A 144,179-nucleotide genomic window follows, 5' to 3' on the forward strand; every position below is an offset into this window, starting at 1 on the left:
GAAGGCTGAGTCAACCTTGAGCCTTGGCGAGATTCGAACCCTGCAGTAATTGCAGGCAGCTGGTCTTAATAAGCTTAATAATAGGGTGCCTTAAACCCCTGTACTACCAGTGGCGGCAAAAGGCATTTTGAAAATGGCAAAAGGCACGAGGATGTGAATCCCCACAACCCAAACAAAACGCTGGAGCCTGTCCTTTGGAGGGTGGGCGTCGATTGAAGACCAACGCCTTGAGGCGGTCCACCTCCTCTTCGCTATCAGCAACGGTATCAGAGCGTTCGTAGGACTCACCTAGCTGTACGGCTGCACAACGAGAGGCCGGTAGAACGTGCGGGAAGTTTCGAATTTTTGCCGCAGACCAGTCAGACATCTCAAACGCAGCCGCTTCCTCAACAGCAGTCTCCAAATTGATGACAGATTTGGCCAAAAGGCGGCGCTGCAACCGCAAATCGCGCACGCTGCAAACTAGTTGCTCGAGGAGGGAGTCATCAAGGTTTTCAAACTCACAATTTATCGCCTCAGTCCGAAGGGCGGCGAGATAGTCATTAATGGACTCCCTTCCTTTTGCACCCATTGTCGAAACATGAAACAGCGAAAAATGCGGGAAGGTGCGGGTGCATAATGGCCCTTCAATTTAGCCAGCAAAGTAGGCCAAGAAATGGTGGACAGCTGTTGGGGCACTACAAGTGCCCGCGCTGTTGCAAAAATCTGCGGCCCATACGCGTTGAGAAAATGGGCTCGTTTCCGGTCATTGGAAAAGTCAGTATAGTCATTTGCCTGCAAAAAACACTCGAAACGCTCAATATAAGCGTCCCAAGTTTCTGCGCTGGGCACAAAAGGCGCAAAGATAGCCAGATTACTCATTAGAAAGAGTTGCAGGCCCACAAGGAATGAGAGAGAAAGAGAGAAAAAAAAATGTTTGCCTCACGTAGCTACCTTCCGAAATGCCAACAACAGAACAATTCTTCTCTTGGCCATACTCAGTGGGAGTCATGCCACCTTCGTCGCCAGTGTTCTGAATTGAGAACGGCGGATAAGAGACCAAGATAAGCAACACGGTTTATTCCAGCAACAACACAAGGGTTAAAATACGTAACCTGACATCGGTCACGCGCAGCCGCTATTTATATTGCAGCTGGGCTCGCGCAGCCAATAAAACACTTTAAAACATTCACACCTCCCGCCGGCTGAGCGATCAGGAAACCTCCCATTGCTGGGCGGCCGCTCATCAGATTGTAACAGACCTCAACTTACAACAGTTCACTTAGTGACCATTCAAAGTTACAACAGCACTGAAAAAAGTGACTTATGACTGTTTTTCACACTTACGACCATTGCAGCATCCCCATGGTCATGTGATCGTTTGGTAACTGACTCATATTTATGACAGTTGCAGTGTGCCGGGGTCATGTAATCACCTTTTGAGACCTTCTTATCAGCAAAGTCAATGGGAAAACCTGATTCACTTAATAACTGTGTTATTAGCTTAACAACTGGAGTGATTCACTTAATAATTATGGCAAGTCATAAAATCGGGCACATTCACTTAACAAATATTTAATTTAGCAAAAGAAATATTGGCCTCAAAGTTGAGGACTACCTGTATTATGTTTGTCACTGTACAATGGGATATACTTTGCTTTGCAAGTAGACAAGCATGACACAGAAAAACAAGACAGTGGGGGGCTTTTATGCTTTACTATATACAGTGAAGATATTTACAACAAATATTTACAACAGGTATATACAATGCAACCCTAGTGTTCACCCAGGGTCAGGTTTACTCTAACTCTCTTGCTTTTTCCCCCTTTCACTCCATCTCTAAAAGGCCATGGTGACTCAGTGATTAGAATGCAATATTGCAGGCTAATTCTGCTGACTGACGATTGCCACCCATTTGGCAGTTCGAATCTCACCAGGTTCAAGTTTGATTCAGCCTTACATCCTTCCAAGGTCAGTAAAATGAACAGCCAGATTGTTGAGGGCAATATGCTGACATTGTAAATCACTTAAGAGACAGCTGTAAAGCCCTGTGAAGTGGTATATAAGCATAAAAGAATTATATGGTGATGGATAAAGCAAGAAGAAATAAGAATCAAATAGAAAAATATATGAGAGAAAAATGAATAGGTTACAAGATTGGGAAATGGATGGAGTTGACATTTATTTGTTTGCCTGTTTTATTAAATGTAGGTGTTGCCTGACTCTAAACAACTCTGAATGTCTTACAATAACTTCAGAAAGATGAGAAGGAAAAAGCACTATATAAAGTGGTGAGTAGAGAAGTTGGAAGACATTTACTAATTGTTCCCCCTGTTTTTATCTTGAGGGTTTAATTTCTTTGGCTTAGTGATTTAGCCTTCCAGGCTACATTTATAATTATGATCTATTTTCAAAGTTGTATACATAACTGAATTATTGTATATTGTAATATGTATTGGTCAACAGCATTAAAGATGCATTAGACTAGCTACATACTGTATGTACATGTGTGTATATTTTAGGACTGCATATAGTCCTTGATATAGGAACCAGGAAAATCATATCAATTATTCTATATTTATATCAAAGTTAGTCCCAAAACACTGACCGACATTCTTCAATTGATTGGCAGCTATTCACAATACTCTCTTTTAAGGGTAATTAAAAGAGGCCTCCATGATTGGCATCTTAGTATAACCATTATGTAAGGGCACATTGGTTAAAGAAAAGAGAATAAAACCTCAGTGAACTTTCAGTATGTAGTATTATGCCCCATTTTATGGCCTTTCTTGCCACAGTTGTTAAGTGAATCATGGCAGTTGTTAGTAACACGGCTGTTAAGTGAATCTGGCTTCCCAATTAATTTTGTTTGTCAGAGGGTGACACAAGTTGATCATATGACCCTGGGACACTGCAACCATCATAAATATGAGCCAGTTGCCAAGCATACAAATTTTGATCACTTTACTATGGGGATATTGCAACAGTTATAAGTGTAAAAAAAAGTCATAAATCACTCTTTTCAGTACTGCTGTAACTTTGGTCACTAAATGTTGTAAGTCAAGGACTAACTGTACCAATAATTTAATTTTAAGATTCCAAGCGCAGCCATTAATAAAATAAAGTTGGAAACTCCTGAGATAATTATTTCAAATTTTTGGAAAAATAATAATTTCTTTAGGACTGCAAATGACATCATAGACACATAACTGGAAACCGTCCATATCTATCCTGATACTATTTTTATTTATAGATTTTGCTGTATTTGAGGTGATGACAGCACATCAAAAACTGGTTAAACCTCTCTGAGTAGAGAAGACAGGGGAAAACAAGGAAGAATATGTATCTTAAAAAGTTACACCTATAATATGTGAAATGTCTCTTTACCTATGTAACTTTAATATGTCTTTCTTCTTCATTGTTCAGCAGAAGGGGAAATGAAGTATCATTCTCTATGTTAATCTTTATTGTGCAGAAGCAGCATTTCCTCAGAAATCAAATAGAAGACTTCTTAGAGTACTTTAAAAGTGTGGTATTTGTACATACACACTCTATTGCTAGTATGATACTATTCTATTCTGTGATATCAGGAGTAATCACTTAGGTATTGCTAGAAACATTATCAAAATATTCTCCCCTCCTATGTCATATTTGCTTGGTTGTTTAAAGCATTTATATGTAATTTTTGCTTTTTGGTATCTGATAGTATGGAAGCCAGTTTGATATAGTGGTTAGGCTAAGACTAGGAGACAGTGTGTTCTAATCCTGCCTTAGGTATGAAACCAAGTGGATAACCTTGGACCAGCCACATTATCTCAGCACTAGGAAGCAGGCAATGACAAACCACTTCTGAAGAAAAAAAAAACTTACCAAGAAAACTGCAGGAATTTGTTCAGACAATTTCTGAGGATCATACATGATTGATTAGAAGAAGAAAAATCTGCCAATGGTGTACTCTCTGACACTTTGAAAGTAGCTTTGGAGTTCTGTGATTCACATATTCATGTGGATCACATGAATATTCATATCAGACATATTCATGAACTGAATGTACTGTAATTATAAGCCCTCCTGGAGTTATGACCAGTGGTGGGTTTCTACTGGTTTGCACCAGTTCAGGTGAACCCGGTAGGGGTAATTTGGCCTAGGTTGTTGAACTCTTAGTGACTGCTGGCTGCCCACACCCCTGAACCGGTAGCCCGGTCGCTGCTCTTGTCCCACCCGCTCACCCGCCTGCCGAAGCAGCTCTCAAAGAGGTGGCAGCTGGGAGGCTTCTCGCAGTCGCATTGAAAAAGAAAAAGCCTCCCAGCCATTACCTCTTTGAGAGCCACTAAGCAGCTGTAGGTCACAGGCTGCCAAAAACTGCCAGGGGTCACCGAAAAAACTGCTGCCATCGCATCCCATTGCCTTCTGCGTCAGTCTGAGCGTGACGCAGCAGGTAGTGGGATGCTCATGCGTGGTTGGCGCAAAGAACAGGGTGGTGACGGCAGCAGCTTTTCGGCAACCTCTGGTAGTTTTTGGTGGCCTGTGGCCAGCCAACACAGCCACTTAGCGGCTCTCAAAGAGGGAGGCTTTTTCTTTTTCAATGTGACTGCGAGAAGCCTCCCAGCCGCTGCTTCTTTGAGAGCTGCTTCCTGGCAGCGGTGGCTGGCTGGAGGCCGCCGAAAACTACTGGAAGTCAGCTTGCCTTCCGGACTCCGGACCAGCCGCCACAGGAGGAAGGTAAGCAGCCTGAAGAAAGAGGGGGTGGTGGGGGAGGAAGCGGGACTAGGGCCAGGGCCGCTGAAGGATGGGAAACAGGGCAATGCATGTGACTGATGAAGGGAGGGCGGGGCAGCATGCAGGACACGCCTTTATAGATTAGGCCAGGCCCAGGCAGAAAATAAGTAGATAGGTAGAAATTCCCAAAATTTTCCTACCTTTTTCTGTGGGCGTGGCTAGGTGGGGTGGTCATGTGACTGAGTGGCTGTGGCTGTGAGTGATGTCAAGTTGGCCATGCCCACTGAGTCACATGACCACCAAGCCACTCCACAGAACCGGTAGTAAAAAATTTTGAAACCCACCACTGGTTATGACCACTCATTCACCGACCATTTGAAGTTACAATGGTGCTGCCTGAGTGGTACTTACGATGAGTCCTTAAAGTTCTGGTTGTCCCAGCACCCCAAGCCATATGATTACAATTCAGGAACTTGGAAACTGACTTGCACTTATCATTCCATGGTCATGTGATTGCCATTTGAAAACTTCCCTGCCAGCTTCCAAGAAACAAAGACAATAGGGAAGCCATCAGGGAAGGTCACAAGTTGCACCTGTAAATCATTCCCAGTTTTCTGCACATCCTCCTGCATTCCAGAGCACTTGCCAGTACTCAGCTACTCTCACACAAGGGTGTGGTAGCCACCCTCCTCCCTCCAGAATACCTATCTGACACCTGGACACAGCAACCATTTATCTACCTCCCAGGCTGTTTGAGATCCAGCTGGGACATGTGACTTCTTCCTGTCTTCCCCATTGACTTTGCTTGTGAGAAGCTGGCAGGAAATTCAAGGAAGTCCCTGCTTAACAACAGCAACAGGAACTGTCAGGATTGCCATTATTAAATGATGCAGTCACTCACTGCAACCCCATTGCTTAGTGATTGAAAATCTGATTCCAACCACCATCATTAAGTGAGGACAAGTTGAATTTGAAACCAAAATAATTCAAGTGTTTTTATGCAGCAGCAGCCTGGAAGGTGTGAGCAGTTCTTTCCCCATTTAAAAGAATTCCTGCTTCATCATTAAGCTTTAAGTATTATAAGAGGAAAGGGCCTTAGATCTTATTTTATATCCCACATAGACACTCTTTAGATGTTTTGGCAAATAATCAAATACACAGTGTGAAATAAAGACATGGACTGGAATATGTGCAAAAGTACATTTGTTTTCCTTTAGTATAAATTGGGGCAGAAGAAAGGCAATGATTTTTACTTCTTGTTTTGAGTTTCAAGATGAGTGTGAATCTTCTTCAAACCAGATTTGAAGCATTAGGGAGTGGAAAAAGCAGTATGGAAATGCCCTGACATTCTTGGTGGTACTAAAGCAGAAGCATTTGGTAGTCTTTTAATGTTGGCAATAGGCAACCCAGCCCTTTTGGAAAATTGTATAAACCTGATATGGGAGAGGGAGGTTGTGAGTACTCAAAATGATTGCCAAAGAGGTCTTCCCTATTCACAAAATGGCAAAAATGTCTTCTTATAATAAATGTACTAACTTTTATTGTAACAGACTTTGGCTGCACACAGGTGACCCATCAACGGCATAAAACATATTTAACATTTAAACTCTTTCTTCCCATCCAGTAGTTGTCCAGATTTTTGCAGCCCTGATTCAATTATCTTAGCTGTATCAACTTAGAACCACAAAATTATGAGAAATAAAATCGGTGTTGCTCTTTGCCATCTTCTCTAATACTTCAAAAATGCTCCATATTAAACCAACTTATCTTCATCTTTCTTTCTGGACAGGGTGACAGATTTACAGAATAAAACCCCAAAATTAGCATGGTTATTGTCTTTCAAATAACCCGAATGGAATCAAAAGCATACCTGAAAAAGTAACTGCCAAACATAGTGATATTTCCTTTTTCCTCATATTTGGCCACTTTTCTAATGCTTCATCAGATTCTTTGCAACTATTGGTAGTCCTCAACTTATGACTACTCATTTTAAAATGATTCAAAGGTGCAATAAGAAAAAGTGATTTATAACCTGTCCTTGCACTTATAACCATCACACCACCCTCATAATCACGTGATCACAATTTGGGAGCTTGGCAAACAGCTTGCATTTATGAGCTGTTAGTATCGTTAAGCCAGTAATTGTCACCTGTGTTCTGCCCATCCACTTCCAGCAAAACAAGTCAATTGCGAAGGCTGGATTGACTTAAAGAACATATGATTTGCTTTACAACCACCCTAAAAGTGGCAGTCAAATCTGATCCGTTCACATGATTTGACTTACGACCACCACTGACTTATGACAGATAATTCTGATCCCAATTGTGGTTATAGGCTGAGGAGTACCTGTATATTTCTGGATTAGGTTTTATCACTTTAACAAACAAACCATAACACAATGCCAATTATATTCATATGACTGTATGTTGTATTCATCACAGGCCTTTTTTCTTTTTCAGCCCATAAACGAATGGTCTCAAAATGAAGTTCATATCTATCAGATGCAAATCTCTCTTTCCCTAGGCTTAAATTTTTAGTGAAAGATTTTCTTTTTTTCTCTGGCCTAATAAGGAAATATGGGGGAGGAAGCCAATCTTTTATTCAGAAAATCAAGTCTGGAATTGCAGGCAACTAAAATGATTGTTTCCTTCCACATGAATATTAAAACAGAGATGGGAACTCAGATTCTGTCAAGAAAGCCTTTATGCAGCCCAGCCATCAGAACCAATTAAAAGAAAGGTTGGGAATGCTATCAACTTTGGATGTTCCTCAGGTGCTTCAGTTTATAAGACCTAGTTTTCATAGTATCATGCTATATATTTAAAAGTAGTCTAGGTTCACATTTTGCGCAAAATCATGCTTGTTTCTTTTTAGCTTTATTTGTGATTTAAGATATCATAGTTTAGTATTTAGTGCATTGTGTGACTCCAGCCCATTCAGCTTACTCAATAAACCATAGTTAAGTAAACTGTGCTTCAAACAATCCAATCAGTGGCACATGTCCTGTAATGAGACATTTGGCTAAAATTTCCAGGCAAAAAATGAAAACAGAAAGACCTTTTTGAAGCTTGTCCACTGAAGTTATATTCTACTTACCTCAAACATCAATGCATTTTTCTGCACAAAAAATATACTTCTTTAAGGCAAAAGATACCAGGTATATTTTTCTGGGTATAACTGAGATAGAGATGCAGCTAACATATCTAATTTGTACTGGGAAATAAGACCATTAAACAATAAACATATAATAAGGAAATATGGGGGAACATTAAACAATAAACATAGATTTTTAAAAAAAATGTGATTCCAGACTAAAGGGCTTTCTTATTTCTACAGAAAAAGCCATTTTCCAAAACAATATTTCACAAACAACATTTTTTTTCCTTGAGTTTTCCAGGATTTTGGAGATTCCCAACCAATCAGTGGCTGTGATCATGCCTGTTCCTGTTCCCCAGCCTCTTCCCTTTTCTGTTTCCAGCAGAGAGAGGTGGAGGAGGAGTATGCCTCTACATAGTATCTGACCCTGAGCCATGCTTCATTCCAGGAGCTGTCCATTCTGTTTGACAGAAGAGACTTTCCTCCTCATGAGGATGGGGTTTTATAGTCCAGCATGAGGTGCTGACAAGCAGGTGACATTCACAATAATCATAACACCTATGCCAGATACAAATAGGATTTTAAATATGGTGTTTATCTTTTTTAAACAATGCACATGGAGTTTAAGTGATTAAGTGATTAAAAAATGTAATCAATTTTTAAAATGTAGTCTAACTTGTTCATTTTTCAGCTTTTTCTTTTCCCATGGATTTTCTCAATTGTCAGCAAGATATATGGCAGTTACAGTATTTTCTTCTTATCCATCATTCCCCTTCTGTTTACCCCATTGACTGATTTTGAAGCAAACTGTAACTTCCTTTGCATAGGGAGACATTTAGCTTTTTTCACATGATTCTATATTTCTGAGGTTCTATATTTCTGAATGCATAATGATCAACTGTAATTTTATGGGTTTCATCCCAATTGGGCTTGCTTCTGCTTCTCTTGTTTCTTATGGTGTGGAAAGTGACGTACAGTATACTCTACCCTGACTATTGTACTGTAAATAAACCAGACTCTTCCATTGCCACTTTAAAAAAAATGTATACAAAAAAATGCTAGCATTAGGACCTGCGCGGAGTCTTTGAATCAAGAGGTCTCTTGATTCATTCAATCTCTCTTAGACATTCACACACATACACACAAACTGCAACAAGAGGAGGAAAGTCGGCCAAAAGGGCTTTAAACATTTCAAAGTTTCCATTTGCAGAAGCAATGGGGAAACGTGGCAGGCCAAGGAAAGAACTCAGATGTGAAGGTGATGCTGGGGAAGCTGTTCTAGGGCAGCAGCAACTGCCAGTGATAGATAATACGTCCAGGTGCCCATTCAGTGACATTTTCAATACCAGCAGTGAGGACTCCATGGAGAAGATCAACACTTTCCTACAGAATGTGCAGATTTTGCTGGAAGCAGCCAGCTACCTGGAGCAAATCGAGAAAGAAAACAAAAGTAAGTGGAGTTTTGATTTTCATTGGCTCCTTCTGCTGCTTCTTTACACGCAAACATGTATTAAAAGCTAGGCATGTACAACAACAACAACGGAAAATAAAGAAAAATGTTTATGAAGATGCAACAAGACAGACTATAGAGCTGAACCTGCAGATGAGACTGTTTCAATCTTTTAACCCTGTCCTAGGTCCAGTGGAATTTATGTGCGTGCCAAGGGATTTCATTAGAAAATATTCTTAGTTTGTTTTTGTTCGGTTTTCTTAAAAGCAAAACAAAAACATAACCACCACAACTTTAGTTATAAAGTGATCCAGAACAACGCTGTCATGTTAGAAGTACATTTCGATTTATGGATATGTGTGTTTGTGTGTTTGTGAAGTGTCATGTCCCCATAAAAGGCTCTTAATGTGTCAAAAGAGGGGGTGGGGGGGGTGTCAAAAACTGACCAAACTAGGAGATGGGGGAGAGGAGACCACGCAAAGCAAACTTTATGATCCTCTGGATAGACAAATAGAAAATACTTTCAGGTTTTTTAGAAGGAATGGCAGAGGGGAAAAAAGGCTTGTTTTTCATTTTCAACTCTCGCTTCCTTCTCCTCCCCCCTCCCTGCAAACCCAAGAGATCGTGATTCTCTCCTCCTTAAAGAAAACCTCGCCGAGTATTCTGTGAAAAGAACAAAAGGGGAAATAAAAACACACACACACATACACGCATATTTTCCCCCCCCCTTGTGGAAAAGGGTTTTCCCAACACCCCTCCCCCTCCTTGCTAATGTTGCCGTCAGCGAAAAAGAATAATCCATACAGAAACGCTCGTTTGCAGCGTCTTTTTGAGCAGCCTCCTGGATAGAACAATAAACAAGCCAGGAACAATTTTTAACCAGCAGGGCTGGCGTTTCATCTAGTAATTTAGCAACAGCGAAGGTCAGGAGGAAGAAAAATAAAGAAAGCGTTGCATCGCGTCAACCCCTGCAGTGGGAAGGGGGGAGGGAGAGAAAGGGGAGAATCTAACTCTCCTTTGGCTTTGAGTTTATTATTTGTATGTGTAAATCTCCCCCCCCCCCCGCGATGCTTTGCTTTACAAATCGGCTGTACAAATATGGGTGTCCCCCCCCCCGTCGCCCCCCCCACCCCCGTCCTCCTGTCACCCTTCTCCGGAGTGTAAATTTCCATTGCAGTTCAAGTAGCTTAGCCTTTTGTTGACCGCCCTCTTTCTTTCTCCCCTTGCTCTTCCCCATCTTTTTCATGAATAAGTGGAGATGTAGGCATTGTTTCCGGGAGGCCGGGGTAGTCGGTGCGAAGACTTCACAAAGCCTTTTCTCTCTCCCTGCCCCCCCATTCCAGTTTTGCAATGGCTAACACGCTCGCTTGTCATCAATGGGAGTATTATTATTTTTTAAACAGCGCCCTTTGGGCTTTCTGGTCAATCCGGTTCTTGCCGCGGCACCCTGGTTTTGTTTTTTGTTTTTTTTAGGATTGAGGTGCAAGGGCCTTTTGGCTTCCACGCAACGCGATCGCTCAAGGAAGAGACCGGCTGCCAAGTTAATGGAGGTATCCGTCCTCCCCCCCCCCAGCTCTTGGGAAGTCACGTAGGCAAAGAGCGAACTAGCCAGGTAGCCAAGCGAAAGGAGGCGGGGAGGCGGCGTTGAGTAGTCCTCCAGCTGCAACTCGGCCAAAGTGGGACTATAATCAGTTTATACCGGCCATCTCGTTTCCTCAGAACCGGAGATGGTGCGGATAGAACTAGGTCAAGCTTGGCCTCCGTTGTTTTCCCAGCTCCCTGAATCCAGACGTGCACAAAAGCATCCCTCTTCCCCCACCCCCACCAAAGAGAGCTCAGTCGGGTCTTTAGGCGTTTTCCCTTTTTTTTCTGACTTCGCCACAAGCTGCCCCGTTTTTGCTGCTGCAGAAAACAAAGAGAAAGAGAAGAAAAACAAAAGTGCGCGCGGCGTTCGCGATCCCCCCCCCACTTCAAGCCAAGTCAAAAGCCACAAAAAAACTACAGCGCATCTCCTTGCCTACTTTCGGTAGGAAACTCGCCCCCCCCCAATAATTTTGAACGCGGGTTGCGGGGCGGAGGAGAGGTGAACTCGGTCGTAAATGTTTCCAAGAACGTGCGTTTTTTGTTACTTCAGGTGTTTTTTTATTTAAAAAAATCGGAAAAATACAAGACACGGGTCTCCTCCGCAGCCGCCTCATTGATCTGAATTCACCCTGTGTCCCCTCCAGAAATATTTCTATGCTTTAGAAATCCGAGATCCTGATGAACACCAATGTCATCTCGGATCTGTTAAGTTTTTGGATGCTCTCCAGATTGTTTGAATAAAACTGGAGCGAGGTGGCGGCCTCGTCTTGGTTTTAGCAATAAACAGGTCGGTGGAAAACACAACTCCGTCGGGCTGCCAACATGTGTATTTCTATGTCCGCGTCCCTCCCCCTCCCCATCGAGGAACGGGCCTCGCGGAGATTTTGCACGTTTTACAAATCGCCAGGCTGATTGGTATTGCTCCACATCTGTGCGTTTCAGAGTTGCAGTGACTTAGCTTTAAGGGCAACCCACGCGTTTGAATTTTCCGTAAAACTTTTTTTTTTCTTCCGTGGGAGCGGCCAGGGCAAGTCTTTCTTAAAAAAACGTAAACAAGGCAGGCACATTTAACAGCCTCTCGAAATCCCAACCCCCACATCCTTCTTAAAGTTTCACCGAGGCAAAAACAAACGGCGCTGCCTCGGCTGCACTCTGATCCGCCTGGCTAGCTTACAGTATAATCAGTCTCAGCTCCTCCTCCTTCTTAGAACCACATGGTTTCCACATGGAGACAAACTCCTCTCTTTCCATTGGCTCTACTCTAACCCGGGGGGCGTGGTTAATTCAAGCCATTCCGCCAATGAGGCGCTCTCTTATCCCTATGATGTCACGCGTTGCTGAGCCTGAAGATCAATGGGAGGAGTCTAGAATGGAGCGGAGTGTCCTTGTTGGGAGTTGTGGTCAGATGATGTCATAGTTTCAGGCTTAAAGCGACAATGCTCTGCTTTGCGCTCACAGCGTTTCCAAGTTGAAGATTCACAATAACAATAAGGGCCTGAACGGGTGCCACGAATTCCGATCCTTTCTTGCTTGGGTAGCGATCCTGGCAGTGGCAGATTCGTACGAGATTGCAAAACAAGGGATTAAGCGTCTTTCACTTAGCCTGTATCGGCGAAGTTGTTCCTAAAATATTTGCCCCCGATGTGTTTATGCATATAAAGATACATTTGTGCTTTGTTAAGGAATATAAATTATTTGTTTGAAAGGCGTGGGGTGTTATTTTCACTTCTGTAATTACTTTTCCTTAAGCAAGATTTATATCCTTCAAGTTAAACTATCAGAAACGAATATGGCTCTCTAAAAGTTTCCAGGATGTTTTCAGTCTTAGAGCACACTTTGCTTTTAATTTAGTGCAATGTCATAGGCTTATGAGTCCAGGCCATTATTGTAACTGCTGGTATGGAAAGGACAGGCTAACTTGCAGTCGCCCCTTGTTTACCAGTTGCCGATTTAGTATCGTTTTTTTCCTATACCGAACGAAAACAGTCGACCTGGCGTTTAAGGGAAACCTGCAACTCCTTTATGTTGCTTATTCTTTGCTGTAGTGTAAATTGGATTACCTGGCATGTAAATGTTGGGTATTACATCTCCGTGAACAGCAAAACCTTTCATTGTACTAGAAAGTTGAGCAAAATTCTGTGCAAAAGGGCAAGAGGGGGAAAATAGTAATATCAATAACTATTATTCTGCTACTTGATTTCAAGCACCTAATGCTTATAAGACCAAAATGTAACAATTGCAGGCATAATCACAGCTTCATAAATCCATTTGACAATGGTTTAATATTAAACATTTGTGCTGATTGAAGTTGTATTTCACATAGTTCTATTTAGTATAACTTTAGTTTTAGTGTAAGAGTTATGTTTGTATATCCAAAGGGAAAGGTGAAAGAGATTTCTATATTCAGCAAAGAAAAAAGCTGTATTGGCTACAGTAAAAATGAGGAAAAATGTGTCTGGATTCATTACGGAACAATTTACTCATGCAAAAAATGTTTTGTTACATAGGATCTATGCAAGAATAATTATTTTCTCCAGATTTCACTAATCAATTTGCCCAAAGCTATCTATAAAAGCTTTTAGTTGTTCATTTGGGAGGTTATAAAGAGAATCATAACATGATTTTAACAATTATTTTAAGTTTATAACACAAGCTACTGCAACTGTGTATGTGATGCACCAGGGCTATATTTCAAATTTTGGGACATCCACAGTTGATTAAGAGAGGTGATTTTTAGGAGTTGAATTTCCAGTTGTTCTGGAGGGCAGCAGATTGAGAAAGACTGATTGCAAATAATGCAGAAAATGGCTTCACAAATTTTATATTACACTACAGGCCTAAACTTGCCTAGTCTTATTATTAACATTAATACTGCAATTGGCTTTCCATACCATTGACAATACTGCATTTTTTTCTGATGGATACTGATAAATTCATTACAAGGAAGTATTTTATATATTAAAGTATGCATGTGTGTACCATTACACACATGTGTAATAACAGCATAATACATTACTGTTAAATTTTGTACTCCAGTCCTGCAATTACAGTGAGTTGTAAAATATCAAAGCTTTAAAACATGTGGTTTTAGAAGTGCTACTCGGCTCTTTCATTAAAATATATAAATGAAAATATATAAATGAATATATAAAATATATAAATATATAAAATATATAAATGAAAAATATTTGAGTTCTGCTTAAATATTGATTTTTCAAACTGGCATGATAAGGTAACACAAGTTTTGTAATAAATAAACTGGTGATTTTTTTATATCATTGTCAAAATCTCACTTTGTAGCTAGAGGCATCTAGCTGTGAAATTGAATGACTCTTTTAAAAAAAGTTGTTCTTCTAGAAGTCTGAGTAAAAAGACGAACTAAGAAAAAAACACAGGGTAGTAATTAGGTGACAATAGAAAATGAATGCCCCACAAAAACAGAAGGAGTGAAACAGCAAATCCACATTAAATTTCTGTTATGGAAATGCTCTTCATTAATAACTACAAATGAGCAAAACCCAAAACAACTGAGAAATTAATCATCCATTTAACAAATGCTTAAAAATGAGAAAAACTGCTATATAAAAACTTCATTATCAATATGGTTGTGTAATGCTTTTGAATTTAAGACTGTGTTCAAAGTGTGTAGGTATGCACAAAGCAATTTGTCTTCAATTCTTTCAAATCCTTCCCCAGAATTATGCTGTAGCTGTCTGACTGAAGCTGCAGTGGTAGGAGATAGCCTCAAAATCCTGTGGGGAAAACATACTGATTTTTCTGGGGGGTTCTGTGTGAGAATTCCTACATGCTGTGAAACGTTTTTTGTCTTAGAACATGAAATGTTGCATAGCCATATTCACTTCATATAGAAATCTTTGAAAGCATGACTGGTGAAATGACCCTGAGGAAAGAACTGCAAAGGATTGTTTACGAAGAGTGCTCACTGGTAGGGATGTCCACAAGGGTCAACATGGCAGTCATTGCCAAATGATCCAAGCTCCGCCCCTTTTTACATGTATTCAATGAATTCATGAAAAAGAGGGGGTGATTCAGTTGTTCAGTCCAGACTGCCACCATTTTGATGCTGTTTACCTTTCCTCCTGATTTCTTGGAAATTGACATCTATTATAAGCTTCATGACTTTTATTTTTATGATGGTAATATGTGGACTCAACTTTTTGCAGAAAACAGGGCTGTTTTAATGTTACTTTGCAGTCATCAAATTCTTTCTAGGCCACTAACAATTTTTATACAGCTTAGAGGTTTGTACAAAGAATGGCATTGTTTATCTTCAAGTAGAAGCATTTCACTAATAGATTGTCCAGAAGGTATAGCAAAATAATTTGTGGCTTCAATTACAGTGCTAGCCATGAAGGGTAACCTTACTTGCTTTTTCCATATGCCACTGATATAGAGAATTTACTATTTACACAGACAATAATAACAATTTATTCAGAATAAAAGAGATGCTCTTGCTTGTAAATCTTTGAATTTTAGCACCTGGATAACTAGGAAGGAAACTTCTTATCCCCAATGCATCAGGAAAAGAATTAACATTTAGTTCATGTACTTACTTTATTGCTTATATATGCTTTGATATTGTTGAAATAAAATAGAAGATTGTAGTTTAAGTTCTTTCTTCATAATCACCTTTTCTTAATTCATAGGCTAAAATCTTGCAGTTTTTGTTAAAGTTGATTGTAGTGTAGCCTAAAAGCAAAGTAACTTGATGATAATATAAATTATTTATTTATTTATTTACTTAGTTATTTAGGAGACAGAGCTGACAGGAGCAAAATTATTAAACTATTGGAAATCGTATGTTATTCTTGAATTGCATCTGGTATGAAATAAATGTGATGCTTGCAAGGGTCTGATCCATTTGAACTATTTTGAAGAATAAAATAGTATTCTTTAGGGAATAAAAATGTTTGATTAGGTCATACATGGTCCTATCTGTGGTAATCATTGGCAGTACATTATAATGCTTTTTAAATTATAATTTATATTTTATGTTTCATTTTCTTCCTCTATAATCCTGATAGCCTGCCAAGTAATGTTACTGAATATAACTGAAGAACAAAGGGAAGTAACCAAAGGGAAAATATTAATTAAAATGATATTTGATCAGTAATTATTGCTGAATTTGGAAGTGAAATATGGTTTACTCATGCTAACTTGTAAGAATATCAGTAAAGTTAATGCTCTTTGTGCTGCCGCTAACAGTATCTTTGGAAGATCCCTTAAAGAACTTTTCCAAAATTTCTTTCCAGATTTTTGATCTGCTTTCTCCGAAAAGCTATGGAACATAACAAGCTACACCTGTATAAACAAGAGAATTAATATAGGCTAACCGCTGGATTGTGAAGTAGCAAGTTTGGGTACCACTAGATGACACTAATGAGTTTTCTGTCCTCTTTGCTACCATCTAGGAGTTGTCTAGCTGTTTGCAGTTCAGATTTGATAATCCCAGTAATCTCACTCACTCATTTTTACTATTAAATTGACACGGATAGGATTTCAATATAAATAAACCTATTGCCTTACTACCATATATTATTGTTATATCAGATTGAATATTTATTTATTTATTTATTTATTTATTTATTTATTTATTTATTTATTTATTTATTATTTAAATTTGTATACCGCCCTTCTCCCGAAGGACTCAGGGCTGTGTACAACCAAAAATAAAAACATACAAATTTAAAATTTAAAACAATTTAGAAGTATATTAAACAAATTTGGCTCATATTGATTAAAAAAAGCCTTTTTTAAAAAAACGAATTAAAAACAATTAAAAGAGCTACGCCAGCCCGGCTTGCTGGAATAGAAAAGTTTTGAGGGCACGGCGGAAGGTGCGTAGATCCGGGATGTGCGTAGAATATAACCACTGAATATAGTTTCCCAGAATAGTTGGGACTGAGGAGTGGTGAGGTTTTTGGGATTGGGTGTTGGATTGTCATTGCTAATTATGAGCTCTAATAGCAATAGCATTTATATACCGCTTCATAGTGCTTTTACAACCCTAAGCAGTTTACAGAGTCAGCATATTGCCCCCAACAATCTGGGTCCTCATTTTACCCACCTCAGAAGAATGGAAGGCTGAGTCAACCTTGAGCCAGTGAGACTCAATCTCCTGAACTGCAGCTAGCAGATCAGCTGAAGTAGCCTGCAGTACTGCATTCTATAACCACTGTACCACCTCTGCTCTCTACAGTAAATAAAGTGATACTTCCTGTAGAATGACCTTCCCTGGGTCAATAGCCTTCTAGCTCTATCACATCACAATTCTTATTCTCTCCAACCAACATCTATCATATGCTGCCTATCAGGTTAGATCCATGTAATTTGAATCCATATCTTTTGCATGAAATTCCTATAGGAATATTTATTCTTATAATATGAGATACTGAAGTGCAGGCAGGCAAAAAAAAATATCTTAAAACTTCTGTGACTACATTAAATAAGAATTATTCAGGAAAATTAATTAAGAAATACATATCATGTGGTCTAATCAGTTTTGGAAGTATGATAACAATAAACCACAATAAGAACTTATTTTAGAGTAATGCCATTCTATTTCACAAACCTTTTATTATATATAGGGGATATTCCTTTATGTATTCCTATGAAATGCTAGAACCAAATGATCTATCACATCATGATGAAACTTGCCTATGCAAAATCTTTAAACCACTAAGTAATATGACTTAATTTGGCTTCTATTGACTTGATGCATAAGGTGCTTCCAGACAGAGCTACTAGCACTATCAATCAAAAGTTACCATGTAACTTAAAAAAAAAAACACTAAATACAGTACTGCATTTTGGAAAGAAAAACAATGGAGAAGTTTATGGGAAAAGACAGATTAAGTGGAGTGTGCCTCTGGATCCTTTTTACAAGTCAGTGAATAAGGCTGAATGATTATGTAAAAGCTCCATCTAGAACAAGCATTATTGAACTTCATAAAAATAATGTTCAAATTTACTAATACTGTGTAAAAATAATCACATTTTGTTTACATAGGATTCTGTCTTAACGATAATTGTGGAAATAGATCTGAATGTACCTTGGAGTAGTCTTCACTTCTGGTGATTTACAAGTGCCTGCTACATTTTTGGAAGTGGTTACCATTGCCCTTTTCCAAGGGCTGAGACAGAGTGACTTGACCAAGTTACCCAGCTGACTTCATGTCTAATGCAAGACTGGAAGTCATGACTTTGTGGTTTCTAGCCTAATACTTTAACCACTAACCCTCTTACATGTAGCTCTGTTTACAACCCTGTAATCCCCTAATTTGGGGTAGTTGGGACAACTGGATGGAGCTGAGTATTTACTGGCCCGGGCATCTGGCCAGTAAAAGCTCTTATATATAAACTTTGAAAATTATTAGTAAGAAGTGGTTTGGATTTCAGGCAAATGCTACATATTCTGCTATTCCTCTAAAGTACTCCAGGTTTTTTTATAGCTTTGAGACAAACCTGAAAAAGGACCACTGTTTTAAGGATTATATTAGTTTTAATGAATGGATTGCTTTAATCAGTAACCCCTTTTAAAGGCTCTTATGGAAATCTGAAAACGATCAAACTGCTCTCATAGAAAGGAACTGCTATGTTGCACATCTGCAAGTCTTAAGCGCTTCTGAGTTATTTTCATATGTGCTTAATATGGATGTGTGTTTACTTATTTATTTCAGGAATAAAAATTATGTTGCTTTACAGTGATTCTTGTTGAAACAATATGATACAGTTTTCTTGCTAAGGATAAAACTGAACATAGGGGGCTCTATTTGGTATCTGCAAAATACTTTCTGTATTCAATTATAAAAATATTACAAACTGCTCAATTCAGCTTTTCATTCTGACCAGTTGGCACATCATCATCTTCCAACTTTTTACATTTCTCTGTGTTTCAATTAAAATTCAGTTTGCCTAGCAGTCTGTTTCAATTAAAATTCAGTTTCTCTATACAGGGGGAAACATTTATTTTTCTGGTGGATTCTATTTTTTTCCTAGTTTAAAGTATGATTCTATTAATGATTTGAAGGATATCCGTATATTATTTGTTTTTAAGACCAGAAACTATGCTTACTGGTTTTCTTGATAACTTAAGTTTGCTACTATTTTGTTAGGTTTATAACTATACTAATCACATCAGAGGATCTGTTCGCTCCAGTACATTACTCAAGGATTATTATTATTATTTTGAGAAAAGGGAATATTTTAGACATAGGGTTCATTCTATAGGATGAATCTCATAGGACTCAGAACAGAAATAATTATTTTTGCTGTCTGTAACCGTAATAAACATTTGATTTGAAGTAACTGTTATTTCACATTAAACTAATATCCAATATGTACTTTTAATTATATTTGATGGAATTTAAGTTTCAAGCAAAAATATTTTCAGTTGTAGACTTACTTAAATTTCTAAAAGATGATTTGATTATAAAGTTTTTTGAAATAATTGCAGATATAAAACAAAACAGGCATGTAGAATAGATTGTTTAATTGATGGATTTATTATGGCTATTATAACAATTAAAATGCAGCTTTGTGATGCCTTTGTGACTTGACGACTTAAACTGCGCAAATGGAGCAAAGTTCGATATCAGTCGAACTTCTTTCCGAGTAGTTTATGCAATTAAAGGTTTAAGGCTTAACAAATCCCCAAACTGATTATTTAGAGGGGAAGGCGCAAGACAAGCTGTCCATTAATCCTGGTATTCTGTTTATTACTAGACCAACCTTCATGGCCGCTCTTTTCTGTAAACAAGGAAGGGATTTTCCCATCTTATCTCCGTGCCCGTAACCATACCGAGGAGAGGGCTGTGTAAGCTTTCTTCGGTCCGGGTAACATGCGCAACGTGGAAAAACGAAGCTTCCCATAATGCAAACGTGCACACGCGCCGCACTTGCAGGGAGAAAAAGCTGAGAACTACATTTCCCAAATGGCATTGGGGCTGAAAGTCTCATGTGCGTCCCCTCCCCCTCCATGATTTCTAAGCGGAGGTAAACAAACTGTGAAAGAGGCAGGGACGTACAGTATCTGCTGCAGAAGGCGGAGAAAGCGATAGATCTTTGGGGGAGAGGGCTTGCACGATGGATGCAGGGGCAGCATCGAGATAGAGGAGGCGAAAAGTGTGGGGCCACGACGGAAAGGGGCAATAGGGGGCAGAATGCAGGAGTAGATTAAGAAGAGGTTAGAGGACAGATTAAATGTTTGGGGCACTGAGAAAAGGGTATGAAGCTGGATCGGGCTCAGTGCTAGAGATTTAAAGGAGAAGAAGACGAATAGCCAAGACCAAAGAGGGAGACAGTCGGGACTAGGAGTTGTGGGAAGGGTCTCTGTTATTGCCTAGAGGTAAAGAAATGAGATCTTTCTGAAGTAGGATGTGGCCATGAGTCAGGCTAACTGCTGCAGTAGTTGTTCAGTTCTTTTTTACGCCTCACTGATTAACTTCGTAAAAGCAGGACAAGAGGCACCCTTTCTCCAAGTTACTCGTTTCCTACCTTATTCTTTTTCTCTCTTGGAAAGATCAGAGAACTAAGGTTATTTCACCCATAGTGCCAGGGGCAAAGCAGCAAAGTCCTCCTTCACAATTGTTCGGGGAAAGGTTTCATCCATCTCAAGGGCTATGGAGCGGGTAGAGATGATCAACATCCAGCGCCTTTTGGAGGCAGCCGAATATCTGGATCGCAGAGACCGAGGTAACACCTTTTGAGGAAGGGGCAGGAATTGAGGTGGCCCATCCACCTGGAAATAAGTCCAACTTAATTTGTTTTGAAAGAAGCAGTTGCTTGGGGAGAGGGGGAAAGTGGGGCCAAAGTGATTCACGTGTAATAGATGGAGAATTGTGAGCAGTGTCAGAATGTCTTTTAATGTGTTCTGGATTTGATCAAGAAGTTTTGATACAGACATTAAAGTTGTCTTGGACATACACTGGAGAGCCAGTTTGGGATAGTGATTAATGTCAGTAGTATATACAAAGTGGGAGACTGTAACTTCTAGTGCTGTCTTAGCAATGAAATCAGTTTGCTGACTTTGGGCCATTCACTCTTTCTCAGCCTTAGGAAGAAGGCAATGGGAAACCACTTCTGAAAAAGAGAGAAAACTGCATGCAGTCACCAGGACTGACTCAAAGGGATTTGGACTCTAAGCTAATCAGCCTTATCTGAACAGGTGCATTGCCTGTGGTTTTTATGTTTGAGTGTTCTCACGTTTGTTTAAAGCTGAGAGTGCTGCCTGAGAAGTCATTCAGGCTCGGCTAGTGTTGTCTTTGGAAAATACTGTTTCTTACTCACTCTTCCTTCTGTTTCCATTTGATCATAATTTATGCAGAGTGTGAACATGGGTATGCCTCAGCCTTCCCTTCCATGACAAGTCTTGGGCTGCAGGACCCAAAGCCACTGCAGAGACTGAGCCGGTCAAGAAAGCATAGCAGCGGAGGCAACAGCACAGGCACCACAAACAGGTAACAGTCTGAAAAGGACTTGAAAATATTTCATGCATCCATCTGGGAGAATAGATTATATTTTATTTGGCACTTTTGCTAGAGTTCCCCTTTCCTCATAATCTTGCTTCCTCAGCCCTTGATGATCTGCAAGTTTGTGGCTTTTAATAGAAGAATTGACCAATGTGGTATTGTGTTAGCTGCCTCTTTAAATCTTGCAGAACCAGCTTGTTAGCTGAGTATGTAATGCCTTGTTCCTGCAGGTTCCCCACGCTCATTTTATGTAACTTGCATCATCATTGAAAGCTTTCCCAAGTAGCTGATTTTACTCCAGAGAGACTAATATTAATCTAGGGGGAAATCCTTTGCATTTTTATTCTGAAATGTATCCCACTGTATTCAGTGGAGGTTTGGGGATTCCACACCCCTCTGCCCAGGTATGTATGTTAAATCTGTAGTTTAAATATTTTCACTTAGAGAGCAAAAACAGACTTGGAGTTTTAGTTCAAGTCATATTTGCTTGAACACCATTTGAAGATGTTGTTTGATAATGTATTATTTTGGTGCAGACTTTTTCATTTTTGGTAAAATGCAATTTATAATCTGATGGATTATGAAACCTCCCATTGAATAGTGTATTAGTCTGATAATAGAACCTGCTTTTCTGTCCCTCGTGTGGTGTGTTCTATGTATGTAATAATATCAGGCTAACAAACCAATTGATGGAAAGTGTGAACAAAACAATTATGATATAATAGAGTTGTGTTCCAGGGGATAAATATATTTTGTAGATTTGCAGAGTGCTTTATGCCAAAGGCTCACTCACTTGATTATAGCAACAATATTTTCCAAAAATATAACCTTTCTAGTGCTCTCTGTTGGTGATATATTAGCCATTTTAATCAAATATGACTCTACCTTCTGAACAAAAAGCACTTGTTTACTTATTTAAATATGTGATTTGGAGAATTTACTAAAAATCATTGCTGCAGAAACACAATAACATTAAAACTAAATGATGCCTTCAAAATTAGTCCTTTCTAATACTGCAGTGCCATATGTGTAGTATCTGTAGTGATGACATTTCAGCTGCATCCTATGTCAAATGAAACAAAACAAAAAGTCACACAGCTTCATGTACAGGTAGTCCTCAACTTACAACAGTTCATTTAGTGACTGTTCAAAGTTACAATGGCCCTGAAAAAAGTGACTTATTGTTTTTTTCACACTACGATCATGTGACCACAGGGATGCTACGACATTTGTAGCATCCCTATGGTCACCTGATCAAAATTCAGACAGTTAGCAACTGATTCATACTTATGACCTTTGCTGTGTCCCAAGGTCACGTGATCCCCTTTTGCAACCTTCTGATAAGCAAAATCAATGGGGAAGCCAGGTTCATTTAACAACCATGTTCCATGCAGGGATTCACCTAACAACAGTGACAAGTAAGGTCACTGTTGGAACAAGGTTCACTTAACAAATGTCTTGCTTAAGAACATAAATTTTGGGCTCCATCGTGGTTGTAAATCGAGGACTACTGTACTTCCACAGATAGGAATTCTGCCTTAGGTGTTGCTAATCAAGGAAAAAGGACCTCAAGGAATATTCCCCCTTAATAATATGGGTATGGGAAAATGTAAGAATGTGCAAAGTAAAGATTTCCCTTGTTTTTATTCTTTTCCTTTTTTGTGTGCATATCTTGCAGTTACTGTTTTAACAATAAACAAGTATTGTAAATAAACAAATGAGGATAAAAGAAGCAAAATTTGAAGTGCCATCCATAAAACCATCAATAACATTAATTTTTATTTATTTATTAAAACATTTTTTATACTGGCTAAATCACCAGGCTCAGGGTAGTGTGCAAAAGCAAAATATAATTAAAACATATATCAAAGAGCTTGACACAATACAATGTGACCCCAAAGTACATACAGAAATGTGTAAAGGCATATGACAATAATAATAATGGCAGCCAAGTCACCACTCATCAAACTTCCTGCCTTGTGAGATGTAATGAGGGAGGACCAAGCGTAGTCTTGGAGCTACATTGTTTTAAAATCATTGGGGCTATTACACAGAAAGTCATCTTTCTGTTCCACAACATTTGTACCTTCCTTGCAGGAGTTTAAGGAGTCCATAACATAACAGGCTGAATCATCTGAGAAAAGATGGACCCTGATATAATTCAGAGCCATTCTGTAAAAGGTTTTACAGGTAAAAAGTAGCATTTGGAAGTCTATTGGTAACCAGTGTAGCCATCAAAAGTTGGTGTTACGTAGTAGTGAATCTCATTTGCCATTAGCTTGCTTCCTGCATGCTGCTGTAATTTCTGAGTTGTCTTCAAAAGCCATCCCATCTAGAGTACACTGCATAGTCATTCCATGTGGTCATACTTGCATGGGTTACTTCCATCAGAGCTTCCTGATCTCTTTTAAAACAAAATTAAAACTAGTGCATCAGTCTAGGCTGAGTGAAGGTTTAAATAAATACTCCTATTAATAGGGTAGTATAACTGCTACATTATTTATTTTGTATACATTTATGTATATAAATAGTATTCATTCTTTAGCCAAAAAGTCTCACATGGGAGTTTATGAAGTATTACATATGTAACAGTTCTGATATTTAAGTGTTTTAAAAGCAAGAGACAAGGAAACATATATAGGGCAAACAAAAGAAAAATTAGGGCTCTGTTCTCAAAAATTATCATTCTTATAACAATCATCCAGGAAAAATATTTCAGGTAACTGGGTAGAATTGCTATCTTTGGCCCAACTTTGGTTGGTATCTTAGCAGGAAATAAACTTTTACAGAGCTCATTTATAATAGGATGTGTGTCCTTGCCATTCATGATGACACATGGAAGTCTGTTCTTTCAATATATTTTTCCAGTGTCTGGTCTGCCGGTGCTTAGTGTAATGGTGAAACAAATATGTGGTCTGTACAGTTTGGTGTGAAAAATATATGCTTCAAAGAATTTGCATTAATATTTGATTAAATTTAAAATAAAACTAATGGATCCCAGCGGCAACAGCTGAATTCTGGGACTAGCAGCACTGACCCATATTTATTTTTTATTTCTTTTTAAAAAATATTTATCCCTTAATAGCAGCAGCTTTTAGTTACATGTAATAATACACTATTATAGTAAATAGAAGCAAACAATAAAACAATCAATTAAAAGCATCAACAACTAAAATAGTGGTAATATACTTATTAATGTACCACAAAACAGAACCAAGGAAAATTCAGAACTTCATTTAGATAAGACAAGAATACATTTTATCATTTCTGTTGAATCTTTTTTGTTGACAGGGAAGACAACAACAAATGGTGAAATAAACTATTTATGGTTTTGGAATTAACAGCTATTGTTGTCTTAGTTGCTCTTTTGCTGTTTGTCTCTGGCTTACTATGACTACATGAGTTGAAAAGAAAGAATTTTTTTTCTCAGAAATTCTCCCCCCCCATCATAATTTGCACATTGCTGAGGGCACTTGAAATTTTCTTACTATTCTTATTTTAACTTTTTTATCCTAAATCACTTCAAGTAGTTTCCACTAGCTAATCTCTGATACTAAAACTGAACACAGTATACATAGGAACCGGTTTTTGAAGTGATATAAAATAGGCAAGGGGCATACAAGATATTTTTAGCCTCGTAGTGTAAAGCACCGTAATCTCCTTTTCTTGCTCAATTTTTAATTGCTTCAATTGGATTTATATGGGAGTAAAGGCTGGTAAATTGCAATCTCAGTAGTTCTTCCATAGTCAAAGAATTGTTGCATCGCAGGAAATAAAAACAAAACAAAACTCTACATGAATGCAAACTGATGCTTTTTCCAATGTATAATTAGGGTTAATGAGCTGTTGTGTAATCCAACAATCTAACTGGATTCAGAAAAGGGCACAACAAATTGAAGATAAGAACACTGACAGAAACAGGAGGTACAACCTCATGCCCAGCTTGTATACAAAAAATGGAAGCGTGCAACTCAGAGTGAATTGCTTTCTGCAAATCTGGGATGGTTGTAAAATTCCATCCAAACATCTCAATAGTGAAATGCTAAATCAATGTAGCGTTATAATATTTGAGGTAATAATTTTGACCAATCATGTTCTAAATGTGTCTTGTTTTAATTTTTGCCAATAATTTCTAGTGGTTGAGTCCATAGATGTTTTTCAAGAATGGCAAAAAAAGACTAGGAAAGAAGAATAGAAAGGGTTTTTTTGTGTGTGGGTGTATGTCTTAATTCTTACTGTGACTGTTTCTAATATTCAAAGCAGCTTAAAGTTTAATAGTTTATTTATGCATTTCTTATTTGCCTTTCAAAATAATAGTCTTAAAGCAAACTACAATATAAAATTGTAACATCATTCAGAAATTAAGCTATATCTTAAAATGTATAATATTTAAAAACAAACTATAAAAACCAAAGACAATAAATAAGCATATATTAAAATAAGTCCAGTTTTAACTAACCACATATCTCTTGGAAGGGAATTTCTTAGACTAGTGATAATTTCAAACACAGCTCCCTCTCTGATATCCCTCTAAATGGTGGGCCAATAAGTAGACCCTTTAGTAACTAAAGGATTAGTTACTCCTTTAGTTGGTCTGGGAGAGGTAGAGGTAGTTGGTCTGTGGAAGAGGAAACAGAAGCAGAAGCAGAAAAAGAAAAAGAAGAGTTGCTGGTGATATAGAAGGAGTTAGAAGCAAAAAAGGCAAAGAGCCATTAATGACAGAAAAGGTTTCCTATCTCTTAGCAGGAGGAGACAAAGGCAAGTTCTTTCATTACTCCTTTCTTCCCAGCAAAAGGGGTCAAAATTACTCTGGTTTTGCTGCTAATGGCACCAAAAATTGGAGTGATTTTCTCCTCTTGGTGGTGGGGATGCATGCTTATGGCTCTCACTTCTGTCTGAAAAAAGAATCAAAACTGCTGTGTTTGGTTGCCATTAGTGAAAATAGAGCAATTTTGAGTATGAGGGAGGTATTTGTAAAATCCAGATATGCCCAGAAATCTGAGAACATTAAATGCCCTGGATTTCAATGTAAACATCAGCTTTGAATTCCAGATTGCTTTGGGGGTTAAAGATAATTTGGGAAGTGGACAACGTCTCTTTTATTACCCAGCGAGGCAGTGACACCTTTTGCCAGCCCAGGACTAGCAAATATTTTTAAAAGGACAGAGGTAGAAATGATACTTATTGTGTTAAATATACTTCTGCAGATGAAACATTTTAAAGTACGGCATCTGAGTCCTGTTGATTGATTTCATTTCTTACCTGGATGTAAGATCTATTGAAATCAGAAAAAAATAATCATAAGTAGACTTATGTAAAACTGGAATGTTAGAAGCTGATGTCCTTTGCAAAAATAGATACAATATATTAAATGTAGATCCAACAAACAGCATATTAAGAGAGGCATTAAGACAGTAAACGGCTCTACTATAGAAGGCAGACTCAAAATATGACTGCACGCAAAATTATACCAGAGACATTACTGTATATGCATATCAGAATATGGAAAGACTAGTATGAATATGAATGACAAAGCTTGCTGAGGAATATGTATGGCTGCATAATTTCAAAGACAAGTTCTATCAACCCTGAGGAGGAACATTATTACACTGACAAATATAATCTGCCACTGAGACTATTCTATTTTCCTTATTCTACTTTTCCAAATAATATCCAAAAATTGTTGTTGCTCATAGTGAAGATTTCTATGTCTGGTATTTGTAAATTCCATTTGTTTCCAGGCATATAAAATGGGTACTTGTTATCAAGCTTAATAAATAGTACTAAGCCAAAATGTCAGGTGAAGGCTTTATTTCATGAAATGTACTTTCCTCTGGATAACTTCTTGATGTTTCTGGTTGCTGTAAATAAATAATTAAATGAATTCCATTGAAAATAACGTAGTACACATGGCTAATAACTGGGTACATTCCTCTTTCCATTAATTTCTTAAACTAATGGAAGGAAGGGAGGGAGGAAGGAAGAAAGGAAGGAAGGAAGAAAGGGAGGGAAAGGATTTTATTTCCCCCTTGAGATGATGTTATAAAAACAAGCCCTGCCATTGGCCTGATCCTTCCATCAAAACAGTGAAGTATATCATATACAGTGAAGTATATTTTTTAAAATTAAAAATACCCAATTGAAGCAAAGGAATCAATGGCTAAAAATTAGGCATGGAATGGTAGTGAGTAGAACTTACTCTAATACATTTCCTTCCTCTGAAAAGATTTACTTGCATATCTGAAATAGAACTTAATGGAAATTTTGGTGGCACAGTAGGTACAAAATTCTATTTCCTTTTGTTGGAAAGAATCTAGAGACACTTGGCATATAAATTTAATATATTATTATGGTTTGTTGCATAGTCAGCCAGATGTTTAGACTGGAGTTGGTATTTTTAATAAGTCTTTTCTTTAATAAGTCTCATTCTGGATATTGATGAAATGTGCCATTGAATTCAAAGTCATACATCTAAGTAGTATAATCAGTGTTGTGTATCTAAGAGAAAATAAAGACATTATTGGTGTGTATGTTTTGTTTCAATAATTACTTTTTCTTCATAAAAGAAGAGCATAGCTGTTTCTTTAAACCTCTTTAAAGATTTTAAAGATGTTTAAAGTTTTAGCATTTGATTTTTGGTAACACTTTGATTTCATTGTTCTTGAAACACGTTGAGAACTCTTTGCTTAGCCTAGTGCTAGTAAAAAAAAAAAACTCCAGAATTTATATAAATAGCTGTTTGACTGAATTTCCCTGCAATAAACAAACAATATGTCCTTTCTACTTACCACTTCCAGGTATAAATCAGAGAAATCTTTTTAGCAATTGCTAAAAATCTAAAAAGCAAAATATGGATGACTACCTGGAGATACTTGTGGACATCTTTGCAGCCGTGCTCAACATTTTGATGCAGTCCTTTCTTGCTCAGCATGCCATATGTTAATTACAAGTGTATTATTTTATCAGACCATGAAGATAGTTATTGGTTTTAAGTTATAAACAGCTCTCTGATGTCAGGTGTAGTATAAGCTACAGATAATTCTGTTCAGGATTGTCCCTGATTATAAAAATGTACACTGACCCTAACTGTTTCTTCCAGTTTAGATCTATGCTAAATTAAGGGAGTTATCAGCTTTTAAAATCTGGATTTACACTTACACAGTTTGCAACCCACAAACTATATGGATAATGTCTGGTGTGTACAAGTATTAGGAGAATTCCATTTTGAGCCCTAAATGTGCCAAATTCAAACTACCTTTTCTATTTCAGTTTTTATTCAAGATACCTATGACACAGAGAACCATGTAATAGGCAATATTTTTCATAGAACTAGGCTGCTTGAGCTACTAACTTCTGTATATTTTTCTTTCTGTTGGCCAAAAAAATAGGAATGGTATATATTTTACAGATATATTTTGGCTCCTTTTGCTTGTTTTCTAATCCAAGTGAAAACTAGCTTTAAGTGCTCAAATTCTGGTTGTTGTATAACCAAACAGGATGAATATTTTGGTTAGGCAGTAAAAATTAGTTGACCTTCCTGTTATTTCAATGCCGAGAGTTTAGTGACTGCTTTTAATCCAGGGAGCTTTGGAAAACAGTTCAGTGTTGCTAACTTGCAGAAGATAATTTGATGTATAATCCACCCTTGGGGGTGGGTAGAACAGATGCAGTCCCATGGTATAGAAAACAAGGAACCCGTCGAACATCATGTTACTGTTTATCTACAAATTAGGTGAGTAGTTTTCAGTCTCAACAATCTTACAGCTCTGTTGGGAAAGTAGAAAATTGAAGAAGAAATATCTTGTTTAAATAAGTGCCAGGTATAAGCAAGAAAGACAGGTTGCGATGCAGTCTGTTGTAATGGCCTCCATTGGAGGTTGGATAATTGCAGATAGCATAGCTTTTTTGAACTTCTGTAGGCAACCTGATAATTCCTATCAGAGTACTCATATGAGACCAACTGCAGTATCCACCCTTTGTTATCACAACTAGACTGCTTCTCACTCTTAGAATGTGAATGCTGCTATTGCTAGGTTTCAAGGACAGAAGTAGTAAGATGGCTTGGTTGACATTTTCTATGTACTTTTTCCATGGAAACTATCTATAATTGCTAAAGTATTGATGGATCTTCTTGTGTAGTGCTGACATAGCCAAGTACTATATCCTTTCCTATATAGAAAGTATACTATACTAGATCATATAAAGATATACTATAACAGATCATTAAAGCTGAAGAAACCTAATTTGTAATGAAATAGGGAACCTTGTTATATTGAAGGAAAATCCAGAAATAAGGTATAACAAGCAAAGCACTATTGAACCCAGAAGGCTTTTATATAAGCCTCAACTGGGGAGGGTATGAAGCCATGCACTGAATTCTAAATTAGTTACTGCCATCCCTCATATTCAAATCTTTCCATTTTGTACATATAGCTCACATACAACAAGTCAAAGCCTAAGTATGTTTACATGTCTTAGACCTTCAATCCCTCTTTCCCATGCTCTTTTTCATATATGTTACTCAAAGCTTTAAAAATGTCACCACAGGCAAAGTGTATCTATTAGCAATATTTTAATATCCTCATATTCAGAATTGTAACTCTATATCAGTATGAAAATGAGATACAATACACAAGCTCAAAGTTTGCTTTCAAGCATTAGATCAGATGCGTAACATATCTGGCATTTGATTCTTTGCTTAATGTTGAGATACTTGAAAGTATTCTTTGTCTTTTTTTTAGGAGTGTCTTATAAATAATATCTTAGCTTGGGTTTGCCTTCTATTCCCGACAAGAGGGTCTCAGAAAGAGTACTTTAAAAATCTAAGTCCTCTAAGCTATTGTGCTATAGAGATAAACTAGAAATTTTTGGAAGTGCATTTGAATATAAATATGTTCCTGACATATCAGTAGAAGGATTTTTAACCACTAAAGGTGAGAAATTTATAGAATTCTTATTCTATCCAAAGCTTTCTCCTGTAGGTTCTTTTTCCTTATTTGAAGAGGTTCTTATAGAGAAGCTGCTTGGAAGTAAATGGCTAAAACAGTAACCCTCTTGCACATTTCAAACAATAAAGAAAGGCATTCAAATCTCCCCAACTACTTTCTTTGCCACTCCAATTTTTAGCTTAATATTGGTTTTACCCGATCATCTGGGAAAGTTAAGTGAATTTCAGGATAATTAAGAAGATCCCTATGACTTACAACCACTTACCAGTTTACTTATTCACCAAGCATTACTTTCTGAGCTTCTGTAGGGCTTAACTTTGATATTCATGAACCTGTGTTTCTAAAGGTCATTTTTCCATCTCTAGAAACAACATATTTTATTTAAATAAGAAAACTGGGTTAAATATATGTATTATTTACAGTGACTTACTTGTGCTGAGAATCATAATGTTGCTTAATATTTCAATAATTTGTTGTTAAAGAGATAGATAAGTTGGCACAACTATTCAAGAAATCCTAATATAACTCTAGGACCAACTGACTGATGATGCAGTCAGTCTATAGGGATATATTATACATGTTATTTTGTATTTTATTTGTACCTGGTATTACACCTTCATCATGCTTTAGGATTTAGAATTCCAAACTTCCTGCTTCTCTGTAATGTGCACGGTGGTAGGACAGAATTCTTCTGTAACATTATTAATTACTCCATATGTGCCAAGAATAAAACTTTATTCACCATTCTGAATGCTAAATATGGGAAGAGAGGAAAAGTTAATTTAATTTTAATACCTTTGACAAATATTTTTCTGTCAACTACCTGATATGCAAAAATATTAAGCTGCTTGCCACTTTTGAAAGACAAACCTTGGCAGAAGGAATATTGCCCACCATTAAGCAAAATCCCTGCATTTTCAAAGCAAAACTAAACATATTTCCCTTCATTGAAGAGTAGTTTTTAGTGCATAGTTGAATGAGTGTAACACTCTCAGTACTTTGAATATCATGATTCACAAAAATGACAAAAGTGTTAGTATGCTTGTGGGAACTCTGATGTTTCTAGAATTATTAAAAATATATATTTAACAAAAGAGATTAGTGGAGTATTCTGAAACTTGGATGAATAACTAATTGGACTTGTTGGAAATTGACTCCGCATAACAGATTTACCATTCAATGGCAAGGTTCAGTTTAAACTATAAACAACATACAGATTTCAGGTAAAGGAACATCTTTTATTTCACTAGATCTACTGTACTCTTCAGCTAAGTCAAAAACTGTCTTTTTTTTTTTTTTTTTTTTTTATTGCAAAAGTTTTACAATTACATTTTCACCCCCTTTTTCACCCCCCACCTCCCGCCCCAAACTTCCCATCCTCCCTAACCCTCCCTAACCCTCCCCCCCCCAGACTTCCCTATTACTTACTCATAACTAATGACACTAATATATAAGCCTGAACCCGTCCCTCCCCCTATAAAATTTTTCCTCTTTATCCCTTTGCATTAAAATATTTCTAATACATTATTTTCAAATAAAAGCTATTTGATACTTTCTAGTTTGATATTTGTTCTGAACATATTCTATCCACCTTTTCCATTCCCATTCATAAGTCTCTTGTGAACAATCTTTTAAATACGCTGAAATCTTCGCCATCTCTGCAAAACTGGCCATCTTCACAGTCCATTCCTCGATAGTGGGCAAAGCTTCATTCTTCCAGTATTTACCTATCAACAGTCTTGCTGCTGTTATCATATACAATATCAATTTTGTTTCACCCAATGTAAAACCCTTAACTATACCCAATAAAAACAGTTGTGGAGAAAACTGAATTTTTTTCTTCAAAACATTCTGCATGACCCACCAAATTTTTATCCAAAAAGCCTTAACTTTCCTACAGGTCCACCAAACATGATAATACGTAGCATCCAAACATTCGCATCTCCAACATTTTGGCTGAACATTAGGGTACATACATGACAACTTTTTGGGATCTAAATGCCATCTGTAAAACATTTTATAAAAATTTTCCCTCAGATTCTGCGACTGTGTAAATTTAACATTCTGAACCCAAATTTTTTCCCATGTTTCCAACATCACTGGTTCTTCAAAATTTTGTGCCCACTTAATCATACAATCTTTAACTAATTCGGTTTCTGAGTCCCTTTCTAGCAAAACATTATAAAGCCTTTTAATATGCATTGGACCTTTCTCTTTTATGTGTCTAACCAATTCTTCCTCATGCAACATAATACCAGTTTTTTGGTCCTCTTTCCATCTCAATTGTAATTGATTATATTGTAACCAAGTTAGATTAAGTCCTTCATCCAACAGTGTCTGTAATGTCTTCAGCTGCCATCTGCCCGCATCTGTAAAAAGAACCTCTTTATATAAAAACCCCCCGAGTGACATTATATTTGTATTCCACAAAGTATGACCAAGATCCAGCCATAGCGGTATTTTGTAATCCCATTTGAGTCGGTGCTTCTTCCAAACTCTCATCAAGGAGTCTCTAAGTATATGGCTTTTAAATACTTTATCTACTTTGTCGTCATAAAATAAATAAGCATGCCATCCAAATTCGAGATCAAAACTTTCTGCGTTTAATATTCCAGTCTTTTTACTTCCAAACCAATCACTTGTTAAAGTTAAAGCTGCAGCATCATAATATAACTGTAGGTTTGGGAGTTTAAGGCCTCCTCTTTCTGGAACATCTTGCATAATTTTCAGTTTCACTCTCGGCTTCTTCTCGTTCCAGACAAACTTATTCACACCAGACTGCCAAACTTTCAATTGTTTATCACTTTTAAGCACCGGAATCATTTGAAACAAAAACAGAAGTCTTGGCAAAATATTCATCTTAACTGCTGCTATTCTTCCAAGTAAAGACAGTTGCAGCTTTTTCCAGGTCTCCATATCTTTCTGAACCTCTCGCCACAACACCTCATAATTATTTTGAAACAATTTCAAATTTGATTCTGCAACCTGAACTCCAAGATATTTTACCTTAGGTACAATTTCAAAACCTGCCCTCCTTTCAAGCTCATATTTACGATCTTGTGTCATATTTTTAACTATCATTTTGGTCTTTTTTGAATTCAGTCTAAAACCTGAAACTCTACCATAATCTTGTATAATGTCATTCATCAAGATTATTGATTCCATTGGTTGTGATAGGGTAACCACCAGATCATCTGCAAATGCCTTTATTCTGTAATCCTCTTGCCTTATCATTATGCCTTTCAAAATTTTTGAGTCCCGTATTGTGTTTAACAAGACTTCCAATGTTAAAATAAATAAAAGTGGGGACAACGGACATCCCTGTCTTGTTCCTTTTTCAATTTTAAACTCTGTCGTCAAACTTCCATTAATAATAATCTGTGCCTTTTGCTCTTGATAAATTGCTGAGATTGCCTGTATAAATTGGTCCCCAAAGTTCATCTTTTTTAAAGTCTTTAATAGAAAATTCCAATCCACTCTATCAAAGGCCTTCTCTGCATCCAAAAAAGCCAGCACTGCAGGGATCTGTTTATTCTTATCAAGATATTCCAATAAATCTATTACTTGCCTTACATTGTCCTTCATATATCTGCCTTCAATAAATCCCGCTTGGTCCTCATGAATCACCTTTTGAATTACTGGCATCAATCTGTCAGTAAAAAAACTGTCTTTTCATTAGCAAAAAAGTCCTATTTTGGGATCCAAGACACAGCACTATATATGTAATTGGGAACTTTAAAAAAAAAGAATGCTTAAGGCTACACTTGAGAGAGGACATAGGAATTCTTATGGAGTTTTATTTCTTTCTTCTCTTCGGCTATAGCAGAACTTCAGATGTTGTTATTATTTATTTCATGGAGCAATCCTTAGGTTAATAGTTTACCTAAACTATATTTTCTTACAGATAATTCCTGTTGATTCAGATATGCTTTTTTTTTGGTACTGTCCAATGCTTCCACCATATTCTTTAGAATTCCATCTTTAACATGAAGCATGTTAGTATTACGCCCAAAGATTAGAAATCTTATTTTCAGGGACTGGCTTACTTGAAAGATCTCTTTGTGCTGATGGCTTACTTAATTTTAAGCTGATGGTTTACAATTTACTTAATGAAGCTTTGCTTTTGAATTTGTAGCTACTTGGAATAAAACAGGAAGGAATTGTAATGACAACACTGAAGCTTGGCATGGTTGATGAAATGGAAACACTGATTTTTCTGCTTGGAATATAATACAGTTTACAAGTGAAATATTGTCTTCTTGTATATTACAAGCTAGCACCCATGTGGGTGCTGGATTTCCATCATCTTCAACTGACATGAGCTATTATGAGAAGATTAGACCATCATCAGGTTAGAGATGGTAGATGTACTTTCTTGAGAAAAAGAAGAGACTAGTCTGATGATTATTAAACAGATAACTTTGTGAGATTGTTGACTTCTAATTTTAGTTTTAGTTAGAAATGTATTACAAAGATGCAAGAGACAAAAACAGCATATTTTCTGAGGAGAGAACACTGATTATCTCTTGAGTTACCAAGGAGAACACTACATGTATTTCAAAATGTTTTCTATTTTAAGGATTGTTCCTTGTAGTAGTCTGACAGGATATATTTAGCAGCTGCAGAAGTTTTTCTTTTTCACTCCTCCTACGTGGAAAGTTCATAGTATTTTATTTTATGTTAGTATTGTTTTAAATCACAGTATAAATTAACAAACTTCATGACAAGATGGCATCCCTCTTCATTTATGGTGTTTTGATGGAAGGAAGATAAGTAACAGAATCTCCCATATGTGAGAAGTAAAGGAGAGCCTGCTGTTTTAATTTTGTTCCCAGTGGTAGGCCAAACTTTGTTCTTTCAGCTCCAACCTTGATGACTGGTTTGATTATAATCTAGGAATTCAATCCTTTGCCTAGGAGTTGTAGCCCTTAATGGAATCTCTAGAAAGGGGAGATGTTTTCTGCAGGAATGAAGAGTAAATAAAATTATTAATACACAGTTGTGATTTATATATGGATTGGTTCCACTGCACATGTGGTAACACTGAAGGTTTTTCTTGGCTTTAAATACTATTACTTGATGGATCATTCAAAAGAATTTCATTTAAATTTATCAGATTTAAAAGAAGTCACTGCTTCAAAACATGTAAAAATCCAAATGCATAAAATATACACATGCATGATAAAGAATACAATAAATGGTTATGCTTTATTAAGTTTACAATGTTACCATTGTTTCGTAGCACAAAACATAACATATGTAATATTGTGGTAATTAATGGGACTCAAGAATTTCAGGTCAGAACTAGAACTAAATAGGAAAGTTACTGTGACAGGCCAATAAACTGGAAAAGATATTTTTGAGATTGATCAGTCTAACCCAACACAGAGAAATGCTCTTTTTCTCCTTGCTATGTCCTCAATGACATAATATCTTGTCCCTTCTGCTTGTATTTTTAAATTGCTGCTTGCTGTTGTGGTGGATGGATAATTGTGTTTAAAATCTGGTTTTATTCTCTTAGTAATGCATGTAGGTATGTGTATTTAAAGAATAAAATCAGAATATTAGTTATTCCATTTAAATACCACTTTCCAGATTTCTCCATCATTGTTAGAGTATCTGATACATTTGACTGTCAATCTAGCTCTGTGCTGAGATTAAAATAATTCTAACTATTTTTTTGAAGTTTCTTTTTGTTTTTGTTTTACTTGTGTTAGCATTCCTTCATCACTTTTGTGACTGCAATTTTTAGAAATTATTGAGTCACAGAAAATTCTTATTGAGCCTGGAATTCTTTATTAATTAAATGTTATGGTTTTCATTCAAGGTTCTTTCAATTGATGATAGAAGGCAGTATTTGAGCTTCAGGAAAATGTGATGATAATCCATAAAAATATGCTGTCAAATCTTAAAATTATAGGCTTTGAATTTAAAAAACAAAATAGATATTCTGGGATCAATTTAACTTTATAGCATTTTTAAAGCAGTAAAATATTTTTAATTAATTCTAGTAATTTATAATTGATGCTTGGCAAATTCTATGTACTTCAGTTGTTATATACTGTGTTATTATAAAAAGATAAATTCTGCAAACATATTTGGAAACTTGCAGATTGCTTGCAAAGTTTAGTAAATTGGCTTAAACAAAATCATAATTTTTTAAAAAAAATTCATGATTGACCTATTAACATGAATACATATAGTAGTTAAATGTAAGGAAAGATCTTAGATAAAGAGGGGCTTTCTCATTTATTTCTGTTCTTTCTTGTTTAATTATTTTAATCACTATAAACAGCATCTTATTTATAGAATGATTTCGACAGGACTGCTTCATACTAGAGAATAATGGTGACTAAAGCAATAAGCAAATTGATATTGAGCTGAAGATAAATTGTTAAGCTTAGAATTTTGCAGTAAGATATACAGTTGTAGATATTAAATTACTTACATAGTAGTATAGTTGGCTATGTTTTTGAATATGAATCTTATAACTGGGAAAGAAAAGCTGCTCAATATTTATGATAGCCGTCATTCAATTTGGTCTTTTCCAAATTGCTTTGAAAGATGGGAATTATCCACTAATATATCTGCAAGACACTAGTATAAAGAAAGGTGTTAATGAAAATGGGTTTATGAGGTAGACTAGAGATACCTAATAATTTCTTTTTCTTGGTTTATCTTTCAGGTCTACGCACAACGAACTAGAAAAGAATAGGTGAGTCATTAATGAACAAACTGAACTGCAAACCTCATTAATATTTTAATTGTTAAAACATCTAAATCATCCTATGATAATTTTAAGACACTCAATTTAGTGTTTACTAGATAGATTGGGCTATGATTATCAACATCTACAAATAGCAACTGGCTAGAAAGATGAAAATTGTTGTCCCAAATATCTCCAAATCAGTTATTGGAAAATATTGTTTTATAAGTTTTGGAAACCTGAAATGCCACATCACACTACTACGTGATTGTTTAAAATACAGATCTTAAAATGTTGAACTGGTGTCCGTCCTCCTTAAAATGCAAAGAAGTGACCTATTTTTACAGCTAATCTGTATTCAGAGAAAATACTGTTTCTCCTTGTGCAAGCTGAAATCTGATTGAGTCAGTGTCCATACAGAAGGTTGCTAAGGTATCAGATTTCCAAATACTGGTACATATTAGCTAAAGAGCTTGTATGTTTGTTTTTGTATTGCATTCTATTCTATTCTCCCTCTTAGACCTGTCATAATATCTGCCCCATTACAGAAAACTTTCATTGACCAATGGACTCTAGTTTCCTGCTGTTCCTTGTTTTGAGGAACAGTCTTCTGGTAACATGCTTTAGGACAGACATCCTTGAGCCACACTATCGTAACACCTGTATTTTTGTTGCTTCACTAATTCTACCCTACGACTCATCACCTTTGCAACAGAATGGAAATACTATTGGGAGAGCAGGGAGTTAGTTCACACACATATCAGGTTAAAGCATTGCTTTCAGGATGCTATCATTGTATCAGGATCCTATTTATGTAGTTATCTTCAAGACTGGAGAGGAGATAGGTTGGTTGAATCAATAGTCTCAGACTCATTACTGGTTCTATGGAAAAGGAAATGTGTTTCATAGAAGAACAGATTATTTGGAGTTTATTTAGAAGAGAAGACTGCAGGATTACCTTGATTTAGCATGGCAAATAAAGCCAGACTGGAACAGGAGAAGTTACATACCTGCATTCAGTCAAAAGGCCAGAATCTCTGCAGGGTTTTGTAGCTCTAGCTTTGTTTGGTTTGTTACTGATTTGCTGTTTGACAAAAAGTGTACTTTGTATATTTCCTGTGTATGTTTACTTCCTTTTTTCAGCTCTGTGGGCTGGGTGAGTTGTTCTTTTAACTCAGCCTTAAGATTATTATTGTTTTAAATTTAGTGTGTGTATAATAATGAGAGAAAACAGGGCATTAAGTCTAGTGTAATTTTCAGGGAAAACAGAATTTTGTGAAAAATTGAGGTAGTTTTGAAATGCAAAAAAGGCAAAGTACTGTAGGGCTAGGGAGAAAAGATGGAGAAAGGAAATTACCGGTCATAAATTACTGGTGACAAAAAGTTGGGTCTTGGATAGAGAGTAAAAGTGATGCTAATGATCACCAGTAAGTTAAAAAAAATCACAAGAAAGATTTATTTTATTTATTTATTTATTTATTAAATTTATATCCCGCCCTTCTCCCTGAAGGGACTCAGGGCGGTGAACAGCCGAGAATTAAAATAACATGCAATATAAAAGTTAAAATAATTAAGAATAAATTAAATTAAATGGCCACCCCAATTTAAAACCCCTGGCAATACAATTAAAAACCCTTAAAACCTATTCAGGCCAGGCCGGCTTGCTGAAATAAAAACGTCTTCAGGGCCTAACGGAAAGTGCGGAGATCCGGAATCAGCCGTATTCCGGGAGGTAGCTCGTTCCAGAGGGCAGGTGCTCCCACAGAGAAGGCCCTCTCCCTGGAGGCCGCCAGCCGACATTGCTTGACCGACGGCACCCTGAGGAGGCCCTCTCTGTGAGAGCGTATTGGCCGGTGGGAGGTTATCGGTAGCAGCAGGCGGTCTCGTAAATACCCTGGCCCTAAGCCATGGAGCGCTTTAAAGGTGAGAACCAACACCTTGAAGCGCACCTGGAAGACCACCGGGAGCCAGTGCAGCTCGCGCAGGAGAGGTGTTATATGGGAGCGCCATGTCGCTCCCGTAATCACCCGTGCAGCCGCATTCTGGACCAGTTGGAGCCTCCGGGTGCTCCTCAAGGGGAGCCCCATGTAGTCCAGGCAAGAAGTGACGAGAGCACGAGTGACTGTGCATAAGGAATCCCGACTCAGAAAGGGGCGCAACTGGCGTATCAGGCGAACCTGATAAAAAGCCCCCCTGGCCATGGCCGTCATATGCTCTTCTAAAGACAGCCGTGAGTCCAGGAAGACGCCCAAGTTGCGAGCCCCCTCTGTGGGGGTCAATGACTCGCCCCCAATAGCCAGTGATGGCACCAGCTGGCTATATCGGGATGCCGGCATCCACAGCCACTCGGTCTTGGAAGGGTTGAGTCGAAGCCTGTTCCTCCCCATCCAGACCCGCACAGCCTCCAGACACTGGGACATCACTTCAAGGGGGGCATCGTTGGGGTGGTTTGGGGTGGAGATGTACAGCTGAGTGTCATCAGCGTACAGATGGCATCGCATCCCAAATCCACAGATGATCTCACCCAGCGGCTTCACATAAATGTTGAACAGGAGTGGCGAGAGGACCGACCCTTGTGGCACCCCACAAACAAGGGGGTGAGTGAATACTTCCATATTTGAGTGACTACTTCCATATTTGCACACTGATATCATGTGAAGAAACTCAGGAAATTTAAACAAGACTTTTTTGAAATTTAAGTGCTATAAGGTATTCATAATAGATATTAGGAATATATGAGGAGGTAATATTAGCAAAATGATCTTTAGCAAATGATCTAAGATGGCCTTCTCCAACCTAGTGCCCTCTTGACGTGTTGGACTTCACCTTATTCATCTACCAACATTACCATAAGCTAAATTGTAGGTAGAGTGCAGTATAATTCGTATCATGGGGAAGGTATTACATTGTAAAACACAGCATGGGTGAAAAAAGGGAAGTGTCAGAAATAGACTATGTGGAGTGCAAGGTTTGTAGTATAATGAAGGCCTTAATATTTGTGCAGCTGTCATACTAGCACAGCTATAAAGATTAGCATGTTACCATTCTGTGTTTTAACTAGAGATGGGAAAAACATTTAAGATCTTTTTTTTAGAGGAGCATTAGGTTTGGTTTTGGCTACACTTCCCCCATGTCCCTCAATCAGTAGCTGATTTGAACACTTCTAAGATACGGTTTGTTGTAACTATTGAACCGTTGAACAAAGCAAAATGGTCTGCTTTCATAATGTTAAATAATCAAAATGAAGGTTATATATATATTTTTCTGCTCTGATAGTGTTTTTGAATATAGCGCCAAGGCCCTCTGCAAAATGTTTTCGGTACACCAGGACAAAAAGTGTAATCAAATTAAATACTATTACTCCCAAGTCAATTTTATAATTATTTACCTTTTTTCATATCAAAGTTTAGAATTTCATATCAACACTTGGAGGTTTCTAGGAACCACGCTAATTTTTTAAGGACAGCCTATAGCCTTGGAGTGTTAGATTATTTACCTCTTTCATAAATATGATTTACCAAGTCCAATCTAAATCACCCATATTATGGTTTAGCTCACTGGTAAACTCAGACTGATTGGTTATACTAAGTTATACTATAAGTTATACTATAACTTTAGTTATATACTATATAACTATATAGTATATATATATAATATATAGTATATAACTATATAGTATATAACTATAGTTATATACTATAACTATAAGTGATACTATACATCATACTAAGGTTTAATAGTTTGCTGAGTAAATTATAATGTTGGGTTCCTAATTAGCTTCAAAATCAGTCACATAATATTATGGTGTAGGTTGATGAGTCAATTAGCATGTATATGTGGTGGAGCAAGAACAGTTGGAATGTTTTTCTTTGGTGTGGCTCCATTTCTCTTTGCAACCATGTAAATAGGGATAACTCTTCCTAGATCTTTCCAATCCCTTAAGTCGTTTTCTAATGAATAGCTTATTAGTGATAAGTAATGTTTTTGTTCTGTCCCCTTTCCCCTCTTTCTGAAGTTTCTTATGGAAATTTGTACCTTTTTTCAGAGAACTCTGATTTGGAATTTCAGCTTCCTAATAATTTATTATTGATTGCAACTGGTCAAAATTGAGTTCAAATGTCCACTCTAAAATTCAGAACGAGCTTCCATCTTCTCACATTTTATTTTGGTTGAGTCTCTCCTTCTTCATGCTCGATTTACCCAAAGCTTTCAAAATGATATCAACCCATTTGCTGCGTTCTGCCCATTTGGATTGTAAGAGTATTGGCAAAAGTGGTCAATTTATTAAAGCTTAAACTTAGAGCATAGTTTACTGCATATTTTCTCAAGAATTCTCAAGAATTTTCTCAAGAATAACTCCAAGAATTTTCACCAGTCTATATATGTGATAGAGCGAGATCAGTTGCTTGGCTGGAAATTCTGGGAGTTGAATCTGATGGAAGATGGTTAAAAGAATTTTGCTACTTTTAAAAAAGCCTTATTGTTATATATTAAATATTTTAGAGGATCCAGTAGGATGTTACAGAAACAGGCAAAGAGTTAGCATTTGTGCATCGTTCCTCTGACACTTGTTTCAATGGAATGAGGCATATAAGCAGTGCTGTATTAAGAGGGAGGTGGCAAGGTTTTTCCTTTTTTTCTGGGCCCATTCTCCATCCATTTCTGAAAGTAACTTTTTATAGATACTCAGCTTACAAGCCAAAACATTAACATAGTTTTTTGAGAATCTATTGGTACATATTTACATTCATTTAGTGACCATTCAGTTACAACAGCACTGAAAAAAGTGATTTATGAGTTTTTCACACTTATGACCATTGCTGCATTCTGAGGGTCACATGATTAAAATTCATATTTATTCATATTCATATTTATGATGATTGCCATGTCTTGGGGTCATGTGACCATCTTTTGCAAACTTCTGACAAACAAAGCCAAAAGGGAAGCCAGATTCACTTAGCAATCGTGTTACTAATTTAACAACTGAGGTGATTCATAATAACTGTGGCAAGAAAGGTAATAAAATGGGGCAAAATTCACTTAAATGTCTCACTTAGCAACCAAACCTTTGGGCTCAATTGTGGTCTTAAGTTGAGGACTATATGTATATTTTGGAGGAATCTACCTCTGGACCTTTGGGAAAACAAAAGGATTCCTTCATCAGGTTTTCATTGCTTTCCATCTGTAATATCTTTATGTCTGCCACTATATCCAAACTTAACTGTGGGGAAAAAATCGCACCTAATGGCATTTTTCAGACAATTGCTTATTTGGGATTTTTTTAATGGGTGGGTGGGAAATAGAAGTAGAAATAACATTTTTTATAAGAGGCTCATTGTTATCTCCATTATTGACATAGTATGTAATGTTCAAATTGTCTATTAGAGTATTAGGTATCTGATTCAATCTGCTCCTCCCCTTATCTGTAAGTAGTTCCTTGTCTGATATGATATTTGAATTATATTTTAATTCTTTTAGATCAAAAGGATGTAGCTTTTATAAAATAAGGAGCTCAGATTCAGTCTTTTTTAGATTTGTAATCTGTAAGACTATCTCCAGAGCTGAGCCTTCTTCTGAATTATGCCTTAGCTTTCTTAATTCTTTATTGCAGTGTACAACCCAGACAATTCATTTCTGTTCTGTGTTTATTTTGAGAAACTCACTGTACCTTTTCTCCCCCCATGGTCAAACCTTCAGTTTCTGTGTACTTTTCCTTCCAAGTGTGGCTTTTCTCCTCCCTATGCAAATATAGCATAGTGCTAATTAACATATATATATATATATATATATATATATATATATATATGCCAATTTATTATACCTTGGCTGAATAAAAATCTTAATTTTTATATCAGATTCTTATATTAAAAACACATTGAAGGGGTATACATAGTGTAAGTAAACCATTAATATTTCACAAATAAAATTATTACAATTTAAAAACATGTAGAAATTCCCTGTAGCCCTTTTTCATGTGATCAAAATCTGTTTACCAATGCCTTCTGATTTCATCATTTGCTTAACCACACGGTTGTCTTATTAAATTAAGGAAAACAGTAATTGTGCTTGACTTTAACCAAAGTTTGCAACTATTTTCTGTCTTACAAACTCAATGTGTACATTTGTATCCCTGTTGCTTGCTCTTTGTAATTGTCCAGTCTTGTCTGTTTCCTATTGAGGAGATTTTCTCAACTCCTCCTGTTAGTTAGCTGCTCTTACTAATGACATAGGTTTTTCCTTTGTTGTTCTTTTTGCTTCTAGTTTTTCTATTCACATGCTAATCCCTCTTTAGAAAGCTACCTCATGGGAGGGACAAATTTAAGTGTATATATACTCAGTTTAATAAACTGAAACTGAACTTATATCATCCTTGATGCTTAAGGAGAAAGTTATATTTTGCATGTCTGGAAAATTTAAATTGTAGATTGAATTTAAAGACATCTGCATACTCACTATTTACATTTCATGCATTGTGTACTTATTCCTTGTCTTCTGAATAATTTTTTAAACTGAATTATTAGAATAGCTCCTCATGACTCCCAAGATGATTTTGATACCCACAGAATCAGCTCATAGCTTGTCATGAAAAATAATACCCTGTTTCCCCCAAAATAAGACATCCCCTGATAATAAGCCCAATCGGGCTTTTGTGTGCATGGCAATAAGGCCAAGCACTTATTTCAGGGTTCAAAAAAAAATAAGGGTCTTATTTTCGGGGAAACAGGGTATTCCTATAATATGTACGAAAAAAATAACAATAGCCATTCTTCTTGTAAAGAATTTCATCTTTGAAAACAAGATGCTATTGTTAATATTGATCTTTTAAAACCTATATGATCAAGGCTGTTCTTAAGGCCTTGACCAGAAAACCTTTACATTTTGATTATGAACAGCCTTGATGGAATAGTACCAATGTCCTGTTTTGAGCATTTTAATGATGACTAGCCTCTGAAAAGCTCATGAGCAAGATATGTATAAAAGTGTGCAGTTTCCCAGCAATGGGTCTGAAAGGAATATCCTTGAAGTATAATAGGAATACATGGAAATCATTTTTCATGCTGCTGCAACTTATTCTAAGAATATCACTAACTATAAAGGGCATTATTTCAAAAACATTATTTTATGGTAAAAAGTTGCTAAATTTACTTTATTTACATCCTTGTAGGCCTTCAGCCATTATACAGTATATTACAGTGATTCAGTGGGGGGGAAAGTTCATGTTGCTGTGAGAAGATTTAAAGAATACCAAGCCAAATTATTATACTGAACTTCACTAACTAAATATTCATAAACCAAATCTTCATAAATGTGTGTCTCTATGAAGAGCAGTACTAGAGAAAAAAAATATTCTTCATTTGTTCAAATAACGTGTACATATGTTGGTATGGTCATTATTGGATAAAGCATTGGTAGTAGTTGACATAATACTAAATATAGTTTAACATGGCTAGAACAGACTATAGAAATAACCACTTATATTTCTCTAGCACAGCCATAACCCTGAAAGCAGTTCTCTTTGAATAATTAAAGCGAGTGGCATTTTTTTTCAAGATTTATGTGACTGCTTTAGAAGACTGTTCCCAATTGTCTACATGCCTGAAGAACATCTCTTTTTAATGTTTTGCAGAGCCTTATTAATTTAGCATTATATTTGAATCCTGTTCTGTGATAAATCATCTGTGATTAATAGAAACAAACTAGTTTTGGAAACATGTTTTGAAATTGGCTGAGGTTTTCTAGTATATGCTTAAGGTACTATTTAGACTGACATAAATTCTCCTATGTTAGAGGGGAAAAATGGTATTTATGTCAGAACAAGTTGTCAACAGTTTTTTTTTTTTTAAATGCTATCCAGTTAATTGAGACATCTTTAATTACATAATACATGAATTGTTTTCATACAGGTATTATTCAGTCAATGACCAAAATCATGGAAGTAAAGTTTCCAAAATCATGGAAGTAGAGTTTTTTGAAATTGATTATTTACTGTAGCATTGTTCATTAATATTAGCATTTTACCAAAGATTGAATAACAAAATGACATGGCTCTTTTAATCTTCTGTGCTGTGCCACAATCCTTTCACATTCTACTAAGACTTCTTTGGCTTAAAAGCATAAATTTTATTTGGGACATAAGTTTATTGCTTTCAAGAAAATTTTCTCAATGCCTTTTTAATTGCTGTTGTACTGTTCATTCAATATCTACCATTCATTCATGATCAGATAATTTGAATAATCTTCTACCTCGGTTCCTTTTTTATGATTTCATCACAAAAAAACCCCTCTATTTATTTGAATCAAACTAAATATGATAGTTTCCATACCTAAAAATTAAGTTTTCCTAATGAGGTTTGAAAGTCATTTTTAAGGAAATTGAATAAAAATATTTAAGGATATAGGATTGATGTGCTTATAGAAAGATAGAATATTAATCAGATTGTGATGGTGATGTGATACAGACAAATGCACACAAATAACAAGGTAATTTATTTCTTGAATTAGTATAGCTTTTATTTAACACTGTGTTTTTTAAAAAGTATTGTTAAAAAGTTCGGTCTCCAGAATTTACTGTGTCTCCCTCTTTGTGTTTAGAACATATTATCATCCATTATTTAAATAATTGATGTTTTTTTTCTGAGAGATCAGGTTTTAAGTTGTCTTCAGTTAAATATCTGTGTTTCAGTCAACTTATTTTTCTGCCTAAACTCTCAGATTGTGAAAATCTAGCCATAGTGTTAATACATCTAGATTGAGAAAATAATTATTTTGGATAAAGTAAATGTCCCATGATTAGATTTTCTTCTCAGTTCTTGTTCTCTGCCCCTCATCTGTTCCAACCTTCCAGAGAACATTTGGAAAACAGAGTGCAGAGGACTAAAAGTTTAACATGTCATTATGAAATAGTTTGTAATGCTGTAATTTTTTTAAAAAAGGGGGCGGAGATTGAGGTCTAATCCCCAAGATAACGTGCATCTGTAACCATCGTATTAACCATGGAGAATCTGTGCATGTGATGTTTGAAATAAATCTTGTAATTGCTTTGCATCTACTTAAAACTTGTATATTCTCTTAAAACATGTATTAGTGTGCATGTTTTTGCATTCAAATGTCATCTTCAAAATGTTGACAATGCATTTTTTATTCTTTTTCCTCACAAGATGAATTTTGTCATTGCCCATGGCAAGGTAAAAAGTGCAGTGAGCCAGCTATTTGGTAACAGGGAATTATAGATTAATAGTAAGGCCTTAATATTCAGGGGAGTTTTACTTTCATACTGCAGAAGTTCAGTGCCTCCAAGCAATATGAATATACTGTATTCTCCCATTCAGAAATTTCCAGGTTAACTTATTTGCAATTTTAAGGAGGCTACATCCTGCACTTGTATTTGATTATTTTAACACAGTCAAATGATGCTGAATATAAGCTTTATTGTTAGGACATCTGTAAATTAACCATATTCTGTCAGCAGAATGATGGAGCTAAAAGATTAGCACTTTTCCTGGTGAAAAGGCAGAACAAGAAAGAACATCCTTCTCATCCCTTGGAAAAAACTCTCTGACTTTCTCTTATCTAGAGTAAGGGAAAAAAACCTTGGCATTTTTCTGAAACTTTCTATCCCTGAGAGATTGAAGATTCTTGGGTGACTTTGCCAAGTCCTTCTCATGAACAATTTACATCCTACCCCCAACTTCTTGACTGCCATCAGTGAGAGGTCTTGGATTTTACAGGTAGCAAATAAGTCCTAAATGCAGCCTTTTGTTGCTAACTGCAGTAGCTTTTAATAAATACAGGATTAAAAAATATATATTTTAAAAATATCCTTGCATGGTTCCTACCAAGTTTTAACTCAACCTACCTGGAGAGCCTTAGATTGAGAAAAACTTGTCTCTGGTTGTCTTTCTCCTTTCAGTCAGGGGCAATTCTTATTAAGATTCTAACTTGGGGATCCTACACAATGTAACAGATTTCTTTTACAAAATGCTATAAAAGTGACAAAATCTTGCCCAAATAGGATTTGTGAATGCATTCTATTTCTTTTATTGAATATAACACTGGATAATATAAAATATTTGTATGGATGTTTATTTTATAAGCTCATGCTATTGGTTGATGTGTATTTGCTAAGGCCTGGAAATATTTGAAAACCTGGAAATTTATGGGGATGCTAAATTTCATGCCACTTTCGTGTTTTCATGTTTGGATCTTACCTTTCATACTTAAGTATTTGGATATTTCTACCATCTCTCCAAAGCTTAAGCATAGTGTATAAGGATATTTTGCTGAGGTGATAGTGAATGAAGAGTGTAAATTTTTGAAGATAGTCCTGTTACTTTTGTTCACAAAAGGAAAAGGTTTTAATAGAAGCTATTTTGAGTCAGTCTAAGGAAGGAAATGGAGGAAATCAAAACTGTTCTTGAGAAAGGTTATCTATAAAAGCTTGTTATATTATTAGAGCTTTCTCTCCTGTTGATTCAGAATGTATTCTGATAACTTATTCAATCTGGATTTTTGCTTCTTTGAGATATTTTTCTTACCTCTAAGTAAAAGTGTTTCTTCAGGTAGAAATTTTTAGGCAGAGTCTGTATTCTTTTTTGAATTAGGTAGAATCTGGCTAACCATAACTGATATAAGAAAGTTAAATAGCGTTGGATCTGGTTAGTTCTTCGATAGGACTTCACCAGAAAATGTAAAAGGTGTAAAAACAATCCAGAAGATAATGGAAATATAATTTCCAAACAACTAAAGAACTAGTGTTCTTTAAACACTAAGATTTGAACTTCATTTGGAAAAGGCTTTATCTTCTGTTTCTAATGTTCATGGTTGTAATAGTTTTCTGTGGTTTTCATGTTGTTTTAATTCTTGATTGAGAGCTGGTTATATAAAAGTTCTAAGAAAAATAATGCTACAAAATGTGTCTTATATATAAGAGATCCAAAGTGTGGATAGAGCTTCTGAAAACCCTTTTAAAAACACTTTGTAAATATAGCAGATGTGAGTAAGTACCTTCCTCCTTAGAAGGTACTTAGGCAGACAGATGACTTTCCCAAAGATGCTTTTTCGGGACGCAATGGGACTTTCTCGTTTTTTTCTTTGAAGATGTTTCACTTCTCATCCAACAAGCTTCTTCAGCTCTGACAGGTCAGTGGGCAATGGAAGGACTATCCTGTCAGAACTGAAGAAGCTTCTTGGATGAGAAGCGAAACATCTTCAAAGAAAAAACAAGAAAGTCCAGTTGCCTCCTGAAAAAGCACCTTTGGGACAACCATGACCTGGATGACTGAGAATCTCTACAGACTTTTAGGCAGATGACTTCTTCAGTGCTTGATAGATGTGTAGGAAGGAATTTGATTCCAAATCATACTGGGTTTTATGTATCATAAGAAGGATTTTTTAAAGAATATCTAGATGTGGGTAGCCAAACATCATATTGTATATTCTTTATAATTGGCCTCGATCAGTACTTTGGCTAAAACATTGTAACCTATCTGAAATTATAGAGATTTTAAAAGTGTTGCTGTGTAGAAAACATTGTGATAATCCAAGTGAAATATAACTTCCTTCATCATGAAAAATACTTTTTAACATGAAGTCCGGTGTTAAATTTGATAAGCTTATATTGTAAGATGTAGGCCCCAAAGTCAAGCCTGGCAAAGCTAGGAATGATTCATCTATTACAACTCAACAAAATACTCCTGACCAGAGTTGAATTATAAGTGGGAGAACTTAATATGAATTGGGTGTATTCATAGAGTAATTTTGCCTTCCGTCAGAAAGTTAGACTAGGAAGAAAACATTTCAAATGAAATTTATCATGTAACTTTTGGCCAGTCAGTACCTTTCATCCTCATATGTTTTCAAACTTATTTTAAAGCTTAAACAAGTAGAAACCAGAGATAACACCTTAATTGATTTAGGAAAAAAAGTGGAACATAAACTGCCTGGGTCTGAAAAGTAGGAGAATAAAATCCATACATATAATAAACATTATATCACATATGGCCACTTGAAGAAGCAAAATAACACTACAAAACCAAAACCACTATAAAACCAATACAAACAAAAATATATCACAACCCTTCTTCTCTATTGCAGCTGACGCTACCATCTTCAGTGTTCAGCCTGGGGAACAATCATCTCTTTGTAACCTTCTGGAAGGTTAAAAGGATGGTAGCATGCTCCTGTATCTCAAGGGGAAGGGTTTCTACATGGCAGGGGCTTCATTGGAAAAGATGTACTTCCTAAATCTCACTAGATGAGAGCATTGGAAGGGACCTGTGCATATCTAGTCTACTTGATATGGTGGAAATGGGCAAATGTCCTCAGTCCCACAAGTAACCTATGCTATATAGGGCTTTAAAGCAGTGGTGAAAGGCAGCTGGTTCTATCCAGCTCGGGTGAGCCGGCGGCAGCGAGAGGCTCTGCCCACCCGCCCAGACATCATCACGTCCAGGTTTTTATGCTTTTTGCATGCGCAGAAGGTCATGTGCAGAGGTGTTGCACACGGCCTCCCATTTGCAAACTGGTAGCGAAGATAAATGGATTTCACCCCTGCTTTAAAGTTAATAACTAGCACCTTGAAATGCAACCTGGAAAAGAAACTGGACGTTGTCCTACCTGAACGTCCCTTTTATGCTCGCTGCAACGACAATTCAGTTGTGATTGGTTGTACTGAGTGCTCATAATATTTTCCTCTGCAGTCCTTGTCCCACCCACTCTGCCTGCTCCTGTCAGTCTTTTTCACAAAGCCTCACCAAATCGAAGCAGAATGTTAGCAAACCACATCTCCATTATACCGACATCCTGCAGAGGAAGAAAAAAGGAAACCCCCCCCACATGGCAGGGGATGGCTAGCCAACGGGCGGGCCGGATTGTCGTCGCAGCGAGCATAAAAAGGACGTTCAGGTAGGACAACGTCCATTTTCCTGACTCGCTGCTCCGACAATCCTACTAATGGGACATGCCCAAGCTCACGAATTCTGGGAGGGAACTGCAGCCATCCCCTGGACAGGGGGAGAAATTACGGATTGTAATACACGTCTGCCAAAAGAAGCATCAGCAGAAGCAGACGTATCTAAACGATAATGACGAACAAAGGAAGAAAGGGAAGACCAGGTAGCCGCCCGGCAAATTTCATCTATAGAAGCCTGTGTAGCTCAGGCTGCAGAGGTGGCCATGCTCCTTCTTGAGTGTGGTAAGATGCCACCCGGAATAGAACCCCCTTGTAACTCATAAGCTTTAGAGATACAGGCCTTAAGCCATCGACCCACAGTGGCAGAAGAAACTTTCTGTCCCATGGATGATGGCAAAAAGGAAACCAGCAAAGCCTCCGTCTTCCGAAAGGATGTGGTACGTCTGATATAATGCCGGAGCGCCCTGTGGACGTCTAGAGTATGCCATTTCTTTTCCAGCGGATGATGAGGGTCTGGGCAAAAATTTGGAAGTACAATTTCTTGAGTCCAGTGAAATCTAGAATTAATTTTAGGCATAAACGCCGGATCGAGTCGAAGAACCACACAATCGGAGAAGAAAATACAAAGGTCCTGTCGAATAGAGAGTGCTGCGATCTCGGAAACTCTACGGGCTGATGTCACCGCTAACAGAAATGCCACCTTTAAGGACAAGTAGTGCAAGGAAGCCGATCCCAATGGTTCAAAAGGAACGGATGTGAGGCCTGGCAAGACGATGGTAAGGTCCCAAGTAGGATAACGATGTATCACAGGTGGTCGTAAATTTGCGGCCCCGTGCAAAAAGGAACGAATCCGTCAATCATGAGACAGAGATTGTTGACCATCTGTAGACAATACTGTAGCTAAAGCCGCAACTTGGTGCCGAAGAGTTGGTGGGAATAACCCCTTGTCGAACCCCATCTGCAGAAATTGGAGGACATCAGAGACAGAAGCCAAGGTCGGATCGACATGGTTAGAAACGCACCAGCGTGCAAATATTCTCCAGGAAGCATTGTAAATGCGAACAGTGGAGGACCGCCTGGCCGCTTGAATGGTAGAGATGACTTCAGATGGAATGTTATCCTTAAGATGATCCTTTCAAGCGCCAGACGGTCAACTGGAGCCAGTCTGGATCCGGGTGAAGAACGGCGCCTTGGCTCAGGGACATTCGGTCGCGAGGAATGTGCCATGGGGTCTCCACAGATAAGTCCATCAAGTCGGCGAACCACACTCTCTGTGGCCAATGAGGCGCCACCAGTAGAAGGTCTGCCTGTTCTAGAAGCACCTTCCTGATCAATCTCGGAATGACCGGAATCGGGGGAAATGCGTAGAGGAGACCTTTGGGCCACTGGGAGCAGAGAGTGTCGTGCCCTTCTGCGCCTGGCAAAGGAAAGTGGGTGAAGTATCGAGGAAGATGCGCATTTTGCAATGTCGCAAATAGATCGACAGTTGGTGTCCCAAATCTGGCTGAAATGTCTTGAAACAGTTGGGGACTCAGGCGCCACTCTGACGGGTCCAAGCGACCCCTGCTGAGGTAGTCTCCTTGGAGATTGGATTTGCCTGAAATGTGCTCCGCTTTTAGGGAGAGGATATTCTGTTCCACCCAAGACATCAATCTCTCCATCTCCGCCATCATCTCCTTGGAGCTCATGCCTCCTTGTCGATTGAGATGGGCCTTTGTGGCCATATTGTCTGTTAGAATGAGGATATGTTTGTTCTGAATCTGAGAAAGAAAGTGAGTCAATGCCAACCTCACTGCACGGAGTTCCAACCAGTTGATACTGTGTTGTCTTTCCAGAGGTGACCAAGTTCCTTGTGCAAGAAGCAAATCCAGGTGGGAGCCCCAGCCATATAGGCTGGCATCCATGGTAATTGTGACTCGCTGAAGCTCAAGAAAAAGAGTCCCGGATTGAAGAGCTGGGGAGACCCACCAGCGAAGGGACTCCCGCACCCGACAAGGAACTACAACTTTGGTAATTGCCTCTGCTCGTCCTGTCCATTGAAAAGGGAGCAAGAACCACTGCAGTTGGCGGGAGTGGCGGCGTGCCCACGGCACAATCTGTATGCAAGAGATGAACTTTCCCAAAAGTTGGGATAACAATAGAACCGGAACAGAGGTCTTTGATAGAACTTGGTTTACAAGGTCCCTGATACTGGATTGGCGGTCCGGAGAGAGAAAAACATGGCCGTGAAAAGAATCTATTATGGCCCCCAGGTGCAGAATGTTCGTTGTTGGAGAAAGATGGCTCTTGTCTAGATTGAGAACGAAACCGTGACTCTGCAAGACATGAAGTACTGTCTGTCTGTCCCGATGTGCCTTGGGCAGGGAGGCCTATAGAAGCAGAATATTGTCCAGGTAACAAACTATGCGGACGGAGCGCTCCCGCAACGAAGCTGCCAAGGCCGCCAGAATCTTTGTGAACGTCCGTGGCGCCGACGATAGTCCAAACGGCATGGCCTTGTATTGAAAATGCCGCTCGTTGTAAGCGAAGCGGAGGAAGCGTCTGTGAAATGGGTGTATCGGCACGTGGCGATAGGCTTCTTTGATGTTGATTGATTGCATGAGATCTCCACACCAGATGCAGCCGAGAATGGAGTGGAGCGAATGCATTTTGAAACGCCAATACAGCACATGAAGGTTGAGTTGTTTGAGTTTCAGAATTCCTCTCCAACCCCCCGAACTCTTGGGAACAAGAAACAATATTGAATAAAATCCGGTCCGTACCTGATCTTCCGGAACCGGCTCGATGGCCTTTACGTTCAACAGGTGTTGGATCTCTAGATCCATGAGATGACACATCTGAGGGGAGCCTGACAAGGGGCACTGAATGAATCGGTTCGGAGGGGTGGAGGTAAATTCCAGAGTAAGGCCGGTGGGGATAGTGCGGAGAAGCCATGCGTCTGTAGAAGTCCCACTGGTGGTAAAATAACTGGAACCTTCCACCGATAGAAAGAGGGGACGGTGAGTCACTTGCCCCGATGGAAGGAGCGGAATCCGGAGCCCCGGAATGGTCACTTAAAGCTGGGTTGGCATCTTCCCTGGTCTTGAAAGGAGGAACGATCAGATGACGAGTACCGGCCCTGGGCGGACGATCTTTGAAAATAGGACCCGCTGGGTCCTGGGTCAACACAAAATGGCGGCTGGGTATTAGGAGTGTATCGGCGATCCGGTTGTCTATACGATGTAGATAGTACTTTTCTTTTATCACAACCTTCCACCAAAACTGGCTCCAGAGCCAGTCCAAAAAGAGCCGATCCTTTATAAGGGGCCACATTAAGCCTCCATTTGGACTCAAGTCGGCCCTCCAATGACGAAGCCATAGAAGGCGACGAGAAACCACCGTGGAGGCAAGGGCTCTGGATGCAAACTTAGCAGCGTCTAAGGAGGCATCAGCCAAATATTTGGCTGCAGCTATCAACTTAGTCACATCCTGATGAATACGGGCCTCTTCTGGAGGCAACCTGTCTCGAAGCTGGCGAAGCCAGATAAGCAACATCCTATTAAAAATTGAGGCAGAGGTGGCGGCCCGGATGGCCCAGGCAGCCGCCTGGTGAGTTTTCCTAAAAGACATCTCTGCTCTTTTATCCTCCATCTTAAGACCATCTCCTACATCCCCTGCAAGAACCGAAGGAGAAATGAGGCCAGAGACAGGCTCATCCACAGAAGGCAATTGCAATAAAGTGTCTAGTTCAGCACAATACATCCTTTTGTCATGTCCGGTTGGTCCAGAAAGAGACCCAGGGCATTTCCATGGCCGTTGAATCACCTGCGAAAATAAATCTGGGCACGGTCAAAGTGAATGTCAGGTTGAGGCAACTTGAATAAGGACTCATTAGGGTTGGGCTGATCCTGCGATGATGAAGCAGGGTCAAGAATTTTGCCCATATTGGTAGCCACCTTTGCCTTATGCAAGAGTGATTTAAAGAGGGCAGGTCTGAAAAGCCCAGGAAAGGCCGGTTTATCTGGCATATCCTCCTCATCTTCAGACAGTTCAAAGTCTTCGAAACAATCCCTGTCTTGAACAGAACCCTCAGACAGGTTTTTTGAATGACTTGAGGAGGGCTGAACCCTGGGTGCAGCAGGAAGCGTACTGGATGTACCCCCTGAAGCGGTTAAGAGGGCCTGTTGTTGTAGACCTGCCTGGAAAATACTTGCAAATGCCTGGGACAAAATGGATTGAAGATCCAGTATCTGAGCAGAACTAAGCCCCCCCCATCTTTTAAGTCCACCACAGCGGGAGCCAATAAGGTCTGTGGAGCACTATTTGGGACTTGCAGAGGCACAGAACCCTGAAGTATATTGTCCCTTTGAATACAGCCTAGATCATGGCCCTGAGGGACAAGTATAATATCCCCCTGTCGCCAAGCAACAATATTAGGCTCTTGAGGGTTAGATACAGGAGGGGCAGGCGGCTGGTCCGCATTGTCCTCAACAAGTAAGGCAGGAAGACCAGCAGTTTGGTTAGCAGTCTTAGCCTTGTTAAACTGCCTTTCCAAGGCATTATGGCATCTCATGGCATCTTTGTCCATTGTCCCAACATGCTGTGCAGATTTGGAACCTGCCTTGGGTACATCCTTGGTCTTAGCCTTTCTTTTCCCAGCGGGTTTGGGGGATGGGGTCCTGGCCGGGGAGACATCCTGCTCAATATCAGATGACAGAGGAGAGTCTGCCATTTTTTTTTAAATTATATTTTAAAATGGCAAATTAGAAGTAGAAATATAACAACACATTTCCCTTTAGGTAAGCAGATTTCGGCCCAGCAATAGAAGTCAGGGAGACAGATGGCTGCAGGAACACAGTCAGCAACGCCACGCTTCACTGCACTCTCAATCTGTCAAGAGAAATCTCCGTGTCAAAATGGCTACCAGGAGAAAGGGGCGGCAGAAAATGGCGGCAGAACGACAACCTCTCCAGCGGAGTCGCAAGCGCCACTTAAAAGGGCCGGTAAAACCAATATGAAGGCAATCGGCCAGTCCAAAGGAAGCAATTACTGTCCTTGCTCACCCGAAGCCTATTTAGGCTGTCAAAGCAAAATGGCAGGAAGCCTCAACCGCCGCGAAGCTGTCTCCCAACATCAGGGTATGCCTCTAACGGGCAGGGACCCTGGAGCCGCTAAAATACCCAGGAGAAGCTGCGAGGGTGGGGGCGGTTATACCGGCACGCCGGGAAACCAGCTCCGCCACCCGCAGCACAGCAAAGGCAAGAAATAGAAGACGCGCCTCTCAGCTGGGCGAAATTTGACAAATGCGCCTCTCAGCTGTCTTGCAGAGCCAAAATGGCGGCTCGGCAACTCAAAGCCGAAGCCCGAAGCCGCAGCTCGTGTAGCTGAAATACTCTCTCGTTGCGCAGCTCTCCGACAACAATTGAAGCTCAACAATAAAACCAATAAGTCAAATTTAAGCTAAAAATCCAGCGAAATAGTAAATCTAGTTAGGCGAAGAAGCACTCAGGTCTGATCCAATCCACTTAGTGAAAAAGACTGACAGGAGCAGGCAGAGTGGGCGGGACAAGGACTGCAGAGGAAAATATTATGAGCACTCAGTACAACCAATCACAACTGAAGGAACCCATTAGTAGGATTGTCGGAGCAGCGAGTCAGGAAATTGGGAGCCAATGCAGCTTGCTCAACAGAGGTATAACATGGTCAAACCAAATTGTAACTTCTGGATGGTGTTCAAGGGCAACCACGTATAGTTTAAGGTGACCAGACGTCCCGCTTTTGGCGGGACAGTCCCGCTTTTGAGCAATTTGTCCCGCGTCCCGCGGCGTTTTAAAAAAGTCCCGATTTTTCATTCTGCCTCCTGAATCCCCGCTGATGGCTAGAGGGGAAAAAAACTCTTTAAACTCTTGCCGCGGGGCTTCAAAGGGCCGACCTACAGCTGATCAGTGTTAAAAAAAAAAATGAATAGACCCATGCCTACAAAAATAGAAAAACAGCCCCTGTTAACAGCTTCCGCTAGGTTAATTAGCTGCGAAAAGCTGCAAAAAGTTCCTGGAGCAGATTTCCCCCCCCCTAGCTATACTGAAAACAAAGGCGAAAGCGAAACTAAACCTGCAACGTGACAAAATGAGGCAGAGACAGATTTCTTTCTTTTTCTTTTTCCTCACCAAAAAAGGTAGGTACAAAACTGCAAACAATGGGAAATTTTGGATTTTAAAACACAAAAGAAAAAAAGCTCTATTTAACTAGGGAATTGTAATAATTGAGATACTATTAATAATTGTATATTGTGTTGAAAGCAGAAATGGTTAAGTTGTGGTTTGGAGGAATATATGGGGGAAATTATTTGGTTTATTATTATTGGTAAATATAATTAATTGATTTGTAAGAAATTGGATTGCATGGAAATAATTGGAATATTCATGTTCATATTGATTAATATACAAAAAAAATAGTTATATAACTAATTGATTTATATTAAAATGTTGAATTTGTATTAAACAACTGTATTACATAATTACATAATTAACCAATGTGAGGATGGATATAAAAATAGATGACAATGGGAAGGGGTATAATATAGAATAGAAGGGAAAAATTGAATTTGATTAAGATTAGAGATGAGGATGAAGGGTAATATTGTTTTTTTTAAAAAATAGATGAGGAATAAATATGGCAAAAAGGAAATATAGAAATTGTAAATTTAATTGAAATGACTAAACGCTGTTTAAATTTGTGAACCAGCCAAATATTCTGTTCAAAGAAAATACATTGCATGTTTGTATGTGTGTTTCTAAATTCTAATTATTGCTATTTATTCATATTTGTTCTCTTTTATTCTTTAAAGTTTAACAATTCATTCTTAATCTTAATATCTTTATATTTGCTTGGGGTTGGCTTTCTTCCCTTTCATCTTTTTTATTGTACAGCAATCTTTCTCCTCAAACCTACCACCACTCTCTTTTCTTTCCTTCTTACTTTCTCTTCCCCTCACCCTCTTTTTCTCCTCCCTACTTCCTCTTCCTTTCTCCTTCTCCTCCTCTCTTCCTCCCTCTCTTACCCTCACTCCTACTCTAATTTCCATTCCTTCATCCCTCTCTATTGCTGTATCCTTTAATGCATATGGACTACTCAGAGGGCTGAAAAAGTTATTTTTGACTGGTCCTCACACTTTTGACCAGTCCTCGAACTTATGACTGTCCTCACATTTTACATTTTTGCCCTATCTTGTCATCATGGTGAAGAGAAGCAGTTGTGAAATGAGTGACATGGTTGTTAAGAATGCTGCACGGGCATAAATGTGAGGATGGTCATAAGTGTGAGGACCAGTCAAAAGTGCGAGGACCTGTCAGAAATGACTTTTTTCAGCCCTCTGGTTAGTCCTTTTGTGCATATGGACTACTCAGAGGGCTGAAAAAGTTATTTTTGACTGGTCCTCACACTTTTGACCAGTCCTCGAACTTACGACTGTCCTCACATTTTACATTTTTGCCCTATCTTATCATCATGGTGAAGAGAAGCAGTTGTGAAATGAGTGACATGGTTGTTAAGAATGCTGCATGGGCATAAATATGAGGATGGTCATAAGTGTGAGGACCAGTCAAAAGTGCGAGGACCTGTCAGAAATGACTTTTTTCAGCCCTCTGGTTAGTCCTTTTGTGCATATGGACTACTCAGAGGGCTGAAAAAGTTATTTTTGACTGGTCCTCACACTTTTGACCAGTCCTCGAACTTACGACTGTCCTCACATTTTACATTTTTGCCCTATCTTGTCATCATGGTGAAGAGAAGCAGTTGTGAAATGAGTGACATGGTTGTTAAGAATGCTGCACGGGCATAAATGTGAGGATGGTCATAAGTGTGAGGACCAGTCAAAAGTGCGAGGACCTGTCAGAAATGACTTTTTTCAGCCCTCTGGTTAGTCCTTTTGTGCATATGGACTACTCAGAGGGCTGAAAAAGTTATTTTTGACTGGTCCTCACACTTTTGACCAGTCCTCGAACTTACGACTGTCCTCACATTTTACGTTTTTGCCCTATCTTGTCACCATGGTGAAGAGAAGCAGTTGTGAAATGAGTGACATGGTTGTTAAGAATGCTGCACGGGCATAAATGTGAGGATGGTCATAAGTGTGAGGACCAGTCAAAAGTGCGAGGACCTGTCAGAAATGACTTTTTTCAGCCCTCTGGTTAGTCCTTTTGTGCATATGGACTACTCAGAGGGCTGAAAAAGTTATTTTTGACTGGTCCTCACACTTTTGACCAGTCCTCGAACTTACGACTGTCCTCACATTTTACGTTTTTGCCCTATCTTGTCACCATGGTGAAGAGAAGCAGTTGTGAAATGAGTGACATGGTTGTTAAGAATACTGCACGGGCATAAATGTGAGGATGGTCATAAGTGTGAGGACCAGTCAAAAGTGTGAGGACCTGTCAGAAATGACTTTTCAGCCCTCTGAGTAGTCCCTATACACATAGCCATGGCCACCCGGTCACATGACCAGCTAGCCACGCCTACCCAGTCACATGGCCTCCAAGCCACGCCCACACAACAAGTCACGCCCACAATGGTGTCCTTCTTACCAATGTTAAAATCTGTTCACCTTACCCTATACGCATAGCCATGGCCACCCGGTCACATGACCAGCTAGCCACGCCCACCCAGTCACATGACCAGCTAGCCACGCCCACCCGGTCACATGACCAGCTAGCCATGCCCACAAAATAAGCCACGCCCACAATGTCCCTCTTTACCAATGTTAAAATCTGGTCACCTTAGTATAGTTAGCTTTGTAAAATGCCAGATTTACATAAGGCAATAAACCACGATGTGGTTTAAAACAAGTCACATTATGTTTGGTTTGTTTAGCATGTTACGCGAACCGAGTCCCTCTGGTTATTTTGTTAGCCATTGATATTGTGACTTAATAATGTACAAGCCTATTCCATATTTGTAAAAGTGAATTGCTGGGAAACAATTGCATAGAATCAAAACCTAATGAAATAATCCTACTCTAAAGAAGTTTTTGTGAAAACTGCTGGCTGCATTCTGGCTAAATGATGAGAAAGTCCAAAACAGTGTTCTCGGGAAATGATTGCAAACATGAAGCCCTTCCCAAGGCAAACAACTTTGTTCCCTTAAAGCAGATCTGAAGAACAATTTGTCCCTTAGGATATTCTGGGTTACAAGACCCTTTTAGGAATTGTATAGCAGATCTGTTCCCTCAACCTGTTCTTAAGTTTTGTTAGCTGAAAGAATCATGATATCGGTTTGCATAAATAACCATATTGGTTGAAACTAAACTAAAAAAGTATAATTTTGATGAATTAGATCCCTCCCCCCATGCTTCTGAGCAGAAAGCCTTAAAGTTAGTGGGGGCAGGGAGAGAGAGAAAGTTTGAGCCAAAAATAGACATCTATAAAAGAACATGTTGATGGAAATTTATGGCAAATTCAGTGGATTTTTAAAATCTTCATTTATAGGCTGTGTTGTATTTAAAAAGAAAAAGTTCCCTACAGGTCTAACTAGACAATTTTAAGTAAGACTTTTATTGTATATCTTTTTAAAGGAAAAAAAAAAAACCACTTTGTTAATAGCAATGTCACTGCAGTATCCAAAAATGTCTTTCCAAACTTTACAACACCTTATATTAGATGGGCAAAGAATTCAGAAAAATATCTTATATATACTGTACATCTATGTAAAAAGGCTTTTTTTTTTTTTGCCATATACTGATTTTATCACCACTGCACTGGAACACTGGAAAGCATTTTCCTATATAAAAAAGGATAATCTGGTCCTTTTTATAAGACAAGGTTACATCAGTTGTTTTCATCCATTAAGTCAGCCTGCATAATCTATATTGCAGTAATCCATAAAAGAGAGCAGTCACTTCATAGAAATTATCTGAGGTACATGCAGCTTTAATAAGTGAGTCAAGCTATATAGTATAAGTAGGCCTATGCATATACCACTACAATGCACTAAAGTGGAAGCGTCTTGCTATCTCAGCCAGCTGTCTGAAGCGGTGTATCCTACGTGGGACATATTTCTGTGAAACATTGAGAACATAGCATGTGTAGAAATACATGTTCAGGGGATTGGTTGATAAATGTACACATATCTGTTCTCCAACACTTTTGCAAACCCCATTAATTATTCTGGTTTTGTTCCCTATACTGTGCACCAAGATTTTTTTTTTTTTAATTTGCCTTTCCATTTCTTGAATGGTCCTTCCTTCCTTGCTTTGGCATAAAGTTGCAAAAAAGCTCCAAACAGTAAGCATTAATTATGCCTGGCTAGGTGGCTCAGTGGTTAAGATGCTGAGCTTGTCGATCAGAAAGGTCAGCAGTTCGGCGGTTCGAATCCCTAGTATAGGTCTTCTGCGTGAGCAGGGGGTTGGACTAGATGACCTCCAAGGTCCCTTCCAACTCTATTACTGTTATCTCTCAGGTCTATTATTGACCTTGCTGTGTGTGAATTCAGATCATGGTATCATTCAAGCCAGTTTGGTGTGGTGGTTAAGGCACCAGGCTAGACCATTAGTTCTAGTTCTGCTTTAGGCACAAAGCCAACTGGATGACCTTGGGCCAGTCACTTTTTCTCAGTCCTAGGAAGCAGGCAGTGGCAAACTACTTCTAGAAAACCTTGCCAAGAGAACTGCAGGGACTTGTCCAGACAGTTGCCAGGAGTTAAGACTGATTCAAAGGAACCACATTTCTGAAAGAATGCAAAAAATTGGCAAATGCCCCAATTCTTTCACTCTGCACAGCTCAGTTTGCAGCACTCATGACATTCTACAGCAAGAAAATACAGGCTCCCTCCATCCCCAGCAGTTCTCTGGCTTTCCATTTCTGGTTTTTATTACTTAGCAAAATCTTTTTGTCCTTTTTCTGCTAGAGAGCAGTTTGCCCAATAGGAAACAGCATTAAAGCAGCAGCAGCCAGTGAAAGGATGGTTGTGGGGGAGGGAGAAGTTGTCTTTTGGGTTAGAGAAGCAAACCTTATTCAACTCATACGCGATGGCTTTACAAGATAAGCATATTGTGAAAGGGAGCCCCCAGATATGTTTTTGCAATCTCTGTAAACGTGCAGATTTTAAGCAGATGATGTTATAGTCTTAAAATATTCTCTTGAATTGGCTTGGCTGCTTACAGCAGCTGTAAGTTCTTTTAAAAGTACTTTCCTACCTTGTGCATTTTTTGTGTGTGTGTGAAATTTAACTAGCCATTTGTAAAACTTACTATTTCTTGAACATATTTTTGTATGGGGACAGGAAGGGAGCTGATTTTGTTATGCAATGGCTATACAATATTTTTCTCCCTATATGTAAATAAAAATGCATTGCTTCTAGTTTAAGGATTGATTTGAACAGAAAAGGTTGTTTCCCCCCACCCCTCAAGGATGTTCCCCCCACTTTCTTGATAAAGGTAAGATCTTTCTGCAGTATTCAACCACAACCACATAGTACTATTGTAAATGTTATATTTCTGCTTGAAAATCAATGGCATTGCAAGTTCCGTGTGGCTGATCTAGATTCTATAGAGAATATTGAGGAAAAATCAGAATTGGGTTGAACACATGGCTTTTATTTTTATATTTTTTTGATATTTAGAACTTTGCAATAAATATTGGGATTAATATACTGTCTTGAAACTTTATATTGACTGGTGTATGTGCAAGTGATCCCTAATTCAAATCTCTTGTTTTTAAATGTACAGTAAATTGATTAGATTAGGCTGCATATAGGAATATTTAAATTAATAGGTTTTGTAAAGTAGATTAGCTAATAGGAAAAATAAATCTTGTAAATTTACTTGGAATTTTCTCTGAATTTTAAAACAAGAGGCTAGTTGATTTAAAGCCTTCTCTCCATCTCTTTTGATTCACTAATAATAATTATCAAATGTATATAAAAAGGCAGGATAAAAGTCTAATAATAACAATTACAAAATACAAAGACCTGCAAATAGAAATAGAATGATTGTGGCAAAATAAATCAAAGGTAGTGCCAATAGTAATAGGCGCCTTGGGTGCAATCCCAAAACCTCTGGAGCACCATCGGCATTGACAAATTCACCATCAGTCCAATTGGAAAAGACAGTTTTATTTGGAACAGCCTAACATCCTGTGGCAATACCTGTAACACCATCAAGCATCAACATCTGTCTATCCCAAGTCCTTGGGGAGGATTCGATAGGTGAATTAAAATGCCAAATCCTTTCTAAACATCTGGCTGACTCTGCGATGAACCATAATAATAATGGCAAAACAAAAATAATGGCAAAAAAAATAATGGAAGTGGGATGCCAAATATCTCATATTCTATTTTAGGACTTGAACTTATTACACTTCTGGGGCGAAAAAAGTTTTTGCCACTTTTCAGCAGAATGCACATGAAGTTCTGATAAAATACACCAGGGGTTATCACTTTGGACCAATTTTTTGAAATCTCTAACTTTATATGCTTTCAATATACAAAATGATTTGCAAAGTGAGTGGTCTGACACATTGGATGCATCTGGATTCATGTATATGTATCTAGCAAATTTCAAATATTTCAAATATTTCCATGCCAAACTCAGACCAGTTCTGAAAAACATTACAGCATTACTGGGAAAGATACTATTATATGAGATACAATTCTTAAAACTACAACTATCAGATAAAACACTATGGAAATGGTTTCACACAGCAATAACTATAAATGGAACATTCCTAATGTGACATTTGCCTTATATCGATATAAGGATATTTCCTTAACCACTTATCTGGGGAACCGTAATGCAATGTAACAATCATTATAAAAGCATGAGAACTACCTGATATCTTTGCATCAACAACAGTCACCAATAGGAATTTGGGGGGCCATAAAGAAGGGAGACAATTCATTTTATGATTGGTTCTTGTAAATTACAGCTGCTTATGAAGTTGCTACCATAAAGAAACATTTAGGCAGTCCTAATGTAGAAATTGGTTGTAATTTGTATCCAGTAATATTTTGTTCTAAATACTTTCAGAGGAATCACTGAATTTCCCCTTATATTTTATTCTGAATCTTTATCAGATCTACACAATATTAATAAACCATTGGTTTGGGCAGAATTTCTGTCTTCAGTAATGCCTCAAAGAAGAAGCTGCATCCTGCTGTAAGCATACAAGCTACAGTAGGAGACTGAAGCAATGCAGTAAGTGTTCATAAAAATAGGCTTTCTCCCAGAGCATTATATAATCAGAGGGAGTGATGTCACTTGTAACTGTGGAGAGTATCTCTGAAATTGCAGGTTTCTGCAGACGGGCAACTGCTTGCCAAATGTGAAGAGGAGGCTTCTCTGAATTTGTGATAAACTGCAGTGTGGAGTTTTATGCTTTAAAGGAAGGAGATAACACAGACTGGCAGAGAGAACAATGCCTTTTCAACATACAAACACACACACGACCTCTTTGTACAAGGAAAATTTAAAAAGGGCATCTGTGTTAATCTAACCGAGGATTTCGGTTAGTAGGTTTTCCGGCAGTAGGTTTTCTTCAACCTTCCTATCAAGATGAATCTCACAAAATTATTTGTTTTGTACAATTAATAAAATCAAATAGCTAGTTTTCCTTGGTATATAGTGATCCTGTTATGCTGTCTTATATTCTCCATTTCAAATGGATCTTCTAATTAAATCTTTCTTATGCAAGAAGGTTTCGTGGTTCCTAGAAATATCCTACATGGAAATATAGACATTACTGAGTTCCAGATTCTATGACTTTACATTTGGAGTTGAATTTGACCCATGATGCAGAAGTCATATAATTTCTTATCTTATCACAATACAGTGTAATCATTATTGAGGGATGTGAAGTGCTTCCTCTTAAAAAGGGAAGGGCAATCTGGGCTGTTGATCTGAAGAAAATTGTGATCAGTGTGATCAGAGGATCAATGACAAACAGATCACTGAAGGAAATGAGAACCCTGTTGCTTCTCATTAAGATCTTTAGGAAAGGAGAGGAAGTAAGTTTACTTTTCCTTCCCATAGCAGGTCAGTAGGAAGGAGAAGGCCTCATCACTTCACCTTTCCTCTCAACAAACCTGCTTAGAAAGGCTTAGAGGGAGATCATAGAATTATAAAGATGGAAGGGAACTCAGAGGTCATCTAATCCAATCTATTCAGTGTATGATCTACTAAAGCATTTTAAACAGGTTGATTGTTCAGATAAAATGAAGGTGGGCCCTTTGTAAGATCTCTTGAGCATGGGGGCAAACTGATTGAACTGGAGAACTATTTGTAGCCACAGTTGAAACTGGAGCTGAGGTTTTTCTGAATAATAGGAAGACATTTGAGGGAACCAGTGATGGTTCTCTTTATTTCATATTTCTGAACCACCCATCTCCCTTAGAGAGGGACTCTGCTTCCTTGAAAAACAGTTGTCTCCGTTTGTACAGGTTTCCATGTTAACAAGCTCTGTCAAGTGATGTTCTGATGGTATTTTGATTGAAAGGATTATTGTATTTGTTTTCTCATACTTCCACAGATGATCAGAAGGTTGTAAAGATACTCGTGATTTCTTTTGGGTTGAGTAGACCATGTTCATCAGCCTAAGACATGGTAGGTCCCAAATTTGCACATTATCCATTTAGAAGGAATCCACTCAACTTTTATATTGCTCAGACTTTCGAAAAGGGAATACAAGTAGATACATTCAGCAAAGAAAGACGAAGTATATGCATGTGGGGTTGATATCATCTTAGAAAAAGTTCACAAATTAAGTGCATAGCAAAATATGGAAAAGTTAATGATACAGTATTAGTAGCAGTGGAACAGATCCCACCTGTGATAGGATCAATCAAGTATTTAATTTTTTAAAGGAAGTTTTGGAAAGATATTAATATCAGTATTTTTAAATACCAGGCAGTTACACTGAGTAGTGATTTGGATAATGTGGGTAAAGTATGTTTGACTCCTTATTCCCATCTGGAAGGTAATATTGCTAAACCCAGCATTTATTTGTGATTTCTTTCATGTACTATGAACTGGATATCAATTACAGTAGTGTGATGCTTTTGAATATATGACTACTTGTTCTGTTAGATTTTTGGCATTTCACTTTTCTCATGCCTTTCACATCAGCACAGCTGATCTTTGGAGAGAGAAGCAATGAGAAAAGCAGGCGATGCTTGGAAGATCGTTTCACTTGCTAGCGCCTCGTTAGGACTGAAAAACAACTCGTAAAGCACAACTGAGAGGGAACAGCAATGAGAAAAGCAGGCAAAGCACGGAGATTGTTTCACTTGCTAGCACCTCATTAGGGCTGAAAAAAGTTTCTAAAGCACAGCTGAGAGTTGGAGGGAGCAGACAAAGCACGGAAATTGCTTCACTCGCTAGCATCTCGTTAGGGCTGAAAAAATGTTTCGAAAAAGTTATATTTGGAGTATAAGACGCCCAAATTTTCAGGGGGGAAAAAGTGCATCTTATACTCCAAAAAATACAGTAAGTTGTTTTGATATGGGGATCCCAATGGGTCATTTGTTTGGTATATAGACAGAGGTACCTGTCTCTCACCCTCTTGTACAGGCAACAATCAAATAGGATGTGAACCAAATCTTCTACCTCTGCTGCTCCACAAATGCAGAGACGTTCATTGTAGGATATAGAATGGAATCTCCCATATCTGACCATTGTCAAGCTGTTCAAATCTTGCTCGCATAAATATCTCCCTTAGATGTTTTAGCAGTTGTAACTTCAAATAGCTGTCTCTTTGAAAAGTACCTTTGTATTTGCTCAGCCATTTCAAGTTACCCACCTTATTAAGGATAGCTATGTCATTTTGTGTTTCTATATCCTTAATTCTTTGGGAAGCTCTTTTTTTAAATTGTTCTCTTGTTACACAAGAGACAGGAAGGCCACAGCTTCTGGCAAAATGTGTTAGTTTGGTGATCCAGGAGATTTGTGATTGTGATTTTATTTGCTCTAGTAGACATAACTTGGGGAGTCTATCAGTCTCCATTTCATTGACTTTATGCCAGTAGTTATATGCTCTAATTTTGGATGGTGCATGAATTGTATGAATTCCCAATTCAGCTGCAACTGCTGCAGCAGATGTTCTTAGATCTATACCCAAAATACATCTCAAATGCTGGGACCGTGTTTGTTCTAGGACTGTGGTTGAGTACAGACCCCAAACTTCTGCTCCATACAAGAGCATAGGGGTAACCTTAGCTTTATATACTTTAATTAATGGAGCTAGGGACCCTGGGTAATTATGATTCTTTAAGCAGTAAATTCAGATGAGCTTTTGCTCTAAGTGTACTCCGTTGATGATGGCAAGTCCAAGATCCAGTCTTAGAAAAAGTTACACCTAAATATACAAAGGTGTTAACCTGTCCAATTGATTCACCGTCTAATTGCCATCTATGTCTTGGATGATATTTTCCAAACACCATGATTTTTATTTAGATTTACTAATGGTTAGGGAGTTATATTGGCAATAAGAGCTGAATCTTCTTAATAGCCTACGTAATCCTACTTGTGAATACGATAATAAAATCATATCAGCATAGAGCAAGTTGTTACAGTATGTATTTAGGATCATTGACATGTGTACCATGGGATCTTTCATTAAGGGCCTTGGTAGCACAGTGGTCTAAAGCACCCTGTTATTAACACAGCTGCCTGCAATTACTGCAGGCTCGAATCTTACCAGGCTCAAGGTTGACTCAGCCTTCCATCCTTTCTAAGGTAGGTTAAATGAGTTTGTGGGGGCAATAAGCTGACTTTGTATAAAATATACAGAAGTATGAAGGCTATTGCTTAACGCATTGTACGCCGCCCTGAGTCTCCGGAGAAGGGCGGCATATAAATCAAATTAAAAAAACAAACAAACCCTGGCAAGTCATTGATATATAAACTAAATAATAATGGGACCAGGATACACCCTTGCCTTACCCCTTTATTTGTGTGAATCCTGTTAGTCAGAGCCCCATTATACTCATACTGCACCCTCAAACAGGTACTTGTATAAAGGGCTTTAATCAAAGCCAGAAGTCTAGGTTCTATTTTAAGAGATGTCAGTTTAGTCCATAGTACTTCTCTGTTTACCATATCAAATGCTGCTGTAAGGTCTATAAAAGCAGCAAACAGGTCTCCTCATATAGGCATATTTGGGAATTAGATGGTTCAAGACAAAATTATCAATAGTGGATCGGCTTTGTCTAAAACCTGCTTGTTCTTCTGCAAGGAGAAATGGTTTTCCTCTACACAGATTTCAAATCTATTTAAAAGGAACCTAGCATATATTTTTGCTGCAATGTCAATCAGACTGATGGGCGTATAATTACTAGGATCCTTTTTATTTCTTTTTATATATACGGGACAACTATTGCCATCTTCCACCCATCTGGTATATGGCAGGTGTTATTCATATGTGTGAAAAAGACCTGCCAATACTGGACCCCACCAATTGGGAAATTTCTTAAATAATTCTGCTGGTAAAAAATTCTCACCTGGGACTTTATTGCTCTTTAAGTTTTTAATGATGGGTTGTATGGCCAAGGGGGAGGAGTTATAGGGTTTACTAAATCACTGCTTAAAGACAGTTTCTCTGCAGGATCCATGGAAGCAAACAAACACTGATAATAATCCTCCCAGTCCTCAGCAGAGATTGGTATATCAAATACAAATCTCCGTTCCTGTAGGATACTTGCTACAGAGTGCCAAAATATTACTGAATTATAACTTTTGGCAGCCAACTTGAGTTCTGAACAGATTGAAATGGCAAAACTTTTTTTCTTTAATTTTATAATTTATTAAATATTCCCTTCTTGTATGCAACATCTCAGCTTGTATATGAGCAGTAGGATTCCTCTGGGTGAGCCTCATGGCTGCCTTCAATTTCTTTTTCAGCCGCTGGCATTCAAGATCAAACCAACAGGGTCTATCCACTTGGGCTCTTTATGTAGCAGGTTTAGTTGTTAGGTGTTTCTTCAGGGTATTACAGAGATTAGAGAATGCATGAAGGCTGACAGCCAGTCAGTAGTAGATGACTAGATTGTTCTAACCCAGTTGGTAGCATTTTCTGCTTTAAGTCAGTCTGGTATTGCCTTGTTATCCCCTTTGGCCCAAATTAATCTTTTATATTGGGTCACCTCTACATGTTTTGTGAGCCCATCTGTCAGCCATGTTATATGGTCTTAAATCTGAGTGGCCTCGCAATGTCACGCTTACAGGCTGATGATCGCTCTCGTTGCTAAAGTGTACCGTGACCTCTGAGAAGAGGTCGACTTTATCTCTATAGACACACAAAAGAGATCCAGTACACTGCTTGAATGGGCTGAGTGGTATGTGTAAGGATACGTGTAATTCTTACCCTTACTTCCCGAATTTGGAGATTACCCTTAAATATTAAGGAGACTAGGAGCAGGCCAGCAGCATTACTTTTGTGGTCTCTTGAGTACCATTGAGGATGGTTATCAAAAAACTCTCCTGGTACTCCCTTCTTCTGGGCAAACTCATACAAAGGGGAGCCCAACCTAACCTTAAAATCTCCTAGTTCTACTACTATGGACTGAAGGTACAATACAGATATATTATCTAGGATAATTTCCAAACCTATCCAGTATTCAAAGTTATAATATCAGGATGTGTTTGAAGGGATATACACATTTACCAGTATATCCAAATTTTAACAGCTAGAAAATACGAATACTTGTCTTCGTTATATAGTTTCTCCCCCTGCCATTGCAATTCTTGCTTTATAAGAATGCATAACCCACCAGAAAGTCTCTTTTTGGTTTTTGGGCTGGGGAAGCCCATCCCTGAAAGCCTGGCATTTGTACTGGTTCATCCACTTCAGTTAACCAGGTTACCTGAATGGCTATTAAATCAAATCTAGGGAGGAAGTTCATTAGTCCACTATCAACCATCCCTTTCCAGCCAGCCATGTTCCAGGTCTGCATCTGTATGCTTCGTTGGTTGGCTAGGTGGTAAGAATGCTGGATGTCAACTTGATGTTGGAGCTGGGTCCATATTAACAATGCTTCCCATATAAACACAGTTATTGTGAGGTTTGATATTTCTCCTTGTGAGTTGCAGAACTTGTTTTTGCTCCTCTTTAACTTGATTGCCAATGTGCCTCTGTTTTTGCTCTAATATTGACATTTCTTCAGGTGGGCGGGCACTCCGTCTTTCCCTCTCCTTGTCTAGTTGTCCTACTGGATGGTCAATTTGAACTTGTACTACCAAGTCCCATTGGACGTCCCTTTCCTCCTCTTTTTGTTTTAGACTGGTACACCTTCTCTTTTCATTTGTTGGGGCTTGGGTGCTTTCAGAAGCTGGACTTGATAACAATTCCATGGAGGAGCTGCCAGAAGGAAGCAAAACATTCAAGGTTTCTGTTGCACCAGCTGCCAACCTCAACACTTGACCAATTACCGCAGTCTTTTCCAGTATCATCTCTTGGTCTCCTGGGCAAAGGATAGCAAAGTGGTGGACTAGCTGTTCCTCGTCATCCATGAACTGAAGCTTTCCGTTGTGTAGATTTAAATATTCTTTTTTATTGTCCTTATCTTTTCCTAACCTTGTTAGTTGAGGGCTTATTTGTCTGGCCATTGGTATATTCCCAAGATTAATGTTGACCTCCCTCACTGTCTTGGCTCTCTGCTCAGACTTCAACAGGGACTGAATTTGGGCTGTGTGAAGCCTGACTAGGTGGCTCAGTGTCTTAGCCACTGAGCTTGTCGATCAGAAAGATCGGCAGTTCAGTGGTTCGAATCCTTAGTACAGGTCTCTTGCGTGAGCAGGGGGTTGGACTAGATGACCTCCAAGGTCCCTTCCAACTCTGTTACTATTAAAATACCCGTCTTGGTCAAATACAGAGTTTCTTTAGCGAGGCCTCAAGTCTGAATAACATTGATGGCAGAACAATCTGCCCAAAGGTTAGCAAAGGTTTGCAGTCTTGTTTGTCGAGGAGCCAAGATACCTCTATTAGCTCGTTAGCGTAAACCCTACAGCGTAAGAATTGGGATAGAGAGATCAAAACCACTCTCCTGTTATGCCACCTGCCCCTGTTCAGAGAAGTGTTAGCAACTTGGAGTAGGATCATGTCTCTCTGCAAAACCAGCCTCTCCACAGCATCCTCTTCTCCCCGAGACCCCCAGTCCACATAGGCTGGCCAAACATCATGGGTAAGCTTTGGAATGTGAGCTTTGCTGTTTACTTCTTCAGATAGCTTATTGATGTGTTTTCTCATTAGAGACTTTAATTCTTTAATCCCTCCATTTGCTTCCAGGAGCTGGTCAAATATAGCAGAGACTGTTTGTGCTGTTAGTAGGCAATTCTTAGCAACCAAATCCAAGTCTCCTTTAAAATTGTTCCTAATATTATTCTTGTTCTCCCCTCCAACTCCTACTGGAATTGCAACTCCCTCCTCCACAGAGAAGCAGTCGTCCTCTTCCCAATCTAGAAGGGGGCTAGGTTTGTTTGCCAGGGTTGCAAGGGGGGAAGAAAAGAGAAAAGGAGACTTACTTGCAGTGTCCGTTATCTGAAAAAAGTCTTGGGTTGTCTAGGTGTTGTCGCAGCCATGTTTAGCTGGTTTTGTTTGCATAGTAGAGAAAACTTTCCTCTCATTCACTAAATGTTTTACTAACTGAAGTAAAAAGCTGGAATAAAAGCTGAATCTCTCAAGTGGTGAAATTAAAACTTTTTAAACTTAAAAGTTAAAAATTGATTTAAAAGTAGAAAGAGTATTTTTTAAAAAAGAGTAAAAATAGAGAAAAGGAGAGCAAAGCTCAAAGCTGCTGCTCACTATCACCATAGTATAGCCTTTATTGTCATTGTACATCATGTATACAACAAAATTGGTTTTAGCCTCACTGGTGCAATCCATGACAAAAAATATAAACAACATAAATAGTATAAAGAATAAACTAGTCATACGTTTCTGTGTGTGTGTGGAGTGATTGTGGTTGTGTTTAAGAGTCTGACAGCCTAAGGATAGAAACTATCTTTAAACCTATTTGTTCGGCTGGCTACGCTTTGATGTCTTCTGCCCGATGGTAGAAATGCGAAGACATACTGACCAGGGTGTGAATCATCTCTAAGTATCTTTCTTAGTCTGCTAAAGCAGCGACACCTGCTTGAGCCATCTTGGACTCCTTCAAAAGAAGCCTTGAAAAAGTATTTGATCTAGCTATGAGCCAGCAATGTGATGTGAATATTAAAACAGCATCAATTGAAGTATAATTTCCAAATCATGCAAACCAATCATGTTGCTTTTTTTCTGTATTGGTCAAATCCCACTTGAAGGACCCGTATGCATTTCTTCACACTGATTCAAAAAGAAAGAGAAAGTGGAACAGATTCAAAGAAGAGCAACATGGATGATCAGATAAAAACTAATTATTAAGAGGAGAAACTGAGGGAACTTGATATATTTAGCTTTAAGAAGAGAAGACCGCAAGGAAACATAAAATGTTGTTCATACAGAATATCCAGAGTCTGATTTGTCCTGGAATGCAAAACATGGAATGATTATTTTAGGAAAGCAGGTTCCAGTTAAATGTTAGGGAAATCTACCTAAAGAAAAGGAGTTGGATGGTGGGACCTGTCATCAGGAGAGGTAGTAACTTTTCCTTTATTGGACATTGAAGCAGAAGCTGGATATCCATCCATCTGTCAGAATGCTGTAATGCGGATTTCTGTGTTGAGTAAGGATCCTTATCCGGTATGTTGGCTTGCAACTATATGATTTATTGAGGTCACTAGTTTTCAGATCAATTTAAATGTGTTACATGAGAAAAGGCTTTCTTCACAGCAATATGGATTAAACAGCCTGAATCTCTTCAGTTCAGAAAAATAATCAAGTTACACTTTTAATAGAATTTTCCTTTTTTAAAACGTTACATTTAAAAATTATACAAAAATATTCCTGAGCATCTAATGAAATGTCCCAACAACCACAAAAAAGGTATATGATAATCAATTTGGTAGTCTTTAATATACCATAAAGTATTGTTTACCAAAGGTTTGCCAACGGCCCTTTTATAATAGAGGGACATTTAGAATGGAAATACTGATAAGCTGGTCTCCCTTGTAGTGTTGCCTTTTTTCTGACAGTCCACTGCCAAGCCTCTGACCCTAAAACTCTTAATCATTCTTGCTTGTCAGTGGTATAATTACAATTCTTGTCCCTTCCCCCCCTCCAACTCTTCAGTTTATTAACAATAGCAGTTGTTAAATGCCACATGTAAGTGAAGGAGCCAGATTAATTTTTCAGCCTTCATTTGGGTAGATGGAGCTCTCATATTCCTCTCCTTTGTCTGTGGACAAGACCGATGAAGGCTTTTAGGAACATAAACAGAGACTGACATCATTTTGTGTTATTGATTTGGAGGATTCAGTTTCAGCTGTAGTTTGTGAATGAGTCCTGGGGTGATTTCTTCGGAAGACGGAAGGAAGAAAGCTGAAGGAAGGAATAGTTTTAAACTTCACATAGATCAGCGTGGAACATCTGGATTAGCTGATACCAGAATGAATCCCAAGGATAACAGTCCACACTCGGGAGGGAGTGGGGAAGGAGCTATTTTCCCTGTCTTTTCCTCCTCAGGGTTGAAATAGAAATTCGTGTAGTAAATTCTTCAACAGAAGGATTAAGCCTTTGCCCTTACTCTGAAGTACCATGCAGCTGGTTAAAAGTGTATTAAATACTTTCATTAATTGTCAGTTAAAAAGCAAATCACCTCATTGAAATCAAAATGAATTTCAGTTTATATGTTCTCCAGTTCATTATGGAATCTCAGTATTCAGTACTGAGGAAGGGCATTATTTTAACCTAAGGTTTTACATTATTTGCTTTTGGAAAATGTGACAAATGTCAGATGGAGATGGATTGTGTAACTGGTTTAAGAGAACATTTTATGAGGAGGCTGTGTGACCCGCTCTTGTTTGTGCGTCTTGATGCAGTAATTTGATTTGCATAGAAGGCTAAAGTCACATTGTTTTGCAGGCTTCTTAACCAGATAGCCTTTTAGACTGACTGAACCTGGGCTTCCCTATTTGCAATGTGAGCATTAAAGGAATGCTTGTTTTTATACATACATACATACATACATACATACATACATACATACATGCATACGTACGTACATACATACATACATACATACATACATATTTGGCTGTATTGTTTTAGGAGTTTTTTTTATATGAAAAACAGAAAAGGGGCATAATAACTAAAATTTCTTATGCTGCAGAGATGCAGGACAAGAGTGCATCAATTAACATAAACTGGGAGTGAATTTGTTTTCCTCTCATTTTGGCATGTTTTCAGTTCTAACTTGCATGTGAACATAGTTAAGATATCAGTGGTTACTAACTTGGTTGTATGATAGTTATAAAGATCTGTTTCTGGAAAGAGATATGACCTTTATTATCTCTAACACACTTCATATGAATCTGCCTCTGAAGATGAATTGGTGCAGAATGTAGCAACCAGACTGCTTGGAAGCCAAACTCAATTTTGTTGGATAAAATAGATTTCAAAGTCAATGCATTTGTTGCCAGTAGGATCCTAAGCCCAGATCAGATGCCTGGTTGCCACCCTCATTTTTATATTGCCTACCTATACATTTAGTTACTTTTTTCTTAAGGACTTTTCATTTGTTCCAACTAAATTTCATTATTTTATTTTCAGCCTATTTCTTAATTATCCAGATCATTTTGAATTATTTTTCTACCTTCTATTGTTTGTGTCATCTTTAAATTTGAACATACATTCCATCTATCTTGTCATCCAAGCCATTAACATATTGAAATGTTGAATCTTGGGGTGTCACTTTTACTTTCTCTATTTTGACAGATTATCTGAGCATTTTAGTTATGATGTTTGAGCCATCCAGCCCATTCTCGAATATCATCAAGTATTTTGCCAAACACTTGGTTGAAATGAAAATATATTATGACCATAACATTCCTGTAGTTTATAGAAAAAAAATTACTGAATTGGAAAACTAGATGATCTTAGTTTGGTAACATTTGTTCTTGAACAATATAATTTTAGGGTTTTGAACTCTACAGGAATCCAAACAGGTATTTCCCTGATCATGTCATTCCTAGTTTCACTGAAATTCAAAGCAATCTCTTCATTTTGCTATATTCAACTTTATGGTAGAAAACAAATCTCATAGGAATGAAAATAGGAATTGAATTATTTTTATTTGTGTCTTAGTATTTTGCTGTCTTTATTGTGCAAGTGGTACACTTTTTCTATTCCTTAAAAAAAGACTACCCGAAAAAAAAACATTGTTATTCCTAACATCCTTTACCCAACTTAGATGATTGTAAGATTTAGTCTTTCTGATACCATATTTGCAATTCCAAGCTAACAGTATGGGTTCCTCACTGGTGACTTGTTCAATGGTAAGAGAGCCATTTTATGTTATTGGCAGAACATCACAAGGTTTGTGCAATGTCACTAGATTTTTGCCAGTTGTTTTCTCTCTTGCTGGAATAACAATTTTTTAGTGCCTCTTATTTTGGGAAACATCTTACTTCCCATCTTTGCTTCATTTTCTTATTTGTTTCTTCTGCTATAGGAAATTATTTAACATTAAACATGTGACTTTACATATTAAAATCCACTTTTATGAAGTTCAAAATGTATATTTGCCTGCACTTTGCCAATATGCATGCGTATAAAGAATATGTAGTCAGTTTCCCCCAAGGATTGTGATCCGTCCTCTTTGCTGATTAAGTCTTCCCTTTTATTTAAGCGTAGTCCAGAATAGCTAATTCTTTTGTACCTTTCTTCACCTTATGAATATGAATATTGCCTCTCCCTAAATAAGAAATTTGTGAGCAGGATATGTCAGGAATGTCCTGAACTGAACAGTTATAATTATTCAGCTATTCCATCTTTATGTTTTCATACTGGTTTGAAAAATCTGCAGTTTGCATTTGAGAAATCTCTCTTGCAATTTCTATTAATTGGGTCATCAGTAATAGAACCTATCACAATATTGTTTAATAAAAATTATTCAAACAATATTACAAAATTCATTCTTAGATTTAATTCATTCTTAGACGCAAAAAGAAACTATAGTCCAACCTACCAGAAACATAACTGTAAAAAACAGACTTGGAAATAAAAGTTAAAATAAGCAAAAAAAAATAGTAAGAGAACACCTGTCTGATCTTGATGAATACAAATTACCAGGATCTGATGGTTTATATCCCAGAGTTCTAAAGGAGCTGGCAGATGTCATCTCAGAACCATTGCACCACATCTTTCAAAAATCCTGGAACACTGGGGAACTACCAGAGGACTGGAAAAGAGCTGATGTGGTTGCCATCTTCAAAAAGGGGGGGAAAACCAGATCCAGGAAACTACAGACCAATCAGCCTAACATCAATAACCAGGAAGATACTGGAAAAGATAATAAAAAACCAGATCTGCCAACACCTAGAAACAAGCAAAGTAATAACTAGCAGTCAGCACGGGTTTGTTAAAAACAGATACCCAAACCAATCTTATTTCATTCTTCAACATAGTGACTAAATTAGTAGACCAGCGAAATACTGTGGACATAATATACTTAGACTTCAGCAAGGCATTCAACAAAGTAGAAGTAGAACCTACTTCTTCGTAAGCTAGAAAAAAGTGGGATAGATAGCTCCACACTAGATGGATTCACAACTGGCTGACAAACCATACTCAACGAGTAGTCCTTAATGGGTCTAAGTCTACATGGAGAAAAGTAAGCAGTAGGATGCCACAAGGTTCCGTTTTAGGCCCAGTACTCTTCAATATCTTAAAAAAAGAGTTAGATGAGGGTATAGAAGGAGAACTCACCAAATTTGCAGATGATACTAAACTGGCAGGAATAGCTAACACCCTAGAAGATAGGCTCAAGATCCAGATGGATCTTGAAAGACTTGAACACTGGGCCCTATCTAACAAAATGAAATTCAATGTAGAGAAAAGTAAAGTCTTTTCTCTTAGGTAAGAAAAACCAAAAGCACACATAAACTGGGGGAAACCAGGCTTAATAGCAGTGACTGTGAGAGGGATCTTGGAGTCTTAATGGACAATCAGCTAAATATGAGCCAGCAGTGTGTAGCTGCAGCTAAAAAAGCCAACGCAATCCTAAATCGCATTAACAGAGGGATACAATCAAGATCAAGTGAGGTACTAATACCACTCTATAAAGCCCTATTAAGACCACATCTAGAGTACTACATCCAGTTTTGGTCACCACACTATAAAAAAGATGTTGAGAGACTAGAAAGAGTGCAGAGAAGAGCAACCAGGATGATTAGGGGACTGGAGACTAAAACATATGAAGAATGGTTACATGAACTGGGCATGGCTAGTCTAGTGAAGAGAAGGACCAGGGGAGACATGATAGCCATCTTCCAATACTTGAGGGGTTGCCATAGAGAGGAGGGGGTCAAGCTCTTTTCCAAAGCACCTGAAGGCCAGACAAGGAATAATGGATGGAAACTGATCAAGGAGAGATTCAACCTAGAAATGAGGAGGAACTTTCTGATAGTGAGAACAATCAACCAATGGAACACCTTGCCTTTGGAAGTTGTGGGAGCTTCATCACTTGAGACTTTCAAGAAAAGATTGGACTGCCATTTGTCAGAAATGGTATAGAGTCCCTGCTTGAGCAGGGGGTTGGACTGGATGACCTATAAGGTCCCTTCCAACTCTGTTAATCTGTTAATCTGTTAATTTCTGAACAGCTGTGTATATTTTTAAACACTTTGTAGAACTCTTCCCTTTTTATTGCTTATTCTCCTTTAAAGCAAATGGTATTTTTCAATTGCTATATTCGAGTCATGGGAGACTCATTCTTCCAAATGTCAGTTTATTTACTCTTTTATTAAATGTATATGCTGCCTTTCTTTAGGGGCTCAAAGCAGCTTAAAGCAACCCATTGCTTCATCCTCATTTTTGAATGATAGTAACCCTGTGAGGTAGGTTAGGCTGAGACACACTGAATTATATGTGTAAAGTCGTATTTCCCTTCCTATATTAAGAGTTCAAACTCACTTTATTTTCCATATGAAGAATGCATTAGACTTCTAATCTGAAATTGTGTTTTGGATTTTCTGATATGGATATGGGAAAGTGTTCATTTCTGCTCAGTTATCATCAGGACCTGATTAAATGTGTCAGCTGATGATCAAAGCAAAGAAACCACTAATAGAAATTAATTCTGAAAGATGGGCATATGACACACATAATTAACATAATTTATATGCACATTGAAAAGCCAGTCTGCAGTTAATGTATGCCTTTTACTCACTGCATGACAATATTAACATACAATATCCAGACTCCTTATTATTTCTAATAGGAAACATATTCTACTGGTTCTCTAAAACAATAATTGGATGTTACAAGTTAGCGAGAGGATGTAGAGAAAATAGGGCTGGCCTATACTAACTTTTTAAAAATTCTTGCGTGTTTAGGTTTCTTTATACTTTAACCAAGAATTAAAGTTGGAAATAATAGAAATTCTCGCAACAGTTTTATACAATGGCCATCTCTTGCTTAACTAGCACAAATAATGACATTTACAATGAAAGAGGATGTTCCTTTGATTCAGGATAGTACCGTAATTGTAGGAAGCTGGCAGGTTAATATTCTCCAAATATATGGAGCAAATCTGTTGCTTTATTTGTATGGATGTCTCTAATTAAGTATATTATTTTCTTAGTCAATGTAGAACAATGTATTTTATAGATGGTTCTCTGCAACATGCAAAAGAATTCCCTATCTTCTATGTTTATGTGTTGAAACACAAGATTCTAGTTTTTGTACTTTTGCTCCTCACACCAAATTACATGAACCAATTAAATGACAGATCATTCTGTCCTCTAACTATAGTTAACATGTAAAAACGGTAGCTATCAATTCAGAGACACACCATATCCTAATTATCAGCTCCAAATATGGGGGCACAAGGATGCAGCTGAGTATGAATCAGTTGGGCAGCTGGGATTTTGGAAATCAGTTGGGAGGGCGGGGAGGATTGCTAGCAGTCATATTAATGTTTTTGGGTAGTTGCATAGTTCTATGCATGGAATAGCCTAAATAAATAAGAAGCCAAATAATTTAACAATTGTTTTGCACTCATCTTGCTGAAATGTTTTAATTACTTAACGCATTGTAAGCCGCCCTGAGTCTCTGGAAAAGGGCGGCATATAAATCAAACTAATAAATAAATAAATAAATAAATAAATAAATAAATAAATAAATAAATAAATAACATCACAGTTCTTTCACTGTATGGTTAGAAATGAAGAAAGCATAAAAAGATGCAGCAGCTTTGCTCAAATTTGTTAACTCACAGATCTGTTGGCCAAGATGGCTGGTGGAAGTGGGAATTCTAGTTCAAATTATTCTGGGGAGTGTCAATTTAGGAAAAGTGGGTTGTATTAAAAATGTGGAGTGGCAAGTTGTTGCAACCTTCCCTTTTTTTGTTAAAGTAATAATGAGTTCAAGTACAGTATGTGGGTGAGAACAAAGTGGAACCGAGATTGTCAACCATTTTAATTTGCAGTGTAAAATAAAAAAGAAAGGAATGCATGATAGGCAAAATTTATTTTTCTTTGAGCATTGCAGTGTCCACTGGAGTAATATGGAACTATCAGAAATTGCCAGTTAAGCTGAATGATGTGGAATATCAATGGTGAAATAATTCAATATGCTACATTTTTTTTCAAATACCTGTCAGAGTTATTAACTGACTCACCAGCTATGCTTGTTAGAACACCAACCTCAAAGTGTTTCCACCTTTTACAGTAGAAGTCAGTGTGATATTATTTAGGAAGCTATTTGAAAAGGCGAGTTCCAGTTCACAATGTATCTCTACACCTTTTCCTCCCAGACGAGCCCACCTCCGCCTGTGTTTAGAGCGCTTAAAAGTTCTGATACCATTAGGACCTGACTGCACCAGACACACAACCCTTGGGCTACTTAACAAAGCCAAAGCACACATTAAGGTAAGAGGAGCATCACTTTCCATTTATAATAATGTTTCAATTAGCCCACCAATCATAGTTGCAGATAAGATTATTATCTTCCTCAGAAGGTTCATACATGATGTTGATATAGTGTCTTTAAAAGCATGTCCCAGCATTTTTGTGGCATTATTTTTCTTGGTAAATTTGCAGAATTTGTTTGCTCTATAAGAAAGTCTGGTATAGAAATGATAGAAATCTGAAATCTGGTATAGAAATCATTGACTTAACATTCAACACATCGTTGCTTAAATACCATCTTTTAAATGTCAACAAATTATTTAAAATTCCAGAATAGTATAGTTCCACAAAATACAATTAAGAAATATTAATAGGAATTTATATTATATCATTGATAGTATAAATTGTCATTGGGCTTCATCTAACAAAATGTTTTCTTGAAGTTCAATATTGTTTATTGAAATAACTTTTGAATAGATAGATATATCTATGTTTGAATGCCCAAATTTTATGGCACAGCTATCAAGATAATTCCTAAATTAAAAGAAGTTTTACTTCTCTGTTTCTTTCCTAAACTGTATTCGGGCATCTGACAAATACATACCAGGATCTGAAGTGTTACGTTTTTCATTCATGTTATTCATGACTTTATGATCGTAGATTAATTTTTTAAATACAAAAGATATGATAGTATTAGCATTATTCAGAAAATGTTAATCCTAGATATATTATACAGTACCATTGTAAAATAATAATAAAAGCGAAATGGTAAATATGTGTCTGAAATCATATAAAACATACTGTGCAAGAGTTCTATCGTGCCTTAATGATTGGTAGATTTGCTGAAAATATTATTAATTGACTAGCAGCTGTACTGTACCATCTTTCTTCAACCTACTAATGTTACTGTCCTCAGTTTAATTAGAGGGCCTGAACTTCGGAAAGGCCATGTTAAAGAAAGAATGTTCCAGATTTTAGGTTATGCTTATTACTAGTGAAACGTCAAGCAATAAAATCTAAACCATATGGAGCTTCATCCAGAGAGTCAGTTATTCAAATCATTCTCTGCACAGCTCCATGTGCCATGAGCAGGCCAAATACATCAGGAAGAAACTATTAATGACCAAGAGTCATTAGTAGCATGTGTTAATTATTTAAATCTACATATTCTCTTTGCATTCCATTTACAATATATGGGAACTGCATTTGGAAAATAAATACAGTACCTAATAACAAACAAAAAAGAAAGAAAGTTTAAAAAGAGCACAGCAGGTGCCCTGGCTACAGTGTTTCTGACCCTTTCCTGATTTTTTTTTTTTTTAAAATAGAGTAGTGCCAGGCTCACAGGGATCAGGATGTGCTTAAACACTTTGGAACAGCTCAAGCTTAGCAGGGAGGGAAACCCTGCTTACTTAAATGGATGGTATTAGCCTGAGATGACTTGGAGTTATGCAACTTGCTGGCCATCAAGAAACCCTGTGCATTGGCCTGGTAAGATTTCCCAGCTGTAATGAAAGGAGTCTGCAGTCGATTACATAAATGACTGGTCAAATGGGGAACTGCTTCAAAGAAATAGATGATAAATTAAGTGGTGAAGGTACATACGCTTCTTTACTTGTGATGCCTTTTCCTATTAAATTATCTGAATGGAGAGAGGGCAGTGATGGAAAAGAACTAGCCATGCTCTACTTGATCCTTTCCTCTTCATTACTCTAAGATTGGACTGAGAAACAAATTGCTTGTTTTTGTAGGGAGTAAGGACACAACTTTTCCTTACTTGCAAGGATGCCATTTAAGGGCATATATCTCACACATAATTACACAGCAACACATTATTCTATGATGTATCATTCATATTCTTCATCTCTGATCCTCCAACTTTGCCAAAACGTATTTCCAATTTTCTCTATAGTCATAAAGAGATCTTCTGACAAAGCTCTCAGAATAAGATCCGAAGAGAATATTAGTAAATAAAATGGGAAAAGTGCTGGGGAAATCCAGACAATGAAAAACAATCTTTTATCATGGCAGAAACTTGAAGAAGCCGACAGGAGAAGCCAGCATCAGCTTGAGAACCTGGAAAGAGAGCAGAGGTTCCTAAAGCGACGATTGGAGCAGTTGCAAAGCCCTCAGGACATTGAGCGAATACGAATGGACAGCACTGGATCAACCATGTCCTCAGATCGCTCTGATTCAGAGCGAGGTCAGTATTTGATCCCTCCATATGTTGGTTAAAGACACAAAATGTTCAATTCTCTTTGCTCCATACAATTTCTTTGCTTCAATCTATGAGTAACCGTACTTTCATTCAGATCCATGAAGGAGGCACAACTTAAGTGACTCTTGTTTGGAAACATATGTCATCTAAATTTTTCATAGATGCTTAGGAGTCTTTAATATCCCTATTAAATTTAACAGATCTTAAAGTTGTTTAATTTTGCTCTCTGTCTAAAATATATTTGATATGTTTTGCCCATTTGGGTTGAATTTGTACAAGGCTCGTAGGAGCCTTGATGGTACAGTGGTCTAAGCACCCTGTTATTAACACAGCTGCCTGCAATTACTGCTGGTTCGAATCTCTCTAAGGCTCAAGGTTGACTCAGCCTTCCATCCTTTCTAAGGTAGGTGAAATGAGGACCCAGTTTGTGGGGGCAATAAGCTGACTTTGTATAAAATATACAGAAGTATGAAGGCTATTGCTTAACGCATTGTAAGCCGCCCTGAGTCTCTGGAGAAGGGCGGCATATAAATCAAATTTAAAAAAAAAAAAAGTATCAGCAACTTCCAGGTCTACAATATACCTACTTAAAATAATTTAATCATATGTATTTCATAAGTATGAAGACTCTGTATCTGTACATGATTAAAAACGTATGTGGTAGACCTGAAATGGACAAACTATCTTACAAAGTACTTACACCCTGGAATATTATTTCTTGGTTAATTGTCATTTGTACTCATCTCCTCTGTTTAATCCTCCAAATTTGCCAAGATATAAATTCGATTTTCTTGATAGTTAAAAACAACACTAATGAAAGAGGCGGTAGTGAGGCCCCTCCTCAAGAAGCCTTCCCTGGACCCGGCTGAATTAGCCAACTATCGTCCAGTCTCCAACCTTCGTTTTGTGGCGAAGGTTGTTGAGAGCGTGGTGGCACGACAACTTCCCCGGCACCTGGATGAAGCTATCTATCTAGACCCGTACCAGTCGGGCTTCAGGCAGGGGTACAGCACAGAAACGGCATTGGTCGCGTTGGTGGATGATCTCTGGAGGGCTCGGGACAGGGGTTGTTCCTCTGTCCTAGTCCTATTAGATCTCTCAGCGGCTTTTGATACCATCGACCATGGTATCATGCTGCAGCGGTTGAGGGGGTTAGGAATAGGGGGCACCGTTTTGCGGTGGTTCTCCTCCTTCCTCTCCGACCGCTCGCAGTTCGTGTTGGCAGGGGGGCAGAGGTCGACCTCGAGGCGTCTCGCATGGGGAGTGCCGCAAGGGTCGGTCCTCTCGCCCCTCCTGTTCAACATTTATGTGAAGCCGCTGGGTGAGATCATCCGTGGTTTTGGAGTGAAGTGTCATCTGTACGCTGACGATACCCAGCTGTACATCTCCACCCCAGACCACCCCAACGATGCCCTTGATGTGATGTCCCGCTGCCTGGAGGCCGTGTGGGCCTGGATGGGGAGGAACAGGCTCAGACTCAACCCCTCCAAGACCGAGTGGCTGTGGCTCCCGGCGCCCCGATATAGTCAGCAGGTGCCATCGCTGACTATTGGGGGTGAATCTTTGCCCCCCACGGAGAGGGCTCGCAATCTGGGTGTCCTCCTGGATGCACGGCTGTCTTTAGAAGAGCATATGACGGCCGTGGCCAGGGGGGCCTTTTATCAGGTTCGCCTGATTCGCCAGTTGCAGCCCTTTCTGGATCGGGACGCCCTGCGCACGGTCACTCATGCCCTTGTTACTTCCCGGTTGGACTATTGTAATGCTCTCTACATGGGGCTCCCCTTGAAGAGCACTCGGAAGCTCCAGCTGGTCCAGAATGCGGCCGCGCGGGTGGTTATGGGCGCAACCCGTTATGCCCATGTGACACCCCTCCTGCGCGAGCTGCACTGGCTCCCGGTGGTCTTCCGGGTGCGATTCAAGGTGTTGGTTACCACCTTTAAAGCGCTCCATGGCATAGGACCCGGGTACCTCCGAGACCGTCTTCTGCCACCAATAGCCTCCCACCGACCAGTTCGTTCCCACAGAGAGGGTCTCCTCAGGGTGCCGTCAGCCAAGTTATGTCGGCTGGCGACGCCCAGGGGGAGGGCCTTCTCTGTGGGAGCCCCAGCCCTGTGGAATGAACTGCCCCCGGAAATTCGTAAGATATCTGACCTCCGGGTGTTTCGCTGCGCATTGAAGACCCTGTTGTTCCGCCAGGCCGGACTATCAATACAATAGTTTTAAATTGGGGTATTTAAATTTATTGGGGTTTTAAATTTGAGCCATTTATTTAATTATTTTAAATTTTATATCATTGTTTTGTTTGTGTTTTTAAATAGGCTGTACACCGCCCTGAGTCCTTCGGGAGAAGGGCGGTATAGAAATAAAATTATTATTTATTATTATTATTATTATTATTATTCTAGCAGAGCTTTCAAATTATTATGTAGTAGAAACCTATTTGGATACAGTTTATTTTCTTGTCTATCATGATACTATCATGATTTTTTTGACAGGAAAGGCATAAATGCTAAGACATCAGAAGATTATTTGCACATCATCCAGAAACAGCTTTCACTAGAATTATGGGACTGATATAAATACAATTATCTTTATTTCAACTTAGGCATTCAAATGAAAGAGTGCTTATGGTAAACATTACACCCATCAAAAGCTATTCAAATCAATGGCATGGACTCAAAATGTTCATGCAAATAGGCAAATGTCTGTAGGAAAAGTCTTTATGTATGGATACTTAGCTCTGCACTGGCAAAAAATATGGTAGTACAGGAAAGAAAGTGCTCATAATTCTATAAGCAAAGACTTTCCCGTACTATGAATACATGGAGAGGATTACCTTTGGGGTGAGGAGAGAACTTTTTTACATGTGTAGGGGTTTTTTTCCCCTTTCTCTTTCTGAATAGGGCTAGAGGCCTCTCTTAGCTTAACAATTATACAGTATATTGGGATTCTTGCTTTATGAAATTAGGATAATAAAATACCTTGCTTTCAGGTGGTATACTCAAACTGAGATAATAGGGAAAAGAGAAGTCAACAATTATGTGAGATGATATCCCTGTCTTATAATATTTGATTTTAACGTTGATTCATTTACACAAATTTCTCAGAAAGACATATTGCTGCTGCTTTTTAGATGAATGTTCGATTCAGGAATTAACTGCATATTAGTAAGTGTTTCCCCTTGAAGTTTTTGTTATCCTCTGAGAGTGTTGAGACACCATGCTCGATAAACCAAAAGAATGTGGGGTGTTTTTTTTTTTTAATACAGTATACATTTGGGCTTACCTGGGTCCAGATGCCACTGCATTTTTACAGATTTTGTCAAGGCCATCTGCCCTAACCACCTTAAAAACATTTTTTAAAAAAAATCTGCTCAGAAAGTATTTCTAATTACTTTGAGCAACTGATAAACTGATACTTGGGCCTGTAGCCATTCTTCTCTCTTGGCCTAAAATACATCTGAGACTACATAGATCCAGAATACTTTTGAGAGAGTTAGACGACACTGCAACAACAGAGTTTAAAGCTTTACTGGAATAGAAAACTCAGTTAATCAAGAGAATTTAGGCAACACTACCCTTCCTGTTTCACAAACAATCCCAATGATCCATGATTTCCTTCTATAATCTTCTGTTATTTTGCATTACTTCTTCAAATCCTTAATGTGGAACTTTAAAACTTCAACTACTCAAAGAGGTTTTATTATATGAACAGCAAATCTATCTTGGTGTGCGGTAATGCTCCTTAATGTAGACTGAGAAATCTGTTTGAGTGGGTAGATGAGAGGTCTATTCATGCATAGAATATTGAATTAGTATCTATCATTTTAATCCAAGGCACAGTGACTAGATATAAATATTGAATTAGCAATCAAATGATAGCTGGCTATTAATACAAATTTGTAAAAATGAGTCGAGTCCAATCTCTTGTAATTCTTTCAAAATTCTTAACACTATCACAATGCACTTTTCTCTCTTTTGTTCTTCATTTTTTCAAAGATTTCACCACACAACTTTACAATAACTCCTCAGGACATGGTTGGAATGAACCTAGATCAGGCCTGTCAAACTGGCAGCCCGTGGGTTGGATATGACCCATGCAGGTCACGCCCACCCCAGCTCCACGAAGGCAAAAAACAATAAGGCCTGCAATGCGAGCGGGTTTGACACCCCTGATCTAGATTCTTCAGGCAGGGATGGTTTTAAATAAATTTGCTCTGATACTAACTTGGGACTCTTTTTTTTCCCCAGAAGAAATTGAAGTGGATGTGGAAAGCACAGAGTTCTCCCATGGAGACGTGGATGATATCAGCACAACCAGTACAAGTGACATTGATGATCACAGCAGCTTGCAGAGCATTGGGAGCGATGAGGGTTACTCCAGCGCTAGTGTCAAGCTCTCCTTCACTTCCTAGAGCCTGGTGCTAGAGCAGAGCAACCGGTTTCTTTGGGGCAACTGAGTTTCATATGGCAGAGCTCTTAAGATACAGTATTTTTCTTACCCAACCCACCCTTCAACAGCTAAGCTTGGACAGACACAACTTTAGAATAGCTCCATGGGTCCATGGAAGAGTGAGGACCTAGCAGAGGAACCAATTAGTCTGACCATAACCCAAAATTTTTGACTTAGTGTTAAACTTCAGTTAATTTCAAATCCAGGACACCATTCCAGTTACACATAGCTGGACTGAGATTTTCCCATCAGTAATGGATACCTATATTGAAAGATGGCTTGGATGGGAAACTTGGCTGTTCAGGTGCTTGCTTTTTAATTTGTCACCATTGGGTTTTTTTTTCCTCATGTTCAAACTTAAGCAAACTTGTTACAAGACCCTTGTGGTGCTAATAATAAATAATATAAGGTATGTCCAATATCTATGATAATCTAGCATATCTGGAATAGCTGTATGTTTTTCCCAAATAATGGGATAAAGTAGTTCATTGGATGAACCACTTCCAATGCATTTGCACAATACTTTGAAGTTTGGTTTTTTTTAAAGCTCCATTTTAAATTTCTTTAAATTCCCTCAATTTTTTTAAATTTTGTTTTTCTTCAATATAACTAAGCAGGTAAACAGTTTTCCTGTAGCCTCACCAGCAAAAGTTAGTCCAGTCAGCATCTTTTATTAACTGGGTATCTCTAGCCATCTTTGATCATTATCATCTGAGAAATGTAATAATAGCAAAATGTTCTGCTTATAGCTCAATGTTTCAGCTGGACTTGGTTTCAAGGCAAGAAACTGGGCTGTACGATTTTACCACTAGATTATTGAGTTGTAGCAGGCCACCACAGGTGCAACCATGCTCTGGATTCAGTGGCTGAGCTAGAATGATTCTCCTGATAGAGGGTGAGAGACAGACCAACCTGTAAAACAAGCGATGATGTGCAGAAAAGACACAAGTCTCCATTCTGAGCCACAGTTACCTATTTTTTTTTTCTTTTGCAAATTATTTTGATGAACATTTTTAAAAGTTGTTTGGGTGAGATAACCTCTACGTGACAATGTATTTTTAGATCTCCTAGGCATGATCCTGCAAATCTCTTTTATAATTAACACCAGTTGAAAGGGACTTGTGTTTCCTGCTGCCATGCACAAGAGGAACAGGGACTCCTTGGGTTTGATGGCTCTACCTTTTGGATTCCCTTTGCAGACTTTGGCACCTGGATTCCTAATATAATCTTGGGTCCATAGCTAAGAAGCATCTCAATTTAACAATCTGCTAGGTTGATTCCAGTATCTCCTGAGCAGAAACTGTTGTTGTTTTGCAGTTAAAGAATAAGATTGTATCCAATGTTTTTATCATTGTTTTTATTTTGAACTTTCTAACCTGCACTTTGAGGTCTTTGCTTTTCTTTAAGCTTTTTAACCACAGAGATACTTATTACTGTTCCTTTACCAAGTTTAAACTTTATTCTTTATTTTGAGACTTCATTTATGACACTTATTTGAGGATTTTGTTTGGGAGGGGTAGTAATTTGCCTGTCCCCCAATTACTAAGGGAAAAAACTGAAAAGTAAAAAAAAATGCTTTATAAACTCATAACTTATTGCTGATTATAATTACTGGTTGTTAATTTCAGTCCTGTAGATCTTTAATTTTATTGTTTAGATAGGACTGGGTGACAAAAAAAAATAAAACAAAATAACCTCATTTAGCAGTACAGTGAAATTGTGTTTAAATGTTAGCATATGTTTCTGCTTAATAGTAGCACTTTAATACCATTAAACATTTCTGTATCTGAAATACGTTTGTTCTGCCATGTTGGTCACTCATGAGACTTTAGAATACTCATGTTGTTTGTGCCTGAAAAAAAACCCCTCCATTGGCCATGTGATTAGATACCCCAAATGACTTCTCCTGTAGATCTTGTCTCAGTACTGTTATGTTGTGTGATTTAACTCCAATGTGTTAGGCATTTACCCCAGAGCTATTATTATATTGTATAACGTACCACTTTAGGACCTGTGTCATGTATTAGAGACATCATGCTGCCAGGTTTTATAGTGTGTTCATAGCTGGGGTTTTAATTCTTCTGTTCATTAAAATCTGGTTGCAGTTACACATCTCTCTCCTATGGAACTAAAACTAAGTAACACCAGTTAATATGGTAACCTCTCCCTCTTGTGGCTGAAATAGGAATTGTTAGTTTTAGTTAATGAGAGTAAAGATTTCAGTAAGAACTTTTTAAAATTCTGAAGCCTGTTAATTTCACTAGTGTCTTAGTGCAATTTGGTGGGATTGCAAGAATGATCACTGGAAACTCAAATGATCTTCCCAATCTACGATTTCTTATCCCAGCAAAAAACTTGTTTCTGTGAATTCAGCTGCAGAAACTTACTTAAAAGAGTGTGTTTTCTCTAAGCAGAGCAGCCTGACTTCAAATTTTAATGATGTCTTCACCAGCCCACTGGGTCTTAGTGTGTTAGAACTAGAAAGGCAGGGCTAGATAATCAGTTCTAACACACTATCAATACAGGGGACAGGCAGGAACCTGATGAGAAGCCTGATATAGTGGCTTGCATGAGAAAATCATTTCAGGAAAAGACTGAAGAAACAACCTTGACTTAAAGTCTGGAAAGTCTGGAAAGTCAAAAGAATGCTCAGCTTTGATTAATACTATCTTAAATTAAGATTGTGTAAAAATGATTCTGCACCAATTCATTCCCAATAAATTATGTGTAGTCCTAATGCAAAAACATTTAATCATTCACCTTATGTTATTGGACCACCATTTGTCTGAAATGGTATAGGGGTTCCTGCCTGAGTAGGGGGTTGGAGTAGAAGACCTCCAAAGTCCCTTCCAACTCTGTTGTTCTGTTCTATTCTGTTCATAACCTTCTTTGGTGTATTTGACTTGGTAAATAAGAAACTATAATCAGGATAGACATCTCTGGAGATAATATTCTTTCCATTTTACAAAGTGGAAAAAAAGTGTTAGGTCATTTATTGAGTAGGGTGTACTGCAGCCAGCCTGTCATAATCTATTGCGAAGACATACTATATATTTTTCATAAATGCGAAACCATATCCTTCATTAGCCTTTTACGTTTTGGGATGTTATACTTGTTCCTTATCTTCAATTCACAACCTTGTATATTTTTTTTTCCACCATACAAAAATTGGATTCTGGTTTGGAATATAATCCTATGCAAGTTTACTTAGAGATAAATCCCGCTATGTTCCATGGGACTTACTCCCATTTGTATCTGCATCAAATTAAGCCTTAGATTCAGACATGAGGTTGTATACACTTTTGCATTTAAAATGCAGGGTAATTTTTTTATATAATGGGAGTGGTGGTATCAGCATCCAAGCAGGGCAGTCTGAGGCAAACCCTATTTTTCTGCTTTGGAAAATCTCTTCTGAAGGTGGCATTAGCTTTGGAGAGAAAAAAATGCCACCAGTTCAAAATCATCTATGCATCTTGATGTTAGCCACCTCAAAAGGCTGAATAAGAAATGCTATTCTCTAACATGCTATGCTTTTATAATAAGCAGTTCAGACAGCCATTCTAGTATGATCTGAAAAAGTCACATTCACTGATACATCATTCCAAATCTGTGCCCTTATCTTCTACTTGGCAATACTGTGTGTATGAGAAGAATGATTCTGTATTTTAATGAAAAATAAAGATGCAAGAGGGCATTTATACTTGTTACATTCAAAAAGAAAACCAGGATTCCTATAAAGTTATTAAATTTTCACTTATGGCAAGTAAAATTGTTGTCCATATGGCTTACACTGCTTCAGACTGAGATGTTTTGTATTTCTTAGTTCTACTAAGAGAAAATTTCCAAGACTGAAACAGAATTTATATACATTTTATTTAAATATGTATTTTGGATGTTTTTTATGTATTATTTGGAGAGGTGTCCTCTGTATCCAAATTTTCATCATTTGTGTCAATTTAAGTGAATGGTATAATTTGTAGTAAAAACTTCAGTTTATTAGATAAATTATAAGAGTCCAAATGAAAAATTTGTCTGTTACTTCAAAAATGAGTCAAAGGAAGGGTTTACTATGTAATGCAGGCTATTGGGTACTTTTTCTTTCATGATATCTTGGATCAAACTAGTGGCTAAATTTTAACTTTTTAAAAAGTTTTTAATGCTAAATTCTAGGATATTGTAACTTGTTTTACCAACAAGTTTAATTATTTAAAAATTCTGATTTTTAGAATCCTGAAACCTGTCTTGGCTTTTATTTTATTTTTTTTCTCTTTAGTCTTCTTGTACAGAAGAATTGGGGAATTCAGTTATATCCATTTACCAATTCAGTTGGGCATATACCAAAAAGGTGGAAATAGGGCTATATACTTATGTGAAATAAAAGAAGCAAAGACAAGTAAGGAAGTAAAAGCTTCAGAAAGCAGAAACATTTGGTATATGTTAATCGGGTCAATACTTTTTAGGAGTTTATTAAACAGACTTACTGGAAGCAATAGTTAAATCACTTTTCATTCTGACATATCCATTCTGTTTATCTCACTCTGTACAGGTAGTTTTTAACCTTATGACTATTTATTTAAAGACTAAGCAAAGTCACACTGGCATTGAAAAAAGTGACTTACACCTGGCCCTCACACTTACCATTGCAGTGTTCATGCAGTCATGTGAGCAAAATTTGGACAGTTGGCAACCAGCATTTATATAGGACAACTATAGTATTCTGGGGCCATGTGATTGTCCTTTGCAACCTTCCCAGGGGGTTCCAGCAAGCAAAGTCAAGATGGAAGACATATTTGCTTAATTACCACAGCAAAAAGATTATAAAATCATATGCAACTCACTAATGACTACATTGCTTAGTGATTAAAGTTCTGTTCCCAATTGTGCTCGTAAATTGAGGAGTACCTGTCCTACATCAGTTGGTAAATAAAATATCCACCGGTATCCAAATTACAAAAAATAATTTGGAAGAGTTTATTTCCTTGTGTATACTGGCTGACATTTCCTTACAAAAAAAGGAATATTAAAAAAAAAGATTTGTCAGCATTACTAGAATTTTATTTTATTTTTTGCAGCTGTTTTACTAATTAGAATCTTGATTGTATTATTTAGCTGGTCAAATCAGAAAACATATAAAGAATGCTTGACATATGCTAAAAAGTTTTTTTAAGGGATTCTAAAGATACCTTAAACATTGTGCACATCTTTTCAAAAATAGCTAAGACACAGTATACTGAAGTAGTTCTAGATAATATCAGTTGGAAGTACCTCACTTTATTACGTAAATGCTTCCTTGTGCTTCAGATATTGCTATCATCTTTGGTATTCTTCTCCATCCTGTAATAACATGTAGAATACAGGGTTTTGTTTTGAAATGTTCTTCTAGGAATTTAACAGCAACTGCAAACAGTAAATCTTGTCTGCAGAATAAGCAGGAGTTTGTATCTCAGGGCCAGTTCACAATAGCACTGGACGTGACTAAAAAAATACACTGATCAATTTTTCAAGATATGAGCCAATGGTTCTGCCTTTAGAAGCTTTCAAAAATAATTACTATCCTGTGCTATGCCAAAGGTTGAATTTATTAACAGTCTGGCAGAAATAGTCTGAAGAAATAGTCTGGCAGGATTTTCTAGTGGTTATTACTATGAGTCTATGGCATGCACTGGTCAGCTCACTCAATCTGTATTTTTATTTAGGGTATCTATAAATGTTGAAACAATAAAGCAAATAAATACCAACAGGGTAAGATCCTATGACTACAAATAACTTGAACATCCTTAACTCTAGCCACTGTATATTTTATTTCTATCAGCAAAAGAAACTTAAGAAACCAAATACAATGATCCCTAAAAATATAGTCATAGAATAATAAAATTATTAAACCCACATGAAGGAGCTTCATTAGGCTACTTCCTAATAGTACTTAAATACACATAGCAAACAAGTCAGGAAGATGAAAGCCAATTTACTGGATCCAACACTACCAATTTCAGCTAATTTATTAAGGGAGAGTATACAAAGCTGCAATTGGTCACAATGAGGGGAATATATGCAGGCATTTTTTTCTCCATAGTAGCTTGCTGGCTGTTTTAAATTGCTTATTAAGCTCCATTTGGAGTACATTTCAAGGAGATGCAAGCTAGCATCATGTATGTATAAAATGTTATCTATTACAATAAATATATAATTCAAATAAATAGCAAGATAGTTATTTTTACAGACAAAACTACTCTGGCAGTGCTGACAGTGCTTTTATTAAAATTATCTGGTGCACAATTCTGCACTTACTATCATATTACTTGCATTAACTTGCTTTTTAAAATCACAATTGCTAGAAATTACTTTCCATGTATTATTTTCCTCAACTACCACACCATGTAGATCTTGGATTTGTAAAGATTATTCTTACTAAACCGAAGTATATAAACCCTTCTTGTGATTTTCAAACCTACTCATAGAAAGGATATAATTCTAGTATGACATTTTAGTTGGAAAACCCCGAGCTTTTACTGTTTTGCTACTTAAACAAGCTAATGAAATTGCAATGAATCTTACTAGCATTATGAAGGAAAGTAAATACAATGCAGGACCTTATGCACTCATTTTATCTTCTATCATGTTAGACAGTATCTAATGCAAAAATTAGGGTTGTGCCACTATAATGTTACTCAGATATTTATCAGAAGAAAAAAATCAGGAAATTTTTCAGTTTTTAATAAATCATGGAATTCTTTTGCAATCTTTAAAGGGGGAAATCACATGGTGCTGTGATTCTACATAGTACTATGATATTGCACTAGTCTGAGAATGCAATTCCAATCTTAAATAAATGTATCTGAACAAATACTGTCTATTTTGACCACGTAAGAACTTCAGTGCAAGCTCACTTTTAAGATGTCTTCTATCATTGTTTCAATTCCTTTGAACTTGCCTGAACTATGGCAGTTATATATTGACTTTATAGCCAACTGGTATTTTTTGAGGATTTGAATGCTACAAGACATCCCAATAAATATTTAATACGCAGTTTGACCAGTGCTAGTCTATAAAACAATACCGAAATGCTGATTGCATCTCTCTATCTGTAATGGTGCAGGGATGGTGCTGACAACATTATTGCATTTTCATCATTGTAAACATAATTCTTTTGTTTGTGGCCATCTATATTAACTTGTTTAAATATATAAATAAATTTTATGACTTTTTTTTCAAATAAGTTTGTTACTTTTCTACTTTCTGGTATCACCTATATCAGTGATGGCTAACATTTTCCGGACCAAGTGCCCAAAGCATGCGCAAACCCCCAAAATGCAATGCACATGCGGCCCCCATATGCACCTTGCTCATGCCCGCACTGCCTCCCCGCACACACTCTGCCCCCTATGATTGCGCCTACCCCGGCATGCATGGCAGAGACCCGAAGACCAGATGGCTGGCAGGAAGCATGCACGCTTGCGCAGCGGAGCTGAACTAGGGCGACGGCTCACGTGCTATCAGAGAGGGTGCTGCATGCCACCTCTGGCACGCATGCCATAGGTTCGGCATCATGGACCTATATTAATAGAAGTTTCCAAAACACAATCAACAGTGCTTAACTCCAGTGCTCACATGCTTTGAGAATTACATCCTAGCATTTCAAATGGGTGCAGCAGCATCTGTGCTGGACATTCCTGCCCATGTTGGGTTGCATGCTCAATACCTATAACACAGATTAATTACAAGTTGTTGTTTTTTCAGCATTCCCAGAGGAGCAAATTTCATGATGAATCACAAGTTGCTTTTGAAGTGGTTTCCAAGATATAATAAAATTTTGTAAAGAAGCAATAGCTCAAGACCTATTCTGGATACAAGAATTAGTTACAGACTCAGATCCTAAGCTCCTTTAGTGAATTCAGTTTGTGTTTGTTCTTTTCCAACAATTCTAGCTTTATGTATTTTAAAAACTACTTTTCCCAAATAAAGAAGGTACTTATTTATCCATAAAATAATATAACACAAAGTTTGCAACTAGGTTGTTCAGTTAGTACCCAAAGGTTCAAAATATAATTATATTATGTCCAGGACATACCTTTATATGAGCATTTTCCTCATAAATGGAAAAACCAGCACATTTCTACCCGGATTACCCATTTCTCCTCCTCTTTAGTAATGCTATATCAATTTATATCAAATCATTTTAACAAGGTTTTAGGGACATAGCAAACAGATTTTAAACACTTTATTTTAATAAAAGTTACATACAAAACTGAGATCAACACAGTAATAAAAATTATTTTGCCTTTTTGTTGACGGGAAGAATCTACAGGTGGATTATAATCTACTAGTTATGGATTTAAATGCAGATAAACTGGCAGACTTTCACTAATGAATGTATCAACAAGTATTGATGTTACCTGATTTTAATTCAGAAAACAAATTACAAAAGGGAACTACAATGTAACAGACATAAGCAATGGCGGTCAGATTAATGAGCAAGAATTACTTCTGAATTATTTAATAAGAGTAATAACTAAATTCACTCTTGTTCATTAACACCATATTTTACAAAAATATTTATCTACACTGTATACAGGGCTATACATTAACTTTTTCTCTCAAACACATTTGCAAGATTAAAATATGTCATTACTACCCTAAGCATTACACACAGCGAAGGGAAGCAATTTCATCCAGAAGAGACAAGAATGCCAGAACATTTACACATGGTTTTCCAAATAAAATCAAGAATGTTCAGCTAAAGTAATTCAGTTGGATTGTGGCATTATTGGGAAACAACACCAACTATACTTAAGTATAGCTGGATCAACTGTAAAACTGCGTAAGCACTAAATGACTCTTTGCAGTATGTTAAGTAACTGCATCATAATAAGCCATTAAGTTTTGGAAATAACTTCCAATATAATTAATATTTCCCAGTTTTAAAGTGCTAGTCCATCCTTGAAAATTACTGAGAAAAACTTATGCAGCTCATAACTAAATCCTTATTAACTTTAACTTCTATAAATAAACTTTCCAGTTTGCCAGTGCTAAACATGTTTTTTTCTGACGAGATATCCTGCTTTTTTCCAGACTTAACAAAATTTGGTATTTAGAAACGCAATACAAATCAGCCAGTTCCTAATATTTTTTCACTCCAGAGAGAGAAAAGAAAACTCACTTTCATTCATGAGTTTTTTTTAACTATAACAAAACGTTTGGCAGGTTTCTAAGCTACTCCATACTGAAATATTAAGGTTTTATATGTAGTTAGGGTGGGGAAATCTCCAAATTCTTGTACCAGGTTTGGACTGACTTAGGAAGTTATGATACATTTCGATGCTAGCTAAACCATTGGATATAGAATCACACAGCATTAATGAAAGGATGTGTGATTTGGGAACAAACCCTCATCTTGAGGAAACAGTCATTGTTAAGCATAAATTCTGTTTAGCTATCTTTTCCAAGATTGTATGTCTAGGGTTCTGCTTTTTCAGATGAAAAATCCTTCCTATCAGCACATTCCAGTCTGTATTTAATCAGAGTAAAATCCCAATAAATATTTCAACTGAATTATTTTTGAACAAATAAAAAACAATAGTGCTCTTGTAGGAAGGTAACAGGACTGTTAGATATCAAACAGAGCAAAAATATGGGATAATTATTTTATTACTTCTTTGCTTGGCAGTATTCTCAGTATGTGCCTGAGTAAAGACACTGTATCAGATTGAAGGCTTCAAAATATTGCAAAGGGCATTTCTTCAACACTCTAACTTGTGCATATCTATACAAAATTTTAAAACAATAACGGGGTCATCTGAATATTTGTAATAATTAAGGCTTGTACCAGCAAAAGCCGTGTGATGGCAACACCATTTTCATTACGCACCAATTGTTTACTGTTAGAAAAATATAACAATAAAAAGATAAATGTAAAGCCCTGCAAATATGACAATATCCCCCTTAATTACTGGGGCATCAAATGTCTGACATTATACTTTGATGTATCTTGATACTGTGTCATAGGTTTGTCTGCAATTCCACATGTCCCAACGCCAACCTTCCCTGTAACGCTCTCAGGAGAAGCAAAGATGCTCCGCTTTACCTATGGAACAAATTAAAAATTCAATTTTAATCACTTTTGAAATGCAACAAATAATAAATTACTATATCAATAATGCAGTTTATCAGTGATTAAGCATTCCTGAATCATATAAATTTTATCTATTTGGCTTATTTCCATACAAAGAGATTGATTAAATTATATTTAACTGGGCCACAAAAAACTTAACAATCTGAGATACACAAAACATCATTATGGTTTATAACAGCATAAAACCTTGTTATGCAAAAGATTTCAAATTCAAAATATTCTGTGAACAGGTTGCTTTGATTATTTTGGAAATATTCTGTACTCAAAATAACAGGGTTCAAATTCAAACTATAGAGCTATTCTAAACACCAAACAACTCTGGGGTGATCACTACATCTATTTTAGTCTCAGAACTACTGGAATTCAAAATATTTTGCCTACCTTTTTGCCCTAAAGCTTTATAAACCTGCATCTTTAAGTTTTCTATTAATTTATCTTGTAAAATTGCAAATTACCCCAAACTGTTAAAAGTATGAAAAATACTATTACGAAATCCCTCATATTTCTTCTGGAAAGATTTTCAGGAAATGGTTTACCATTCCTTTCTTATAAGGCTGAGAGAACGGCTGGCCCAAAGTAACTTAATTGGCTCTTTGTGCCTAAGGTAAGAACTAGGGGCCATGCTCCGGTTTCCAGCCTGGTGACCATCACAGCAACTTGGTTGTCATAACTCTATATCTCCAATATACTAAGATGCATCATATACGCACCTGGCCTTTTTTGTTTTTTGAATATGCTCTATTGTTGAACTGCTGCCATTTGACTTTCTGATCTTCTCGTTCCTGTTCTAGTTCTTTGATACGCTGGGCCTTTTTCAAAGCTTTCTTCTTTTTATATTCTCTTTGCTGAGCAATCATTTCTTTTCTAAAAAGTAAAATGTCATTGAAGGTTACTTAGGTAGTTCATAACCTAGTTACCTAACCTAATTTGTTATAAATTCACTTTTATTCTCAGAACATGTAGACAAAAGCAAGGATACACTGATTAAGAGAGTCTCACCTTGAACTAGGTGAATGTAAAGACAAACTCTCAGTACAATGGGCTTCAGCTGTCCACGCCTATTTCATTCTCCAGCTGCAGAGAGTGCTGTCATTCCTTCTGTAAAGCAATCTGTGCATTGCAAGTTTCAATAAAGCACAGCAATCCTACTTTCATACACTACTAACACAGCTCTTTTAGAAGTCAGCTGAAATTAGCTTGCTTCTTGCAAATGGAATAACTCTAGAACTAATTCAAAATTTATTCCAAGATAAGTAAATTTTTTCACAAGCCTAAAGCACTTTTGTATAGAAAATACTTGATCCTGGTTGAGCATTACAGGATTTATTTTATTCATCAAATTCATATTAAAAAAATTCAGTCATAGAGCAAACACAAGCCTTACATCTAATAGTATATGTTATAGTCCAATCTTTCTGAACCTGGAATAAGTTCCATTATCCTCAGGCAGAATCAGATTATAGAAGGCTGATTTAAACAGTCAACATAATCCTGTATTTAGGTGCTGCACATTCACAGTACCAAAGTAGAAGTAGAAGAAGCCTGTTTTGATTTACTGTAAAACATATGCCATCCACTGGAAAAAATCACAAATGGCTGAAACTTCTTTTTACCTCTACAGAATGGCATGGGATTTGTTCACAGTTACATATGTTTACTGAAATAATGAAAACTAATTTTAAAGAAACATGTAGGAAATTTACAGGTAGGTTCCTTAAATACTGATTTATTTTATTTTAAAAAAGTGATTATAATAATAGCAGCTTACTATTTGGTTAAATTTTGCCAACTTCTATTTATGTTAGGGTATTTGATAAAAAAGAAATCTTTACAAAAAGAAGGAGATGGAAGTGATGTGATGACAATAAGGATTTTCTCTTCCCAATCCACACTCATATTCTTGACAAAGCTAATGGATTCCTATATCAGGAACTGGTGATTTAAGAGTGGAGTTTCCTAAGGCGAAACCTCATGGCTCTTTGGAGAAGATTAATGCACTGCAGTGGGCAACAACTGTATAGTTGTTCCCCATGTTTGCTTGGGTGGCTGCAACCAGCTTCCAAAGGGAATGCCTTCAACAGGTCTCAATGTCTACCTGGCACTATGGCAGAATAGAGAAGGTGGCAAAAAGAACAGACCAATGTTACATAATGATGTAACTTACAACACACTGCAGGCCTCTATAGTGTCAATAGTTTCTGGGTGGAAACTGTATATTACAAAGACATGGAAGCAATGCAGCCCTTTTGCAGTTCTGCAAACAATTCACAAATTTCCCTGTTCATTTGAAGGTGATTCATGGGGATTCTACTTTGCCTCATGCAGCCATAAATTCAGTCCAAATTATCCTGCTTAATTATTCAAGACTCAGCACAGTCTGCTACATATATAGCCTGAATACCTACATGGGTTTGGATTTTTTTTTTTTAAAAAAAATGTCTTCAACACTTATCCTTATCTACATGTAATCTCTGAATAAGAATACCCATCAACAATATTTCAATTACAGTACTTTTTTTTAGATTGATATCACACATTAAACAATAGAAACAATTTCCATCACTTACTTGGACATAGGCTTGTTGCCACTATCTTCCTTTGCTTTTCTTCCCTCTTCCACAGGCTTCAAATTGAGTAGAGGCGTGACTTCAGCATTACCATATCCTGAGAACGTGATTGCAGCTGTACCATTCTCTTCATCTATCTCTTCAATTTCAGCTTCATAACACCTGTAAAGATATCATGGCTGTAAGCATGTGAGTAAAGGTTTAAGACTCAACCCTGCAAAACTTAAACATGCAATGATTACATTTCAATATATTTCTGATTAACAGTGGATTGAAATTGACAACGTAATTCTGAGAGTTATTATTTTATGGCATTCCTTTACACTTACTTTCTCAGCATGGTTAACTCATATTGAACTTAACCCTATTGAATAAAATAGGATTTATTTCTGAGCAGTTATATATATATATGATTGCACTGTTAAATTCTAAATTAACAACTATCCCAATGACATATCTCTTCCTAAAAATAAAGACAGAATTATCGATATTCAAAGAACATACTTAAGAAAATCATGACAATAATTGTGATCTATTAGTGGCAATAATATAGATTATAAAGGTGGTTATCCAGTTTTTTTTCAGTTACATCACCTGAGACTCAAAATAATCTAATATAATCATACATTAAAATATGTATACACATATCTTGTAAGTGTACAATTCATACTCCAAACTGCATACTGATTCCCTATTTTATTTATATCCTATTTTATTATTTTATAAATAACTCAAGGTGGCAAACATACTAATATTCCTTCCTCCTATCTTCCTCCTCACGACAACTTTGTGAGGTGAATTAGACAGAGAGTCTGTGACTGGTCCACAGTCACCCAGACAGTTTTCATGCTTAAAACAGGACTATAATCCAACCTCCTGGTTTCTAGTGTGGTGCCTTAACCACTAAATTAACTGGCTATAATACCAATTTTTTTGGTCTCAGGAGTACCCGAAGGAATTGTAGTCTATTTGGTCTTAGTTAAGGTTGCAGAAATTGTCCTGGTCAAAATGGACTCTAGCTTCAAAAAAATTCAGCCCACTTCAGCCCCAGAAAAATCTTGGCTGCTCCCAAATCAAATCATTCTCATTTTGAACTCCGCAAAGCACCAATTTTTCTCTCCTACTCCACTAAGCCATTTCAAAAGTCTAAACAGTTTAATTCAACACGCTAGAGTAACACTTGATACTCCACTCTCTGCAGCTTTTGGAAACTGCAAATGCTGTCTATGCTTCAGTGGCCATAAGGAAACTGAACAGTTAAACTGTGTTTAGCATCACAAGCATCTAAGCAACAAAAATGGAAACCAACACATAATAGAATTGTTACTGTTGAGAGAAAAGGATGCAAAATGGGTGGCATATTATATTTAATAAATAAAATGAATAAAACAGTAATTTCCTTCAGATGGAAGAATTCCATATACCATTAAAAGGGCAGCTCATTAACATTAGCATTAAGCTCAGGAATCAAAGCTTGCCTTTTGCTAGTCCATCATAAGGCCAGTCTATTATTGTAAAAAGAATACTCTCCAGCTGCAGTATTCCTTTCCCTAATTATTTTGAAGGACATAAATAATCCTGTCAGAGATCTGGTTTGATGCTTTTAAATATGTCTGCTCCCTACAATGTAGATAGTCCTCAACTTATGACCACAATTGAGACCAGAATTTCCCTTGTTAAACATGGCAATTGTTAAGTGAGTCACACCCAATTTTACAACTTTTTGACATGGTAAATCACTTAGTTGTTAACTGAATCATGTGGTTGTTAAGTGAATCAGACTTCTGCAATTGACTTTGTCAGAGGCCAATTGGGAAGATTGCAGGTGGGGGATAACATGGTTCCACGACACTGCAACTGTTTTATGATCCTGGGTTACTGCAACTGTAGCATACCAGATGCCAAGGATCCAAATTTTGATCACATGTCTATAGGGATGCTACATCAATTGTAAGCATGAGAACTGGTTGTAAGTCACTGTTTTCAGTGCCGTTGTAATTTTGAATGGTTATAAATGAATGGTTGTAAGTTTAGGACTACCTGGGAGTCGCAGAAGGACTGAGCCGTTATGACTCCAAAGCAACACAGAGAGAATACATTTACCAAAGTAACAGTCTTCTATATGAACATAACAGTAAACAAAGTAATCTGCCATTTCTGAGCCCAATCCTCTCATCTTTAAAAATGTGTTTGTTATAAAGAAAGAAAGATTGGTATGGACAGCAGATTCTTCTTTGGCTTCTTCCCTTCTGATATTACTCTTTTCCCAAGGCTCCATTTTTTTCTCCAAATGATATTCTTAGCATTTTCCTCTCAATTAGTAATGAAAAGCATTATCACTCCATTTTGATAACTGTATTCCAAATTTTAAGTTATTAGAGATTGTACTAATATAGACTATGGACTAAGCAAAATTGGAGTTTACTAACATTATATATTCCCAAATAACATATTTGTTTAAGATACATATTTATACCTGCACTCCCTTTAACTAGCCATCCTCATCTTGGTACTCTCCATACTTTGGTCATTATGCTGGCTGATTACAAATTATAATTTAAAAGTCACCAGGACTGACTACTGCACGTTACTATTTTTGCCAAGCTGGTGTTTACCATTATGGAGACGGGGAGAATATAAACCAAAGGGAAGTATCTTACCATGAAATTGTATTATTTCATGTAACTGTACAGAAGTTTGTTTTCTACACTTACTGTCCATCTTCACTCCATATTGCCATACATCTGTCTCCAACTTTCCAAGTGTGACTGGGGAGGGCAGACGCAGAACTATCAGAATTTGCAAGAGTTTCTGATGGTTGTGTTGAAAGGAGGTCTTTAGTTAGTTCTATAACTTCCTGATGGCAGAAAAAAGCAACAATTTAAACATTAAGTATCTCCCCCTATTCCCATAACTTTTGAAAAGTATTTACCAATTGCAATGTATACAGTAACAGTCTGAGAAGCACACAAAAACTTTATTTACAGTACAATATTTCGAAGTCATCCCTAAAAGGTACCCCAAAGTCAGTAAGATAGCAAATACAGCCCTCGCCTGCAGCCCTTAAAATAGCTGCATCTCTTTAAGGGCTTTATTTCAGATAATATAATAGAAGCAGAAAGAATAAGAAATAAGAATAAAAAACATTTTCTGGGTTGATTTTTTTTTTACATTTTTTATTAAAAATAATTACTGGCGCAAAATATCTATGTATTCCAGGAAGCAGCAAAATACAATTTTAATATATGCAAAACATACTTCAATAAAATAGGTAAAAAAACTGGGATTTCCAGATTCTGTGCTAAAGCAGGAATAATCAAACTATTAAATGCAAGATTTTAAAAATATTTGTAAATTTTCAAATGAACACAATCTCTGCAAGATGAATTATGATACCAACCATGTTAGCCAGAGTATTTTGGACTGTATAAATCTGCATAAATGAACTTTTAGTAACACTACAAGGCTAAAAAATGGAAACTTAAAAACATAACTGCCTAAATTAGTACATCACACACGCATACATATGTACATACATATATGCATACATACAAACACACACACACTATAAGATGCACTTGACCATAAGATGCACCTAGATTTAGAGGAGGAAAACAAGAAAAAAAAAATCAGGTGGAGCCTGAGAGGACCAGATAGGTGTCCTCTCATGAGCCAACTCTGCCTATTGACTCCTGCACTGTGGAAAAGAGACAGCAGAGGCGGGCAATGACAAAGACAGAAGAGGCAGGGTTCAGCACTGTAAAAGGACCCTGCCGCCGCCACCCGGCTGCTATTCACCAAAGGACCAGCACCGTCTACCTTTTTTTTTGGGGGGGGTGCGTCTTATGACAGAAAAAAACAGTTTGTATGTGTATGTATATGTGTGTGTATATGTCACATAAAAAAAAGTTTTAAAACATAGTTTTAAATAGAACATCTGTAAAAAACTATTGTACCTGCATTTTTAAGAGATTATTATTATCTACTGAAGGTACACAACATAACCTTTCCACAACTAGTGGGGTGCGGCTATGTTGGGGCTACTTATCTACACCAGTGTTTCTTAAAGTGTGGGTTGCAACCCAGAGATTGTGAATGACCCACTGCATTTGTTCATTTGTTTTTTAAAAAAGGAGGATTGACCAGGTCTGAAGATCTAAGACTTCTATTCAAAACTCTGACCTATTACAGGAGTGGGGGAGATATTTACAAGAATCAATACAAAAAGGAAATATCAATATTGGTCTTATCTCACTGTCATTGGATTGGGAGAGAATATAAAAAGAAACTTGTAACTTGCCAGCTTTCTGAAAATCGAAACATTAATAACAGCACTGTAGCAGAACTGATTTAAGGCAATACAAACCTATTTCTTTCTTCCTTTCCCCAATTTTTGAGTTAGACTGACTGCTTTCAAAATGAAACCCAGCTTTTACCAATTATGAAACAAACAGGTCACCCGTCTCATCAAAAATAAGGCTTTAAATTTTATTGGATCGTTTTGCTTATTTCCAATGCAATGGTTTCAATTGAAGTTGTTTTATTTGATGTATTGGTTAAACTGTAATGATTAAAAGTGGTATATTTTGCCAAGCTTTAACTCAAATGAAATAATGAGTTTTCTTTCAGCAGGGATCACAGAGATTCCTGTTATTATTTTAAAGAATGAAGAATATCACAAGATTTGTGTACCTTTTTCCTAAAAGATAACAATTTGGGGAAGGCTATAGTGCATGAAAAAAATTAAACATCAAATAGCTGTTTTTGAAATATTGACCAAATCTGACCCAATGAAAAAAAGAAAAAAAGGAATAGGTTGTGATGCAAAAATGGATATAAACAGAATATTTTTAAAGAAAAATATTTAAGTTATTTTGTCTTCATTATTACTCATTTTTTTAAAAAATTACTCTATTAAGACTCTCACCCTGCTGTTTTTATGCACACAGAAGTTGAACTACAATTAATTCAAATGTTAGTCACCGTTGAATTACAAGCTACAGAGCATTTAAAAAAACAATTTGTAAAGAACTCACAAAGCCTATGTAGTTTCAGAACCCTACCATTTGAATATATTTCCCTTAGTGAACACATCATACATTAAACAGTCCCTGCTTAAATGACTGCTGTAGGATAGTACTGGGGATATTTTAACAAGGAGCCTGAGTGGTGTAGGAGGCTAATGCCTCCTACTAAGGCAGCATTTAACATCCAGCTGCCTGCAATTACTGCGAGTTCAATTCTCACCAGGCTCAAGGTTGACTCAGCCTTCCATCCTTTCTAAGGTGGGTAAAATGAGGATCCGGTTTGTGGGGGCAATAAGCTGACTTTGTATAAAAATATTTTGTATAAAAATATACAAAAGTATGAAGGCTATTGCTTAACGCATTGTAAGCCGCCCTGAGTCTCCGGAGAAGGGCGGCATATTAAAAAAAAAAAACACTCAAGAAAGAAAATGTGAAAAATGACTCATTAAAAATAGATCAGAAAGATGGCAAATACTAGCTTAAAATGTGTTTTCAATATGCTCTTACACAGAAGAAAATTACTTTAAAATGACTTTATATAAGGTATATATACTAAACCAGACTTCAAAATATTTTTATTTATAACCATACTTATGCGATTGTAGACTACAATCCCTTTAAGCAGATGACAGCCCTAGTTCTTCTGAAGCTAATTTAATCCATAAGAAAAAACTTATTAATATTTACATAATAATTTACTACTTTATACTTAAGCCTTAATCTTATTTTGGAACACATTCTGATTAAGATACTACTATAACAAACATAAAAACATAAGCAGTTCCCTGTTAGTTTGGACCCCTGGACAATCTAGTCCAGCAGTCTGTTCTCATAGTGGTTAACCAACTTCACAAAGACATCCACTAGTCTCCTAGCAGATGGTCTTCAGAAGCAGTCAAATGCAATTCTGCAGAGCTGTTCTCTATATAGGAAACATTCAATTAGCAAATTTATTTCTTCTCAGTTCTCACCTGCAAATCTTTCTTGAGTTTTAATAAATCTTCATTATCTCCATTTCCTGTCAAAGCAGCTTCAACTTGCTGTAACTGAGCTTTATAACTAGCTAATTGTTTTGCCAGGTCTTCTGACATCTACAAAAATAAAAAGAAGCTATAATAAAAACCAAATTAATTGTATGTACATTTAATGGCCAGATTATTCATTTATTAAGAATTTTATTTTAAGCCCATCTTTTTGTATTTGAGACCATAAGATAAAATGAATTGAGAATACTATAAATCTTCATAGTTAGCAAGATGCAAGCATGACCCAAGTAATCATGAAAGAGTAATATAAATTTATATATTATTGTATGGTTATTTATACATCAACCTCAGCATGTTGATATTGAACTACAACTGGACATGATTAAAATGTTTTTTTTTTCTTTTTGGTCTTAAATATACATTTATTTTGGTGTAATCTCAATCTCCACTTTCAAAACTAATCTTTGAAAAGATTCTTAATGGTTTCCTAGTCATAATAAATAAACTTAACATTTTGGGCATATACTTTGTATTACTTCATCAGGCTATATTAAAGGTAAGCCAAACAACTGTAAATATTTTAAGCAACAATATAAAATATCCATAGATTTAAGGGTAAACAAAGAAACTGGACAACAAATTAAAACAAGAAAATATAATTGTCTTGAGTAGTTTCTTAAAGTTCAAGAAGACCTATACCTAGTGGATCTTACACTGTCCTGTCAAAAATATGTTTCATGTAGATTAACAGAGATTATGACCACCAAAGCTTACATACAGGAGAAATGAAAACTGCAACATTGAAATTTTGAAAAACTACCCAGCAGTCATATTATCTTAGAGTTGAAGTTTACAAAGGCAGTCTCAAATTGCATTAATAAAAATATAAGGCCTCTTTACCATTTTTGCTATCATGATTTGTTAATGTTACATCAAATTTTAAAAAGGTGCAGAACTGTAATTGTTAATGTATGATTTGCCCATCTTTCATTTAAACCAAATCTATAAATATAGGCTATTAAAATCCCAATAGAAATAAGTTTTATTAGCACTATACAGATGATCAAAAGTTTGACATGCAAACTTATCTTCTTAAAAAAAAACAATTAAGAGAAAAATATAGGTAAAGCAGACATTTGTTTCAGAAGGTATTAGAAAAATCCATTTGTATATTAATTAGACTCAAGTTTCATATGACGTAGATTTGAGACACAGATTTACTAGGCTACGAAAGAGCAATTTTTTTAATTTTAGTAATAACCACAAAAACAAAACCTAGAATTACCTTTCTACTACCAATTTGTAGATCTATAAAAAGCCTTTTGCCTACACAAACATTTTCTGCCTAGAAATGAAAACAGTGCTGCTTGATAGGCTACTATTTTTAATATTAACAGAAACTTGAAAAGAGAAACAATGAACTACAATATTGAGCAGAATGTAATTTTGCAATGAATGTACTTTGAATAGCACAAGTTACAACCTAATATTCTCCAAATGATTTAGATTACACTTATAAATATGACCAAAGGCTACATGCTATTAAAGATTTATGAAGTAAAGATAAGAAAAAGAAAAGATAAAAATGTGTGAAAAGTAGGTTAAATAAAGGAAAAAGAAGATATATAAATAAGTAACTTCCCATTTTCTTTGGAGCAGTCACTAAGAAACGTTATTTTTCCTACCTCTATAAGGTTGCATCATACTTCCTTTCTTCCCATATTTAACTCTTTGAAATCAGGAAATCACCATTTTGAACAAAAAGTCCAAAAATATTAGTTTCACTCAGTGGTGAAATGTAAAATTTGTTACTACCAGTTCTGTGGGCGTGGCTTGGTGGTGGTGGGTAATGTGACTGGGAAGGCGTGGCCAACTTTTTTTTTTTTTTTACTTTTAAAAGCATTTTTTCTACAATTTCTTCGGCCGAAAAGGGAGCAGAAAAAAATGCTTTTAAAAGTCTCTGATGATCAGGCAACTCAGCTGAGATTGTCAGAGGCTTTTAAAAGCATTTTTTTCTGCACCCTCTTTGGCTGAATACGTTGTAGAAAAAATGCTTTTAAAAGCCTCTGACGATCCCAGCTGAGCCACGCGATCATCAGAGGCTTTTTTTTTTTTTTTACTTTTAAAAGCATTTTTTCGGCCAATGAGGTTGTAGAAAAAATGCTTTTAAAATTTAAAAAAAGAGCCTCTGATGATCGCGCGGCTCAGCTGGGCATGGGGGGACGCAAGGATTTTTGCTACCAGTTCTCTGAACCACCCACCATCGCTACTGGATTGGGCAATCCGATCCGAACTGGGAGCATTTCACCCCTGGTCTCACCCCGATGAAACAGATCAATTTTACCATTTCTGCTAACTCCATTATCTTGACAATCCATTTCTCCACTCTACATATTTCAGTATTTTTCAAACTTTGCTCATAATCTTGCTGCAGTTGCCAGGTAAAAATCTAATCTCTCACAAGTCTTTTCTAATTGGTATCCATAAAGTCTGGTTTCATTTCAATGTTAATCTTTAATATTCCTTGCATCAAATACACATACAAATATATGTATTTGTATCCAATTTTTTGGCTGTTTCACAACTCCATTGTACATAGTAAAATGACACTTCATGTTTTCCTACATTAGTTGAAAGTACCTTTATATAACAATATAATTTTTCTGGGGTCATAGGTGTTATAGGAGTTCTAAAACTCTGGAGAAATAAAGCTATCTATCCCAAGTTTATACAGACACTGGATTGTCTGCTTTTCATTATTAAAAATAGTGTATAGTCATTTGTCAAAGATACAGTAAGAAATCCTAAATATACAGTACTGGAGTTTTTTATTCCCCCACTCTTCCAATGTTAAATTTCTAGAAAGTACTTCAGAAGGAAGAAACTCTTACATTTTGTGCAATCCACAGAAATCTTATTTCCCAAGCATAGATGTGGGGAACCTATGTCTTCCTGATGTTGCTGATAAGTAAAAGATAAAAAAGCTGGCATTCTGTCTCTAGGAATGTTTCATTTTCAACAAAATCTTCTACTAGCATGTAGGTAATAGATGGGACTGAGACACCTGTTTCAAAAAGCACTGCCCACTTTGAAAACATAAAACCCAGTAGCAATTCAAATTCATCAATCTTTTATAAGATAACACAAAAATGTAGCACTCCTTCCTTTCAACCCGGATGTCCGACAGGAATGTAGTAGTAATAGTCCTTATAGTAATGACAAGAATAAAATATAGAATTATTAGAAATAGAAGATCAGTAAAAACCAGCTGAATTATTATGTACTGATAAGAGAGGCTGCACAGTTAATTGTGTCAGCATCTAAAGTGTTATTACATATAGTTAATATTAATATATAGTTAACAATTAATTAATATAGCTAATATTAATCATTTAAAAGGGGATTTGCGTGTGAAAAAAATAACTGTACAATTCTCATTTACACGGATTTGGCTTTACAGCAAACCTAGCTGTTTATTTTCTGAAACACATAAACCTGCAGTTTATTTAAGCCAGGATTACTGCTTTTTTCTGGAGAGGGCAAAAAACAACGCACCAATTTTAAACGCTATATGCCGGAATCGTATTCCATAGAAAACAAACGTGTCGCCCTAGGTGAGTGCATTAAAGGCCCTTCATTATTTCCAGTACAGCCAGTTACAAATTTATGTAACAAAAGCAGAACACCAGGAGCTGTGACAACTAAGATTTCACCGAGAACACAGTGGGAGAAAGAGGGAACCAAAGGCATCTTTCGGAGAATAAAAACCGCCTTGGAGGAGCTGCTTAACACGGGGGAAGGGATTAAGGATGGAGAAAAGACGCCTATTTCCCCCCATAAACCTAAAAACCAAGAACAGGGTCCGAAGCTTCTGCCCCCGGATATTGTTACTCCTGAGCTAAACTTGAGGGCTAGCCGTCACGGATGGGAGCCCAACGGGTGGGCCTAGGCAGAAGAGAGAATGCGCCAAGCACCGAATACAGGCAGAAAAGGAGAAGGAACGGCCTGAAAACTGGGGAAGAACAAAGACGGCTTCCCGCTCTCGGAAAGGCAGGCATTCAGAGCTAGTCCCTCCCCCTCGTCCCCTTCCCTTTGCGCCAAAATCGGGGGAAGCGGACGGAGAGAAGGGCAGGCCTCTCACCTTGGCTTCGCACGCAGAAGGGCTTCTCTCCTCACTCCCGGCAGGCCTCACGGAAACTGCGCGCGCTTGCCTTCCTGCGGCTCCTAGCGACCGCGCACCACAAACCGGAGGACGGAAGCCAACGCTCGCGAGAGCAAGCGAGGCCAAGAAACCGGCGTTCAAATGGAGCTCGGGTCACGTGACTCGGCGGAAGTGCAAATGGGTGGGAGGGGGGGTGTCCCTCTCCGCTCCGTCCCAATGTATTTCGGGTATTCAGGTCGCCATTTGTCGAGCGCTTCCTGTGAGGGGTGGCGAATGCCCCAAAGAAACAATTATACGCGATGTACGCAATCAAAGCACCCCGGTCCCTTTGCGGTGTTTTTAGACATCCAGAAATAGAAAAGTAATGGGAGGGAGGGAGACAGGATCAATACGTTGTTTATGTCTGCTAGGATGTCACATGTCCGTCCAATCGTGGGAATCGGGCGGGATATAAATTAATAAATTTATATTTAATAAATTATTATGGCCGCCTTGATGGGGTGCTAAAAGCTTTGTGGATTGGATTAAACTGCTGATTCGAAATTTTAATATTGTCAAAAGATCATTCTACCGTTGAAAAAAGAAAAGGCATTTTAACGTTATTCCTCTAAATCGAGTGTCAAGCTCACGTTACGTCAGCATCACGTGACATATCGGACCTTTTTTCCCCTTCGCTAAACCGCGCATGCGCTTGGCCAGGGCGTGACGCATCCGCCCCATGGGCCGGGAGTTTGACAGCTCTGCCCTAAATGCATTGCACTGATTTGAAATGCAGGAGGATGAATTAACGAATGAAATAAGTTTGCAGTGGACTGGATGAGTTTCGAGGATGAATTGCTGTGGGACACCAGCTTCTTTCAGAGCCACCATCCATCTTTCACAGGGTGTCCCCTCTGGCATCCTCTCCAGGGGTGAAATCCAGCAGGTTCTAACAGATTCTGGAGAACCGGTAGTGGAAATTTTGAGTAGTTCGGAGAACCGGCAAATACCACCTCTGGCTGACCCCAGAGTGGGGTGGGAATGGAGATTTTGCAGTATCCTTCCCCTGCCATGCCCACCAAGCCACGCCCACAGAACCAGTAGGGAAAAATTTTGGATTTCACCCCTGATCTTCTAACCCAGCTGTGTGACAGAAGTAGGCCCTCACAATCTGTAATGCTTTTATTGTGATAAAAAGTCAAAAAGCTGAAGGGTAAATGTCTATTACAGTATCATCTCCTGGTAATATGGCACTGAGGCAGTGACTAAGGAAATCAACTTTCTTTCTCTTCTTGGGAGTTAGACTAATCTCCCAACAGATAAATAAAATAAAATAAAATAAAACTTAATTTTAAATAAAGGAAGTTAAAAGTGTAAAAATAAATGTTTAATTTGAACTATTAAAGTGAAAATATTCAGTGCTGATGAGGAGTTATAGAGCTGCTTAAATTAAGGTGAATAGCAGTTTGATTAAAAAAGAAAACTGCAACAGGACAAAGTAGTACTCAAAGTAGATCATAGGAGGTTTTGTCTAATATAAATAGACTTACCAAAGTAATTACATGTTATGATAAATTGAATGATGTAATAACGTGTTTCCACAAAAATAAGACCTAATCGGAAAATAAGCCCTAGCCTGATTTTTAGCATGCTGCTAATATAAGCCCTACCTACCCCCCAAAATAACCCCAGTTGAGGTTGTCATCAGCCGGGTGCGTGGGTGGGCGGGCATGGCCAGCACCAGAAGTGGCGAGGCTGACAGTGTCCAGCCACAGCCCACACAATGCAGGTGAGTTGATTACCTGCCCAAGCAGCAGGTGGAAGCATAGAGTCTGGTGGGCTGGACCAGGCAGGTGGCCGTGGGAGGCTTTGTGCAGCGGCACTGACAGCAGACGGATGCAGAGGCACGGGGGGCGGGGAAGGCAGGCAATCCAGACATGCCATGGGATGCGGGAAAACCGAGAGTGGGTCGGAGGGGGCAAGCAACCATGGGAGGGTCGTCTTGGTGTGGTGGCACTGGCAGCAGACTAACACTGTCAGTCCCTGCCACTCGCCACCTCTTGTGTGTGCACGGGGGTGGGGTGCCCAGCCGGGCTGATCACCCTGATATCATGTTTCCCTGAAATAAGCCCTACTGCTTATTTTGGAGCCCCAAAAAATATAAGACTGGGTCTTAATTTTGGGGAAACACACTAATTATGCCTAAATGGCGAAAAAGTAGAGCAAATAGATGAATTTCTGTACCATTAGAATATGTTTATTAAAGTTGGGGAAATGGATGATGAATAGCCAATGTAGTTGACCATGGTAATATGATAGGCATGATGTACATTGACTTCAACAAAACTTTCAACCAAGTCTTCCTGAGATCCAAGTGAAGAAAATGAAAAAAATCTAGGCTGGGCTCTGCTATCATCAGATACATACAGTACAAAGCTGATTGAACAAAGGTACATCAGTGGAACTGAATGAACATGGAAGGAGTATAAGGGAATATACTGGAAGCTTCTATTTTTAGCCCATTCTGTTTTCATATTTATAACATTTTAGATGAAAGGTTAGAAAATATGAATGAAAAGTTAAAAATTTGATTATCAGTTCTGCAGTTTACTAGAAAGAGAGGGAGGAACAAACAACCTAGTGAATGATACCAAGATATGGGTGGATCTTAACAAGCCGGAAGAATGGGCAGAAACCAGAACAACGAACTTCACAGGGAGCAAAGCAAAATCCTTTATTTCGATAGGAAGACTCAAAGTCATGATGGGAAGACCATATTGGAAAACAGTACATGTAAAAAGAGTCTGCTTGTCTTGGTCAGTCACAAGGTGAACATGGGTCCATAGTGTGAGATAACTGCAAAAAAAGCCAACAGAATTCAACAAAATATTCATCAAGAGAAATGACATTCCTCTCTGTTCTGCATTAGTCAGATCATATCTACAGTATTGTATTGCATTCTGGATGCCACATTTTAGGAATAACACTGACAAAAGAGAGCTTGTTCAAAAGATAGCAACCAAGATGATAATAGATAGGAAGGAAAACAAAGGAATGGTTGGTAGTGTTGGAAAAGAGAAAAGTGCAGGGAAGTGTGATAATTGTTTTCAAGAATCTGAAGTGTTCTCATGTAGAACACAGGGCTGTGATGATGGAGTTGTTCCAGAAGACAGGACAAGAAATAATGAATTTAAATAATAAGGAAATAGGTTTTGGGTGGCCATCAAGAAAAAAACTGTAACAGTAAAAGTTGTTTAAAAGTACAATAGACTAGCTCAAGAGCTGGTGAATCCTTTTTTGAAGGAGGTTTTTAATCAAAGGCTCGTCTGTCAGCAATGCAGTCATAGTGGATCCCTGTACTGTATCAGGAATTGGGCTGGATGATTTAAAAGAAATTCAGTTTTTACATTCTGTGATTCTGTCGTTTAATAAATATTTCTTCAGGGCACTAGATGGCACCTGTGCTGCATTTTTAAAGAAAAAAAATCCCTCTTCTTACCTCAACATCTGACAGTCTCAGTTTTTCTGTACCTGGGTTTGTGGGTGGGTTGTTGTTTTTTTTTTTTTTTTTTTGTAGATCTATGGGTGTGGTTTTTAATGTATTCCATCAGTACATTAATTAAAATAAAATAACTACAATGGAAACCAGCAGATTTGGAAGGAAGATACATCCTGTATCCCTATTATCATTATCGCTTTGAGACATTTGTTTCTAAAACACTGGTAGTGATAATGCAGAGAATCTACTGAATGTGTTGCAATGAAAGTTGTTTGACTAAAAGAGAAAAGAAATTGTGGCATAGTAACTCTTTAATAAATTGTTGACCTGTTGAGCTCAGAAAACCAAATTGTCTGACTAGTTTTGAAATTCTTGAGCTAAATATTATGACCCAGCCACACAAACAATTCAAATGCAGGCAGCCATAGGTTCACTTTTCTGATGGATAAGCAGATATGACCACTCCATCCCTGTCATATGGCAAAGCAGTGCATTCATAGATTTGGTTTTGACGTAATATGATCTGTCAATTCCGGCTAAAGGTTTAATCAATTGTCACTGTCCAGTTAAAAAAAGAACCTCATATCTTTTTTTTAACCAATCATAAAATTTCCTCCATATCTTATAATAGTCCATATCCTCTCTCTCTTTAATCATCAAAGTTAATCTGTTCATTTCTGCACAATCTAAAAATTTTTTAATTACTTCCCCTTCCAAAGGGATTTTTTCTGCTTTCCATCTTTGTGCAAATACTATCCTCGCTGCCGTTATTATATGTATAATCAAGTATATATTTTCTTTACTAATTTTCGCTGGTAGTATACCCAATAGGAACAGCTCAGGTTTTAAATCAATATGTTGTTGGATCATTTCTTCTAACCAGGGGTGAGTTCTACTTACCTTTACTACCAGTTCGCAACGAGGCCGCGCACATGCTCTTCTGCACATGCACAGAAGCATTTTCATGACATCAGGGTCAGTGGGCGGGGCCTCCTACCGGTTTTACTACTGGTTCTATAGAACCGGTGCGAACCAGGGGCAACCCACCACTGCTTCTAACCATGTCTTAATTCTGCTCCAGTAATCTTTAGCTTCTGGGCATGTCCACCACATATGATAATATCCTGGTATTTGATGGCATTTCCAACATTTAGCTGATTTGTCTTTAAACATTTTTGCCAATTTTTCCGGAGGCATATGCCATCTATAAAACATTTTATATTGATTCTCTTTATATACAGTGGACATTGTTAGTTTATAGTTCCTTTCCCATAACTGTTGCCATCTATTGAGCTCAACTGAATATCCACAATTTTTTACCCAAGCAACCATTGTTTCTTTTACTTGTTCTTCCTCTAATTCCATACTAAGCAGAAAGCTATAGATTTTTAAAATTATTTTATCCTCTGTTCCCAAGAGTATCTTATTCAAATCTGTCATTTCTAAAAAAAACCCTTATAATTTTGCATCTTTTTCATACTTTGCTTGTATTTGCATATGCGTGTACCAGTCTATCACAATCCCTTGTTCTTCCATTTCTTGTTTCCCTTTCAATTCCCCCTTGTCTGTAAGTAAGTCTTTATATCTAAAAATATTTCTAAAATTAACCATATTTGGGTGTATCAATGCTTCCATTGTTGATAACCATATTGGAATTTTCACATAGTATTTATCTCTAACCTTCTCCCACACTAATAACAATGCATTTCTTACATAATGTCTATAAAAATACATATGTATCTTACTTCTACCATACCATAAAAATGCATGCCATCCCAATTGCAAATCATGTCCTTCCAAAGTTAGTAATCTTATATTTCTTAATTTGATTCATTCTTTCATCCACGTCAATGCTGCTGCCTGGTAATATAATTCCCAATTTGGCAGTCCAAATCCCCCTATTCTTGCATCTTGTAGCATCTTTATATTAATTCTTGCCTTTTTTCCCGCCATATAAACTTCCTCATTATCTTGTTTAGATATTGAAAATAAATATTTTCAATTTTTATAGGAATTGTCTGGAATAAAAACAATAACCTCGGTAATATATTCATCTTGATTATTGCTATTTTTCCCATAAATGATAGTTGCAAAGTTTTTCATTTTTCCAAGTCTTTCTCAATTTGTCTTTTTAATTTATAATAGTTATCCTCTTTTATTGTTACACATCTTGAAATTTATTGTATTCCTAAGTATCTCACTTTTTTCACAATTTGTATATCCAATTTCTCCCTTAATTCTCTTTTTTGTTTTTCTGTAATATTTTTTACCAATATTTTTGTTTTTTCTTTATTTATTTTTAAACCTACTACCTCTCCATATTCCTCTATTTGTTCTAATAATTTGGGTCCTGTTTTGTGGGGTTCCTCCAAAATAAATACTAAATCATCCGCAAAGGCTTGTAGTTTATATTCCTCTTTTTTAATTTTCATCCCTTTATTTCTTCATTTCATTTTATATTTCTATTTAGCACTTCTAGAGTCAATACAAATAACAATGGGGATAATGGACATCCTTGCCTTGTTCCTTTGGTTATCTTAACTTTTTCTGTCATCTCTCCATTCATCATTATCTTAGCTGATTGTTATCATATATTGTTTTTATAGTATTCATAAATCTCTCCCCAAAGTCCATTATCTGTAGTTGCTTTATCATAAACTGCCAATTCACATTATCAAAAGCTTTCTGTGCATCTAGAAATATCATCGCCATTTGTTATTCTGGATGTGTCCCATAATACCCCAACGTATTCAAAATTATCCTCATATTGTCTCTAATTTGCCTTTTAGGTAGAAACCCGTTTTGATCCATGTGAATTAATTCATTTAATTGTCTCTTTAGTCTATTATTTGCCATTATTGAAGCAAAAATCTTATAATCCGCATTTAACAAAGAAATCGGTCTATAGTTTTTTATAAATTGCAAATCTGAATCTTTGTTAGGTATAAGTGTTACATAGGCCTCTATCCAGGAATCTGGCATTTTTGCTTTTAATTAAATTTCATTAAATAATTCCAGCATTACATTGCTTAACACCTCTTGAAATGTCTTATATAGTTCCACTGATAGTCCATCCGGACCTGGTGTTTTCTCATTTTTTTGTTTTTTAATTGCTTCTGTTAGCTCCATCATTGTTATTCTGTCTTCTAACATCCCTTTGTATTGTTCGGGTATTTTAGGTAGGTCTGATTTTTCTAAAAATTGTATTATCTTCTCTTCAGATATCTTCTCTTGATAATAGAGCTTTTCATAATAATTTTGAATTATTCTCTTCTTCAATTCTATAATGTATTTTTCCCTTTTCATCTTGTAAGTATTTTATTACCTTCTTCTCTTTTTCTTTTTTTATTTTGTATGCTAACCATCTTTCCGGTTTATGTGCATTTTCAAAAAAATTTTGTTTAGATGCTCTTAATTTATTTGCCAAAAATTTGCTCGTTCAAGTTTATTTCATGTTTTTTCATTTCCATTTGTTTCTTAATTTTGTTGTTTTGTGTGTCGTTTTGTAAATCTTCCTCTAGTTTCTTATACTCCTCTTCCAATTTCTTCTGTATTTGTCTTTTCTTTTTATTTTTCTTTCCCAGATATGCCAAGCCCCTGATATATGCTTTCATTGTGTCCCATACATTCTGAAGTGACGTATCCTCCTTTTTGTTTATTTTGAAGAAAAACTCTAATTCATTTTCCATTGTCTGTTGAAATTCTTTTTCATTTAATATTACTTGATTCAATGTCCATCTTGTCTTTTTCTTCTGTCCTTTCCAAGTTATTGTTATTGGATTGTGGTCCACCCAAATACTTGTTTCAATGTTTACTTCTTGTATATTATCTATAAGTTCTGTTGAAATCTATATCATATCTATCCTCGACCATGACAAATGTCTATTTGAATAAAAGGTGTATTGTTTTTCTTTCAAATGTCTTTGTCTCCAAATATCTTGAATACTTAATTCTTCAATCATTCGGATTTCACTCGCTCTCAGACTCTCGTATCAAAAGTAGATTTCCACTCTATTCAATTGCTAAACTAATTTGTGTGAGTGTGTACAGTACCATATGACTTTAAACTACCTTTCTTTATAAAGGTGAGCACCCAGATATGTTGGATTATAGTCCCATAATATTTTAGCCACCATGGCCAAAGGAAGGATGGACAAAGATTTGGTAAATATTACTTTAAGCAATCAAGAGAACTTTGGAATCATAGAAGGAACAAAGCAAGAAAAGTAATTCACATAATATATAAATAGGAAATTAGTTTTCTTCTGGACCGCAGTTCTGTTGGTTGAAGAAAGTTGGCAGTGTAAAAAAGAATTCAAGTGAAGTTACTTAAACAAGATGTTCTAGTCAGAGGTGACAATTACTAGAAAACAAAGACAAACTGATCTCCATTATCAGCTATAATATATCCCTATCCATATGATATTATGCATATATAGGGATATGCATAATATCCCTTTTTTTGTGATATCAAAGAGATGTTCAATAAAAAAGCTCCTTTAGGAACAAAGGTTGCTCTGCCACCATGGTTAACAAATCACAACAGTTTGCATTACGTTCTAAGCCAAAACAAGCCAGACAAAACCAACCTTTAGATGCTGGGTTTAAATGTTTCATGTGGCTGTCCTAATGATCATACAGCATTTGGTCATTTTAATATCAACCTGCTGACTAATGTGGATGCTCCCTTCCATTTTACCCACCCACGCCTAATGTTATTTATCATTTATCGTAACCCTCAAGTTATATTGTGCCTGAATACTCTGAACCACAAACTAGCCAATCACATTTCAGCTTAATAATTTTTGCAAACTATTGCAATAGTTTTTGCAAACATGATTACTACCCAGAAATGGATTAACTGAATTTAAGTTAATAGTTAAGGCGATCGTGGGTAAGAGAATCCATGGAACTCAGTCAGTGTAAATGAATTCAAAATAATAAATCACATTCCAGGAAAGTGATTGAGGTGTATTTGGTCTGTCCCACAGCCACGTGATGACAGAATTGCAGCTGAGAGGTACATTAGGTAACTGAATTCTTTCTACGCAAAAGAATTCTCAAAATTAGCATATTAAAGAAAAACCTAGTAGAAAACCATCTTTCATGACAAAACTTAATTGTGTGAATAGTGTTTTTCTTTATTTTTATGGAAATAGAATGGTATAGTTTAGAACCAGGTTTATTTAATATACCAGTAATAATCTGATTGTTTCTTAGAACCTCAGTCTGTATTTAAGCTGGCTTCATATACATTTATTATGCCATCTGGTTACAAGCCACAAATCATGACTTACAATAGTGACTACATTTACATAGCACATAAAACCAAAACAATAAAGTACATTATGACTTGCACAATTTGTGAATCCAGTTTTCCTGTAGCACAATTAGCGCAAATGAATTAAGCAACTTTATTGGTAATTTGGGGTGAAATAACCACATGACTAATATATTTAAATATATTCATTAATCATTCCATATTGGTCAGGGGAACTGACCCTTATTTTATGACATAATCTCAACCAACTGCATTCTAGTCAAGAATGCTATAGTAGACTGGCCACGTAACCCTGCATGTTTGATGAACCTTCCATATGGAAAATGCCACAAGACAGTAAATATCCTGAATGTGTCAGTGCTTTGTATATATTTCCTAGTTGGTGGGATGTGAGTAATAGTCTGTAAGATAGTTTTTATACAATTAAAGATTCTAGATTACAGAGAATAGCATGAATATGCTTCAAAAAATGGTCTGTGATTGTACTTCAGCACAATAGTCAAAATATGCCAAAACATGTCGGCACTGTCTGTACTCTTAGCAGGAAATGGTGCTGGTATGATGGAAGATGATAGCCTAGGTTATATTTCTCTGCATGAAACTCTTAATTGACCAAACCTATGATAGGTGGCAGATACCAATATGTGGGCCTATCTGATGTCAACTATGGAATAGGAATACAATGAACGAATAAACAAATGAATCATAAAACTTAAAAGGGCAAGCATGCAGTAGATCTGAATGAAGGTGGTCTAATCTTGAGGAATGGAATTGATGAATACACTTAGAGGTACCATGATCATTTATGGCAGAGGCGTTAAATTGCAGGCCGGATGCATCACACAGAGGCCATGCCCACCTCAGCTCCACGAATGAGAAAAACATTGTGAAACGTCATGTGATGGCAACATGACGCAGCAAGTTTGACACCCGTGATGTATGGAAAAGTGTGGGTTAAATGAATGAAAATATATGTCAAATAATTGGCATAACTAGATTAATGTTGGTTCATATGAAAGTAAGAATTAATAGGTTGGAAATTAAATCTTAAATGGCAGTGAGATGAGAATATTTGTCTATATCATGGTATATACGTATGTTGTGGCAATGAGATTGCTTAGATACAATAAAACTAATTAGGTGGAAAATGCTTTTCAAATTGTAGGTTTCTGTTATGTTATTTGTTTATTTTGTTTTCAGTAAAAAAAAGTATCAGAAAATTACAAATAAAACTTGGTTAGAAAATCAGGAGTATACACATACATAAGAACCTGTTTAATGCAATGGTTAAGACATCAAGCTAGAAGCTGTGAATTCTAGTCCTGTCTTAGGCACAAAGCCAGCTGGGTGATCGGGCCAGTCCCTTTCTCCTAGGCTATGGCAAGCATGTCTGAAAATCTTTCCAAGAAACTTTCAGTTGCCCAGAATCAAAGCTAACTTGAAGGCAAACACACACATACATTAAGATGAAAATATTCCTTCATTCTACTCTGTGGTATAGTTATTGATCAAAAGCAGTGGTGGGTTGCCCCCGGTTCTCACCAGTTCTATAGAACTGGTAGTAAAACCGGAGGGAGGCTCCGCCCACCGACCCCGACATCATCAAAACGCTTCTGTGCATGCACAGAAGAGCGCGTGCACGTGTGAGCAAAGCGAGAACGTGCGCGTAGCCCCACTGCAAACCGGTAGTAAAGATAAGTAGAACCCACCCCTGATCAAAAGAGATTATTCTACCTTAGATATTAATAGACTAATACTGCCTATCTGGTTATATGACTAATAAAGGAGTTTCTTCCCACAGAGCTACTGATGACCAATTTGTACAGCTAAAAGGAACAAAGATAATACAGGCCATATTCATCTGAAAGAAGCCACTCCCAGGAATGAGTCATAGTATGTGATATTTAATAATAAACATAAGAGAATGGGCAGAAGAAGCAACGGAGCAGAAGAAAAATTGAGTTATTTTGTATTTACTCTAGCAGTTTCTGCCATCTTATGTAAACATTCTCGTTTTGTGTGTATGTATCTATATACATTAATATCTATATATACCTTCAGTGAGTAACATAAAATAATTGAAATAAATGATGTAGTTGTCCAACCACTGAAAAATAAAAGTAACTGGCATGACCAATCCCTGTGTAATAATTAAATCATGCAGTATTTTTTTTCTGTAGACACTAGATTTTTATTAATAAAATATGCTTTCTCTCATCTACTATTGTTTGAGATTGTTATGAAGCTTACTGAAATCAATCACAGATAAGAATCCTGCAAAAAGATTGGATTTTGTGAGTTAATAGCTCAACATTCTTTGAATTTAAACAATTGTGGAAAACATAAAATTCTTTTATGCTGTTCAGTAAATATTTGTGGAAGAACTAGTTGAGAACAAAATATTGATAGGGATGGTATTACAGTAGCCTTTTCCATTCTAGATACTTCTAGATATGTACATTATATGTATACATTTTAGAGAGCCATAAAAATACTCTAAGAATGAATTTACACACTTGGAGAAAAAAAAGGAACATCTCAATTGCCCTTAATATTTCTATATTTTTCTAATACTATTACTAATGCAAGATTGTTATGAAAAAATGCAAAAATTGATGAGCACCATGGGTCATTCAGACTTAGGCTAATATTCCCAACAAACTTGCTCATTTAGAAGATCGGCATCTGATTTCTGAGAGTAGATGGCCTCTTTTTTTTGACCTTGGGTATGAGGACCGCCCAAATAGGACCTTTTTATATATTGGCAAAAAGTATCCATCCAACCACCAGTTTTCCTGATACCAGATTTTCCATTGATGTTTTAGAGCATTATTATACTACCGTGTTTCCCCGAAAATAAGACAGGGTCTTATTTTCTTTTGAACCCAGAAATTAGGGCTTAGCCTTATTATCAGGAAGGGTCTTATTATTTTGGGGGTGGAGGCAGTTCCTCACCATTGTGTCCAGGGAAACACGTTGTAACAAAACCCTTCTCGCGAGTTCAATAAAGATTTTTTTACAATGTGTTTCCCTGGACACAACAGTGAGAAACACGGCAGAGCTTGAAAGGTAAGATGCGTGTCCCGCTTCTTACCCGTCCCACTTGCCACCTCCAAATTACATCCCTAAAGGTGGTGGGTGGCTACGCAAAGGGCAGGAGCCCTACCATGCTCAGTGGGGGGGGGAGAAGAGACAGCACATCTCACTCCACCATCTCGTTTCTCTTCTGCCCCACCTGTCAGAAATGAGTCTTCGTGAGACTCATCGCGCTGCCACTGCCACCTCGTGGAGCAGGACTCTGCAAGGCTTGTTCTGTTGCACGCACGAACGGCAGCACTGCCACGAGGTTCGACATACCAGTGCAGCCACGAGCTGCAGGATACCAGCTGTGCTGGTATGATGAAGCTCATGGCAGTGCTGCTGTTCATGTGTGCAACGGCAAAACAAGCCTTGCAGAGTCCTGCTCCACGAGGCAGCGGCGGTGGCAGGACATGTCAGGGCAGCGGTGGCCAGCCACTAGGCCGGCATGAAGAACAGGGAGGGGAGGGTATGTCCCCCCCCTTTCCCCCCCTGGACTCACCTCCTCACCTTGTGTTGTTTGCGCAGCAAGCAATCAGAGGAAATGGCAGGACTGGCTGCACATGCATATAAGTAGTTGGTGGGGGGCTTTTTTGGGGTGGGCTTATTTTAACTCATGCACTGAAAAGCCCTATTTGGCTTATTATCTTTATTCTTTTTTTGTATACCGCCCTACTCCCGAAGGACTCAGGGCAGTGAACAACCAAGCAATAAAATATATAAATACACAAAATTTAAAAACCAGATAAAATCAAATTAAATCATTTTGGCCCAGACAGATTAAAACACCCCAATAATTTAAAAACAGATTAAAATTTACATATTAAAAGAGGGAGGAGATTAGGCCAAACCCGCTTGATGGAATAAAAAGGTCTTCACAGCGCAGCGGAAGGTGCGCAGATCCGGGATCCTCCGTATCTCTGGGGGGAGCTCATTCCAGACGGTAGGTGCCCCCATAGAGAAGGCTCTCCCCCTAGGGGCCGCCAGCCGACACTGTTTGGCTGACGGCACCCGGAGGAGTCCCTCTCTATGAGAGCGTACTGGCCGGTGGGAGGCTATTGGTGGTAGTAGGCGGTCCCGTAGATAACCAGGTCCTAAGCCATGGAGCGCTTTAAAGGTGGTAACCAAAACCTTGAAGCGCACCCGGAAGACCACCGGGAGCCAGTGCAGCTCGCGCAGGAGAGGTTCACATGGGAGCGCCATGACGCTCCCATTACCACCCGCGCGGCCGCACTCTGCGCCAGTTGGAGCCTCCGGGTGCTCCTCAAGGGGAGCCCCATGTAGAGAGCATTACAATAGTCCAGGCGGGAGGTGACGAGGGCATGAGTGACCGTGCGTAACGAGTCCCGATCCAGAAAGGGATGCAACTGGCGAACCTGATAAAAAATCCTCCCGGTCACGGCCGTCAGGTGCTCTTCTAAAGACAGCCGTGAATCCAGGAGAATGCCCAAGTTACGAGCCCTCTCCGTGGGGGCCAATGATTTGCCGCCAATAGTCAGTGATGGCGTCAACGACTATATCAGGACGTTGGAAACCACAGCCACTCGGTCTTGGATGGGTTGAGCCTGAGCCTATTCCTCCCCATCCAGATCCGTACGGCCTCCAGGCACCGGGACATCACTTCAAGGGCATCGTTGGGGTGATCCGGGGTGGAGATGTACAGCTGGGTGTCGTCAGCGTACTGATGGTACTCCACCCCGAAACCACGGATGATCTCGCCCAGCAGCTTCATATAAATGTTGAACAGGAGAGGCGAGAGGACCGACCCCTGCGGCACCCCACATATGAGCGGCCTCGGGGTCTCCCACCCCTAACTCTTCCAACTGGTGCAGCATGATACCATGGTCGATGGTATCAAAAGCCGCTGAGAGATCTAACAGGACCAGGACAGAGGAGCACCCCCTGTCCCGAGCCCTCCAGAGATCATCAACCAACGCGACCAATGCCGTTTCCGTGCTGTACCCGGGCCTGAAGCCCGACTGGAATGGATCCAGATACGTCGTTTCATCCAGGTGCTGGGGGAGCTGTTGCACGACCACACTCTCAACAACCTTGGCCACAAAACGAAGGTTGGAGACCGGATGATAATTTACCAACATTGCCGGGTCCAGGGAAGGCTTCTTGAGGAGAGGCCTCACCACCGCCTCTTTCAAGGTGGCAGGAAAGACACCCTCACCCAACGAAGCATTTATAATCCCCTGGAACCAGCCTCGTGTCACCTCCCGAGAAGCCAGCACTAACCAGGAGGGACACGGGTCCAATAAACAAGTGGTCGCGTTCAGTCTATCCAGAATCCTGTCCACGTCTTCAGGGTCACAGGATCAAACTCATCCCAGATAACATTGTCAAGACCTGCCCCAGTCCCTCCCCCTGAGACTACCCAATCAGAGTCCAGATCTTCCCGAATCTGAGTGATTTTGTCATACAGATATTGAACAAAATCCTCGGCTCTACCCTCCAAGGGGTCCTCCCATGCTTCCTGGTGGAGCAGGGAGCGGGTCACCCTAAACAGGGCGGCTGGACGATTATCTGATGATGCAATAAGAGCAGCAAAGTAACTATATTTTGCTGCTTTTATCGCCACTAGGTAATTCCTAATATGAGATCTTACCAGTGTCCGGTCAGATTCAGAACGACTGGCCCTCCAACTACTCTCTAGGCATCTTTTCCGGCACTTCAACTCCCTCAGCTCCTCAGTAAACCAAGGAGCTAAATGAGATCGGCGCCGGGTCAGAGGCTGCAAAGGCACGACCCGGTCCAGAGCTCCAGCAGCCGCCCTATCCCAGGCGGCCACTAGGTCTCCAGTCGAGGCGTGTGCCAGAGCCTCAGGGAATGGCCCAAGCTCCATCTGGAACCTATCAGGTTCCATCAGGCGCCTGGGGCGGAACCATTTTACCGGCTCCGCCTCCCTGCGGCAGAGTGTAGCGGTTCGAAGGTCGAGATGAAGGAGAGAATGATCAGACCATGACAAGGGCTCAGTGACTATAACCCCTATCTCAAGATCACTCAACCATTGTCCAGAGACAAAAACCAGATCCAGCGTGTTTCCCCCCGTGTGGGAAGGGCCATGAATTAACTGGGTCAGGTCCATAGCTGTCATGGAAGCCATGAACTCCCGAGCCACCTCAGACGCTTCGCCCACGGACGGTAGGTTGAAATCCCCCATGACCATAAGCCTGGGGATATCAACCGCCATTATCTGGAGAGGTCTTAGTTTTGGGGAAACACAGTACACAATTTTCAATTCCACATAGGACAATGTTTGAACTGCTTTGATGTGACTTTCTGAAGGTCACCATCTTCTAGTTTCAGTTATTCAATTAAAGTCAAACTAAACATCTAAAAATAGTTAGTTTTCTAATTTTAAGTATTTTTCTGTCTATAAAACAATACAATTCGGACAAAACAAGGACAAATAGGCTGAAAAACAGCTTCTACCACAGAGCAGTAACTATGTTGAATGCTACTGTATAGTGCAATATTAATGCAGTATCAGGGGTTTTCGATTCAATTGTATAGAATGCGAAGAATGTGTGGGTCTTTTTGGTTTTTTTTTATAGTTTTCTTATGTATGATGTGCACTGAAGATGGCATTTAATTTTGTTGTATGAGGTACAATGACAATAAAGTAAACTTTAAACTTTATAAGACACACTTCCCACCCAAAAAAGTAGATGGAAATGTCTGTTCATCTTATAGAGCGAATGTTGCCAAAGCTCCACCCACCCACTGGCCTCCACCCTTCCGCCTCTGCCTCCCAGAAATTTGCCTCCTCGCAGCAAACAGCAAACAGCCTGGTCAGTTTCAGCACAGCCTGATTTAGCACGAGCAGCTGATTGGCGTTGGATCGGCCTCCCAGAATACCACCAATCAGGTGTTACAGGCTGCAGCGATCGCCGCTGTCCATTGCTGCCATCATCACCCATCACCACCGCCTATTGCAGCCTCTGTGCATCCCATTTTTGGCCTCTGTGCTTCCTGTTTTCAGCCTCTGCGCCTCCCATTTTCGGTCTCCGCATTCCCCATTTATGGCCCGTTCCAGGCAATGGGGATCGCCCCTGCCTATTGCCGCCGATCCCCGCCACCTGCAACAGCTGATAGGTGGTATTCCAGGAGGACGATCCAACCACCAATCAGCTGCTCATTCTAAATCAGGCTGTGCTGAAGCTGACCAGGCTGTTTGCTGTTTGCTGCAAGGAGGCAAATTGCTGGGAGGCAGATTTCCCCCACCCCACTTGTTTTCCTTCTCTAAAGCTAATGTGTGTCTTATAGTTCAAAAAATACAGTAGTTCAATACTTGGGTAAATAATGTAATCCTACTGTGCCTTCATTTCATTATCAAACTTATTTGACTGATCTGTGAAAAATCAATTAAAGAGTTTTAGGGACAATGTGTCCCTCAAGACAATGAATCTTTTTGCTTAATAGCCCTATGGTCCATATGCTGATTCTCTATATGGAAGAATAGCTGGCAGTATTCTAGTTTGCTGATTGGAATCTAAAATAGCAATAAGCTTGAACAGTTTGTTTTGTCCCTTGTGGCATTCATCATCTGTGTCAGTAGACAAGCTGTCTTCTTGCACTGGTCTGTTTACTTCCACAGTGCAAAGCCACTCTGATGTGATCCCTGTGCAGAAAGTACATTTCTATGCAGTCTCCAGGCAAGTAATTGGCATACCCTGGATTAATATAGCTCAAGGGTTTCAAAGCTATATGGCCCCCTAATCATTTTGAATTCACAAGCATATAATTTTTCAGCAAGATCAGGTAAATCTCTGTCCAGAAGAAATTGAGGTATTACAGCTATGACTAATTCACTGCGCAGTGACTCACCCAGTGATGCATCATCAGAAACCTCCCAGACAAACTAGCATTTCAGTTAACACACTGTTTTTAAAAAAATCTCAATCTGATTGAATCCCAGAATTTATTTCCCTCCTGGCAGTTGCATGAAACAGTAAGTTTCATACATATGTATCTACATATCAGATGCTATTTCCCCACCCCTGTTCCCATTTTTTAATCTCAAGTCTGAATGTCATAAACACCGATGTGCATATTTTTAATATACTGATGGTAAAATCTCACATTTTGATCAAGTGGTTTGGAAAATGTTTGAGTCTCAGCAATTCCTTATAAAATCAATACTTTGACTCTGGCAATACTGTAGATACCTTTCAAATAGGCTCAGTGCTAATTATAACAACAATAATAATAAAAAACCTGGCTATCCTTTCCCTGCAGAGACATTTTTCCATGAGGAGGTCCTATGTATCTCAATGACTTCTCAAAGACCTGAGAGTGATGGTCTTTTTCCAAAAATACAGCCACAAAATACAGTAGCTAAAATGAAATCCATAAGAAACACTTTAGGTAACCAGCTGCTCTCATGAGTAGATATGCAGTGCAGTCATACATACAATTTACTCAGCAGTCTCCTTTAGTCCAATAGTCCTCTTTCCAATAAATGAAAATGCAACATTTAATGTAATATTTCCCTATAAACCTATGGATTAAAACATTCTCAGGCAGTTGGGGAACATTTTCAATCAAGAATAGGGAGCCCGTGGCCCACATACTGTTAAGCTACAAATGTCATTTCCCTTCATCATTTGTCATGTTACCTTGAATTAAAAGAACAGTTGTCCAACAATACTTGGATTCTGGATGCACCAAAACTATATATGGTTATTTGTTTTAGCAGGCTGTGTGAATCAAGCAATTGTGGCTTGTTATGATTTATAAAATCATACAATTGATGCATCGCTGCTGGTTGTCTATTCAATAAACTATATTTAACAAAATCATAATTTAGTGATATATTTGAAAGCAATCAAATCTGGAGGTAACAGCTTAAATATCAAAATGAGAAATATTGCCCCATACAAGTTGTTGTATGGTCCAGCATAAATTGTTCCATTTTAGGATTCAATTTATGTCCCATTCTGTAGCTTTCTTTTCTAATATAAAAGTCATCTGTAATCTTCCTGTCACCCAGATGGAAGAAAAATAAATCTTCCCATCCCAAAAGTATTTTTTGATTTAGAAATTGATTTTAAAAAAATCTTTAAATGCCAATAATTTCTGGAACAGTGAGCAGTCTAACTGCTAACAGCTTTTTATATGTGCTGTAATTAAATTCACAGCTGCACTTTAAAGTGACATATTGCTATCTCACGCACACCCAAATGAAAATATATTGGGAATACCTCCCATTTAATCTCAAACAGAAAGATGGTCAATTCATTTTTTTGTAGATGATACCACTTTACATCACGGTGCATCAGCATTATTAAAGGGGCAAAATCTCTTAATATTTGCTGTAGACATCTTGGATGCTCTCTGGAATAGTATCAAAGACAAGCTTGTGTGGCCAGAAATATGGAAAAATCTCGTTTCTCTCATGGTCAGCCTAGATCTTCCTTTAATTTATTTATTTATTTGTTACCCAGGAAAAATCAAAAGAATTTCATCCCATCTGTCTTTCTCATAGAGTGTATGTTGCCAGGCAACCAAAATAGTTTGGTGTGAAACCCAGTTTGAAACTTGACCATAGAATAACTTCTAGGAACATGTAAAGTTGGTTGGTCTTTTCAAGCCCCATACAGGAAATTTTGTCATAAGATGGCACTCTCATTGGAGTCCTTCTTTAGAAGAATTGCACTATTGCCATCATTCAAAGCAAGGGAAACCATCCCAAACAGTGATAAATCACTGCCTGAATCTACCTATCAATCTACCTATTTGATCTTAATAACCAATTTGATCAATATTATTTACATAGTGGACAAGATAAATGCAAACATGATTTCCACAACTTCAGGTGTCCCAAAGTAAAACTTGGCCACACACCTCTCCAGGTCCTGCTCTAAACATGTCAAATTCCAAGTGGATATGAGCAAATTTCTCCTCAAGAATGTAGCAAATGCTTTAGGCAACTGCCCAGAAGCCTTTCATCATCAAGAATGTCTGGAAAGCAACATCTTGAGAATGAAATGTCTTTTTGGTTTCCCTCACTGGCACAGAAGAGGCATAGCCCATTGCTTTCCTGTGCATGAGCAAATTCATTTTTAATTCTAGCTGTCTTGTCTTGCCTATTTGATTTCCTGCCTGGACAATTCTAAAGAAGTAACTTTCCTTTGATAATTTAAACCAACTCACAGGCAGCAACAATAACCATCCTCCACTATTCTGGTTAGATTTTATCATTGTTGTCATTAAGGACGATATGAATAATGTTATCACAAATCTTGCATTACAGGTAATTCTTGGTTTACAACCACAATTGACCCCCGAAATTTTTCTTGTCAAGCAAGACACTTGTTAAATTTTTTATGTTTTTAGTTTTTTATGACCTTTCTTGCCACACTTGTTAAGTGAATTACTGTAGATAGGTTAGTAACACAGTTATTATGAATCTGACTTTCTTATTGACTTTGCTTGTCAGATGTTTGCAAAAGGTGATCACATGACCAGGAATTTTGATCATTGACCATGGAGATGCTGCAAATGGTCATAAGTGTGAGAAGCAGTCATAAGTCACTTTATTCAGTGCTGTTGTAACTTCAAATGGTCCCTAAGCAAAGGGATATACATTGAGGACTACCTTTATAGGACAAAATAAAAATATCCCTACAACTAAACAAATAACAATGAAATAATGTTATATTTTTTAAAGGAAAAATTATGATGCTGTGTTAAGATGTAAACAATCATGTAGAAGCAGATGCAAAACACTTTAGTATATTATGCCATGCTGTTTTGATTTTGACCTGACAATTGTTCTTTTGGAGTAAGAAAAATAATATTTAACAGCAAATAACCATAATTTTATTGACTTGTGAGTCATTCTTGTAGCTGGTTTTTTTTAAATGTAGTCTCCAATATTGTAGTGAAATATTGATGAGAAAAATACAATATGAAACTTACATTGCAAATTCTATGTGCTGTTAAAAGAAAAATACTGATTACATGCACTATTTTCTCTCTCTTAAATATACTCCAAGTATCTTGAATGTCTTTGTATTCCCATCATCACCATCTTTCTTCACCATTCTTAGTTTAAGTATCTCCTACACAATGTTTCTCTGGTTAATTAAAGTTTACAGCAGAAGGAGCCAGTGTGGGCTGAAAGCATTGATAAAGAGATGACTAATAAAGTAATCGGCATGTGATTAATGTGTGGGTTGCCAGGCATAGATTAGTACTCATTGAATCTCTTCGCTTTTATCTCTGCTCTATATTCAAATAATCCTCTGCTAATAAATCTGAGGTCTACTTTCCTTTTTGTTTGGAACAAGCAAAACAAAGGAACCTAATTTTTTATAATCTGTGATTGAGCTTCGGGTAGAACAAATCAAATTGAACTTGAGAAGTAGCTCCAATTTTCTCACACATTGTGGATGAGGAATTTAGAAAGATGGGAAATTATAGTGATGGCACAAAGATATTTACCACCAAACTAGGCACCAGTTCTTCCCACAGGTTGAACTCCTTGTCTTGGGACTTCCAGAATTACAAAAAACATGCTTAATAACCATGAAGACATGTTTTATCAGTCTATAGGAGCTTATAGATGAACAATGTGTCCAAGTGACACATTTTATTTTTTGTATAACTTTGTCAATATGAATTTGGATGACTGTGGAGATGGCCCCCCAAAAAAGGAGCAGAGATGCCACATCTGGTGCTGTGAGTTGAGGGTTGAGGTTCTATGATTGCATTTGGCCCAAAGTGTTTCCATTTGTCTCAGTCTGTTTGTCAACCTAATCAGTGTCATATTCTGAAAAATGTGGAGAAAGTATAATGTTCACTCCAAAAAATAAGAATGGCACATGTTACTTGAAAATAATCCTAGGGGATAGATCAATCTTAATCGGTATATTAAAGCTTCTTAAAATGCATATAAGATATAAAGCATAAACCATTTTGAATCTACTAAAATGAGAGCCTGCTACCTGCTAGACATCCAGAATCAGTATTCATTGTAATTTCAGCAAGATGAATAATTTATAATACAAGGACATTATGTGGCCCCTGTATCATTTCTGTGGGTCCTGAAATCTTGTTGAACTAAATTTCAGTTCCTTTTCATTTTCAGCTAAGAAAAACTTGAAAACTATAAGTCTAAAATAGATTAAAACATTTAGGAAAGATAAAACTCCACTGCCAACCAAAAGTAAAGCAGGAAAAAGAAAATCCCAGGCTGTTTCTGATGTAATTTCATCCACTTTATGTTACTTCTTGCCTGGTTTGGCCAATGGCTATCTAAAAAGTCACTATGTACATATACTAAAAAAATTACTTTGCCGTCTCTTAGAGAATTGAACTAAAACTGGAAACACATCTTAAAATCCATCTCTAACCAGGAATCCAGTTTAGAGATGTTGGATCATTCATATTTTGTAAAGATGATGTAAAAATAATATGGGAGGAATAGAAAGAGAAAACTATGTAAGCTGCCCTAAATTGTATGGAGGAAAGATGCATTAGAAATTTACAATAGTTAATATAACGATACATCCATAGTTATGCTCAATTTGTGTCCAAAGTTTCTTACCCTGCCCTATTCCTTTTCAATTACAGTATTTTCTATAAAGTATCTTTTTCCCTTTTTCTTTTCTGTTTTGTTTGAAAAGGCCTTCGGGCTATTCAATAAACTATACTATACTATAAAGTATTGTGACTATGACCTATTCATGCAATGATGTTTGATGGTCAAAACAGGAAATGTAAATAAACTTTAAAATTTCCCAGTATGAATCACATCTCATAGAGCTTTCAAACTTAACAAACAACATGGTTAATATAGTGACAGCAACTTTTTTTTTTGTTATTCTATACCTTCAAGGTATGTGAGAGTGCAAAGAAGCTCTGAGTAAGCTTTACTGACCTAAAAGATTTGCAAATATAGTATATGTATCTGTGTATGTGACTGGGAATGTGAGCAAGAATCAAATGTCTCTTTCTGTTTGTTATTTATGTGTCCTTAAATTTGGTTCATTGTCATCCAATCAATATTTAGTTCAAATAGTAGCATTGAAAAGTCCCAATGAAAGCCACTGGAATGTGTGGATATGGTATTAATCTAAAACTTAATAAACTAAGGAGAAAATAAATTTTAAAAATCCAGGTTGCAGTATTGAACAGTATGGATTCTTAGCATGGTCAGCCTAATGGAAAGAGACTCCTTACAATTCAATCAAGTGTTTGGTGGTCCTTGAGGTGAGGCTATCTGATCTGGGCTGCAAAAATCAAGATGATCATTTGATTGCAACAAAGAGTTCCCTATACCGCTATTGCGGTTATCTAAATTTTTGAAAATTTCCCCATCCCTAGAAAAGTTATGGCTGCTTTGAAACAACATCCCTACTCACAGGTACTGCAAAGCACTTTTAGAATTAAATTGGGTATTTTTATAGGTGAACGAATCTGGGTCAGTCACCGGAACCAGTTCAACTTTGGGAATCCTTCACAGCACATGAGACGTCAACTTCCAAACAACTAAAAGTATAATGTGTGTATGGCCAGGCTTAGAGGAATGTCTCAAGTAATGAAATATAGGGAGTTAATAATACGGAGAAAACTTGATATGTGTCCATTTTCTCCAGGAAGGACTGGAATTGAGTAAAAGAGCAAATGCTTTGTGTTTAATCATTTATATTTTTAAAGTCGACTGTGCTAGATCCCTGCATAAAGAGATTAGAATATCATGCATTATTATGACTACAGCAAACATTTGAACTGAATGCCACATTATTGGGCCTCTGAACAGAACATTTTCAGTGGAGCCTAAGCAATATATATATAGTAATTTACTATTAGCAACAGAGAAAATAATAAAACTATTTGGAAAGAAGTTTTATTTTCTTTCTTTCTTCCCTCCCATCTTTTGAAGATGAGTATGCTTAAATCATTACTAAGAACAGCAAGAAAATGGTGACTCTCCCAACATTGGAGTCATATGGAGTTTGAGTAGAGGGGATGAAAATAACCTCAGTGATGTTGATTGTGTGGGGGAGTCTGTGTGTAAGTAACCCAGAAACTCTGGTATAAGATTTGCATCTTCCCTGAAGCAGAATGAAAAATTAGTCTGAAGGAAATCTGGCTCTTGAACCATCACTACCCCAAGCAACATTTACTCATCCTGCAATAGCAAAAAGAGCACATTGTTTTTGTTTTAGTACATTTGTACTAAACAACTAATAACCTTGTACTTTGATCAGACTGTTGTCATTTTATGTCTTAACATGCTGTCTCCTCTACTTAGCTTTTAAATTATTCATTATTCCTACCTTGTGCCACTTTCAAACTTAGAGTGGTAGAAAATGAAGCATCTCTTCATCAAATTGAAGAAAGATGATCTCATGGAAACTGAGATATAACAAAAGAGGACAGGCTAATCTAATAATGAGACATTAGACTAATTAGCATTCTAAAAGAGGGTCACTTCCTCTGTCTAAAATTTACATCCAAATGATTTGTGACTCTGGATAAAGCTACATGTAATTCAAGCAGTGAACTTAAGACCCATTAAATTCAATGAGTCTACTGTTTGAACTATGATTCAATCTGATTGCAGATCATTATTTTAGTAGAAATTAGCTTAATGAAAAATAACTACTGCAGAGCAGTATGATAGTATGACACATATAACAGGATTGCCAATGTTGAGTAGGAAAAATAATGATGGTATGCACAGATACCTTCAGGTTCCTGGATTTTTTTTTTATAATTGAGGAGATACAGTATATTTTTCAATAAAAAGTTTAAATCCTTGGAGAAAGGTTAAATGATTGATTACCTAATGGGATTTTAACAGCTAGCAATATGTTTGCATCATTATCACAAAAAACTAAGTGATACTTGCACTTTGTCCATCATGCAACACATTGCTACACTCATTCAACTACAAAGAACCAAGTCATTCTTCACTCCTCAGCAATTGTATCAGTTGCTGCCTCAGATAAATGGTGCGGTCACATTTTGGACAAGTGATTTATTGATAACAATGTTCTCTCATCTTTTGATCATCTTCTTATATGAGTTTGAACCAATGTTGCCACAGGAAAAATATTTTTCTTTGGAATTCAAAATATATGATTTTCTGTTTTATATCTATACCATTTTGTTTATTGACACTGCATTTAGACTAAACTCACCACATTCAAGAAAGAAAGCTTGTTGTAAACACCATCCATAGTCTAGAAAGACGCCCAATACTATATTTTAAATGAAATTAATCAAAAGTTTTTAATCTTACCAATTGGCTTTGTCCCTCAGAATTTTCAACCTTGTTTCTTGGACTGACAAAGTAAAGATGGTCTACTTCTGTCCTCTGTAACCGAGTCATGTTGATATAGCATACCATATAGCATGATACTCTTTTTTGATGTAAATTTTCTTTGCTAGACAAATATCCAATCTATTCTTGAAAATTTCCAGCTATGTACCATAGTACCCACAAGCCCAGGAGGCAAGCTATTCCATTGATTAATTGTTCACTGTCAGAAGATTTCTCTTTACTTCTAGGTTGGATCTCTTTAACACACTTCCACCCATTAATTCTTGCCCTATTCTCTGGTGCTTTGGAGAATAAATCAATTCTCTCTTTGCTGTGACAGTACAAGAAGACAGTTACCTTATCACCCCTAATCCTTCTCCTCAATAGGCTAGACATACCTAGCTTCCTCAACCATTCTGAATAGAGAAATTGGTACAATAAACAAATGCAACTGTAAAACGGAGTTATTGATATGAAGAAATCCAACAGGACAATGAATATTTGTAACAGCCTGACATATAAAGAGGCAAGGTTATATCATTTTCTACCATTGAATTAGGAAATGACAACTCATCCCAGTATTCTGCCCAAAAACCTTCAATGGACATTTCCAATCAGAACAATGTCTACATGATGCTTGCAAGTGAATTCTCAGATTTGGAAATATCCCACAAACTTCTCAAGATCACAAAACAAGAGGGAACAACACTGATGTTTACAATGTGACTGGATTAAAGGTGCAAGGATATCTAGCTGATGATGTCACCAGTAAAATTTAATCCTTTAAAAGGTTATTGACTGGTAGAACTACACACCAAAGCAAACTTTATACTGGTTATTGACATTCTGGGAATCAGTGGAATCAAATGGACCGGAATGGATAATTTCATATCAGAAGAATATTAGAACTTCTTTTGCAGATGAGAAATTAACAGAAGAAATGGAGTAGCCATATTATTAACAAAATAAGTATCAATTTTTGGATGACCTAAATTATCCTGCTTAAATTACAGATAAAGAAAAAAGGGAAGTTCTTTGGCAACTTGCTGAAATAATTCAAAAATAATTATAGGAAACTAGAATACTAATGTTGAAAGTGGAATACTATAGAAGTAGAAACAATGGGGAAATTTAGCATTGTGTATAAATAAATGTAAGACATAGATTTCTTCCATGAAAATGCAATGTTTATGGCAAATATCTTCCTATATTAGTTATAAGATAATATTTATTTATTTATTTATTTATTTATTTATTTATTTATTTATTTATTTATTTATTTATTTATTTATTTATTTATTTATTTCAATTTATATGCCACCTTTCTCCGGAGACTCAGGGCGGCTTACAATGCATTTAAAAAACCATTATAAAAACATTTAAAATTAAAATATTAAAACCCATTCACACCATTCATGGCTGGATCTCACAAGATCGCAACAGCGAGATCAACGGACGCAGGCCTGCCAGAAAAGCCAGGTCTTCACCACTTTTCGGAAGGCCAATATGGAGGGAGTGGCCCGGACCTTATATTATAGCTAATATAAATTATAACATAATATATATTATATATTATATTATATATATTTGAGTTATATCTTATAACCCAAAAGAACACTCTACACAGAGACATCACACTCAAATCAGATTGAGTATATAAGCAAAAATGGAGAAATTTTATTCAGTCAGTGAAGCATTGATTGCTGCTCAAATTCCTTGCAAAAGTATAATTAAAACTAAATAAAACAAATAATGAAATCAACAGAATATAATCTAGCAATATTTCCTATGAATATGTGAAAATAGTAAAGAAAAAAATCTAGTAGATTAGACATATTGCCTAATTAACTCTGGACTAAAATAGAAGATACCATTTAAGATGAAGCAAATAAAATAATCCTGAAATGCAGAAAGCAGAGGAAGATAAAATAATTCTGTGCTGAGATATTGAAAACAGTCAAAGACGAAAAGCAAAAAACAAAAGAGATGTAAATCTAGTCAGCTAACTCTGGAATAGAAGGAAGATAAAGGAGCTGTACCTAAATAAAAAAATCAAATGGGAAATACAGGAGGTCTATTACGGTAACCAGTAGAAATGTTAATGCAAACATAGATATGGTAAAAGACAAAAAATATGAAGTTCTACTGGAGAAAGAAAATATAAAAAACATAGTGCCTCACCACCCACGCCATGGCATCAAGGTTGCTAATGGACATGAAACCTGGAGAGGCAGTTCCCTTAGAGGATGACATTGTCGTCCTCACTTCACCATGAGTCAGTAATAAGATAAGATAACCTTTATTATCATTTTTCATTGTGAGAACACTGGTACACATTAAAAATGAAATTCTGTTACCTGCTCTCAAAAGAAAGTATATATCTACCCATACACATAAATAACACATGTATACACATGCTATATACATACATATATATTTACATTCATACATATACATATATGCATATATATATATGCACACATGTGTGTGTATATGTGTGTGTGTATTAATCACTGTCCATGAATACATAGAGGAAACAGGAAACGTAAGAGTTCACAAGGTTGTTGATCCTATATGGACAAAACTGTGACTGACTCTATATGTTCTGCTTCAGATACCACAAAACCTCCTCCCAGAAGGAAACAAGGAATGCAGATCATGAAGAGATGTGTAGCGTCTCAGACAACACTGCAGACCCTGCTCAAGCAGTGCTTATATGCTGTGTCAAGCACCAGCGTGCCTATCGTCCCTGTCCTAATATTCCCTTTAATTGTATTCATTTTATGTATTCAATTCATGCTTATATATATTATCTAATATGTACTCGACAAATAAATAAATAAATAAAAACCACTGCGACCTATCAATAAGAAAACCAAGAATGCAGTAGCACAAAGGAGTATTAAAGCCTAAAAGGCCCAGTTTGTCTACTAGGTGCTGAGGAATGATTGTATTAAATGCCGAACTGAAGTTGATAAATAGAATTCACACATGAATGCCTTTATCAGCCTCTCAAAACATTTCATAATGATGATGTAAGTGCAACCGGACAGTAATCATTAAGACCTCTAATCATAGACTTTTTTGGCACTGGCAAAATAATGGCAGTCTTAAAACACGATTGGACCACTGCCTCCTGCAATGAAAGATTGAAAATATCTGTAAGAACACAACCCAACTCGTCTGCATATTCCCTAAGAACACACCCAGGCATATTATCTGGGTCTGCTGCTTTCTGAATATTAACTTTCCATAATGTCCTCTGGATTGAGGTAACATCAAAGTTAAGCATTTGCTCACCAGGATGGGGCACAGCTTTCCTCACAGGAGTGCAATTTGATGCCTCAGATCTTACAGAATAATGCAATAGTGGATGGAGTGAATGCATATCATCCACTACTAAATCTTATGTGAATTTGCTGTTATTGCAGAGCGATATGGTGTTTATCATTCAAACCAAGAAGTTTGGTTCCTGGCCACTAGTTCTTCAGTAGAGGGAGCCAAGTGGAGGTTGCCAAGTAGTGGTTATCCTTAATCTGAAATGGTATATTTAATCTATTTTGCCATATTTCCCTTGCCCCAACATAATTAGAATATGGCTGCTGATCACACCACCCCCAATACTCATATATTCCTTCTCTTGCCCATCCATCTTTCACCTCACTTGTCCCCATAATTCAAATCACTTCAGACAAATCAAACTGGGCAATCAATCCTGATCCTCTTTAAATCAAATACCCACACAACTACCCACCATTATCTAACCCATTTTCCATCTGAGGGTTAATTTCCACCTTACCTATTAAAAAGAAACACCTAGGGACAGTCTTTTCACTGCAGATAGAGATACAACATTTTTCTGTTATAGGATAAATACTCAAAATCACTGGTATCACTGTTCTAAATGTAATTGAGTCTCTTGTCAATTGCCCCAGGGCATTGTCTAGGTCAGTGAGATGAAGACCCTAAGACTCATCCAATCTTGTAATAATCCCCTTGTGCCAGTTGATACCAAGGTATCACAAGGCTGGGTTAAGTGTCTATAACCGGATAGATGAAAATCTTCTGTGGATCAACTGTCATAGGTAACAAAGCAGTGATGACATGTAGCAAATTTTAAAGGTCCCACTTGCTTGATATTCTATTCTATTTTTTCTGTTGTTATTATAGTTACTGCTCTGCTTTGGGAGGAATGAAGTCACTGCTTTGGGTACATGGTTCCGACTCATTGTTTCTTGATCACTTCTTATGTTGTCTGCCTCCCAACCCATGAATTGCAAACTGCAGGAGATGACATTGACATGTAGGATCAGTGGACTAGGTTGATGCTTCACTGAGAACACATTATGAATACAATGGATTGCAGAGGAGTACATTTAATGTCATTCTTAAGAGCAAGCTGGAGTGATGAGTGCAGGTGAATGTATAGCAAACAGAATATTTAAAAAAATGAGAACAGTACCAGTGTGCACAACAGAAGCTCATGTTTTGCAGAATAGAATATGCTCTTTAAAAAACTAACAACAAAGCACAGTGGAATGCCACTTTGGTGACATTGTTGTGATTTTTTTGCTAGGAATTTTGCATATAAAAATTGCTCCCATTGATTTCAAGTTAGCAGCAGACTAGACATAGCTCATAACCTGATAGGGATAATCAGCCTTGATCAATTACCTGGAATTCCTTTGAAACTTTGCATTCTACAGAAATAGGGAGCTTTGTCTGTTGGATGAAATCCATAACCTCTGGGGCCCAATTTAGATGGGTCTTGTAGATGAGAATATCAAAGAGTAGACAAAGAGATGGGTACAGGAGGGTTGAATGCTTCCTCAAGGGGTAGTGACACTATCAGTCTTGAAAGAAGTAGTAGTGGGTGAAGGTCTCAAAAGGTCATACAGCAAACATAGAAAATTATTAGACTATTTCAACCTCCCATTTTGGGAAATGTTTGTTGAGGAAATGATGAAGCATTAACCATCGATGGTCCTGAATGATGTGAATTACCAGGACCCTTTTTAATCTGGATTCATATTATTACATGAGACAGACACCGAAACAGTCATTCTTATGGTACAAGAGTTTTGAGCTAACCCACTTCAGGGAAATATGATTTTTAGCACACTCTCACAACCTCCTACTCCAGGAGCTAGGACTTGACAGGCTCCTAAATTAGTCACCAGACAGCCAGTCACCTTCTCCCACATAGAAGATAGGATCATAAATTTAGAATTCGCCATTTAGGTTCTTGAGCCTAATCTGTGGCTTAGTTCAAAAATCCAGATGAAAGAATCCCTGCCTAGCCTTTGTCTGAACACACGTAGGGAAGGAAACCCACCACTTCTTTGATTAATGGAAAGCAAATGACCCCGAGCAGCATTTCTCAACTTTGGCAACTTTAAGATGTATGCACTTCAACTACCACAATTACCCAAGCCAGGATGTTGACTTCAGGAATTATGGGAGTTGAAGTCCACATATCTTAAAATTGCCAAGGTTGAAAAACACTGTCCCACAATAACCTAGAATCTGGGGGGGGGGAATCCTTCCAATGCAGATCACTTTTTTCTCCAACTGTTTCTCCAAGATTGTTTCAGATTCTAAGAAGCAGTGGTACAAGCCAGAAAAATGCTAAATTCTGCAGTGCAGCACTATCACAGGTGGATTATAACACAGAAGATAGAAACAACTGTTGTGTAGCCCTCAAAGGTAATTGCTCAACAGGCAGATTATGTGTAACATAACATTCAGAGAGCTGTGGGTGGGTGTTAAAAATCAAGGCAGAAACAGCACAAAAACTGAATAAGCTGAAAGAAACTAAATCAGTCCCTTTCCACACAGGGAGCTGTTCTTGTCATCTGGACTTCTTTAAATTCTCCCCACCCCCAAAGTCTTCCAACCCTCTGGAGTTTCCGATTGAAAACAATGGCTTCCTTTAGAGAAAGTCCAAGCAATTATCCCTTTAGAAATATGTGATTGAATAGTTAGGCATAATTGGACCCTTTCAGCAGTAATAGTTTCTTTCTGAACTGTGAAACCTACTATGGAGCCACAAAGCTTCCTAGTCCAAATCCATGGTTCTTAATCAGCAATTGTTTTATGTTTGGCAATACAAAGGTGGGGAGAGTAGGGGAAAAAATCTCCTTATAACAGTTTTGCCCAATTTGATGTTGTCTTGATATAATGGACTACAACACCTCATTATACAATACCATTTTCTTGTGGCATGGGAATAAGACTTCTAATGCAGTACAAGGATTTGTTGATGAAAGAAAAAAGTAGACTTCAGACATCTAACTGCTTTGTATCTATTATCAAAGGTGATAATCTTATTCACATAAGATGTAGCCTCTATACAGCATGGATGATATACAGAAATAACAAAAATATTTTTGTTAGGATTATAGGAACGGTATTGCAAGAGGGCAGCTGCTCAGTACAGGCATCCAACTAAAGTATTCCCTCTCCCCACCCTAAAAAAAAATCCATACCCATCTCCAGTTTAAACATATACAGTAAAAGGGAACTCTCAATCTGCCTGGGAACTGATTTCATTATTCAACAATTGCTGTTAGCATTCATCCACAATCTTTCACCCTATAAGATAAGAAAATTAGTCCTCATCTCAGAATAAAGCAAACACTTCATATATTTGTGTCCATCATCATGAAAACTAGAATTCTAAGATTTGAGTAACCAAAATTTGCATAGTACACTCCTGAGGCACATTAGAGTCCAACCTATAGTTACAAAATGATTTCCAAATTAAACAGTTTTTTAAGGGATGTGAAGTTACAGGAAAAGAATAACTATGTTCCTGGCTGAGGAGCTCAATCGTCAACCTGCAAAAGATTCATAATTGAAATCTATAATAGTTATCATAGCATAACTATTTTTGAATATGGGATAGCAGAACAGGCATTTTTTTCATTTGATACTGTAGTTTTTGTATGATCGCTGTATGACTGTGTGGTTTCTTTACAAGTGAGATCATTTATGAGAAATGTCTCAACTGTTTCCTTAAAAAAACTACAGGAAGACTTAACTCATTCAGTCATTGAAAGGACACTTATCACTTCTTTTGTTTGTCACTTTCAATACATTTTTATCTTGCCATAGTTTGAGGCACAGACCAACATGTGGCCTATTCAGCAAGCTATAGTTTACAATAATACCTTGTATGAATACAGCTTTTATCTGAAAAATTATTAGTAAGAAATTCTTGCCACAAATTCTTGTCCCAAACTACAGCAACCAAATACAACAGTGAATATCCTGCAGTCAATTTTCTGGGACAAAACCTTCTGACTCGGATAACTAAGGTTACTTTCATATTTAGGATTATTAATACTGTTAGTAAAAATGCATTGTGGACTTGTACTGCCATTTCTTTTTTATAGCTTTTAGAAGAAAGAAAATCTAGGAAGGTAACCAATAAAAAGACATGATTTTCTGGTATAATGTGTTAAGGTAGTTGATTGTATAAAGGCAAGCTAATCTGCTTGCTTTTATATAATAAATGTAGTGCTGAAATAAAAGTGATGAAGAAGGGTGGGACATATTGAAGGAATATAAAGAAATGAGGAGAAGGATGCCTCTGTCCTATTAGACTCAAAAGATAAATTCTTCGCTTTATTTAGAAAGCTAATCTGAACAATAAGATTAGAACAATAAGTTGCAGTCAAGAAGATTTATTGCTCAAGCTATACACAAAAATCTAGTCAACTAATGTTTAGTGTTAAATTGGTGGTAGATAAGGGTCAAAGGGAATTCAAAAAAGGTTGGATTTAGAATGTTTGTAGAAATGTAATGACTCCAGGCTGATTACTTGCTTAACTCTGCCTTTCCCACTCTGCCTGTTGTTCTTCTAAATAACCATTTCTGAATAACTGAATAGGAGCATTTACCTGGCAATACATACAATACATTCAGTAAATGTATAATTTTTCAGAATTATTTCTCCAATAATGCAATTGGTTTAGATGCAATCTAGGCAGTACCAAAATAGCCAGTTGGTATTATCATACAGATAATAGCACATGGTCATAACTGAAACCGCAAAATTATATCAATTATCCCAAATAAAAGTTATGAAATAATTACTTCATCCAATATTGTAGCAAAGCTAAGAATGTCTTATAAATGACAGAAATCTTTGGTATCCAGTTTTCCAGAGCAAATCAATCATTGATCTACTATTCACACTATATATATATATATATATATATATATATATATATATATATATATATATATATATATATATATATATATATATTCTTCCTACTCCATTTTAAGTTTATAGCATTAATATAATAGTCTGGTGTGTGTTGTGTGAGCTGAATGATAACATATAAAGTGCTTGTCCATTCTGAATTATAATGGGTTTTGTTCCAACCCATTGTAATTCAGAATGGTCAAGCACTTTATATGTCTACCTCTCCGATCTATTCATGAAAAAGTCTACCAGCATTTCTTTCTCTGGAGAAAAAGGTGAACAGTTGGTTTTTGTTGATTTTCTCTTCTTCATCCTGTTTCCTGGCTACTTTGCTACTGGCTACTCCACAAAACCAGAAGCATACGCAAGCCAAAGGAGGAATTGAGGAAACCTGCTTCTAATGGGAAAGTCCCATTGATGGAATTCCCCAATCATTACCTATACAAATGGCAAATACAACTATTAAATGACAGAGCTGTATATATATGCCAGAATCTCAAAACGTAAAACATGACTAAATGGTGACTTTTCACAAGACTGGCCTTATTACCAGCTGTTGCTTAAAAAATGAAATTCAACTATGGTACACAGAGGGTTAAAAATGAATCTGTTGGAGAAAAGTATCCCTGAAAATAGATTCTGAAAAGCCTGCATTTTATGACACTGAACTGTTTCTCTCCCACACAGGCATATAATACAAGACCCATTCAGTGCTATTCATTCCAAGTGTAAAGGTGAGATGAAATTTGTAGAAGATCTTATTTTAAAACTCTAGACCGAAATATGCAATCTTAAGTAACTCACATGTTTAGATAATTAGTACTTTTTACCCACTATTTAACATTTATTTTTGCCAAGGTAACTCCATTCCTCACCTATGACAACTTCCAAACTTTTTCCTTTCTACAGTAGTCATAATAGCAAATCTGTTAGATGACTCATATTAGCAGTATGGATGCTTTAAAACATGAAGATTAGATATCAAGAAAGTATTATTTCTGGAGAAAAGACATGTTTTGAAACCAGAAGTACGGTATTCACCACAGTCTTCCATTTTGTCCCTCTGCTTCCAAGATTAACCTAGGTACACATATTTTTATATCTAGGCAGGATCAATAAGTATCAATGTCTATTTGAGTTAAGATAGACAGGATCAAGAATTTATTCATTTAGATCGCACCCTTTTATCTCTTTTCTTTTCTTTTGCTGTTGTTATATTTTCTCTAAAATTTCCAATAAAACACACACACACACACACACACACACACACACACACAGTCAGGACTGAATTAGGCAGCATGAAAGAAGGATTAGGATACTATGAATCAGCCCAATGATCCATGCTTGGAATTCAACTCATTCAGAGAGATATGTATTTAGATCTTCCTTTTCCTTGGCATACAGCCCCTGAATTGTTGCCAATGGAATTTCCTGGTTTATGTGTGTGTATATATACAGTATGCATGCATATATGTATGTGTGCATGTACCGTATTTTTCGGTCTATAAGATGCACTCGCCGGCCTGCACCCTTTGGTGTCTGCCGCCCAGCAATTTGCCTCCTTGCAGCAAACAGCCTGGTCAACTTCCGCACAGCCTGATTTAGCACGAGCAGCTGATTGGCGGTTGGATTGGCCTCCCGGAATAATGCCAATCAGCTGTTCTAGGCTGCAGGAATCGCCGTCCATCGCCACCCATCACCGTCCATCGCCTATCACCAGCTCCACGTGCCCCATTTTCAGCCTCTGCACACCCAATTTTCGGCTTCTGCACATCCCATTTTCAACATGTTCCAGGTGGGGGGGAATCACCACTGCTGCCTCGGCCTATTGTCGCCAAAACTGCCTGGAATGGACCAAAACCAGGATGCACTGAGGCCAAAAATGGGGTGCACGGAGGCTGAAATTGGGGCACATGGAGGTGGAGATAGGCAGCGGTGGCGATGGGTAACGATGGCGGTGATGGGCGGTGGCGATCCCCGCAACCTGGAACAGCTGATCAGTGGTATTCCAGGAGGCAGATCCAACCGCCAATCACCTGCTCATGCTAAATCAGGCTGTGCTGAAGCTGACCAGGCTGTTTGCTGTTTGCTACAAGGGAGCAAATTGCTGGGAGGCAGAGGCAGATTTTTTTTTCTTGTTTTCCTCCCCAAAAGCTAGGTGCGTTTTATGCATCTGGAGTGTCTTTTAGTGCGAAAAATACTACAGGAGAAAATGTTGAAGTGGTCTAAGAAGTTCACAGGAAAAGAAACTGTGGCTGGAGTTAGGGAGTTGCCAGTCTCTTTGGAGACTAGATCATGAGGAGATTGGAAAGTCCTGGTAAATTATCTTGTCTATGTGTTTGTAATATTCACATTATTACTGTAGTATCAGGGTATGTATTGTACAGCAATAATTCTTACCTGGCAGAGTTTCCAGGTAGTCACACTGTTTTCACACTGTTTTCCACAGAATTTACCATATAGTTCATTTTTAGGAGTTGCTCTTATTTTCAGTTATATTTTTAAAATATCTTTAAACAGGTGTTCAGAACAACATTTTCAAAAAGCCACAAGTTAGTGTTTATGAAACTGCTCAGTTGTATTTCCCATTTTTCTTTCCCAACCACAGTCTATTTATGAAAAGATTTTACCATGTTTACACCCTCTTTCAATTTCCCAAAAGAGCTAATAGTGTCTTAGGGGTTTGTCCCATCCCAGTATTATCTAAGTCTTAATATAATCTATCTCCTAGAAATTATTGATATAATTGCCAATTGGGTAATTGGCTTGAAGCAAGGGATGGAGCATGCAAAATTCAAAAGTAAGAGAGATGCTAAATTCTCTTTTGAATTGGGATTGTTTTTTGGGTTTTGGGTTTTTTCCTATCACATCGTTTTGTTTCCCTCTCTGGTATTGTTTTCTATCACTTTCCTCCTCCTCATGCAGCAGGCTGTTAGAGAGGGCAGATTGCTCATGCTGCAGTTTAAATGTATTACTTTCAAAAGAGTTTTAAATTAGGCCACGAAGCATATAAATTAAGCCAAGAGACATTCAGTATGTGCTGCTAGAGACACAAGTTGTCCATTCATTTTACTGAAATCCACTTAACTAGTATTAGCAGGTGTTTATTTGGAACTTGTTCATATAAAACATGCTGTGAGCTACTCCTATTTTTATTGTATTAGTAATTCTTGTCTGTGCTCACCTTAAAAAAAAAGGTTATTGCATCTGAGTTGACTCCTGGAAAGATTCTAGAGCAGATGATGAGGAGATCAATTTTGTAAACATATTGAAATAAAATGTGGCAGTTAGTAAAAGCCAGCATACACTAGTCAACAAAAAAGTTTTCCAAATTTACAAAGTTCCAAGGCTTCATATAGAAGTTACATAAGTTAGGAAAGAAGTCATCTTATACTGGAACATCCAGTATCAATCTGTCTTCTCCCATTAACACCAACCGGAACAGTCCATCTTTGAGGGAACAGAATCACTGT

The 144,179-nt window shown here is 37.5% G+C and overlaps 2 protein-coding genes and 1 long non-coding RNA gene across 7 annotated transcripts; 2 read left to right on the forward strand and 1 right to left on the reverse strand.

Annotated features, from left to right (window-relative positions):
* The first annotated feature begins 8,960 nt into the window (after positions 1 to 8,960).
* Positions 8,961 to 92,716, forward strand: MXI1 (MAX interactor 1, dimerization protein). Of its 4 annotated transcripts, XM_070946042.1 has the most exons (7): positions 20,465 to 20,542; positions 20,900 to 21,014; positions 21,174 to 21,306; positions 36,952 to 36,981; positions 78,737 to 78,851; positions 80,862 to 81,033; positions 85,299 to 92,716. In XM_070946042.1, the coding sequence occupies exons 3-7, from the start codon at positions 21,209 to 21,211 to the stop codon at positions 85,460 to 85,462; spliced, it is 579 nt and encodes a 192-aa protein (XP_070802143.1). In that variant the 5' UTR covers positions 20,465 to 20,542; positions 20,900 to 21,014; positions 21,174 to 21,208; the 3' UTR covers positions 85,463 to 92,716. The 4 variants fall into 4 exon arrangements, with proteins under 4 accessions (XP_070802140.1, XP_070802141.1, XP_070802142.1 ...); XM_070946039.1 differs by lacking the exons at positions 20,465 to 20,542; positions 20,900 to 21,014 and adding an exon at positions 8,961 to 9,244; XM_070946040.1 differs by lacking the exons at positions 20,465 to 20,542; positions 20,900 to 21,014 and adding an exon at positions 8,961 to 9,244 and having other exon boundaries at positions 85,302 to 92,716.
* Positions 92,717 to 93,703: 987 nt separating this feature from the next.
* Positions 93,704 to 108,415, reverse strand: SMNDC1 (survival motor neuron domain containing 1). Of its 2 annotated transcripts, none has more exons than XM_070946043.1 (6): positions 108,351 to 108,415; positions 104,195 to 104,314; positions 100,911 to 101,053; positions 98,197 to 98,358; positions 96,340 to 96,493; positions 93,704 to 95,581 (listed from the first exon to the last, which is right to left on the reverse strand). In XM_070946043.1, the coding sequence occupies exons 2-6, from the start codon at positions 104,312 to 104,314 to the stop codon at positions 95,444 to 95,446; spliced, it is 717 nt and encodes a 238-aa protein (XP_070802144.1). In that variant the 5' UTR covers positions 108,351 to 108,415; the 3' UTR covers positions 93,704 to 95,443. The 2 variants fall into 2 exon arrangements, with proteins under 2 accessions (XP_070802144.1, XP_070802145.1); XM_070946044.1 differs by lacking the exon at positions 108,351 to 108,415 and adding an exon at positions 107,101 to 107,405.
* Positions 97,081 to 102,683, forward strand: LOC139318557 (uncharacterized). Its single transcript, XR_011600519.1, has 3 exons — positions 97,081 to 97,334; positions 98,252 to 98,385; positions 102,330 to 102,683. It is a non-coding gene; the product is annotated as an uncharacterized lncRNA (long non-coding RNA).
* Positions 108,416 to 144,179: the final 35,764 nt, after the last annotated feature.

This window comes from Pituophis catenifer, unplaced genomic scaffold (genome assembly GCF_029215685.1).
Source record: "Pituophis catenifer annectens isolate HBS135680 unplaced genomic scaffold, rPitCat1.0.hap2 SCAF_6, whole genome shotgun sequence".
NCBI classification, from domain to species: domain Eukaryota; kingdom Metazoa; phylum Chordata; class Lepidosauria; order Squamata; family Colubridae; genus Pituophis; species Pituophis catenifer.

Coding starts and splice junctions, on each gene's coding strand:
- MXI1 (XM_070946039.1), top strand. CDS start 9,010: ATGGGGAAACGTGGCAGGCCAAGGAAAGAACTCAGATGTGAAGGTGAT. Junction 21,307..36,951: donor AGCACAGGCACCACAAACAG/GTAACAGTCTGA, acceptor TTTATCTTTCAG/GTCTACGCACAACGAACTAG. Junction 78,852..80,861: donor AAGCCAAAGCACACATTAAG/GTAAGAGGAGCA, acceptor TTATCATGGCAG/AAACTTGAAGAAGCCGACAG.
- SMNDC1 (XM_070946043.1), bottom strand. CDS start 104,314: ATGTCAGAAGACCTGGCAAAACAATTAGCTAGTTATAAAGCTCAGTTA. Junction 101,054..104,194: donor AACTCAAGAAAGATTTGCAG/GTGAGAACTGAG, acceptor TTCTGCCATCAG/GAAGTTATAGAACTAACTAA. Junction 96,494..98,196: donor GGCAACAAGCCTATGTCCAA/GTAAGTGATGGA, acceptor TTTACTTTTTAG/AAAAGAAATGATTGCTCAGC.